The sequence below is a fragment of the Oncorhynchus clarkii genome, chromosome 22 (genome assembly GCF_045791955.1).
Source record: "Oncorhynchus clarkii lewisi isolate Uvic-CL-2024 chromosome 22, UVic_Ocla_1.0, whole genome shotgun sequence".
NCBI classification, from domain to species: Eukaryota; Metazoa; Chordata; class Actinopteri; order Salmoniformes; family Salmonidae; genus Oncorhynchus; species Oncorhynchus clarkii.
The window spans coordinates 41,861,065-42,005,243 of NC_092168.1; the positions used below are offsets into that span (position 1 = coordinate 41,861,065).

General features: G+C 41.9%; 3 protein-coding genes across 4 annotated transcripts in view; all 3 read right to left on the reverse strand.

The window, feature by feature from the left end:
- Window positions 1-1,280, reverse strand: part of LOC139380923 (ADP-ribosylation factor-like protein 4C) — a 1,930-nt gene extending 650 nt beyond the window's left edge. The window contains exon 1 of the mRNA XM_071124090.1: window positions 1-1,280. This exon is cut by the window's left edge and continues 650 nt beyond it. Coding sequence (XP_070980191.1) covers window positions 93-671 — 579 coding nt within the window. The 5' untranslated portion in view covers window positions 672-1,280 and the 3' untranslated portion in view covers window positions 1-92.
- A 38,381-nt stretch (window positions 1,281-39,661) lies between these two features.
- On the reverse strand, window positions 39,662-117,911 carry LOC139380924 (SH3 domain-binding protein 4). 2 transcript variants are annotated; one of them, XM_071124091.1, is made up of 5 exons: window positions 117,814-117,911; window positions 78,362-78,588; window positions 75,797-78,186; window positions 42,192-42,380; window positions 39,662-41,513 (listed from the first exon to the last, which is right to left on the reverse strand). In XM_071124091.1, the coding sequence occupies exons 2-5, from the start codon at window positions 78,483-78,485 to the stop codon at window positions 41,289-41,291; spliced, it is 2,928 nt and encodes a 975-aa protein (XP_070980192.1). In that variant the 5' UTR covers window positions 78,486-78,588; window positions 117,814-117,911; the 3' UTR covers window positions 39,662-41,288. The 2 variants fall into 2 exon arrangements, with proteins under 2 accessions (XP_070980192.1, XP_070980193.1); XM_071124092.1 differs by lacking the exon at window positions 117,814-117,911 and adding an exon at window positions 88,780-88,901.
- A 22,213-nt stretch (window positions 117,912-140,124) lies between these two features.
- Window positions 140,125-142,112, reverse strand: LOC139380740 (reticulon-4 receptor-like 2). The gene is made up of 2 exons (XM_071123721.1): window positions 142,045-142,112; window positions 140,125-141,736 (listed from the first exon to the last, which is right to left on the reverse strand). The coding sequence occupies exon 2, from the start codon at window positions 141,727-141,729 to the stop codon at window positions 140,656-140,658; it is 1,074 nt and encodes a 357-aa protein (XP_070979822.1). The 5' UTR covers window positions 141,730-141,736; window positions 142,045-142,112; the 3' UTR covers window positions 140,125-140,655.
- Between the last annotated feature and the right edge of the window lie 2,067 nt (window positions 142,113-144,179).

The following is a 144,179-nucleotide window of genomic DNA, read 5'->3' on the forward strand; positions in this document are numbered from 1 at the left end:
TTAGGGCAACATCGGCATACCCGAAAAGCATTTAGATACAGTAATTTTGCGTATAAAAATGGTCCATATAGGTTACGACACATGGGCGGTCGTTATCGTTTCTTCTTTTGCTTTAAAGATTTTCTCCGCTTTACTATCATCTCATATAGTTTGTCCATACCCTCGTGAAGTCCCTCGCCAATTATGGCGCAGCAAGGTTGGACGTGGTATGCGGTGGATGGAGTGAGCTCGTGGAGAGCCAGCTGTTTTTCAATGTCTGCGACTGGAAGAGATTTGGGCAGGTCCTGCTTGTTGGCTATCACCAGAAGAGGTGTCCCCTGGTTCTCTGCGAATTTTGTGACTTTATGCAGTTCTGTTTTAGCCTCCTCCAACCGGTCAACGTCCACTGAGTCCACCACATAAATGATGCCGTCCGTGCACCGACTGTAGGATTTCCACAGGGGCCGCAGCTTCTCCTGACCTCCGACGTCCCAGAAGTGACAACTGATCCCCTTCGCGGTACCATTACTCAGTTTGATTTTCTCAGTGTTGAATCCAATTGTTGGCACAGTGTTTACGAATTCGTTGAATTTCAGACGATAGAGAACAGTCGTTTTGCCAGCGGAATCCAAACCCAGCATCACAATGTGTAGTGATTGGAAAGCAGATATGTTGGAGAAACTGTTGCCCATTCTCGAAACAGTTGAGGGGAACGCCTGGCTCCTTTATGTAGGACCTATCTGATGGCCTAATAGGCTATAGCGTTTTAATATTCAATAGGCTCTTCGATGAATCCACACAAATAATATCAACAAACGTAATGTCAAGGTGTTTACAGGCCGTGCGCTCTGGCTGGTTGATCCTTGTTTTGCCCTCAGCAGCATTGGTGGACAGTGTCCGCGTCTGGAGGACGCAACGCGGTGGTCATTACAATTCTCCTCACACACTCCAGTTAAGATTCCATGTTGTGACAGTCAAATTCCTCGCACTCACCGAACAGCTTAAGGACGAAAACACCCTCCTTGCGGTCTCTCTGCTGTTTTTCCCGTGAACACTGCGCACTTGTGTCACCCGCGTCTCCTCTGGCACATTGGCTGTCAAAAAAAACTAGCCTCCGGTCCGGGAACGAAAGACATAAATAAATTCACTCCAGAGGTTGTCGATGAGTTCTGGTAATCCTGAGATATGCCTACACTGCGTCCATAAACGACTTTAAAGTTATCGAAGCTATATTTGGGTTGATGTTATGATCTCTATGGTGCGTCACGGCATAAACGGTCCTACCCCTGCGGTCGCTGCAAACACACTGCTGAGAGGATGAGGAAGCAGACTGCTAAACAGCGTAGTAGCCTGCCTCCCTCTCATACCATACCATACGCTCCACCTATTCGAGCCATGCCAAACAAAATACACATGTATTATTATGGTGTCCACATGCACGTCACATGCATATCGAAATATATGTCTAGACATCTAATAACCTTTGCTTAATTCTGATTTGATTCTATTCCCCAATAGGCCTGTGGATTATTACCGGTGTGAGAATATTCCTGACCGGATGATGATAACGAAAATGAATAGAGATTATAGCATAGGTTTAGAACACGGGTTCAAAGCACAGGTTTAGAACACAGGTTTAGAACACAGGTTTAGAACACAGGTTTAAAGCACAGGTTTAGAACACAGGTTTGGAACACAGGTTTAGAACACAGGTTTAAAGCATAGGTTTAGAACACAGGTTGAGAACACAGGTTTAGAACACAGGTTTAGAACACAGGTTTAAAGCACAGGTTTAAAGCACAGGTTTAGAACACAGGTTTAAAGCACAGGTTTAGAACACAGGTTTAAAACACAGGTTTAAAGCACAGGTTTAGAACACAGGTTTAGAACACAGGTTTAAAGCACAGGTTTAGAACACAGGTTTAGAACACAGGTTTAGAACACAGGTTTAGAACACAGGTTTAAAGCACAGGTTTAGAACACAGGTTTAAAGCACAGGTTTAGAACACAGGTTTAAAGCACAGGTTTAGAACACAGGTTTAGAACACAGGTTTAGAACACAGGTTTAGAACACAGGTTTAGAACACAGGTTTAAAGCACAGGTTTAGAACACAGGTTTAGAACACAGGTTTAGAACACAGGTTTAGAACACAGGTGTAGAACACAGGTTTAAAGCACAGGTTTAGAACACAGGTTTAGAACACAGGTTTAAAGCACAGGTTTAGAACACAGGTTTAGAACACAGGTTTAGAACACAGGTTTAAAGCACAGGTTTAACACATAAGCCCGTATATAAGGCTGTGTAAGATATTGATCAATTAAAATGGGGTAGCCTAGTAATATTGAGAATGAGCGTTTTATTGAATAGGCTGCGAATTACTATTTCAATGTTTAAAACTAAGTGAACTGGAGCTAGTAACTATTTACAGTAGGTTAATAAATAAATGCACAAACGAATAACTGCAATTGACATGCTATGTTCAGTGGAGAGTTAGTAGGCCTATAGGTTTAACATTGTCAGATTTCTCCTCCTGAGATTACAATGCAATATTTTCATAAAGGTAGAGGTTTTTTGAAAGAAGGCTACAAATACATGGAGGACGGTGCCACCTTGTGTCGAGGCCCAGCAATAACAGCCTGTAGGCAAAATAAATAGAATCATGCCTAGTCACGCATGCGCATGTTGCTTTCTGGGGAATGGGAACGGGACATTTTAATGATGACACGTTTAGCATGTATTATTTTAGTAGGTTCATACAAAAATCCCACCGATATGTGATAGGCCTCCCCTAGGGTAGGTTTATGGTCAGTGGCTGGGGTATATTATTTGCCTTTGTGCTATAGGCTACTATTCCAAGATACCCGAGCATCAGGTAACCATGATGTAAAAAGGATTTTTGAGGTAGGTCGGGAATGCATGTCATGTGAAAGGCATCCCCGTGTCAGCAACACCCCAAACATTCCGTTCTCCTTGCGTAGTTCTCAATTCATCCGATGCCCCGAAATAACACACCGATTGAGATGAATGGGCCTGCGTTCAAGACAACTCGGAACCGCCGAGGGAAAATGTGGGTAGTTTTTTGTTGTTGTTGCGTAGCGCTTCACTATTGGTTTACTTGGATACTTTCCAAGTGGTAAACCCTGACTTTATCTTTCTACAACTGGTTTCCAAGTCGCACATTTCCAACAAATAAAACTTGAAACCCTTGAATGTGGCATTATTTCAAACCATAGAAAGTGAGGTGTCCAAGCGGTGATTTAGAACGAGTAACTGAGAAAACTGCATATGTTGTGGAGGTAGAGCATATATTATATAATAGGTGAAGGGATACATAAGGAGCTTTTGGCCTGATTTTAGACAATAACCCACCCACACACTTATATAAATGTAGAATTGATAGGATTTACATTAAACTGTGAAAATCAGTAATATGTGCCATTCAACCTGACCCTAAAAAGCCCCAGAACACCAACTGTAATCTTGTTGTATTCTATTATCATTCAATCCACAAATACACAGAGATAAACCTCTTACATAACAGAACACATGCACATGTCTGGTAGCAGTGCTGTTCCATGTGTTCCTGGATGGTCTGACATTTTGAAAATAATTGGAGGGAATGAAAAGGCATAGGCTATTCAGAGGCACCACTTGACCCTAATGAAATCCTAAAATAGTCTAAATTTAGCACATATTAATCTCAGCATGTTCTATATTAAAATCCTTCCAGCCCTTTCCATGCCATGTTTCCTCTAAAAATGATCAGACAAATCTTTACAGTATTTCATTGTGTTGAATATTACAATATTTATTTAATTTGGAAGACATGGGAATATGGAAGTGATTGTTAATTGCCATTAGCGGAGTTGCTATGAACCCAGATGTATAATAATGTAAAAGGGATCCTTGCTAGCCACTTTATCATTTCTTATATATGGCTGTCCTCCACAGGCCATATATAATCTAATGCAGTAGAGGGAGAGAACAGAGAGCTCTGAGACTGATGACTGGAGGAGGCCTCTCTCTCCCTTCCTTTCCCTTCTCAGGCCTCACCATCCATTTTCCTTCCTCCCTATACACACACACACACACACACACACACACGCCTCCCCCCTGCTGACCCTGCCAAATGGAATGGTTCTCTGAGCGACCAGCCTGCCCACCTGGCATGATGCACCAAGCCTGCTAATGGACTCACAATCACACACAGAGAGACATGGGGAGTGCCGGGTTACCTAGAAAATGGCTCATAATCGTGGGAGTATATTAGAATATGTTTCTCTACGTTTCATCCTAATATATAACGGCTTCGGTGAGGAACTGAAGATGACTTAGTTCATATAACTCGGAATCATTGCCTCAGAAATTGTAAGGTTTCAGTACATTGTGCTTCAGATTTTCAGTACATCGTGCTACAGGTTTATGGTGGAGATCAACAATGTGACATTAAAAGGCTGGTAATAACTTCATACATTTATGATGACAATAACCTTTTGTTATTTCCTCCCTTGACTGAAACTCTCAGAACGCTCAGAACTTTAATACGTTTAAAGAGTGTTTATTTGTCCACTAGATGGCAGTCCGACACAAAACATCTGCATCGAGGTTCTATCTTCTTCAGAAGTTATTACAGTAAGCTAAAATAGTACTATTTACACTAACCAGGATTAGAGACAAGGGTCAGGTCTAGTTCATAACTGAAGTAGAGTTCACCTCGTCGATGGTTTAATACCATCTGTATTTTGTGTTTTCAGAGCCGCAGCAAAACACACTTGTGTCCCCAACATCAACCATGTACCATATAACACCAGTCAACACTGATGTTATTGCATGGAGCCATTATTGCATGGAACTCCCTTCTATCTCATATTGCTCAAATGAACAGCAAACCTGGTTTAAAACAAACAAACCAAACCAAACAAACCAATAAAGCAACACCTCACGGCACAACGCCTCTCCCCTCTTTGACCTTGATAGTTTGTGTGTATGTATTGATATGTAGGCTACGAGTGCAATTAAAAAAAAAATGGATGTAGTTCTGTCCTTGAGTTGTTCTTGTCTATTAATGTTCTGTATTATGTCTTGTTTAATGTTCTGTGTGGACCCCAGGAGGAGTAGCTGCTGCTTTCACAACAGCTAATGGGGATCCTATTAAAATACCAAAATGGCAGCAAAAACACACTCACATATTAACACTCACACTGTTCATCGCTCTTCCTACGTGTACTAGTCACTGCAGAAACACTTGTACCCCCCCCCCCCCCCCACACACACACACACACACACACAAACACACTGCCAGGTGTGTCATTTTGCAGAAGGAGTAAGAGGGAATGAGGAGGAGTGTTTTTCAACCTGGAGTCTGTGCTGGCAGTACTGATCATCTTCTTCAGTTACCTCCACTCTTCCTCATTTTGATAAGACCTCTAGTTTATCCATCATTACAGTTGAATTTAAAGATTCAGAAATCATTGATCGCTTTCAGAGTAAATCCTTACTTTTCCCATGAGAGTAATACAAACTAATATTTTGTTACGTGATTTATTCGTTTCACCAACTATTTTGTTGTGAAGACTTGTCTTCGTGTGAGAAGCCTATTTGGACTGTGTCCAGACATGTTTTTCGTAAGTGTCAGTCTGTGGTGGGTAAGTTTCAGTCCCAGTCTGTGGTGGGTACCCCAGTCTGTGGTGGGTAAGTTTCAGCCCCAGTCTGTGGTGGGTAAGCCCCAGTCTGTGGTGGGTAAGTTTCAGCCCCAGTCTGTAGTGGGTAAGTGTCAGCCCCAGTCTGTGGTGCGTAAGTGTCAGCCCCAGCCTGTGGTGGGTAAGCCCCAGTCTGTGGTGGGTAAGTTTCAGCCCCAGTCTGTGGTGAGTAAATGTCAGCCCCAATCTGTGGTGCGTAAGTGTCAGCCCCAGCCTGTGGTGGGTAAATATCAGCCCCGGTCTGTGGTGGGTAAATGTCAGCCCCAGTCTGTGGTGGGTAAATGTCAGCCCCAGTCTGTGGTGGGTAAATGTCAGCCCCAGTCTGTGGTGGGTAAGTTTCAGCCCCAGTCTGTGGTGGGTAAATATCAGCCCCAGTCTGTGGTGGGTAAATGTCAGCCCCAGTCTGTGGTGGGTAAATGTCAACCCCAGTCTGTTGTGGGTAAATGTCAGCCCCAGTCTGTGGTGGGTAAATGTCAGCCCCAGTCTGTGGTGGGTAAATGTCAGCCCCAGTCTGTGGTGGGTAAATGTCAGCCCCAGTCTGTGGTGGGTATATGTCAGCCCCAGTCTGTGGTGGGTAAATGTCAGCCCCAGTCTGTGGTGGGTAAATGTCAGCCCCAGTCTGTGGTGGGTAAATGTCAACCCCAGTCTGTTGTGGGTAAATGTCAGCCCCAGTCTGTGGTGGGTAAATGTCAGCCCCAGTCTGTGGTGGGTAAATGTCAGCCCCAGTCTGTGGTGGGTAAATGTCAGCCCCAGTCTGTGGTGGGTATATGTCAGCCCCAGTCTGTGGTGGGTAAATGTCAGCCCCAGTCTGTGGTGAGTAAATGTCAGCCCCAGTCTGTGGTGGGTAAGTGTCAGCCCCAGTCTGTGGTGGGTATATATCAGCCCCAGTCTGTGGTGGGTATATGTCAGCCCCAGTCTCACAGTACATCACAGGTTGTGGTAAATCCTTTTAGTCTTCCCTCCAGCGACCACATTGACTTCTGCACATTTGATGCCATGTTCCATCTTGTCATGTTTCGTCATTGTATCGTTGTGATACAGAGTGAATGCATTAAACATTCAGGAATTACACTAATAGAACTAGGTCATATCAAACTGTGCCATGGTAAAAACCAACACTCCGTCTTTAGATATCTCTGGTAAATGCTTCTTCCACAACCCATACCAACACAACAGATTTTGCACCATCTACAACCAGTACCAGTACCAGTACACCAGGTTTCCCACAAGCAATAACACATCCGACTTTGGCTTTTGTTTCACTCTGCAATATTTTTCAACTCTGCATGGTCTTGAGATTGTACTGGACCATATACATTAACTGACAAATGTTAAATCAAAGCAGTGTTTCCCAAGCTCAGTCCTCTGGAACCCAAGGGGTGCACGTTGTGTTTTTTGCCCTAACACTACACAGCTGATTCAAATGATCGTAGCTTGATAATTAGTTGATTATTTGAATCAGCTGTGTAGTGCTATGGCAAAACCAAAACATGATCAGTCTATAATTTTAATGGTAGGTTAATTTGAACAGTGAGAGACAGAATAACAACAAAAAATACAGAAAAACGCATTTCAAAAATGTTATAAATTGATTTGCATTTTAATGAGGGAAATAAGTATTTGACCCCTCTGCTTGGCGATGGTCTTGTATCCCATTCCAGCCTTGTGTAGGTCTACAATCTTGTCCCTGACATCCTTGGAGAGCTCTTTGGTCTTGGCCATGGTGGAGAGTTTGGAATCTGATTGATTGATTGCTTCTGTGGACAGGTGTCTTTTATACAGGTAACAAACTGAGATTAGGAGCACTCCCTTTAAGAGTTTGCTCCTAATCTCAGCTCGTTACCTGTATAAAAGACACCTGGGAGCCAGAAATCTTTCCGATTGAGAGGTGGTCAAATACTTATTTCTCTCATTAAAATGCAAATTAAAATGCAAATCAATTCATAACATTTTTGACATGAGTTTTTCTGGATTTTTGTCGTTGTTATTCTGTCTCTCACTGTTCAAATAAACCTACCATTAAAATTATAGACGGATCATTTCTTTGTCAGTGGGCAAACGTACAAAATTTTGTTTTAGATTCCGTCTCTCACAGTTGAAGTGTACAGTATACAGACCTCTACATGCTTTGTAAGTGGGAAAACCTGCAACATTGGCAGTGTATGAAATACTTGTTCTCCCCACTGTACATGTAACATGGAACATGTATTGGATAGAGGAGTAGGATCCCATTGCTACTTGCGGCCCTTCTCTTAATAACTTCAAGCTGAGTAATAGAGATATGAAATTCAAGATTCCTCAAATGACTAGTATTCGAACCCAGCAGCCTTCCCAAATGTAACCCTAGCCAAATCAACTTAGCCGTCACTCAAACTGGGGACATGCTGATAGCCTCGGCCTTAGGATGCGAGATGCGATCCATCACACGAGCGGAAATGAAAACAAATTCGCCCACTGATTATACCCTTCCACACAGCTGTCTGCAGAGATGGCAATCTAATAGGTGGACATTAGCCCTTTATTAATGTGAATATACCAAGCCATCTCGCAGCTACAGTTTGATCTAATTTACATACCATGTTGCGTATAAATAAATGAGGAGGCAAAACATGTTGGATGTAGAATTAATAGCATGAGATAATGGTGTCTGCAATGCCAACTAATAATGAACATTCATGCTCCAACAAACCCCATCACTCAAAGTTTGGATATTCTGATTACTGGTATATGGTTGTTGTTCATTAAAGCCATTTGTGCACTTTGTATTGATCATTGAATATATCACTTGCTTGTAGTTTAGTACACAGTAATAAATCCTTGTGTCCCCATTTTCCTCTAGGAACAGCGTATAGCACAGTGTACCCATATCCCCACATGTAGTATTTATCTCTATCCTACTAGTAGTATTGCTCTCTTCCCTCTATCTTTCTCTCTATCCAGCTCTCTCAACCCCCTGTTCTCTCTCTCTCTCTCTCTCTCTCTCTCTCTCTCTCTCTCTCTCTCTCTCTCTCTCTCTCTCTCTCTCTCTCTCTCTCTCTCTCTCTCTCTCTCTCTCTCTCTCTCTCTCTCTCTCTCTCTCTCTCTCTCTCGCTCTCTCTCGCTCTCTCTCTCTCGCTCTCTCTCTCTCTCTCTCTCTCTCTCTCTCTCTCACACAGACACACACACTCTTCAACACAAAGGCTATGGCGATTTGCCAGGGTGCACTCTGGGGGTTGCCATGGCATCAGGGTTTACTAGGAGCACAGCAACTGCAATGTTTCTTTCAATAGGTGGTCCCTCTAGTCTCTTTGCCTCTAGTAGCAGGGGAGAGAAGAAATATTTGATTTCATGTCCTTTGATTGCCTCTCCATTTACAGGAACAAAATGATGGATAACGTAAATAACTAAATAAATAGGAACGAGATTATAATGACAGAGAGATGCTATCTTCAATTAGTTTTATCACTTCATTTCTCCTTCTCACCTACATTCCTCTCGGTTTCATCTCTGTGTATCCCTTCATCCCACTGTTTGTCCTTCCACTCAATACCCAGCCACCTCCACAACATATAGATGGCACACCACCTAGTAGAGAGGGAGCGAAAGAAAGACGATAAAGAGAGAGTTTCAGAGAGCCAGGGAGTAGCAATGTCCATGCCCCGCCCACCTGAGGATCCATCTTCTTCAGCCATCTATTTCCTGTGTTTGAGGGACGCAAAATTCCACTTGTCACTTAAATCTCTCTTGATTGATTGCTTTTATTTTACTCCTGCGACTCTTCATACTCTTGCTTGTGCCTGTTGATTTTCCCCCATGCACATTATGACCGCGGAAATGTTTTGCAATGACCTGTCAAACACATGGTGTAGATGCGCTCAATGGATTGCTGTACATTGTCTTTCCGTTGTGTTTATGAGGGATTGAATGTTATTCATAATAAGGGTTACATGGAGAAAATTGTACCTCTCTGAAATGAAAATGGATGGCCCTCCTTTCAGCAAAATATATTATATCTAAACCCTCCCTGAACGTTATTTAAAAAAATGTAATTAAATGACGCTCCCCTATAATTACAACATAAAGTGGATAGCAGACAACATGTCAAGTTTAGCCTCATTTATTGGAGACCAGAGCCTTAGATATGCAGTTATAGAAACTGTTCTTCATCCTGTTAGCATTAGATGGCAACGTGGGAATGTTGATAGCGCACAGGGCTGCGGGCCAGAAGGTTGTGGGTTCTCAGATCCCGTGGAGAAGAGTAGGGGTGGAAAGAGCTCTATCATCATATTGCATGAATCTTGCAGGTACGAAAAAAAATGAACATTTCATGCAATTCTACATATTAGCACAATCTATTTTTAATACCACACAAATGACCAAAATAGATAGGCCTATTGGTTCATCTTACATTTCTCCAATGCCAAATCAGTGTCTTGTTTACAACAAAACTGTCCTTGTTTGCAAATAATTACATTTGAGACTAAATTAGGAATCTGAGCATGAAACTTTCAAAAGTAAGGTCTACCTTTCCACCCCAGACAAAGTAGGTCTACCTTTCCACCCCAGACAAAGTAGGTCTACCTTTCCACCCCAGACAAAGTAGGTCTACCTTTCCACCCCAGACAAAGCACTTTTATAGATCACTTTATATAATCAGACCCAACAATGGGTAGGCCTGGTCTTTTTGCCATTTTTTTTAAATAAAAAAAGTTGGCCTATGAAATATCCTCTCACACCCCCTCAATTCATGTCCTGGTTTTAACTTGACAACCTTTCACTGACATGGAGGTAGGCTATTTAAAGAGTGCATGGAGGAATTGGCCGACCTGAGGGTGTTACGCAGAGCGTGGTAGCAGGACTGACGAGACATGGGACTGGAGACAGGGACCAGAATTAGAGCGGACAGAACTGTAGCGAGAGGAAAACAGCTTCAGGCAAGGGAAACCAGGCACAACACGAAACCATGATCTCTGCCGGAACAAACAGATAAAAACGCAGACTGACTGAGCAGAGGTTACGATCTGGCAGCATGGAATTGGCAGGGCTGATTATTTGTAGAGGTCTTGATTATGGTACAGGTTGCAACTGGTGGGGATCTGCTCTGCCTCCAGCACACGTCTCCGCCCACACAATCACACACACACACACAGAGAGAAAGAAGGAGTGAGCACTGGGGGAGTGGCAGCAGGTTAGCGGGAGTGTCAGCAGTAGAGGGTGTGGCAGGTGCAGATGTAACAGAGGATAGGAGAGCAATAGCGGAAGCAGAAACACTGCTGGAATCTGTTGGCGCGAGTGAAGATAGAGGAAATTAGTGGAATACTGTAACATCTAAGAAGGGAGCTAAAATGGCTGAGGTTGTAAATCAAGATAAGCCTCATTTTGATAACACCTCATTCCTTGTTGGAGTGCGATTCATGAGCAATGATGTTTTTTTAGGAGAAACCTGTTTGCAGTCACAAAGATGGTGCAGGATGCATTGGAACAAGTGGAATCAGAGTGACCAGAATCACATGTTGATTTCACGTGTGTCAAAAGAAGGAGAAGGAGATGTATACATTATTAACGCATGAAGTGGAATGTCATGATTATCAGATTAGGGCACCGATAAATGGTGTCATATCTGGCGTCGCGATGGGTATTGAGGCTTCCTGGTTTAAGATGAACAGGAATAGTTGATTCACGTAACATAACCCACACTGTGAATGGAAAGGAGAAAAGCCTTTCTGTATTATCGATGTTTGATTAAGAATTTCTCCGACCCATGTAAAGCTGGGTTATATGAGATATACGGTGCGAGCTTATGTACAAAAGCCACTTCAATGTCATAAATGTTAAAAGTTTTGCCATGTGCAAACGGAATATCATTGTTGAAGAGTCTTGAGGAAGCAAGGTGTTGCTATTGTGATGGGAATCACATTCCAGAGTTCCCAGAGTGCCCTGTTAGGGTGAAGGAGGTCAAAGTAGGAAGGCTCAGGGCTGTGGAGAAGGTGTCTTATGTGGAGGCAGTGAAAATATTATAGTATTTATACAGATGAAATAGTATATAGACATGTGTGTGCCTTTCCAAATCATGTCCAATCAATTGAATTTACCACAGGTGGACTCCAATTAAGTTGTAGAAACATCTCAAGGATCATCAATGGAAACAAGATGCACCTGAGCTCAATTTCGAATCTCATAGCAAAGGGTCTGAATACTTATGTAAATGAGGTATCTGTTTTTTTGTTTTTTAAATACATTTCAAAAAACCTGTTTTCGCTTTGTGATTATGGGGTATTGTGTTAAGATTGATGAGGGACAAAAAATATTTACTCCATTTTAGAATAAGGCTGTAACAAAATGTGAACAAAATGTGGACCAAGTGAAGGGTCTAATTACTTTCCGAATGTCCTGTATTTATACAAATTAGGCACATATTTTTTATTATTTTAACATAATATATAAAACAATAGTAGATGTGCTTACCAAGAAAAACGTCCAAAATGACTAATTCGAGGTAGAAAGGGATTGGAGCACTCAACAAAAAAATCAGAGATTGGTGAAAATGAGCTAAAATAAATCAATTGTACTGGATGCAAACAGGTGATTGATGTTTCAATGTCAGCTTGAGGTCAAAATGTCAGTCACCTGTTCACATCCTGTACAATGGATTAAAGTGAGCTAAAAGAAATCAATCTCTGCTTTTTTGTTGTTGTTGAGTGCTCCAACTCCTCTCTACCTCGAATCAGTCCTTTTGGAAGTTTTTCTTGGTAAGCCCTTCTCATGACTTTTGTCCTTTTTGTTGAGCACCCCTCCTTTCCTTTGTTAGCCGAAGCCCATCTGAATTAATTTTAAAAAATGATACAATAAAAACGTACACAGTACCAGTCAAAAGTTTGGACACACCTATTCATTCAAGGGTTTTTCTTTATTTTACTATTTTCTACATTGTAGAATAATAGTGAAGACATCAACACTATAAAATAACACATATGGAGTAATGTTGTAACCCCAAAAAGTGTTAAAAAAATCAAAGTGCTGTCGCAAAAACTTTCAAGCACAATGATGAAACTGGCTCTCACGAGGACCGCCACAGGAAAGGAAGACCCAGAGTTACCTCTGCTGCAGAGGATAAGTTCATTAGAGTTACCGCCTCAGATTGCACCCAAATAATAAATGCTTCACAGAGTTCAAGTAACAAGACACATCTCAACATCAACTGTTCAGAGGAGACTGCAGGAATCAGGCCTTCATGGTCGATTTGCTTCAAAGAAACCACTACTAAAGGACACCAATAATAAGAAGAGACTTGCTTGGGCCAATGAACACGAGCAATGGACATTAGACCGGTGGAAATCTGTCCTTTGGTCTGATGAGTCCAAATTTGAAATGTTTGGTTCCATGTTTGGAAGATGCAGAGTAGGTGAACGGATGATCTACGCATGTGTGGTTCCCACCGTGAAGCATGGCTGAGGAGGTGTAATCGTGTGAGGGTGCTTTGCTTGTGACACTGTCTGTGATTTATTTAGAATTCAAGGCACACTTAACCAACATGGCTACCACAGAATTCTGCAGCAATAGCATCCCGCCTGGGATACCCTTAGTGGGACTATCATTTGTTTTTCTACAGGATAATGACCCAACACGCCTCCAGGCTTCGTAAGTGCTATTTGACCAAGAATGAGTGTGATGGAGTGCTGCATCAGATGACATGGCCTCCACAATCACCCGACCTCATCCCAATTGAGATGGTTTGGGATGAGTTGGACTGCATAGTGAATTAAAAGCAGCCAACAAGTGCTCAGCATATGTGGGAACTCATTCAATACAGTTGGAAAAGTATTCCTCATGAAGCTAGTTGAGAGAATGCCAAGAATGTGCAAAGTCATCAAGGCACAGGGTGGCTACTTTGAAGATTCTCAAATATAACATTTGAAGAAGAGGAAGAGGAAAGCCGTTGCAGTTATATTACAACCTGTAATTTAAATTGATATTTATTTGGATTTCATCTAATGGATATACACAAAATAGTCCAAATTAGTAAAGTGAAATTTAAAAAATAACTTGTTTCAAAAAATTAAAATAAAAAAATGGAAAAGTGGTGCATGCATATGTATTCAGCCCCTAAATAAGATCTGGTGCAACTAATTACCTTAAGAAGTCACATAATTACATAAATAAAGTATACCTGTGTGCAATTTAAGTGTCACATGATCTGTCACATGGTCTTAGTATATATACACCTCTTCTGAAAAGCCCCAGTCTGCAAAACCACTAAGCAAGGGGCACGACCAAGCAAGCGGCACCATGAAGACCAAGGAGCTCTCCAAACAGGTCAGGGACAAAGTTGTGGAGAAGTACAGATCAGGATTGGGTTATAAAAAAATATCTGAAACTTTGAACATCCCACTGAGCACCATTAAATCCATTATTAAAAAATGGAAATAATATGGCACCACAACAAACCTGCCAAGAGAGGCCACCCACCAAAACTCACGGACCATGCAAGGAGGCCATTAAACAGAGAGGCAACAAAGAGACCAAAGATAACCCTGAAGGAGCTGCAAAGCTCCACAGCGGAAATTGGAGTATCTGTCCATAGGACCATTTTAAGCCGCACACTCCACAGAGCTGGGCTTTTATGGAATAGTGGTCAGTAGAAGCCATTGCTTAAAGAAAAAAATTAACAAACATGTTTGGTGTTCACCAAAAGGCATTTGGAAGACTCCCCAAACATATGGAAGAATGTACTCTGGTCAGATGAGACTAAAATTTAGCTTCAAGTCATCAAGGAAATTGTTTTGTCTGATGCAAACTCAACACCTCTCATCACTCCTAGAACACCATCCCCATGTGCCAAGCTTATAGAGACGGACCCCAAGAGACTTGCAGCTGTAATTGCTGCAAGAGGTGTCTCTCTCTCTCTCTCAAGAGGGGGGGAGGGGGGGGTAAATAATTATGCACGCTCAAGTTTAATTATTGTTTGTTTCACAATATTGAATATTTTGCATCTTCAAAGTGGTAGGCATGTTGTGTAAATCAAATGATACAACCCCCCCAAAATATATTTTAATTCCAGGTTGAAAGGCAACAAAATAGGACAAATGTGAAGGGGGTGAATACTTTATGAGAGTAGATTCTCAGCACTAACATGAAAACTAAATACAGGCAGAGACTGTGTTTGGAAAATGATTTAAGACTGGTAGTCTCTCCAAGACAACCCAACATTGCAGTTATGTGCATCCTTTCAAGCACACCCTTCTCATTAGCCGGTGGTGAGTTATTCACCATTTTCGATGAACAAATAAGGTTTTGTATGTAAGATGGTTCAATAAAGAGAAAAAGTATTTATTATTATCATATTATTATTTGTGCCCTGGTCCTATAAAAGTTATTTGTCACTTCCCAGGAGCTGGGTTGTGACAAAAACTCACAAGCTCATATTATTAAACATATTAAAAATGTTTAATAAATGTATGGTATAGTGTTTGTGTGGCAGGCTTACAATGATGACAAAAAACAACATTTGAGAGTGCGCTGACACTGGTGCTAGAGGGGGTACGCAGCTGGAGGTTGAATGTTTGAAGGGGTACGGGACTATAAAATGTTTGGGAACCACTGCTTCACAGGATCGTGTGTCCCCCACCCCCACCACCGACGCTAATGGAGTCGGTGCAGCCAGCTGGTTTCTTCACGCATCGCGCCAACAGAAACAACCATCTTTCTGGTAAGAAGAGGGGCGGGGGCGTATGCCTTATGATTAACAAGACGTGGTGTGATCATAACAGCATACATGAACTCAAGTCCTTCTGTTCACCTGACTTAGAATTCCTCGCAACCAAATGTCGACCGCATTATCTACCAAGGGAATTCTCTTCAATTATAATCACAGCCGTATATATTCCCCCCCAAGCAGACACATCGATGGCCCTGAATGAACTTTATTTGACTCTATGCAAACTGGAAACCACATATCCTGAGGCTGCATTCATTGTAGCTAGGGATTTTAACAAGGCTAACCTGAAAACAAGACTCCCTAAATTGTATCAGCATATCGATTGCGCAACCAGGGCTGCTAAAACCCTAGATCAGTGGTTCTTAACCTTGTTGGAGGTACTGAACCCCACCAGTTTCATATGCGCATTCACCGAAACCTTCTTAAATTGGAAAAATAAAATATGATTTTTTCTAATTCAAAACATAGGTATATATTTTACTGGTGCACAAAATTAACACATAATAATGAATATTTACTGCAAATCAGTGTGACTTCTGCTGTTGCCTTTCAGAGACCAGTTCAGAAATGCGCGGCTTCACCTTGGCAAGTGCCTCTCTCATGTCATTTTCGCAACAAAGTCTGTTCCTTTTCTTCGTTTTTATGTCCAGCATCCTCGAAAAGGATTGCTCGCAAAGATATGTTGTAACAAACGGTATGAAAATCTCCAGAGCTTTCTTAGCAATAACAGGGTACGTTACCATTTGTTGACACCAAAACGTTGAAAGCGTTGTTGTTCTGAAGAGTTGCTGTTGAACCTGGCTCTGCTGAATTTCAATGATTTTATCGAGGTATTCATCATTGACATCTGTTGTCTCAACACTAAACGTGAACGGCTGTCTCACCCATGCTGGATATGACTCTCGTAGGGAAGTATCAGTCGAGTGCGTGGCAATTGCTTGCTTCAGTTCCGCGGGTACAGAAATGTCTCCGATTCCAGATACATCTTCGATCTTACTTACAGTCGTCCAGCAGGGGAAAGTTTGCGAAGTTATCGTTCTCTGTTCGTCGTTTCCATAACGGTAGCTTTTTTTAAAAAAGCCTTCAGCTTTTCCTCCGCTTCGATGATGTTGACTCCATCGCCATCTTTTGATTGAGAGCTGCGAAGATATCAGCCATGTACGCTAAAATGAGAATGACCTCAGAATCTTTGAAGCAATATGCATGACAATGTTGGTGCTCTTGCAAAAACAGGGCTAATTCCACACGCACGGCAAAAACACGATTCAGCACCTGTCCCCGGGATAACCACCGAATGTTAGAATGGTACAGAAGTACCTCGAATTCAGAGCCCATTTCTTTACACAGCTCACTGAAGATGCGGTGCCTCAGAGCACTAGTTGGCACATAGTTCACGCATTCCACTACAATTTGTAATAATTCTACCAGTTTTGGAGGCAAGGTTTTTGTTGCCAACGCATGCCTGTGCAGAATACAATGCGTAACAATGATGTATGGTGCATCGGCTTTCACTAGCGCACCAAAACCAGACTTTATTCCCAGCATGACTGTAGCTCCGTCCGAACAAACTGCAGAAACCATATCCCACGAAAGATTGTTGTCTTTGAAGAAGTCATCCACAAGTTTCTTCACATCGGCTGCCTTAGTTGTTGTTGTAAGAGGCTTACAAAATAAAAAAAATATTCCTTTATCACGTCGTCTTTCACATAGCGCACGAATACAGCAAGCTGGATTAGATTGGAAACGTCTGTGGTCTCGTCGAGTTGAAGGCTGAATTTTGCCGGGCTTGAAATCAGATCTGCAACTACTTGAGCCAAGATGTCTTTGCTAATGTCCTCTATTCTGTCGCTGATTGTGTCATTTGATAGAGGAATTTGGGATAACTTAAGTTCAGCCTCTTTTCCCAGCATGATATTCGCCATCTTCAACACAGCTGGTTTTATGAGTGTTTCACCAATGATGTGTTGTTTGCCCTGCTTTGCGATCAGGTAAGCAACTTCGTACGATGCTGTGAGGATCGGTTTGTTGATGGCTACAAAGCCGAGAACAGACAGAGTAGCCTTTTCATCGAATTCAGCGAGCGTTGTGTTCTTGTATTTTCCATCTCCATGCAGCTTAAGGAAGTGTTCTCTTAGTTTTGCCGGTGCTAGACTAGAATTGCTCAACTTGGCATTGCAAATCATGCAGTTAGGACGCTGACTCCCATCACGTTCCGTTATACATGTGAATCCATATTGTACATATTCGTCCAACCACTTTCTTTAAATATGAAGGGATTAAAATGAAGAAAGAAATCACAAGACGTACCATCACGACAGTCACAAGTTGACTACTGAGCGCACCAAATTCCCTGCAGCACAGAGAGGCCAAGCGATGTAGCGTGATCACCTGCAGCCATTGATGGCCAAGAGGGGCGTGTCATCACGAATCATATGAGTCGGATGTGTGTCTTGACCTCCGCCGAACCCCTGAGACTGACTCACTGAACCCCTGGGGTTCGATCGAACCCAGGTTAAGAACCACTGCCCTAGATCATTGTTATTCTAACTTCCGTGACGCATATAAGGCCCTCCCCCGCCCTCCTTTCGGAAAAGCTGACCACGACTCCATTTTGTTGCTCCCAGCCTACAGACAGAAACTAAAACAAGAAGCTCACTCGCTCAGGTCTGTTCAACGCGAGTTCGACCAATCTGATTCCACGCTTCAAGACTGCTTCGATCTTGTGGATTGGGATTTGTTCCGCATTGCATCCAGCAACAACATTGACGAATACGCTGATTCGGTGAGCGAGTTCATTAGAAAGTGTATTGATGATGTCGTACCCATAGCAATGATTAAAGCATTCCCAAACCAGAAACCATGGAGTGATGGCAGCATTCGCGTGAAACTGAAAGCGCGAGCCACTGCTTTTAACCAGGTCAAGGTGACCGGAAACATGACCGAATACAAACAGTGTAGCTATTCCCTCCGTAAGGCAATCAAACAAGCCAAGTGTCAGTATAGAGACAAAGTAGAGTCGCAATTCAACGGCTCAGACACAAGAGGTATGTGGCAGGGTCTACAGTCAATCACGGATTACAAAAAGAAAACCAGCCCCGTCGCGGACCAGGATGTCTTGCTCCCAGACAGACTAAATAACTATTTTGCCCGCTTTGAGGACAATACAGTGCCACTGACACGACCCACTACCAAAACCTGCGGACTCTCTTTCACTGCAGCCTGCGTGATTAAAACATTTAAACGTGTTAACCCTCGCACGGCTGCAGGCCCAGATGGCATCCCCAACCGCGTCCTCAGAGCATGCACAGACCAGCTGTCTGGTGTGTTTACGGACATATTCAATCAATCCTTATCCCAGTCTGCTGTTCCCATATGCTTCAAGGGGGCCACCATTGTCCCTGTTCCCAAGAAAGCTAACTGAGCTAAACGACTACTGCTCCGTAGCACTCACTTCCGTCATCATGAAGTGCTTTGAGAGACTAGTCACTGACCATATCACCTCAACCCAACCTGACACCCTAGACCCACTCCAATTTGCTTACCCCCCAAATAGGCCCACAGACGACGCAATCGCAACCACACTACACACTGCCCTAAACCATCTGGAAAAAAGGAATACCTATGTGAGAATGCTGTTCATCGACTACAGCTCAGCATTTAACACCATAGTACCCTCCAAACCAAGCTCGAGACCCTGGGTCTCGACCCCGCCCTGTGCAACTGGGTACTGGACTTCCTGATGGGCCGCCCCAAGGTGGTGAGGGTAGGTAACAACATCTCCACCCCGCTGATCCTCAACACTGGGGCCCCACAAGGTTGTGTTCTGAGCCCTCTCCTGTACTCCCTGTTCACCCATGACATCGTGGCCATGCACGCTTCCAACTCAATCATCAAGTTTGCGGACGACACTACAGTGGTAGGCTTGATTACCAACAACGACGAGACGGCCTACAGGGAGGAGGTAAGGGCCCTCGGAGTGTGGTGTCAGGAAAATAACCTCACACTCAACATCAACAAAACAAAGGAGATGATTGTGGACTTCAGGAAACAGCAGAGGGAGCACCCCCCTATCCACATTGGGACAGTAGTGGAGAGGGTAGTAAGTTTTAAGTTCCTCGGCGTACACATCACGGACAAACTGAATTGGTCCACCCACACAGACAGCGTCGTGAAGAGGGCGCAGCAGCGCTTCTTCAACCTCAGGAGGCTGAAGAAATTCGGCTTGTCACCAAAAGCACTCACAAACTTCTACAGATGCACAATCGAGAGCATCCTGTCAGGCTGTATCACCGCCTGGTACGGCAACTGCTCCGCCCACAACCGTAAAGCTCTCCAGAGGCTAGTGAGGTCTGCACAATGCATCACCGGGGGTAAACTACCTGCCCTCCAGGACACCTACACCACCCGATGTCACAGGAAGGCCATAAAGATCATCAAGGACAACAACTACCCGAACCACTGCCTGTTCACCCCGCTATCATCAAGAAGGCGAAGTCAGTACAGGTGCATCAAAGCAGGGACCGAGAGACTGAAAAACAGCTTCTATCTCAAGGCCATCAGACTGTTAAACAGCCACCACTAACATTGAGTGGCTGCTGCCAACACACTGACTCAACTCCAGCCACTTTATTGATGGAAAAATATATCACTAGACACTTTAAACAATGCTACTTAATATAATGTTTACATACCCTACATTACTCATCTCATATGTATATGTATATACTGTACTCTATATATACTGCCTGTTCACCCCGCTATCATCCAGAAGGCGAAGTCAGTACAGGTGCATCAAAGCTTTTGGTGACAAGCCGAATTTCTTCAGCCTCTACTGCATCTTTATGTAATACATGTATCACTAGCTACTTTAAACTATGCCACTTTGTTTACACACCCTACATTACTCATCTCATATGTATACACTATACTCTATACCATCTACTCCATCTTGCCTATGCCGTTCTGTACCATCACTCATTCATATATCTTTATGTGCATATTCTTCATCCCTTTACACTTGTGTGTATTAAGGTAGTAGTTTTTGGAATTGTTAGGTTAGATTACTCATTGGTTATTACTGCATTGTCGGAACTAGAAGCACAAGCATTTCGCTACACTCGCATTAACATCTGCTAAACATGTGTATGTGATAAATACATTTGATTTGATTTGATTTTTAGTCTCCTCAACTTGTTCAACCGCAACACCATACATTACCAGATTCATCTGAGGTCTAGAACTTATGGAATGATTTGTACCAAATACAAGGCTCTTAGTTTTAGAGATGTTCAGGACCAGTTTATGACTGGCCACCCATTCCAAAACAGACTGTAACTCTTTGTTAAGGGTTTCAGTGACTTCATTAGCTGTGGTTGCTGCTGCGTATATGGTTGAATCATCAGCATACATGGACACTTATGCTGTGTTTAATGCTAGTGGCAGGTCATTGGTAAAAATAGAAAAGAGTAGAGGGCCTAGAGAGCTGCCCGGCGGTACACCACACTTTACATGTTTGACATTGGAGAAGCTTCCATTAAAGAAAAGCCTTTGAGTTATATTAGATAGATAGCACTGAAATGTAACAGTACAGCTCCCACAATCTTCTTATCAATTTCTTTCAATCAATCATCAGTCATGTGTGTCAGTGCAGTACATGTTGAGTGCCCTTCTCTACAAGGATGCTGACAGTTTGTTGTCAATTTGTTCACAGAGAAATAGCATTGTATTTGGTCAAACAACAGTTGCTAAGAGCTGGCTGCCAGCTTATAGGTCTGCTGTTAGAAGCAGTAAAGGCTGATTTACTGCACTTGGGTAGCGGAATTACTTTGGATTCCCTCCAGACCTGAGGACGAAGGCTTTCCTCTAGGCTCAGATAAAAAAAATATGACAGATTGGAGTGGCTATAGAGTCAGCTGCCATCCTCAGTAGCTTCCAATCTAAGTTGTCAATGCCAGGAGATTTGTCATTATTGATCGATAACAATAATATTTCCACCTCCCTGCATTATCTTTACAAAATTTAAACTTGCAATGCTTTTCTTTCATTATTAGTTTATTTTATGCATAAATACAATTTCTCATTGTTTGTTGTTGGCATTTCCTGCCTAAGTTTGCTCACTTTGCCAATGAAATAATCATGAAAATAATTGGCAAAATCAAATGGTTTTGTGATTTGTCTTTCTGACCATAATTTCATTTAAAGTCCTCCAACGTATAGCTAACGTATATCATTGATCTTGGCATCATAATACAGTTTATTCTTCTTTTTGTTGAATTTAGTCACATCATTTCTCAATTTACAGTAAGTAAGCCAGTCAGATGTGCAGCCAGACATATTAGCCACTCCTTTTGCCCCATCTCTTTCAACCGTACAGTTTTCCAATTCCTCATCAATCCATGGAGCCTTAACAGTTCTAAAAGTCAGATTCTTAACAGGTGCATGTTTATCAATAACAGGAAGAAGCAATTTCATAAATTCATCAAGTGCAGTGTCTGGAAGCTTCTCATCAATCACATCGGACCAACAAATATGTTTTACCTCATCCACATAAGAGTCACAGCAAAATATTTTGTATGATCTCTTATACACTATTTTAGGCTTAGCTGTTGGAACTTTGGCTCTCCTGGATATAGCCACTATATTGTGATCACTGATTCCAATTGGTAAGGATACAGCTTTAGAAAAAAGTTATACAATATTAGTAAAAATGTGATCAATACATGTGGATGAACTTGTTCCTGTAGTGTTTCTGAACACCCTGGTAGGTTGATTAATAACCTGAACCAGATTACAGGCACTGGTTACAGTAAGAAGCTTCCTCTTGAGCAGACAGATTGATGAAAACCAGTCAAAATTCAGGTCCCCAAGAAAGTAGGCATCTCTGTTCACATCACATACAGTATCAAGCATTTCCATTTCACACATATTATTTAGATACTGACTGTTAGCACTTGGTGGCCTATAGCAACACCCCAACAGAAAAGGCTTTAGATGCAACCACACTTCAATAAGACTTGACATAAGATCTTCTCTAAATATGACATGGAATTGGCTCTGAATATATACAGCAACACTTGGTTCGCGGACCATAGGTTGAAAACTACTTGGTGTGGACAGTACGGCTAACAGCCCTAAGAATGTTTCTACAGCCCAGGAGAAGGCAGAGAGAGTGCGAGAGAGGGAGCAGCACTAACGAGAGCCTAATCTTCTGAATCCTGTCAAATCCAGCCTCTCAGACCATTACCCCATATTCACAGATAATGATAGTGAGAAAAACCTCCCTCCCCTCTCTGCTCTGCCTAATCATCAGATGTTTTTTCCATTGTTACTTCATTCTTTCCTATGCCCCTTATATCCCTTTTATAATCCGTCTTTAATGAAACATAAATGCTTAAGAGTTTGACTTGAAACGGATTGAGGTAAAGGGTGTTGGAATTGAAAGTATCAAATGGGCATTGATTCAAACATTGAGGACGCGATAATGAGGATCCTAGACATTTAAGAAGCATTCCTATTCGGCCATTGCACTTCAACCAACATGTGGCAGCTTATCTGACCACTGTGGATAGGGTAGAGTAGGTTCAGGAGCATGTCTCACATGCTCTACCTGCTCTTTCTCCCTGTAGCAAATTACATTGGAGCGGTTTCCTTGGAGACAAACAGTTCAACCCTGCATCCTAATATGCCATTGATGTCCTCTGCAGGAGGTCTGAAAAATGGGCAAAAATGGGCATCTCCCCTTCGGGGAGAGAGGAGTCTGACAGTGACACACGTTGCCGCAATAGTATTTGAAGGAATACAAAGTCTTTTAGCATGTCTATCATGTCTATCTATCATGTCTATCTAAATCACCTCTAAATCACCTCTAAACCTAAATCTCTTTTAAAGTGGGAAACACAAACCCTGTTCACTGTTACCTGTTGCACATTCTAAGGTTAGATGTCCTTTCCATTAGAAGTATTGTTCATGGTCCCCCCCTATCTCTCCCCCTCTCTTTCTCTCTCGCTCTCTCTTTCCCTCTCTCTGATAGACCATAGAAAGGGTTAAGCGGGTCCATTGCCATCACACCAGAGGAGGCTGCTGAGGGAAGGACGGCTCATAATAATGGCTGTAACGGCGCTAATGGAATTGCATCAAACACATGTCAGCTGACATCATATACATTCTTCAGGTGAAACCTGTCTGTGAAAATGTCTGTAAAATGTCCTCAACTGACCCGCAGTGAGTCTATATTGCTCTGTCTCATTCAACAGCCACCTTAATTAAACATCTGTGAGAAAGAGAAAATATCCTCACACTCACCGCAGACAAGTTCTACTTGATATCACTGGCTCAAATCCAGCCAGGCATACCCACCTAGACACATTAGAAGAACAGGTGTTATTACAATGAGCTATGCTAGCTGACAGTAGGTGTGATTGCAATGCCTAAGTAGATGTGTGCCATTATAGATCAGTGACAGGGTGTTGGTCACACTGTGAAACTAAGAACAAGCTGCTTCTCATTAGTCTGATTGAGTGAATGATGACCAGGATTGATTGATGGTTCATTATGTAACAGGTGGGTCCAATCATGAATGTTGATTGGTTAAAACTGCATTCCAGTTGGTGTCTATTCAACAAGTTACCACTGGCTAAATCTATGTTGATAAAATGCCTATTTACTCTGTTCCCTCTGACTGCGAAATCCACTGTCAGCCCAGCCAGGCAATTTATTAACTTGATCTCCACTATAGAGGGCTTGCAGCTGGTGGCCATGTTGGAAGAGTGCCACATGAATTATTCTGACAACAACAGCCGAGTGGCTACCCCAAACTGCATGATAACAGTGCCTAAAACTATTTGATTCATCACCTCAGTAATTTTCTGTCGAGTATTTGGCTGCTCTAACAAGACAGGAAAGGCAACGTGGGAAAAATATGTTTACAGATTCCCTGCAGTCATGAAACAACATCGGTGACACCAAGATAAGACTCAAGAACATTCAGAAAAGCAAAGAAAGTTTTTTGCCCGTCAAGACCTGATCCCAGACAGTAACGGGTCTGCTACGATCATTTCATCACTTGTAAGTCAAGTCTGATTGATCTCGAGCTTAGTTTAGCGGTTATGCTATCCAGGTGTTAAAAACAACACTAAGTTAGCCAAAACTAGCTAGCTAGATAGCTTGTAGTCTAGCAATTAGCATGTGTCGCATGAGTTTTGGTATTTGGCATTTTATTAGGATCCCCGTTAGTTGTTACAAAAGCAGCAGCTACTCTTCCTGGGGTCCACACAAAACATTAAACATAATACAGAATTACATAATACAGAACATCATTAGACAAGAACAGCTCAAGGACAGAACTAGATACTTTTTTTTTAAAGGTGCATGTAGCCTACATATCAATGAGTTAAAAGTTTTGGGAATGCTATTTTTCAGCATAAAAATATACCTTTATAACAAAGGATTGCACGCCTCTATCATCACATTTGCAAACTAACTTAAACCTACTATTCCTAATGTGATGAGTAGATTAGATGGTGATAATTTAGGCTTTTAATAAGCACGTAGTGGCATAGGTTTATAGTCTATATCAGAGACATTTGCTTTGCATGGGAAAAATTTGGCCTCTGATAAACATTTCATGCAATTGTACTACACTTTATATGACTGGGGAAATTAGCAAAATCTTTTTTAATACGATGGTAGCGTAGGCCTTCTCTACTGACACTGACAACAGATCAATAAAAATAACCTTGTCTTGAATGCAACCATGTAATCTAGGCCTATGAAAAAAGGGTCCTGGCTAAAAGGGATCCAGCTATTGTCCAAAGTAATTTTTCTGCATTGTTTGTCTGGGGCTACTACAAAAGTGTGCTGTTGGGGGAACTCAGGGACGGGATTTGGGAACCACTGCTTTAGGCCTATGGCTGCATTGGTGTTGCATGCCACTATCAGCTGCAAAATGGGTTCATGGCTGATAATCTGGAAAAAAAATAGTGACAATCAAATAAAACTAATCGGAGCGCTTATGACTAAACAATTTGGTCATTTTCATTTGAGAATAGAACACAGAAACAGACAAATTAGAGACAGATTCCCCTCTTTATTGCAGGATCGTGAGCTGTGATTAATCAACATCAACACTAGTTAATCTTGAATAATAGTTAAGGTAACAATTATTTTATGATCGTTGGAATCATACTCAGACCAACATGCAGCGTGATCTGGGTTCCACATCTTTTTATTTAACCCACTGTTCCTAGGCCGTCATTGAAAATAAGACTTTGTTCTTAACTGACTTGCCTAGTTAAATAAAGGTAAAATAAAATTTGAAAAAATATGTAAAGTTTAGACATTCTAGTAACAAGTAGGCTATTATTACATAAACATCATTTTAGGTGAATAAATAAAAAAGTCAAAACAGGAAGTGTCCAACCTCACTCCACTGTTCCCTGATCTACTGTTTTAGCAGACTTATGTTTCAGCCCAGCAATAGCTTACTTTATTAACTAATTAGGTTTGATACATTGAATCAGGTGAGTTAGTATTGGGCTGGAACAGAAGCCTGCACACCCAGAGTGGTTGGTCTGCTCCAGTAGTAATACGTTTATACATTGTGTGACTTTTAAACTGTATTTTTTGTTGACAAAATGTGCCAACATCCATCGTATACAAGGAGGTATGTACCCTTATTCTCTTGGGACCTCTTCATCTGCAGACAGGGTTTGACAGCTCTCAGTATCTGAGGACAGAAAACATCACTTAGAAACAGGCTGCATTATCCTCAAGTTAGACAGCCCTGAATATTATGTTGCTATATCTCTCTGTACACAGTTTTTCTCACTAGGGACTAGTTTCATAAGAGAATAGTTTCATAATGTCCTCCCACAAAGTTACCTGCCCTACCCAGAGTAGCCTACTCTCGCTTCTCTGACAGCTGGAACTGCTAGCTTATTCTTTCACCCTCTTCCATGGCTGTTTGCTAGCTACCTATCAACCTAGCTAGCTAGTTACAAATGCATTTGGAGCTACTACGATAAATTCATCAACATAGTTAATAACTAGTTAATTGGAAATTAGCATGCTGGTGATATTAAATTATTGTAGCTAGCTAGCTACACAGTCCAGCGGGACACCTGTCAACAACTTCCGGTGAAATTGGAGTGTGTGCAATTCAAATAAATGATCATAAACATTATGGATATTAAACATCTAGGGACATACAAGTGTCTTATATCACTTAAAAGCTTAAATTCTTGTAAATCCAACTGCAATGTCCGATTCACAATAGGCTTTACAGCAAAAGCATGCCATGCGATTGTTTGAGGACGGTGCCCCACATCAAAATATTTTTCAACCAGCACAGGTTTCATAAATTCACAAATAGCGACTAAATATTTGCTAACTTTTTGAAAATCTTCCTCTGATTTGCAATCCAAAGGGTCCCAGCTACAACATGCAGTGTCGTTTGGTTAGATAAAATCCTTCTTTATATCCCAAAAAGTCCATTTAGTTGGAACCATCGATTTGAGTAATCCACTCTTTCAACATGCAGAGAAAGGAATCCAAAAAACTACACCTAAACTTTGTTTCAACAAGTCAAAATACATTTCTATATATTCCTCAGGTACCCTAAAATGTAATTAAACTATAATATTTCATACGGAAAGAAGAATGTTCAATAGGAAAGCAAAATTAGCAGATGCGCGTCCTCTTGAAACCTTGAACAAAGACTGTTGACATCTAGTGGAAGCCCCTATGGAAGCCATAGCTTTCCATTGTAAGAGCATGGGCTCTCAAACAAAATAATTCTGGTTGGTTTTTCTTTGTATTGTCTCCTACCATATCAATTGTGTTATAGTCCCATACATTACTTTAACATTTCTACAAACTTCAAAGTGTTTTCTATCCAATGGTACCAATTATATGCATATCATGGCTTCTGGGCCTGAGTAACAGGCAGTCTACTTTGGGCATGTCAAGCAGTAGGAAATTGAGAAAAAAGGACCCTAGCCTGCAGAAGTTCTAACTAGCGAACATTACGTTAGCAGCTCATTTGAGTTAGCCTGCACACTAAGTTTCTTTAGCAAGCTAGCTAATAATACATAATTTTTGATCACTTTCATCATACACAGTACCAGTCAAAAGTTTGAACATTCCTACTCACTCAAGCTCTTTTCTTTATTTTTACTATTTTCTACATTGTAGAATAATAATGAAGACATCAAAACAATGAAATAACACATTTGGAATGATGTAGTATCCAAAAAAGTGTTAAACAAATCAAAATATATTTTGTATTTGAGATTCTTCAAAGTAGCCACCCTTTGCCTTGATGACAGCTTTGCACACTCTTGGCATTCTCTCAACCAACTTCACCTGGAATACTTTATCAACAGTCTTCAAGAACTTCCCACATATGCTGAGTACTTGTTAGCTGCTTTTCCTTGACTCTGTGGTCTAACTCATCCCAAATCATCTCAATTGGGTTGAGGTCGGGTGATTGTGGAGGCCAGGTCATCTGATGCAGCACTCCATCACTCTCCTTCTTGGTCAAATAGCCCTTACACAGCCTAGAGGTGTGTTGGGTCATTGTCCTGTAGGAAAACAAATGATAGTCCCAATAAGCGCAAATCACGGTGGGAACCACACATGCAGAGATCATCCCTTCTCAAATTTGGACTCATCAGACCAAAGGACAGATTTCCACCGGTCTAATGTCCATTGCTCGTGTTTCTTGGCCCAAGCAAGTGTCTTCCTCTTATTGGTGTTCTTTAGTAGTGGTTTCTTTGCAGGATTTCGACCATGAAGGCCTGATTCACACAGTCTCCTCTGAACAGTTGATGTTGTGATGTGTCTGTTACTTGAACTCTGTGAAGCATTTATTTGGGATGCAATATCTGAGGCTGGTAACTCTAATGAATTTATCCTCTGCAGCAGAGGTAACTGGGTCTTTCTTTCCTGTGGCGGAGAGAAACCTCCTGTGGCGGTCCTCATGAGAGCCAGTTTCATCATAGTGCTTGATGGTTTTTGCGACTGCACTTGAAGAAACTGACACCTTCATGTCTTAAAGTAATGATGGATTGTAATTTGTCTTTGCTAATTTGAGCTGTTCTTGCCATAATATGTACTTGGTCTTTTATCAAATAGGGCTATCTTCTGTATACCACCCCTACAACACAACTGATTGGCTCAAACGCATTAAGAAGGAAATACATTGCACAAATGAACTTTTAACAAGGAACACCTGTCAATTGAAATGCATTCCAGGTGATTACCTCATGAAGATGGTTGAGAGAATGCCAAGAATGTGCAAAGCTTTGTTTAAGCCAAAGCGTGGCTACTTTGAAGATGTCAAATATAAAATATATTTTGATTTAAAACTTTTTTGGATACTACATCATTCCAAATGTGTTATTTCATTGTAAGTAACCAACACTTTTTTGGTTACTACATGATTTCATATGTGTTATTTTATAGTTGTGATGTGTTCACTTTTATTTTACCATTTAAAACAATAGTAAAAAAATAAAGAAAAACCCTTGAATTAGTAGGTGTGTCCAAACTTTTGACCGGTACTGTATTCACTTACTTGAATAGGTTCTCCCACTGCCTCTGTTTTCTGGGTCCTTAGAAAAACTAAATCATTGGAAATCTTCCTGAAATTTCAGGTGGTAGCAAAACGCAGCCAGCCAATCTGGAAGATTGGAGGACTTTCAACAGACTGAGTTTGGTTTTCCAACATGGAGCTTGGTGCAGCTGCTAGGGGATTTGTGATGCAACTTCAAGCCCTCTATAAAATCATCTAGATGTTATATCCCATTTATTTTAGACTAGCATTGTTTTTCAACAGCAGAGATTTGTATAAACCTTGCTGTCTGTCTCGCCAACATCTGCAACATTTGTTTCAATATTGATACTCAGCTGTGCCATAGTAATGAACTTGTCAGGAATTATTTAGAATAAACGACTGGGTCATGTCCACAGATACAGAACAAAAATACTTAACTACTGGCAAATGAACCACCAGTAACAAGTGAGTGTCCACTGGGCACTGGTTGAGTCAGCGTTGTTTCCACGTCATTTCAATGAGATTACGTTGTACCTATGTGGAATAGACGTTGAATTGACATCTGTGTGTGTGGCTAGTTTGGCCTGCGCCAGTCTAAACTTTAATCTGTCATTTCTCTGCAAAGACGACGGAAAGGATAAGGTGGACAAATAATGATTTGAGGGGATGTGATAACCTTTTCCTGTCCAATTTTGAAAGCGTAAGAGGAAACGGGCCCATTACCTGTCTGAGATGCCCAGAGTGTGTTTAGTTTGAGAGGATCATCCAGAGGCTGACCTTTATTTGGCTCTCCTGATAGCTACTAAAATAGAAAGACAGAATAAAACATTTTCAAAACTCTCATTCAAACTCTCTCAAAACTCTCAAACTTTTCATTTTATGAAGTAGACCAGTTTACAGATGAGACAAATGCGTTTGCTGTCAATGGCAGCTGCCTGTTCCTGCTCGTTTTCAAATCATTCATGACTGAGTTAAAAGATAAACAACTTTAGTAAACATTTTATACTTTCTTTTTCTCTCCTGATAGCTACTAAAATAGAAAGACAGAATAAAACATTTTCAAAACTCTGAAAAATCATACTGAACTTTTCATTTTATGAAGTAGACCAGTTTACAGATGAGACAAATGCGTTTGCTGTCAATGGCAGCTGCCTGTTCCTGCTCGTTTTCAAATCATTCATGACTGAGTTAAAAGATAAACAACTTTAGTAAAAATGTTATACTTTTTCATCTATGCTATTATTCTGTGTGCAGATAGAGCCATTAGTTTCTGTGGAACATTGGAAGCTTTTGAACACAGTGTGAGTAAGGAATAGCGATGGAGAGTGAAAATGTCACTAGCAGTCTAGACTGTTTGTCAGAGAGAACCGGCTACACTTTGTGTTGTCAAAGGTGGATCTTTCTAAGCTTTATTTCTGTAAACCAACTATTTTCTCTCAGTTTTTTCCTCTCATAAAATGTGCAAAAAATGTGAAAAACAACTCACTGAAGCTGTGTTAAGATTAAAATCGTCTATAGAGATCAGATGTATTTCTCTGTTTCTGTTTAAAATCTGCACTTTGATTTGATGTGTTTTCTGTCTGGTCACCACAAAGGGCCAAATGCTATGGAAATAATCTTCATTCATCCTCTCAGAGAAAGTGAGTGTGTGTGTGTGTGTGTGTGTGTGTGTGTGTGTGTGTGTGTGTGTGTGTGTGTGTGTGTGTGTGTGTGTGTGTGTGTGAGAGTGAGAGAGACAGGAGCAAAGATCGCATTAATGAGAGCTCCTTTATAAAGAAAGATTACAGTTTTGAAACTGCAGTAAAAGTGCTGTAACTGCAGTAAAAGTGCTGTAACTGCAGTAAAAGTGCTGTAACTGCAGTAAAAGTGTTGTAACTACAGTAAACGTGCTGTAACTGCAGTAAAAGTGCTGTAACTACAGTAAAAGTGCTGTAACTGCAGTAAAAGTGCTGTAACTGCAGTAAAAGTGCTGTAACTACAGTAAAAGTGCTGTAACTGCAGTAAAAGTGCTGTAACTGCAGTCGACTGTGGTATTTTGGGCGCAGTAATTGCAGATTAACTGTAGTTATACTGCACTCTGTCTGCAATCTTTTTTAGTAAGGGATCACAGATGTCCCTCCTCTCAAACGAGAAGACAGTGTCTGGAGATGTGTAGAAGACAGTGTAGAAGACAGTGTATGGAGATGTGTAGAAGACAGTGTAGAAGACAGTGTATGGAGATGTGTAGAAGACAGTGTAGAAGACAGTATATGGAGATGTGTAGAAGACAGTGTAGAAGACAGTGTATGGAGATGTGTAGAAGACAGTGTAGAAGACAGTGTATGGAGATGTGTAGAAGACAGTGTAGAAGACAGTGTATGGAGATGTGTAGAAGACAGTGTAGAAGACAGTGTATGGCGATGTGTAGAAGACAGTGTAGAAGACAGTGTATGGCAGTGGAGTCTCCTCAGAGGAGGAAGGGGAGGACCATCCTCCTCAGTGAATTTCATAAAAATAAATATAATTAGACATTTAAAAAGTAGATCAAACTTTTACTAAATATATTCACATCACCGAATAAATGAATAAAACACACTGCTTTGCAATGAAGGTATATTGTAGCCTCAATAGCACTCTGTAGGGTAGCACCATGGTGTAGCCAGAGGATAGCTAGTTTCTGTCCTGCTGTGGGTACATTGACGTCAATACAAAACCTAGGAGGCTCACAGTTCTCACCTCCTTCCATAAACTTACAAAGTAATTATGACAACTTCTGGAGGACAAGAGAGGGAAGCAATGTTAGTTAGCTGGCTATGGCTAACCAACACTGGAACTACTGTACTGTAGCAGGTTTACTATTGTGTTAGTTCTAGTAGGTATGTTGACTATGACATTTGCTAATATGGTGACAACGATGTAGACTTTGTGCAGAGGTTAGCGGTTATGATGTGAAGGTTTGGCTTGGAAAGGTTTTTTTCACCTGGTCACAGACAGCTGATGTGTTGTGCAATGAAGTCCACAAGTGAAGGGAAAGGGTGAGAGGAAGAGTGTGTAGATGCCAGAAGGAGTTATACAACGGGGTGTATTCATTCCGCTGCTTCTGTTGAAAAACCTTTCTTAAACGGAAGCAAACCGAACAAAACGGGGATAAACATACCTGAATTTGTCCAATTAGAAACACTTGTTTGCAACTTTTGGACTAATGATTAGCTAGATGCAGGCAAGAGTGTGCAAGAAGGTATTGAATGTGTCAATGTCTGTCACCTTGATTACACACATTTCTTTTGACCTGTGCACCTGCGTTGTAAACTTTCATTCATAGGCTAGGTTGTCGCGACCTCCTGATGGGTATAGGAAAAAGTTGAGCATCGTGTAGTAGCCTAAACCTATCGATGCTGCATTGAGCTGGGTGAATGAAATATTAATGACAGTCATCCAATATGCTGTAACAGAAATAAGGCCATGCTCATAAAAAAAAAATTGGCCTCCCTCATCTTAAACGGTGTATGGTGGTATATAAGAAGTAAGGAATTGTGTTTTGCTCCCTCAGATCTTCAGCTCCCAAGACAGTAATGATCTATGCATGTCCATTACCGCATCAGCTCAGACTAAAAGCTCAACATCTCTGTCCAGAGTCACTGGTTAGAAACAAGAGAACTCTGAAGCTGATCTCCCTACTAAACAGAGAAATGCTATGCTAATCACAATAACAAGTTGGACAAGTGTAATTTCAAAACACCAACAAAACTTGACCCCCAGTGACACACCATGGATGGATTATGCAAAATTGAATACATATTTTAAAGGTGTATACAGACATTTCCTGTGCAGTGTGTAATGTGCCAAGCTGTTTTCCCTGCAGTTGCCCTGGGGGATCTCATAACCCACACTAAGCAGGGTTGTGATGCATGTCTGCCCATACTCTGTTGTAATTAATTCCAGTCCTTTTGGCTTTCTTTCTCCTCCATTAATCTGCAAATTTAATTAAGGCCCCACTTGCTTTTGTGGTGCAGGGAGAGCGACAACTACAGTATGGTGCAGGGAGAGAGACACCTACAGAATGGTGCAGGGAGAGAAATACCTACAGTATGGTACAGGGATAGAGAGAGACCTACAGTATGGTGCAGGGAGAGAGAGACACCTACAGTATGGTGTAGGGAGAGAGAGACCTACAGTATGGTGCAGGGAGAGAGAGACACCTACAGTACGGTACAGGGAGAGAGAGAGAGACATCTACAGTATGGTGCAGGGAGAGAGAGACACCTACAGTATGGTTCAGGGAGAAAGAGAGAGAGACACCTACAGTATGGTGCAAGGGGAGAGAGACCTACAGTATGGTGCAGGGAGAAAGAGACACCTACAGTATGGTGCAGGGAGAAAGAGACACCTACAGTATGGTGTAGGGAGAAAGAGACCTACAGTATGGTGCAGGAAAAAGAGACCTACAGTATGGTGCAGGAAGAAAGAGACACCTACAGCATGGAGCAGGGAGAAAGAGACACCTACAGTATGGCGCAGGGAGAAAGAGAGCGAAAGACCAACACAATGGTGTAGGGAGAGAGAGACACCTACAGTATGGTGCAGGGAGAGAGAGACACCTACAGTATGGTGTAGGAAGAGAGAGAGAGACCTACAGTATGGTGCAAGTAGAGAGAGACATACAGTATGGCGCAGGGAGAGAGACGCCTACAGTATGGTGCAGAGGGAAATAGATCGAAAGACCTACAGTATGGTGCAGGGAGAGAGACACACCTACAGTATCGTGCAGGGAGAGAGAGACACCTACAGTATGGTGTAGGGAGAGAGATAGACCTACAGTATGGTGCAGGGAGAGAGAGACACCTACAGTATGGTGCAAGGAGAGAGAGACATACAGTATGGTGCAGGGAGAAAGAGACACCTACAGTATGGGGCAGGGAGAGAGAGCAAAAGACCTACAGCATGGTGCTAGGGAGAAATAGACACCTACAGTATTTTGCAGGGAGAGAGACACCTACAGTATGGTGCAGGGAGAGAGATACATACATTATGGTGCAGGGAGAGAGAGACATACAGTATGGTGCAAAGAGAGAGACACCTACAGTATGGCGTAGGGAGAGAGAGACCTACAGTATGGTGCAGGGAGAGAGAGACATACAGTATGGTGCAAGGAGAGAGACACATACAGTATGGTGCAGGGAGAGAGAGAGATACCTACAGTATGGTGCAGGGAGAGAGAGCAAGAGACCTACATTATGGTGCAGGGAGAGAGAGACCTACAGTCTGGTGCAGGGAGAGAGAGACCTACAGTATGGTGCAGAGAGAGACATACAGTATGGTGCAAGGAGAGAGAGAGCAGGGAGAGAGAGACCTACAGTATGGTGCAGCGAGAGAGAAACCTACAGTATGGTGCATAGAGAAACATACAGTATGGTGCAGGGAGAGAGACACCTACAGTATGGTGCAGGGAGAGAGAGACACCTACAGTATGGTGCAGGGAGATGGAGCGAAAGACCTACAGTATGGTGTAGGGAGAGAGAGACACCTACAGTATGGTGCAGGGAGAGAGAGACACCTACAGTATGGTGCAGGGAGAAAGAGACACCTACAGTATGGTGCAGGGAGAGAGAGACACCTACAGTATGGTGTAGGGAGAGAGAGAGACACCTACAGTATGGTGCAAGGAGAGAGAGACATACAGTATGGTGCAGGGAGAGAGAGACCTACAGTATGGTGCAAGGAGAGAGAGACCTACAGTATGGTGCAGGGAGAGAGAGACCTACAGTACGGTGCAGGGAGAGAGAGTGAAAGACCTACAGTATGGTGCAGGGAGAGAGAGACCTACACTATGGTGCAGGGAGAGAGAGACCTACAGTATGGTGCAGGGAGAGAGAGACCTACTGTATGGTGCAGGAAGAGAGAGACATACAGTATGGTGCAGTGAGAGAGAGCAAAATACCTACAGTATGGTGCAAGGAAAGAGAGACCTACAGTATGGTGCAGGGAGAGAGAGACATACAGTATGGTGCAGGGAGAGAGAGACCTACAGTATGGTGCAGGGAGAGAGAGCAAAATACCTACAGTATGGTGCAAGGAAAGAGAGACCTACAGTATGATGCAGGGAGAGAGAGACATACAGTATGGTGCAGGGAGAGAGAGACATACAGTATGGTGCAGGGAGAGAAATACCTACAGTATGGTGCAGGGAGAGAGAGACATTCAGTATGGTGCAGGGAGAGAGAGCAAGAGACATACAGTATGGTGCAAGGAGAGAGAGCAAGAGACCTACAGTATTGTGCAAGGAAAGAGAGACCTACAGTATGGTGCAGGGAGAGAGAGACCTACAGTATGGTCCAGGGAGAGAGAGACATACAGTATGGTGCAGGAAGAGAGAGCAAGAGACCTACAGTATGGTGCAGGGAGAGAGAGAGATACCTACAGTATGGTGCAAGGAGAGAGAGCAAGAGACATACAGTATGGTGCAGGGAGAGAGAGACATACAGTATGGTGCAGGGAGAGAGAGACATACAGTATGGTGCAGGGAGAGAGAGACATACAGTAATGTGCAGGGGGAGAGAGACACCTACAGTATGGTGCAGGGAGAGAAAGACAGCTACTGTATGGTGCAGGGAGAGAGAGACACCTACAGTATGGTGCAGGGAGATGGAGCGAAAGACCTACAGTATGGTGTAGGGAGAGAGAGACACCTACAGTATGGTGCAGGGAGAGAGAGACACCTACAGTATGGTGCAGGGAGAAAGAGACACCTACAGTATGGTGCAGGGAGAGAGAGACACCTACAGTATGGTGTAGGGAGAGAGAGAGACACCTACAGTATGGTGCAAGGAGAGAGAGACATACAGTATGGTGCAGGGAGAGAGAGACCTACAGTATGGTGCAAGGAGAGAGAGACCTACAGTATGGTGCAGGGAGAGAGAGCGAAAGACCTACAGTATTGTGCAGGGAGAAAGAGACACCTACAGTAATGTGGAGGGAGAGAGAGACAACTACAGTATGGTGCAGGGAGAGAGAGACCTACAGTATGGTGCAGGGAGAGAGTCAGCTACAGTATGGTGCAGGGAGAGAGAGACCTACAGTATGTTGCAGGGAGAGAGAGACCTACAGTATGCTGCAGGGAGAGAGACATACAGTATGGTGCAGGGAGAGAGAGACCTACAGTACGGTGCAGGGAGAGAGAGTGAAAGACCTACAGTATGGTGCAGGGAGAGAGAGACCTACACTATGGTGCAGGGAGAGAGAGACCTACAGTATGGTGCAGGGAGAGAGAGACCTACTGTATGGTGCAGGAAGAGAGAGACATACAGTATGGTGCAGTGAGAGAGAGCAAAATACCTACAGTATGGTGCAAGGAAAGAGAGACCTACAGTATGGTGCAGGGAGAGAGAGACATACAGTATGGTGCAGGGAGAGAGAGACCTACAGTATGGTGCAGGGAGAAAGAGACACCTACAGTAATGTGGAGGGAGAGAGAGACAACTACAGTATGGTGCAGGGAGAGAGAGACCTACAGTATGGTGCAGGGAGAGAGTCAGCTACAGTATGGTGCAGGGAGAGAGAGACCTACAGTATGTTGCAGGGAGAGAGAGACCTACAGTATGCTGCAGGGAGAGAGACATACAGTATGGTGCAGGGAGAGAGAGACCTACAGTACAGTGCAGGGAGAGAGAGTGAAAGACCTACAGTATGGTGCAGGGAGAGAGAGACCTACACTATGGTGCAGGGAGAGAGAGACCTACAGTATGGTGCAGGGAGAGAGAGACCTACTGTATGGTGCAGGAAGAGAGAGACATACAGTATGGTGCAGTGAGAGAGAGCAAAATACCTACAGTATGGTGCAAGGAAAGAGAGACCTACAGTATGGTGCAGGGAGAGAGAGACCTACAGTATGGTGCAGGGAGAGAGAGCAAAATACCTACAGTATGGTGCAAGGAAAGAGAGACCTACAGTATGATGCAGGGAGAGAGAGACATACAGTATGGTGCAGGGAGAGATAGACATACAGTATGGTGCAGGGAGAGAAATACCTACAGTATGGTGCAGGGAGAGAGAGACATTCAGTATGGTGCAGGGAGAGAGAGCAAGAAACATACAGTATGGTGCAAGGAGAGAGAGCAAGAGACCTACAGTATTGTGCAAGGAAAGAGAGACCTACAGTATGGTGCAGGGAGAGAGAGACCTACAGTATGGTCCAGGGAGAGAGAGACATACAGTATGGTGCAGGAAGAGAGAGCAAGAGACCTACAGTATGGTGCAGGGAGAGAGAGAGATACCTACAGTATGGTGCAAGGAGAGAGAGCAAGAGACATACAGTATGGTGCAGGGAGAGAGAGACATACAGTATGGTGCAGGGAGAGAGAGACATACAGTATGGTGCAGGGAGAGAGAGACATACAGTAATGTGCAGGGGGAGAGAGACACCTACAGTATGGTGCAGGGAGAGAAAGACAGCTACTGTATGGTGCAGGGAGAGAGAGACACCTACAGTATGGTCCAGGGAGAGAGAGACATACAGTATGGTGCAGGGAGAGAGAGACATACAGTATGGTGCAGGGAGAGAGAGACCTACAGTATGGTGCAGGGAGAGAGAGACCTACAGCATGGTGCAGGGAGAGAGAGACATACAGTATGGTGCAGGGAGAGAGAGCGAAAGACCTGCAGTATGGTGCAGGGAGAGAGAGAGATACCTACAGTATGGTGCAGGGAGAGAGAGCAAGAGACCTACAGTATGGTGCAGGGAGAGAGAGAGATACCTACAGTATGGTGCAAGGAGAGAGAGAGATACCTACAGTATGGTGCAGGGAGAGACAGCAAGAGACCTACAGTATGGTGCAGGGAGAGAGAGAGACCTACAGTATGGTGCAGGGAGAGAGAGCAAGAGACCTACAGTATGGTGCAGGGAGAGAGAGACCTACAGTCTGGTGCAGAGAGAGACATACAGTATGGTGCAGGGAGAGACAGACATTATGGTGCATAGAGAAACATCAACAGTATGGTGCAGGGAGAGACACACCTCCAGTCTGGCGCAGAGAGACATACAGTATGGTGCAGGGAGAGACACCTCCAGTCTGGCGCAGAGAGAGACACACAGTATGGTTCAGGGAGAGACACACCTACAGTCTGGTGCAGAGAGAGACATACAGTATGGTGCAGGGAGAGACAGACAGTGTGGTCAAGGGAGAGACATACAGTATGGTGCAGGGAGAGAGAGATCTAGAGACCTACAGTATTGTGCAGAGCGAGAGAGACATACAGTATGGTGCAGGGGAGAGAGTGAGAGACCTATATTATGGTGTAGGGAGAGACCTACAGTATGGTGCTGGGAGAGAGAGAGACATACAGTATGGTGCAGGGAGAGTGAGAGACCTACAGTATGGTGCAGAGAGAGAGAGAGAGAGAGATACCTACAGTAAGGTGCAGGGAGGGAGAGACCTACAGTATGGTGCAAGGAGAGAGAGACATAGAGTATGGTGCAGGGAGAGAGAGACCTACAGTATGGTGCAGGGAGAGAGAGCGAAAGACCTACAGTATGGTGCAGGGAGAGAGAGAGATACCTACAGTATGGTGCAAGGAGAGAGATACCTACAGTATGGTGCAGGGAAAGAGAGCAAGAGACCTACAGTATGGTGCAGGGAGAGAGAGCAAAATACCTACAGTATGGTGCAAGGAGAGAGATACCTACAGTATGGTGCAAGGAGAGAGATACCTACAGTATGGTGTAGGGAGAGAGAGACCTACAGTATGGTGCAGGGAGAGAGAGACCTACAGTATGGTGCAGAGAGAGAGAGACCTACAGCATGGTTCAGGCAGAGACACACCTACAGTCTGGTGCAGAGAGAGACATACAGTATGGTGCAGGGAGAGACAGACAATATGGTACAGGGAGAGAGAGATCTAGAGACCTACAGTATTGTGCAGAGAGAGACCTATAGTATTGTGCAGGGAGAGTGAGAGACCTACAGTATGGTGCAGGGAGAGTGAGAGACCTGCAGTATGGTGCAGGGAGAGTGAGAGACCTACAGTATGGTGCAGGGAGAGAGACATATTGTGCAGTGAGAGAGACCTACTGTATGGTGCAGAGAGAGAGACATACAGTATGGTGCAGGGAGAGGGAGATACCTACTGTATGGTGCAGAGAGAGACATACAGTATGGTGCAGGGAGAGACCTACAGTATGGTGCAGAGAGAGAGACATACAGTATGGTGCAGGGAGAGTGAGAGACCTACAGTATGGTGCAGGGAGAGAGACCTTTGGAACCGTTTTGCTGGAGCTGTAAACGGTTTGATGCTTGCTTTCAACATCAGACTTTTGGAGTGATGGGAATGCTTGGCAAAGCAGAAAGTTGGACAAACAAACAGGCTGCTGGAGGTCATCCAAAAATTAAACTCCTCCTCCATTCCATCCATCTCCATCTATTCCTCCTCCTCTCTTTCATGGGTGTCTATCTTTCGCTGGTGTATTTCAACCTCTCTTTCACTTCATCTGTATCAGCCAATTAATTGTTAGTGTCTCACCCTCATCTTACCTTTTTCTCTCCTCTCAACAGAACATGCTGTATTCTCTGGGATGTCGTTGGGTGGTCAGCACAAACATAATGCTGATTAGAAAACCAAACATAACCTGTTGCATCACTAATATTATTTCCACACTTGTAAGGGAAAATGTAATTCAAGAACACAAACAAATCTAACATGAATATAAATTATTGCTACTGCGGTAAAGAAATCCGATCGTTCAGCAATCAGCATAATGAATTGCATAAAAAATATTCACATTTTTATTTATATTCTCCACAAAAGTATGCAGTCACAAAACAGATGTGAAATGTGTATTAACAACGCAAACAGGGGAGAAAACATACCCAGAATCTTTAACAGAGTTTTAGCATTGTAACAGTGGTTGGATATTGAATGAGGCATATATGTAGTTATATGTAGAGTCATATTAACTGGTGACCAGCTTCAGTACAACATATTCACTAAGTCTAGTATATAAATAACTGCAGGCCATATGGTTTCATTTTAAAAGATAGTTAAGAGAGGTGAAAAAGCGGTGAGAGATGAATTTATTTGAAATGAAAGAACAAAGTTAATCTGTGAGTTATGCACAGTTATTAACTCGGTCCTTAGAAATATGTTCACTAACAAAGTAGTTGAATTAAAATGGACCACAGTAAGAGGAAACAATAAGAGAGCGCTTTCTTCTGAACAACTCCGACGCTTTATAAATAAACACATTATATTTAGCTCGTTTGACACACGTGACAAGGCTAGAGAACAGGGATACCATTTAGAAACGTTGTCTTTGCACTGGATCGAGTCCACAGTTATGAACGAAAGGTGTCAAAGTGTCTTTAAAAAAATGCTGTGCCATATTTAGAGTAAAAAAAATACATACTATGCCAGACAATGAAGATTAAAATAGTCTTTGTGAATACTGAGACTGTAGCATTGTGTAGTTTGGCTGGTGGCTATACAAAGATGGGTGGTTGAGGACTAGCAGTCTAGTCCTCCTGGAGGTGAGGGGGAGTCTAGTCCTCCTGGGGGTGGGGGGGGGAGTCTAGTCCTCCTGGGGGTGAGGGGGAGTCTAGTCCTCCTGGGGGTGAGGGGGAGTCTAGTCCTCCTGGGGGTGAGGGGGAGTCTAGTCATCCTGGGGGTGAGGGGGAGTCTAGTCCTCCTGGGGGTGAGGGGGAGTCTAGTCCTCCTGGGGGTGAGGGGGAGTCTAGTCCTCCTAGGGGTGAGGGGGAGTCTAGTCCTCCTAGGGGTGAGGGGGAGTCTAGTCCTCCTAGGGGTGAAGTCCTCCTAGGGGTGAGGGGGAGTCTAGTCCTCCTAGGGGTGAGGGGGAGTCTAGTCCTCCTAGGGGTGAGGGGGAGTCTAGTTCTCCTAGGGGTGAGGGGGGGACAGTCTAGCAGTCTAGTCCTCCTAGGGGTGAGGGGGAGTCTAGTCCTTCTAGGGGTGAGGGGGGACAGTCTAGCAGTCTAATCCTCCTGGGAGTAGTCTAGCAGTCCACCCCTCACCCCCATGAGGACTAAAGGCAGATTCAGAGGAAGAAAGACTCAGAGGGACCAGAAAGACAGCTGTTGTTCAGAATCTTCAATACAAACAGGGAATAAGGTTGTGGAGCATAGGAAGATATGCAAAAATGATCCACAAGGGTAGGGTCAGGGGTGGAGTTAGGGGTCGGGTCAAGGGTGGGGATTGGATGGTGATGAACATAAGAAGGACAGCAGGAGGTGGAGTCTATATCAACAGTCCAAAGGTTCATCCTCTTCTATCTTTCATCTATACGGGTGGGAAATAAATTGCTTTCCAATTAGCGGAGATATAAGGGAAGGAGACAAGCTGCACCCTATGAGTGATGATGACAATGATTATGGTCAGTTTGGTCTATATGGCACAGTCGTCCTGAGAGGCGGGGCTGAAGGCTGAGCTCCGGAGCGTATCCAGGCAGTTGACGAGGATGAGCGTTCCCGTCAGGTGTTTCCAATGCTTGGTGATGGGGCTCTTCATCTTGTCCAGGCCCATGTGGAGCTCCTGGATCACGTCCCGGTAGCTGTCCCCAATCTGGGCAGCCCACGTCAGTAGGAAGTCATAGGCTGGCTTCCACATGGCCTACACAGGGAGAAAGAGAGAGGTGGCGATTGAAGGGAGCATATTGGACTGACAATAGATCACATGGGAATTGCATGCTGTTTTCTGATGTTTCTATGGTAATAATGAAATAAACTCAGTGACCCTGTGATTACATTGCCCGCCCTGAGGTTGGAAGTTCGATTCCCCGGCCGGGACTCAACGCGTCTCTGCTTCGCACTCAGCATTGAGGATATAGATTGTAAGGCCCTGTGGTAGACTAGCGTCCTATCTGTCCAGGGGGTGTACTTGTACATCAAGCTGCCTCATGCTACAGAAACAGGAGATAGGCTCCTGCTCCTATGAGCTGTTCTAGCTCGCACAAGCAAACGCTCGTGCAAGGTTATTTACTTACTGTGGTCATAATGATGTTGTTGGCTTACCCACAGTGCAGCACAGGGAGAGATAAGGACATAGGACGATGTGGGGTGGTAATTGAAGGGAACATATTGAAGTGAGGGTGACAATAAAATGACATGGAACTGGCATGTTATGCTCCACCAGTTTAACAATGGTTATTGTTTTCTGACATTCATAGTATATCAATCCAAAAGTATGTAAAGCACAAAAAGTATTTAACTATTTACAGTTCACAGGTCATGTAATTTCCAAAAGCTGTGTGTAGTATTTCAATAATGCCAGATCAGAACCTAGCCTAACCTCGTTGTCCACCACTCCGTTCTTGTCTCTGTGTGGTCCCTCGTATGCATCCAGCTGCAGACGGGACACTTTGGATAGCCTTTCAGCCAGTTCCCGCCACCGCCCAGCCACCTCCACCGCTGTGGTCAGCAGGACAAAGTCCATCACCAGCCTGGCCACCAGGCCCTGGCAGTCCATCTTCAGCAACGCCTGAGGGGGGGAAGACAGAGAATGGTTAAAAAAATAAAAAATAAAAACTGTACATTCTTGCCAGTACAATTCCACGAGAGAGCTGGTCAGGACAGGATGACATACAAAACCCACAGGAACAAACACACACAAGAACACAAGATTAAGAGTTTTGTTTCTTGGCTATGCTTCCCATTGTTCCTAAATATCCTCTTTCCCATAATCTCAAATCTGTGTAATTTTCCATAATCTCAAATCTGTGTAATTTTCCATAATCTCAAATCTGTGTAATTTTCCATAATCTCAGGTCTGGTCTGTTATTTTTCAGATGTATTCCGGAGGGCCTGACGGGAACAGAGCCTCTACAGCGCTAAGCACCACCTCACCAGGAGGGCCTGACAGGAACAGAGCCGCTAAGCACCACCTCACCAGGAGGGCCTGACGGGAACAGAGCCGCTAAGCACCACCTCACCAGGAGGGCCTGACGGGAACAGAGCCTCTACAGCGCTAAGCACCACCTCACCAGGAGGGCCTGACAGGAACAGAGCCTCTACAGCGCTAAGCACCACCTCACCAGGAGGGCCTGACAGGAACAGAGCCTCAACAGCGCTAAGCACCACCTCACCAGGAGGGCCTGACAGGAACAGAGCCTCTACAGCGCTAAGCATTCCAGAGCCATGCAGGCTCCAACTCTCTGGCTCTCTAGGCACCACCTCACCAGGAGGGCTACAGCATTCCAGAGCCATGCAGGCTCCAACTCTTTGGCTCTCTAGGCACCACCTCACCAGGAGGGCTACAGCATTCCAGAGCCATGCAGGCTCCAACTCTCTGGCTCTCTAGGCACCACCTCACCAGGAGGGCTACAGCATTCCAGAGCCATGCAGGCTCCAACTCTCTGGCTCTCTAGGCACCACCTCACCAGGAGGGCTACAGCATTCCAGAGCCATGCAGGCTCCAACTCTCTGGCTCTCTAGGCACCACCTCACCAGGAGGGCTACAGCATTCCAGAGCCATGCAGGCTCCAACTCTCTGGCTCCAGCTAGGTACAGTAGCTGTCTATGCTGCTGGGCTGAGAGGAGGAGAGCGATTCTTGTTTGATTAACTCAGCTATAGGCAGGAGAGCAGACCAGGGGACAATGTGCCAGTATGGAGCACAGCAAACAGCAGGAAACCCATGCTTTTTTTTTTTTACACTACTTCAAATGGAGAAAGAGACTTTTGACTGGCTAGCACTGTGTAAAATGGCCTGTTTCCAAGTGTGTACATGTAAATCAGAGAATATCTTTAATGATAAGAAGTAGAAAAGAAGTATTGAGAAGTCAGAACAAAAACAGTCTTACCAGTCGGCTCTGGAAGGTCATGGATATTTACACATGCTAATAGCCTCTAACAGCTTGTCTATTGTCCTCATATCACGGCCCAGTTCAGCTCAGCAGGCAAACTACTCCAAACATGTATTTAGTAGGTTTATAACCTAGTACATATATATATATATTTTTTTCATGTCTTAATAAGAAGTATAGACTATAAAGTTAATGGTTTCTATATTCATACAATCATCAATAAAGGTATAATATCAAATCAAACTTCAATTAAAACTATTTGAATTACATTTAAAATAGTAACACACTTAAAACAATAACATGAACATGTGAACATTCATGTGCCTTAATAACAAACTTGTATTCAATCTGCAAATACGAATAAAATTGTTCAAATTGCGAGTCCAGTTGGTTTAGCCACAGAAAACGAAAGCAACCTTCCCGCTAGCCATGATTGGCTGAGATAATGAGTGGGCTGGACATGCTGAGAGATGAGTTTGGCCATATAGCACGCTTCTGCCTATTTGAGCTGGTCAGTATGTATTGGTAATCCTGTCTAACGCTTTTAAATGTTTTTTTATCGGGTAGTAAAACTGCATACGTGTTGCTTTCCACTTTCTGGAGGACTGAGTTCAGTGGAATTCAAGTATGATAGCTGAGGAGATGGAGAAAACACCTGTCTCCGGATTACATCTTCAAACTATGGGCAACCATGGCATCTGTAACTGGAGACGCATCCATAAAAAGGGGTTTCATTTCAAGTTAAAGTGTACTGTTAGCCAACTAATGTCAGCTGGCTGGCTCGCTAGCTAACATTACGTGTATGATCTTATTATACGTATCTCTGAGCCATTTTTTGGGCTAGCTAACATTGAACCTGGTTGGTTAACTACCTGCAGATTCATGCAGGGTAGTAACTTCATGAGTTGGGATTATGGTTCATTGTTTAGCTAGCTAGATATCTTAACAAAATAACCCACTATGCAAGTAACCAATTCGGGTGCATTCGTAAATTCAGTCTGGCCAACTACTTCAATTTAAGAGCACTCTCGTCTGAGTGTGGCAGAGTGCAGAATAACTGAAGAATTTACGAACGCTCAACACCCGTTGAATATGGCCGGTGTCAGTAAACGTTGGCCAAAAAAGCAGAATTAAATTATTTCCAGCAGCACAGTTACAGTCACCAATGCTCTGGATAACATAAAACAGCCATCTCTGCTAGGACAAGTAAAATGGTCAGAGTTGGGTGTTCTCTCATTTGTGTCTGGAAGTAGCTAGTCAATGTTAGCCAGTTAGCTTGGGTGCTTGACTTCCGTTATGAAGTCATAACGTTTGGATCAACCCTACTCATCGGCCAGAGCGTCCAGCGTGCTCTCTGAACGGTTCTGAGAACGAAACGCTCTGAATTTACGAACTGACAATCTGACAGCACAGCTGCAGTCACCAATGCTCTGGAAAACATAACAGCCTAACCAGCTCTGCTAGGGAGAGTAATGTTCAATGAGATGTTCTGTCTGGAAGTAGCTAGCAAGTTAGCTTGGGTGCTTGACTGCTATTTAAAAAAAAATATTATTATGAACAAAACAAATACAAGAGTACATAAACCTAACAAACCCAACCTCAGTATTTCATATCGAGATACATTTTCAATTTGTCAATAAGTTTTATGGTACATATTGCTTTTTTTGATTTTACACTTACTGATCATTTCAAAAATAATATTTCAATTCTATGTGAAGAGGGTTTGTCCTCCACCCACTTCATTTTATGGATAAAGAATCTGCCATGAAAATAAACAAATTAACAATGAAAGTTAAATCAGGGTCCATATAATTTTGATCAAAATAAAACATAATATCAGTCTTTCAAACGAACTATTAATGTTAGTTTGAAAGACTGATATTATGTTTTATTTTGATCAAAATTTATTTGAAAATAAAATATTCTAACTCACGCCAAAATCTTCTGACATAAGAACAGTCCAAAAATAAAAAGGTTGAGAGTCCCGAGTCACAAGCACAAAATACACATTTGATATCAATAGCTATTTTGAATCTGTTTATAACAAAGGTCTTTACAGGGGTGCTTGACTGCGGTTGTTAGGACAGAACACTCGGATCAACCCTTAAAGAGATGGGTGGGGCTAAAGCTTAAGAGGATGTGAATGATGCTGAATGGGTGTAGACAAAGAAGGGCTCTCCAGTAATAATACCAAAACATTCAAAGGCCGTTTTATCAAAAAGGAAGTTTACAAGTTTAATCAACTTTCAAAGCAAAATGACTTTTCCATTGTTCCTCAAATGCAGTGTATGATATACCATTTTGTAGCTCTCTGAGGCTACATTAGACCGACTTGAGCCGGTTGGTCACACATTGTACTATAGTCCAAAAAGCATTTCTTCAAGTGGCTACGGCGATGTGCAATACTGTTTTCCATACAACCTTGCAAAGTTCTCACATAACTGTTGCAAGTGGAAATAAGCCAACTCGCTCCACTGTGATACATTTTGTACATCAGACGGTACAGGCGTTGACAAAATAGGTCCAGCAATCATAACAGAGCGAATAAGGAGTAAACGCATGTCACATTTTTACATTCCTGTGCATTGAAATGAGAAAACCCTGATGAGATTTTAGCGAGCAGGTGGCCAACTTAAACTGAATATTTCTTATCATTCCATCATCCAGCACACCAATATTCTTCCAGACGGTAAAAATGTATTTTAATGCCCAGAGTCCACTACAGCCATGTCCATGGGCATGAAATATGTAAATAGCTCTGAGAATCTCAGTTTGTCTCTATTGTTTTCCTGTGTGCCGTGGTCTTTGCCTGTGTCCACATACTCTGTTGCATTTTGTGAACTTCATTCTGATGTTGTAGTACATAGTTGTCTGTCCAGTGCATGATGGAGTAATCTGCTTTTTTTTTTACCCAAGTTCCATGGAAAAGTCTGTAAGCATTTGTTGCAACCTGTGTGAGCTTGACATGGATCTGTGTTGTTGAGCAGATACAAACATGGTGGTGAAATCTCAAGTAGACTACATGGAAGTTAAAAACATAACACTAAGAGAAAAAAAAAGTTTCTAATGAAATGACATTGAAAATAAACAGGGGCCTGAAAGGCTTAGCAATAAAGTAGCCAACTGTATAAACTGTTATGAAATGTCACCGGTGTACACTAGTTGTTAGTTGAAGAATAGGAGACAAGATTATTAATGCTTTTACAGAGACGCAAACAACTGTAATAATAAACACACACAAAACATGTTCATCCTGCCAAAATGACTCCTGGGTCTGTTCTGGCTGCAATGGCAAATCATCTGGAAAGGTGGCTGTCTTGCCTCTGGAAAGGTGGCTGTATCTTGCTGTTCAACTGTCCATTGAGTGAATTTATCATAGAACTTAGTTTTATAAAATTATGTTCAGCATCGTGTGCGGTCTTTCTCAAAAGTTTGCGGCAGTGATCTAGGTTTGAGATCTGCTTTGAGCTTTTACATGATTGCGACACAATCTATTTTTACAGTCAATAAATAATATGTGAGGCAGAGATACTTTATGTAGAATTACCGACACAGCCTTTGAGCTAAGTCTTGTGGATCTGTGCACCTAGAGCCAAAGATGGTGGATAAATGAAGATGTCTTACTCAGATCTTTTACCATTGACAAAATGGTCACAGTTCCTGTCTACTTAAGGGGTGGCTCTCCCATAGACACCAATGTGATAGCAGCTGGGTCTGGTCTACTAGTATATGAACTAGAAAACAAACTAGCAACCATATACAGTCACTGGGAGCGATGCACTTGAATCCCGAGTGGCGCAGCGGTCTAAGGCAAGGCATCTCAGTGCAAGAGGCGTCACTACAGTCCCTGGTTTGAATCCAGGCTGTATAACATCCAGCCGTGATTTGGAGTCCCATATGGCTGTGCACAATTGGCCCAGTTTCGTCCAGGTTTGGCCGGGGTAGGCCGTCATTGTAAATAAGAATTTGCTCTTAAAGGACTTAACTGCCTAGTTAAATAAAAAAACACTTGTATCACAGTTTCCACTAGATGTCAAAATCGTAAAAATTAATGAAAACAAACATTTTCTCTTTGGTCTCAATTGAAGGTTAGGCATAAGGTTAGTGTTGTGGTTAAGGTTTAAAATCAAATTTTAAGAAGATAAATTGTAGAAATAGGTGGGGTTTATAGCTTTGTGACTGTGGTAACTAGCGACGCCCAGAGTTTCTGTGCTTGTTTGAGTGGTAAAGGCTGAAGCAATCTACAGCAGGCGAAAGTCGAGAAGTGAAGTCGGGGGAACTGCATCTGCTACAGCTGAAAGTCAGCCACTGATGTGGTTTTCCAACAGAAAGGTTTTCCAACAAAAATTATTTTCTCTGTCACACACTCAGTCAGAACACACGTGCCTGGCTGCAAAAGTGCATTGTGCGTGACGTCAGCAGCAGGCGTTCAGCTCGTACACAGGCAGCAGCAGGCGCTCAGCTCGTACACAGGCAGCAGCAGGCGCTCAGCTCGTACACAGGCAGCAGCAGGCGCTCAGCTCGTACACAGGCAGCAGCAGGCGCTCAGCTCGTACACAGGCAGCAGCAGGCGCTCAGCTCGTACACAGGCAGCAGCAGGCCAGCAGCGATTTCAGTAAATTGCAAATCATTGTTGGCTGACTGCAGCAGCAGTAGTGCGGGTTCGACGAGCCAAACCCAATGAATATTGTTGGTCACGAATGTTTGATCTTGAACAGAACTTACAACATCAATCAACGTGTCTCAATCAAAATTGTACAGCCAGAAGTACAGAAGTACAGAGTCTGTAGCTGAACAAATGTCAAATCATATTTTTTGCCGAGATGGCCAGTCAATTTGAGTAACGTTATTGTGTATTCTACGTAATGATGCAGTTTTACCTTATCACGCAATGACATCACAACGTCATTTAGCAACTTTTAGCAACAAATCAACCTGCCTCTAGGAACTTACCCTGAAAATTAGTTGGCAACACCTGTCGGGGGATGTACATATGCACCGTCAGGAAGTCGGATAACTTCTGATGTTTCTAGGAAACTGCTAATGGCAGACATGGAATTCGCCTTCAATATTGCCGATTAAGTGAATGATATAAAAAAAATCCACTTTTTTATATCATTCACATGATCAACATGTCCCAAGGAATGAATATCCTGATAAAGAAATATTAGATACAAGCCCAAGCTCTTCCTAACACTCACAAGACTTATTTTATATTTTTGTGAGGTTCTCAAAATACAACCAGGTACAGTAGTGAATGCATAGGCTACGACAATGAGAAGGTGTTTTTGCAGCATATGGGATATCCTTGGTTGTTTGCCATTACTTCATGCCCTTGTACCTGTACCTTGTATTATTTGTGATTGTGCAACATGGAATTGTAACAGGTGTGATTAAATGGTCCACAAAGATTCTTACTGAATGCAAATTGATTGCATATCAGCGTCGCTACAGCCTGCAGTGTATATTTCTTTAAATCACAACCCTTATATTGCTTGTCAGTAAGCATGTAAAGAACAGAATTTGATTCAATTACATGAAGTACACAACACTCACCGTACAGAACAGTATTAGACTATACAGCGGAGAAAATTGAGATTTTGGGCCACTGATCTACACGCAATACCCCACAATGTCAGTGGAATTTTGTTTAGAGAATTTTTTACTAATTAATAAAATTGTCTCGAGTCAATAAGTATTCAACGCCTTTGTTATGACAAGCCTTAAAACGTCCAGGAATAAAAATTAGCTTAACAAGTCACATAATAAGTTGCATGGACTCACTGTTTGCAATAATGTTAAAGTAATTTTTGAATGATTACCATCTCTATACCCCACACATATAGATAATTATTGTAAGGTCCCTCAGTCGAGCAGTGAATTTCAAGCACAGATTCAACCACAAAGACCAGGATGGTTTTCTAATGCCTTGGAAAGAAGGGCACCTATTGGCAGATGGGTAAAAAAATAAATAAAAAGCAGACACTGAATTTCCCTTTGAGCATGATGAAGTTATTAATTACGATTTGGATGGTGCATCAATACACCCAGTAACTACAAAGATACAGGCGTCCTTCCTAACTCAGTGGAAAGAAAAATAAAGAAATCGCTCAAGGATATCACCATGAGGCCAATAGTGATTTTAAAACAAAGTTTAATAGCTGTGATAGGAGAAAACTGAGGACGGATCAACAACATTGTAGTTACTCCAGAATTCTAACCTAAATGACAGAGTGAAAAGAAAGAAGTCTGTACAAAATAATATTCCTAAACATGCATCCTGTTTGCAATAAGGCACTAAAGAAATACTGAAAAAAAAAAAAGTGTGGCAAAGATATTCACTTTTTGTACTCAAAACAAAGCGTTATGTTTGGGACAAATCCAACACGTCACTGAGTACACATTTTCAAGCATGGTGGTGGTTGCATCAAGTTATGGATATGCTCGTCATCGGCCAGGGCTTTGGAGTTTTTATTTTATTTTTTAAAACCCAGAATACAGCTAAGCACAGGCAAAATCCTAGAGGAAAATCTGGTTCAGTCTGCTTCCCAACAGACACTGGGCGACAAACTAACTTTTCAGCAGGACAATAACCTAAAACCTAAGGCCAAATATACACTGGAATTGCTTACCAAGACAACATTGAACGTTCCTGAGTGGCCTAGTTACAGTGTTGACTTAAAATCGTCTTGAAAATCTATGGCAAGACTTGAAAATGGTCGTCTAGCAATGATCAACATCCAACTCGACTGAGCTTGAAGAGTTGGGCAAATATTGCCCAAAAGAATGGGCAAATATTGTACAATCCAGATGTGCAACGCTCTTAGAGACTTACCCAGAAAGACTCAAAGCTGTAATTGCTACCAAAGGTGATTCTAACATGTATTGACTCAGGGGGTTGAATATTAATCTCAGTAAATGTTAGAAAAAAAATAATTTTCTTCCACTTTGATATTATAGTATTTTGTAGTTAACATGATAATGTTACATGGATTTATGTTACATGGATTCATGTGGCTGTTTTGACTAAAACAAGCTAATGTTAGCTGGCAAGCAAAGTTAGCCAACTATCCTTTGGTAGCTAGCTAGCTAACGTTAGCTATCCAATGTTGGTGGGAGAACAGATTGCTTGGTAGCTAGCTCGCTAACCAAGTCTAGTAAAATACAGCAAAAGAAAAGCGGCTATTGACATTTTATTTGTATTGTTTTGATACAATTAGTAAGTGGGAACGATGCATCAAAAAACAAGGTGATGGATTTTCAATAACTCATGGCCATGCGGAATCAGATGCCAGACTACAACACGGTGGCTGATATGAACGAAAGGCCGACAAGTAACTCAACTATTCCAACAACAGAAGCAGAAGCTATAGCAAAGCACTCCTCCAGCGACTGCAACGGAACAGGAGTTTGTCGAGCAAGACGTAATGAGCTATCCACAAGTTCAATGTTTACCTTCATAACTTGCACTTTGATGGTAGCTAATGTTGAATATTTTAATCCTGTTAATTTGCTAATGATGTTATTTTCTGTTTTAATAGCAGGCAGCAAGGGATCTACACATGAATGCTGACATGGAGATATATAAGCCACAAGAAAAGTGACTACAAATGTGTATTTGTTTGACTTTGACAAAATATATACAGTACCAGTCAAAAGTTTGTACACACCTACTCATTCATGGGTGTTTCTTTGTTTTTACTATTTTTTACATTGTAGAATACTAGTGAAGACATGAACTAGGAAATAATACAAAGAGAATCATGCACTACCAAAAGAAGTGTTAAACAAATATATTTTATATTTGAGATTCTTCAAAGTAGCCACCCTTCGCTTTGATAGCAGCTTTGCACACTCTTGGCATTCTCTCAACAAGCTTCACCTGGAATGCTTTTCCAACAGTCTTGAAGGACTTCCCACATATGCTGAGCACTTGTTGGCTGCTTTTCCATGACTCTGCGGTCCAACTCATCATAAACCATCGGGTGATTGTGGAGGCCAGGTCATCTGATGCAGCGCTCCATCACTCTCCTTCTTGGTCAAATAGCCCTTACACAGCCTGGAAGTGTGTTGGGTCATTGTCCTGTTGAAAAACAAATGATTGTCCCACTAAGCGCAAACCAGATGGGATGGCGTATCACTGCAGAATGCTGTGGTAGCCTTGCTGGTTAAGTGTTCCTTAAATTCTAAATAAATCACAGACAGTGTTACCAGCAAAGCACCGCACACCATCACACCACCTCCGCCTTGATTCACGGTGGGAACCACACATGCAGAGATCAATCATCTGTTCACCTACTCTGCGTCTCACAAAGACACAGCAGTTGGGACCAAAAATCTCAAAATTAGGACTCCGGTCTAATCTATTTCCACTGGTCTAATGTCCATTGCTCGTGTTTCTTGGCCCAAGCAAGTCTCTTCTTCTTATTGGTCCTTTAGTAGTGGTTTCTTGGCCCAAGTAGTGGCAATTCGACCATGAAGGCCTGATTCACATCTCCTCTGAACAGTTGATGTTGAGATGTGTCTGTTACTTGAACTCTGTGAAGCATTAATTTGGGCTGCAATTTCTGAGGCTGGTAACTCTAATGAACTTATTCTCTGCAGCAGAGGTAACTCTGGGTCTTCCTTTCTTGTGGCGGTCGTCATGAGAGCCAGGTAAGTCTGGGTCTTCCTTTCTTGTGGCGGTCGTCATGAGAGCCAGGCAACTCTGGGTCTTCCTTTCTTGTGGCGGTCGTCATGAGAGCCAGGCAACTCTGGGTCTTCCTTTCTTGTGGCGGTCGTCATGAGAGCCAGGTAACTCTGGGTCTTCCTTTCTTGTGGCGGTCGTCATGAGAGCCAGGCAACTCTGGGTCTTCCTTTCTTGTGGCGGTCGTCATGAGAGCCAGGCAACTCTGGGTCTTCCTTTCTTGTGGCGGTCGTCATGAGAGCCAGGCAACTCTGGGTCTTCCTTTCTTGTGGCGGTCGTCATGAGAGCCAGGCAACTCTGGGTCTTCCTTTCTTGTGGCGGTCGTCATGAGAGCCAGGTAACTCTGGGTCTTCCTTTCTTGTGGCGGTCGTCAGTAGAGCCAGGCAACTCTGGGTCTTCCTTTCTTGTGGCGGTCGTCATGAGAGCCAGGCAACTCTGGGTCTTCCTTTCTTGTGGCGGTCGTCATGAGAGCCAGTTTCATGTATACCCCCCACCTTGTCACAACACAACTGATTGGCTCAAACGCATTAAGGAAAGAAATTGCACAAATTAACAAGGCACACCATAATTGAAATGCATTCCAGGTGACTACCTCATGAAGCTGGTTGAGAGACTGCCAAGAGTGTGCAAAGCTGTCATCAGGGCAAAGGGTGGCTACTTAGAAGAATCTCATATATAAAAAATATTTTTTGATTTGTTTAACACTTTTTTGGTTACTACATAATTCCATGTGTGTTGTTTCATAGTTTTGATGTCTTCACTATTATTATACAATGTATAAAATAGTCAAAATAAAGAAAAACTCTGGAATGAGTGGGTGTGTCCAAACGTTTGACTGGTCCTGTATAAATATATAATAAAAAAATGACATCCAACCAAGCAATCTGGTTGTTGTAGGATAGTTATCTTAGCATTGTCAAATATGTTACATGAAATAGTTGTGTGAATATCATGCTTTTTCTTTGTCACGTCTCAGGAAGAACACTCTGCACAACACCCATGTACCGTCTGCTGTTCAGTCAGCTGAGGTTAAGGTACACAGATGGAAAGTGAAGCATGGCAGAGTTTAAGTTGAAGGTGAGTAAAAGCATGGACTGACTAACATAGTTCTACATCTTACAACTTTCTCAATGATTTTGATGCATATAGCCATTGATAATACACCACACTGACTCCTCAGGATGATTTTTGATGCATATAACCATTGATAATAGACCACACCGACTCCTCAGATGTAACATCGGTATTGGACTGAAAGAGGGGCATAAGTCGTCGGACACCCCAGACAGAGCAAAGGAACGGGACATACAAAAGGTGGCGTCGCCAGAGACAGGTTTAATTAGAAATGTGAACCAATCCATACATTTTCAATACAGTACTGAGTTTTGAAAAGTCCAGACTTGTTCCACAGATTTTAATGTGTGCTTTTTTTTGTTGTTGTTGCACAATAACTTATTGTCTCCTGTAATGTCACAGACTCTCAGACGCTCTGCTGAAGAGAAGAGTATCCGGATGCGTTTTTAATAACCTCCCACCCTGGCACTCCCCAGAGTTTTAGGACCTGATTGCGTCAGCAGAACAGAAAAGGGCCAAGCAAGCTTATGGGGAGAAAAAGCGCAGTCAGAATGAAAACCGGAGCAACCGTCCACGTCACAAACAACTGAATGTGCAATAAACCACAGACTATTTTCACTGACTCTTCACACTTGCTCCTCAAGAGACTTATTGCACCGACTCCCACTCATTCACACAGCCTTACATATACACAGAACATCCTCTTCTTTAGTACTTGTATTTTTTTTAAATAAATTGTCTTGATATTACGTTTTTATTTTTTAGAAACGTTTATTGCACCGCTGAGAGCTTGTCATTTTTTTGTTATTTCATTACTTATTTTTTGGAAGGGGTTTGGGAATATATCATTTTTTTGTTATTTCATTACTTATTTTTTGGAAGGGGTTTGGGAATATAGAATTGTTTTGTTATTTCATTACTTATTTTTTGGAAGGGGTTTGGGAATATATCATTTTTTTACGTATATGTTTTATGTTATAAATGTTTTATATATTTTTTTATTAGAAATGTAGTGTATATTATGACACCTACAAAAGACTGTTAAAACCCACATTTATTCAAATATGTTTTTCCCTGCCAAGAACATTCCTTTCGTTTGAAAGTTTTTGAAATTTAAAACAAAAATCCATTGTTGTTTTAATGATTTCTTTACAGTCAAGTTTTTTTCATCGTATTTTAAAGAACTTGTAGAAAATATTGAATCATTTGTTTGGAGCAATAACATGCAAAACATGACTGGCATGGGAGTGGCTAGTCTTCAGAGCTGTAAGGATAATTAGGAGTCTGAAACTATTTTGTGGCAGTGTAGTCAATGGCTTGTTTCTGTACATCTAATCTGTTTGGAATCTCGTCCAGACCAACCACTCGCCCTTTAAAACCCTCAGTCTTGTCAAGTTGAGGTGAAAGCAAATTATGCCTGTGCTCATGGAATCTGAATATGTTTTCATGTAGCACAGCCTGAGGCAGAGAGAATCATAGGGCATGACTGAAGCGCAGCATGCAAAGTCATTCACCCAAACACATATATGAACACACAACAAACCCATATACACGCCAAAGACTCATCCTTTACTGATACTGAGCAATCACAGCACACATGGTTAAGCTCAGTGACTCGTGATTGATCCGTTCTCTGACTAGCAGACTCAGAGCTCCGCCAACTTAAGCTCTTATTTGTTCCACGGGCAGGAATACATGGAATGACAGGAAACGGGCAGGGTGGGGGGGGGGGATGTGGTTGGTGGAGATGCTCTCTCTCTCTGTGTGTACAGAGACATAGACAGGTTACAGACAAGAGCATAAGATAGCGGGATGGATGCCTGGAGTTCCCGCTAACGGCTACCCAGGAATGCACAGTTTCAGCCCAGATCAGAGTTCAATAGCAGAGGGAATTTCCACTTCAGCCCAGTCTACATTATATATACCCTTCTCCAGTGAGAATAACAAGGACATTCTGTTCCCATCTGTTCCCATCTGTGTGCATTTGTACAGGATAAGTAAGACCTGAGACAAGCACCTGCTTCCTCTCTGGATAACAGCAACAGGAAATTCCCTGCAGGAATCAAGGAGATTGCTTCCCAAGTCACCTTCAGCTAGGTCCTGACCCGGCCAGGAGTCCTGGTGCTCTGCTCACACCTGACCCAGCCAGGAGTCCTGGTGCTCTGCTCACACCTGACCCAGACAGGAGTCCTGGTGCTCTGCTCACACCTGACCCAGCCAGGAGTCCTGGTGCTCTGCTCCCACCTGACCCAGCCAGGAGTCCTGGTGCTAAAATACATACAATAATACTGCACATATAGAGCCAGTAAAGTTGACTTTGCACACAACACAAACAGTTTCAGTGTTGACCTACACTGAGTGCACAAAGCATTAAGAACACCTTATCTTTCCATTACAGACTGACCTGGTGAATCCAGGTGAAAGCTATGATTCTTTATTGATGTCACCTGTTAAATCCACTTCAAATTCAGTATAGATGAAGGGGAGGAGACAGGTTAAATAAGGATGTTAAAGCCTTGAGACAATTGAGACATGGATTGGTGTATGTGTGCCATGCAGTGTGAATGGGCAAGACAACATGTTTAAGTGCCTTTGAACAGGGTCATGAACAGGGTAATGTGGTAGGTGCCAGGCGCACCGGTTTGAGTGTATCAAGAACTGAAACACTGCTGGGTTTTTCACGCTCAACAGTTTCCCGTGCATCAACAAAGGTCCACCACCCAAAGGACATCCAGCCAAAGGACATCCAGCCAAAGGACATCCAGCCAACTTGACACAACCGTGGGAAGCATTGGAGTCAGAAAAGAAGAACTGAGCACACTGCTGCTCATGCTCCCAGGTGATATTTATTTACAACATTTTGACCCTTAGGTCTTCATCAGGCATCCATATCCCAGGTGAGGGTGGAAGGTAAGAAATGACAATTATCGACTAAGGGTTGGACATAGTCGTCAATATATCCACTGTTGAGGAGTGGATGTGGGGTGAAAGTTTATGAGCACAGAGCATAATGAATATAGCTACATACTCAAAAGACAATATGTGACCGACCGGTTTGATTTGGTCTTATGTAGCAAAATTTGAAAGTGTTTTTTTATATTGGATAAAAGTAGAGGCTAGATGGTATATCATTCACTACAGTTGGGAACAATGGGAACAATGGGAAAGTAATTCTATTTTGAAAGCTGATAAACCTATAAACTCACTTTTGAGAAAAGGGTCCTTGAATATTTGGTACCTACTGGAGAGCTCTTCTTTGTCTACAACCATTCATTTAAAAACATTTTTTAAACCTTTATTTAACTAGGCAAGTCAGTTAAGAACAAATTCTTATTACAATGACGGCCTACAACTGCCTTGTTCATGGGCAGAATGACAGATTTTTACCTTGTCAGCTGGGGAATTCGATCCAGGAACTCAATGCTCTAACCACTAGGCTATTTGCCGCATTGTTCACACCCTCTTAAGCCTTAGCCCCACCCATCTTTTTAAGCCTTAGCCCCACCCATCTTTTTAAGCCTTAGCCCCACCCGTCTTTTTAAGCCTTAGCCCCACCCATCTTTTTAAGCCTTAGCCCCACCCATATTTTTAAGGATTCACATGTGAGGCCATGTGCTAAACAACCAAAGATTTCAAGACTAAAGGCTGGTTTATACTATGGGTGTGTTTGGAAATTTAAATCCGGAGTGCCAGTGTGATCATAGTGCGCTCTCTGGGCATTTGTAAACTCAAGAGTGTTGTCAGAATGTCAGTTCATAAATTCAGAGTGTTTCGCTCTCGAAGCGTTCAGAGCGCACACTGGACGCTCTGGCCGAGGTGTAGGGTTGATCCGAGTGTTCTGACCAAAACAGCAGCAGCTAACATTGGCTAGCTTGCTAGCTACTTCCAGACACAAATGAGAGAACAGCTCACTGACCATTTTACTCACCCTAGCAAAGCTGGTTAGGCTGTTTATGTTATCCAGAGCGTTGGTGACTGAACTGTGCAGCTGGCAACAATTTAATTACTATTTTATGCCAACGTTTACTGACACCGGCCATATTCAACGGGTGTTAAGTGTTTGTAAATTTGTCAGTTATTCTGCACTCTGGCACTGTCAGACGAGCAAGAGTTCTCTGAAATTGGAGTAGATAGACGTAGCTGGTAAATTCGCTCAGACTATCGACAGTTGTCACAATGACATCATGAATATTCTATTGAAATGGTTAGTTGTATAGTGGAGTCTTTGGTTTATACATGTAGCTAGCTAGCTAAACAATGAACCATAATCCCAAGTCATAACATCACTACCCTGCATGAATCTGCAGGTAGATAACCAACCAGGTTCAACGTTAGCTAGCTAACAGGCTATAACTAGCGATGCAAATGGCTCTGAGATAAGAATAATATTACTACACAGATCATGCACTTAACATTAGCTAGCTAGCTAACAGTACACTAACTTGAAATGAAAACAACTGACAAAATTAGAAACATGTAATATCTGAAAATGTTGCTAGCTAGACTATCTTACCCGTATATATGGATGGACGCTTCTCCCTCTCTGTCACGGATGCCATATTCGCAAACAACCAGAATAATTTTCTACATCTCCTTAGCTATTATACTCGACTCCACTGGTTTCAAAACTCGGCCCTCCAGAAAGTGGAGAGCAATGCTTTTGCAGTTCTATGTGATATTTTTCAAAAAAGCCACGGGAAGATTGCTGTCTTTTTTTGTGGCTAAACCAACTAGGCTCATAATTTTACAAATGTATTCGTATTTTCAGATGGCATACATGTTTGTTATTAAGGGACATGAAAGTTCCAGAAGGCAAAAAAAAAAAAAAAACATTTCAAATGGCCCTCCTGTGAAGTAGTGACACATGAAAATTAAGTGTTAATACTGTTATGATGCGTGACACGAATCATGTATTTACATTGTCAAGAGTCGTATGATAACATCTCAGCACTGGGACAGGATTCAAGGAAGTTTGAGCAAACATATTTTAATTTTTTTTATGGTATTTGAAGTCAATTTCTACTTAATAATTGTCCACTAATAGACAATGGGTTAAATCCACGCAGGGCAAAATTGCCATCACAGATAGCTGAATAGGAATTATACGCGGTGTTGTTCTCCTCAAATGTCACTGAGGAATAAAGGATTGGTGTTTTGTGTGTGATGCGTTTGTGGCTGTGTGTCTGTGTGTGTGTCAGTGTGTGTGTTTCTGAATGTGTGTGTTTGTGAGTGGTTTAGCTAAATATCACAACAATTGTTTACACCAGCACAGCAGTCAGTACGCAAACTCTGCACTGCATAAATCATCTCAATGAACGCAACTCCGGCAAGCATATTTCTGAGAGGGGCAGGCGGGGCTTTACACAGCGTGAATCAGTCTTAGCTCGATCGTTTACTACTTGTAAACAAAGTGTATGAAAGCAAGATCTAAGGATAGCTCCGAGTGATCAATGGCAGGTTGAGAACTGAGGGAGTTCATTTGAGGAATGTGATGCTTCTTGAAGAATAGCGATATCTCTCGTCTCCCTAGACTCCTTATTCTCTAATCATCCCGAGGGCTCCCGAGTGGCGCAGCATTCTAAGGCACTGCATCTTAGTGCTAGAGGCTTCACTATAAACACTGGTTCGATCCTGGGCTGTATCACAACTGGCTGTGATTGGGAGTCCCATAGGGAGGCGCACAATTGGCCTAGCGTTGTCCGTGTTTGGGGAGGATTTGACCGGGGTAGGCCATCATTGTAAATAAGAATTTGTTCTTAACTAAAAATATTTAAAAAAATTTATATAATCTCCCATTACTCATGTACTGTGTATATCGGCTTTGTCAGTCTCTCTACTTCCATCTTATCCACCTCTCTTCTATTTCGCTCTCCATTTCTGCTCCCTCGTTCCATCTCAGCCACTCACTCATTTTAGTCACGCTCTCGTTCTCTTAGTTCTACTTTTCCCTTTCAACCTGTAGGCTCTCTTCATGTTTTCCTTTTTGAATACACATATCCAACTGAACGCCTCCATACCCTCAACCAAAACAAGTGTCTGCTTAGCTGCGATTAGAGAATTCTGGGTTCTGATTGTGTCACTCCACCCCTCTGCATGAACCCCCTCCATTCTACCCAGACTGGCAGAAGAGTGAAAACAAACAAATGTCTCAAATCTCCGGAGGGAAACAGATATGGAGAGCTGTCAACTGCACCATCACAGTAGTTGGCCACACCTTACTGCTGAAGGAGGGAAGGAAGGAAGGGTGGGAGGGAGGGAGAACAGAAGAGCGTTGATCAGAAAGTGAAGAACAGAAGATGGAGTCTAGGGATGCTGGGAAAAAAGGGGGAGCTGTGTACAAAAATGGCAAAGCACAGAGCTAACCGCACATAATCATCTCGATGGCCGCTTCCAACTTTAAAAGTAGTCTTCCAGAAACAGATTGTTATTATTACTCCTGAGTACTACCAACTGCATGGGATCTCCCTCTCTGCAAATAATTCAAAGAGTAGAGTTGGGGTCTGCTACAGAGTTGGGAACGAAATCCCCCTCAGCGCAGGACACATTGGGGTGCCCACCTACGCGGTTTAGAACCTCACCAGATTTTCCTTTTTTTCCCAAATCCTATTTGCAGAATGGAACGGGTGCAAAGGTGGCTCGGTCAGAGCCCATCTGAAAACTGAAGTCAGTATACACATGCACACTCTGGCCTCCAATTCACGACCCAACAGCACTGGACAGCACATGGAGCATTTCTGCATAATTGTCTGGTCCTAGCTGGGCTGAGGTAGGTTGTCTGGTAATAGCTGGGCTGAGGTAGAGGGGCTATCCAAGGGGGTAAAGGGGAGGTCAAGTGGACAGCAGGCGCCTCTTGGTCCATAACTGGCGCTTCTGTTTAGCCTGTTAACAATGAGACAGGAAACATCTGTGTGGCTGTGATCCTCCACAGAGACATAACCTGGCCCACGTCCATCATACACCAAACTCCATGGTCATTACACACCCCATCAGAATGGGGTTGATACAAGCCCACATTATTGTTATGTGCAGATGTAGGATCATCATGTGAGCCAGTTTGCTACAGCAGGAAAATGATCCTGCAGCAACAGGATTCTGTGAAATTAATCAAATTAAATGGACCTTTTTGTAGAGGTTGATATTTTTCGTAAGAAAAAATCAAGTCAAATTTTAAAGTGGAAATTAAATCATTTTTAAAACACCAATATACTACAAGTTTTAAGTTTCTCTCAGTGATCAAATTAAGATCCTACATTTGTGAGAGTCTAGAAGACGCAATACACATAAAACACAAAATAGTGTGATTATTTTTGTCTCTCAGTCAGTGACCTGGCTGGCTGTTTGATGTTGCAGTGCAGAGCTCAGACATCACAGCTGAGGCTTGATTTCATACACAAAGAGTGAGTGAGAACATCCATACATCTTACATAGAATTGGGTTCTTTCTACATTGAACAAAAATGTGAATGCAACCTGTAATGTTTTGGTCCCATGTTTCTCGAGCTGAAATAAAAGATCCCAGAAATGTTCCATACGCACTAAAAATATATTTATCCGAAAATGTAGGCATAAATTTGTTAACATGCCTTTTAGTAAGCATTCCTCTTTCGCCAAGATAATCCATCCACATGACAGGTGTGGTATATCAAGAAACGGCTCAATCATTACACAGGTGCACCCTGTGCTGGGGACAGTAAATGGCCACTCTAAGGGCCCTCACCTCCTCCCTGTAGGCCGTCTCGTCATTGTTGGTAATCAGGCCTACCACTGTAGTGTCGTCGGCCACGCAGTCATGGGTGAACAGGGAGTACAGGAGAGGGCTGAGAAATCACCCTTGTGGGGCCCCAGTGTTGAGGATCAGAGGTGTGGAGATGTTCTCTACCCTCACCATCTGAGAAGGAGAGCCCAGAGGCTTTGGTAGCGGGCCGTGTCAGTGGTATTGTATTATCCTCAAAGCGAGCACATTCATGCTGAAACATGAATGTGATGGCGGTGGATGAATGGCACAACAATGGGCCTTAGGATCTCTCAACGGAATCTCTGTGCATTAAAATTGCCATAGATTAAAATGCAATTGTGTTCGTTGTCCGAAACTAGAAACACAAGCATTTCGCTACACTCGCATTAACATCTGCTAACCATGTGTATGTGACCAATAAAATGTGATTTGATTTTGATTTGAAGTGGTCATGTTGTACACCCAGGATGCATGTGAAGTTTAAACTCTTCCATAATGTTAGAATTTACAGGGGGATTTAATCTTACAACTTTGGGGGGGGGGGGTTAATAAACTGATTTAGAAGCTTTGTCATTTCCTTCCTAAGTGGGAGTCTGTGATATAACAAATGCCATGGAGAAAGTAACACAAAACATTGTTAAAAAGCAGGGCACAAACAAGAAACCCATACAGGGTTACAACACACACACTATATGTAGTGATCACACACACACAGGACGTAGTGATTAAAATAAAGTAGCCATATCTTGGACGTAATAATATATTGTATAAGAGGTCATATCAGAAGTTCTGTAGTGATTCTTAAGTTGATGATGTAAAGAATATTCGCCAGTCTGTAGTGTGTAAGCAACCAGACACTAGACTTTAAATATTTATTAAATTGCTTACTCCAGTTACTAATAAGTTTCCAACCATTAAGAAAATGACTGTAAAAACTTAAATCCCCTTGGATTGATGAGGAATTGTATGGTGTAGAGCACATATGTCAGAGTCAAGGCCCGCGGGCCACATCCGGCCCGCAAGAAGGTTTTTTACGGCCCCTGGGATGATCTTGATTTATTATTAGAACCGGCCCGCAGCAAGCCGGCAGCCCGCAGATCTTTTACACGCACCAATACTACATTTCCCACAATGCAAAGGTGACGCACCGAGCAGTAGGCTGCTTCATTTCAATATTTATTGGCACAGCAGTCGTCAGCATCACAGTAAAATTAACTTTCAGATACCCATCAAAAATGGCAAAACGGAAGGTGGATACTGAGAACCGGGGGTTTCAAACAAGGTGGGAGTCGGAGTATATGTTCACGAAGGTAGCTGGAAAACCTGTGTGTCTTCTGTGTGGAGAAAGTGTGGCGGTACTGAAAGAGTATAATCTGAGACGACATTATGAAACGAAACACGCGGACAAAAACAAGAATATGGACATGGAACAAAGGCTACAAAAGGCAGAGGAATTAAAACGAGGCCTCAAATCTCGACAGGCTCTGTTCAAAAAAGCCAAATCACAAGGCCAGGCTGCTGTCAAGGCCAGTTTTATTTTGGCAGAAGAGATCGCTAAATCAGCCCGGCCATTTACGGAGGGGGATTTCATCAAAAACTGCATGATTAAAGTTTGTGACGAAGTTTGCCCAGAAAAAAGGCAACTCTTTTTAAATGTGAGTCTGAGCAGAAACACCATTGCCGAGAGAGTAGACCAGTTGTCCATCAATCTAAAAGAGCAGCTTGTGAAAAAGGGAAAAGATTTTATTGCATATTCCTTGGCTGTGGATGAGAGCACCGACATTTCTGACATTGCCCAGTTGTCAATTTTCATCCGCGGAGTGGACTCCAACCTAAGCGTGACAGAGGAGTTTTTGGCTTTACGTCCTATGCATGGCACAACTACGGGGCATGATTTGTATGAAGAGGTGTCAAGATGTGTAAATGAGATGGAGCTGCCTTGGGAAAAACTCGTGGGTTTGACAACCGACGGAGCACCTGCGATGTGTGGACACAGGAGCGGACTGGTGGCGAAGATACGGGAAAAGATGCAAGAGGAAAACGCGACAGGTGAGCTGACAGCTTATCATTGTATCATACACCAGGAAGCGTTGTGCGGTAAAGCCTTGAAAATGGAGCATGTAATGAGCATCATCACGCGCACAGTTAACTTTATCAGAGCCAAAGGTTTGAATCACCGCCAGTTCAAGGCATTTCTGACGGAGTTAGAAACGGAGCATGGTGATTTGCCTTATCACACAGAGGTGCGATGGCTAAGCCAGGGAAAGGTGCTTCAAAGATGTTTCGAGCTTCGTGAGGAGATTTGTCTGTTCTTGGACAGCAAAGGGAAAGACACAACACAACTCCGAGACGAAATGTTTCTGTGTGAAATGGCTTTTCTGTGTGACATTACGAGTCATCTGAATGCAATAAACTTGCAGCTGCAGGGTCGGGATCGTGTCATCTCTGATATGTACAGTACAGTGAAGGCATTTAAAACCAAACTGACTCTGTGGGAGACGCAGATGCGGAAAGAAAATTTGAGCCACTTTCCCAGCTGCCAGACCATGAAAGAGAAGCTCTCTACCAGTGCGTTCCCGAGCACACAGTTGGCTGATAAAATAGGTATGCTTGCCGCTGACTTTCGACGCCGATTTGCTGACTTTGAAGCACAAAAAAGCAGGTTGGAACTGCTCGGTAACCCATTTGCTGTTGACGTGGAAAGCTCACCACCAAACCTCCAAATGGAGTTGATTGACCTCCAATGCAATGATGCACTGAGGGCAAAATATGCGGCAGTGGGTGCTGCGGAGTTCGCCCGTTTCCTCCCCGGCACAATGCCCCAGCTGCGCATCCAGGCTGCTCAAACGTTGTCTATGTTTGGCAGCACATACCTGTGTGAACAACTGTTTTCTTTGATGAACCTGAACAAAACATCACACAGAAGTCGACTTACTGCTGAACACCTCCACTCAATTCTGAGGATTTCTTCAGCTCAGAGCCTTACCCCGAACATTGATGAACTTGTGGAAAAGATGGGACACCACCAAGTATCACCCTCAACCTCAAACAAGTGAACATTACTGTGCAATCACATATTTAGAGTTTTTACTCAGTTCAAGTTTAAAAGTTAAAATTTAATATTTGTTTTCACTGCATGTTACTTCTCCTTAAACAAAGTGTTGTTTTTGATTAATAGATTTTTGCACTTTATTTTTTTGTATTTCAATCCAATTATATTTTAAAAATATTTCAGTTGAGTGGATGATAGAAAATTGCTATTATTGTTTTTTCTTTGAAGTAAATTTAGCCCACTTTTGCTAAAATAGAAAATATAGTCTACTGATGGTGCCTTGAATACCGGTTTCTTTCATTTAATGTTCATGTTATGGGGATATTTATATAAAGGAAATTTGTCTTTTGTGTCTGTTGAAAATTAAAGATTACTGACAGAGCCATAAGAAAATATTGCTTTATTTATCTGATCATATTGTAATATATTTGTTAGGTTTTCAGTAGGTTCAATTAGGTTCACTAGACTATATGCGTCATTTAAAAATTTTTCAATGAACATTCGAACAGTCCGGCCCTCGTCTTGTAGCTGATTTTTTTATTTGGCCCTCCGTCCATTTGACTTTGACACCCCTGGTGTAGAGGGATGAGGCAAAAGGCTTGGCAAATAAGTCTGGCACAACCGATTGGCAAACGTGCTGCAAATTGAGAAATCATGTGACTAAACTCAATAAAAATAATAAATTATACTATGAAACAAAAATAAATGATATAAAAGTTTGATAGTAAAAAGCACCTTTATTAAATTAAATTTAGGGAAAAAAAGCTAACTTGGTATTCATTGAATCAAATGGCTCATTCATCACAAAACCCACTGATATTGCAAACTACTTTATTATTTTTTTCATTGGCAAGATTAGCAAACTTAGGCATGACATGCCAGCAACAAACGCTGACACTACACATCAAGTATATATGACCGAATTATGAAAGACAAGCATTGTATTTTTGAATTCTGTAAAGTGAATGCGGAAGAGGTGAAAAAAATGGTTGACTATCAACTTGACAAGCCACTGGGGATGGAAAATTACTGGGGAAAATAGCAGATGATATTACCACTCCTATTTGCCATATCTTCAATTTAAGCCTACTAGAAAGTGTGTGCCCGCAGGTCTGGAGGGACGCAAAAGTCAATCCGCTACCGGAGAATAGTTATGAACCCTTTACTGGATCAAAAATCCGACCAGTCAGCCTGTTAGCAAACTTTAGTAAACTTTTGGAAAAAATGGCGTTTGACCAGATACAATGCTATTTACAGTAAAAAAAAATTGATAACCGACTTTCAGCACACTTATAGGGAAGGACATTCAACAAGCACAACACTTACACAAATGACTGATGATTGTATCATCAATTTCTCTCAGCTAAAGATTGTGGGGGTGTTTTTGTTAGACTTCAGTACAGCTTTTGACATTATTGATCATAGTCTGCTGCTGGAAAAACGTGTTATGGCTTTACACTCCCTGCTTTATTGTGGATAATGACTTAAATGTCTAACAGAACACAGAGGGGTGTTCTTTAATGGAAGCCTCTCCAACATAATCCAGGTAGAATTAGGAATTCCCCAGGGCAGCTGTCTAGGCCCCTTACTTTTTTTCAATCTTTACTTTGCGTGTCTGTGTTTGCGGATGACTCAACACTATACACGCCAGCTACTACAGCAACTGAAATGACTGCAACACTTAATAACCTTTTAAGGATAGGGTGCAGCACTTCAACTTTTGGATAAATAGCTTGCACAATTTCAACTTCCTGCTACTCATGCCAGGAATATATTATATGCATATGATTAGTAGTTGTGGATAGAAAACACTCTGAAGTTTCTAAAACTGGTTCAATCATGTCTGTGACTTTAACAGAACTTTTGTAGCAGGCAAAACCATGCTTTCGCCGAAAAGCATTTTTAAAATATGACATGTTGGCTGGATTCACAACGTGTGTAGCTTTAATTGAGTTCCCTGCATGTGTGATTTTAATGAAAGTTTGAGTTTTATCGCGTTTTATTTGAATTTGGCGCTATGCATTTCCCGAGGCTATTGGCCACTTCAGACGCTAGCGTCTCACTATCCCCAAGAGGCACTTATATTACATATAAAACAAAAGATAAAACAGTACATCATAACATTATTACACCACTACATATCTACAATAGAAATGTATAATACCACCATACAATAATATTACAATGTACATGTGTGTGTAGATGCGTGTGGTAGCACTTGTATACGTGTGTCTGTACCTTTTTGTGTGTGTGTGTGTGTGTGTGTGTGTCTCTTCACAGTCCCCGTTGTTCCGTAAGCTATGTTTTTACCTGTTTTAAAAATAAATATAATTGTATCTAATTCTACTGTTTGAATCAGTTACCTAATGTGGAATAGAGTTCCATGTAGCCATGCTCTGTGTAGAACTGTGTGCCTCTAGTAGTTTAAACTGACAGCTTGGTACATTTAGCTTCTCAGCACTTCTTATAAAAACAAGTAGTGATGAAGTCAATCTCTCCTCCACTTTGAGCCATGAAAGATGCATATCATTAATGTTAACTCCCCATGTACTTTTAAGGGCCAGCCATGCTGCCCTGTTCTGAGCCAAATATAATTTTCCTACATCCCTTTTTGTGGCACGTGACCGACCGCACGACTGAACAGTATTCATCCAGGTGCGACAAAACTAGGACCTGCCTTGTTGATAGTGTTGTTAAGAAGGCAGAGTAGTGCTTTAATATGGACAGACAACTTGCTCATTTCCACATTATTTATTACAAGATTTAGTTGTGGTTTAGGGTTTAGTGAATGATTTGTTCCAAATACAATGATTTTATATTTTCTAATATTTAGGACTAACTTATTCCTTGCCACCCATTCTGAAAATAACTGCAGCTCTTTAACGTGTTTGGACCCCAGGAAGAGTAGCTGCTGCCTTGGCAACAGCAAATGGGGATCCCTAATAAATACAAATACACGCACGCACATCAAAAGCAGTGGCCGATTACACTTTTCTTGAGAAACATCCTGTTCAATACCTATTAGGCTTGGGCAGTATCCAAATTTTCATACCATTCCTCTGCCATCCTGGGATTTATAGTATTACCGGCATAGCACACAAGGAGGCGCTATTACCAAAATGCTAACAAGATTAGCACAAGTAATAGCAAAATCACACAGATGCTGTTAGTTTATATGTTAATTTTCTCGTTAGCATTTAGCTATTTGCAAAGACAGGCAAATCCAGCTCATAAATTTATACAAGCATAGCTAGTAGCTACCGAATATAATTTTCAGTGTGTGGAAAAAAATTCAGGCGTAAGTGAATGAGAGTAATTGTGCAAATAAACCAAGTTGTGATGCATACTTTTCAAAAGGAAAAAAAACACTAGTAGGAAGCACAGAGAAAAATGGCACCTGTACAGTTAACTCAGATAACAGAGCTGATTTCCAAAACAAGGCAGAAAGCTGTTAAGATATCCGATGGCAAACATTTAGTAGTGAACGGCGTACAAGTGTAACATCACCTTGTGTGAATCGCACAAGAGACACGTCGATAGAATGCTATGGACACACCAGCAGAGACTCGCCGATAGAACGCTACGGACTCACCAGCAGAGACTCGCCGATAGAACGCTACGAACTCACCAGCAGAGACTCGCCCATAGAACGCTACGGACTCACCAGCAGAGACTCGCCCATAGAACGCTACGGACTCACCAGCAGAGACTCGCCCATAGAACACTACGGACTCACCAGCAGAGACTCACCGATAGAACACTACGGACTCACCAGCAGAGACTCACCGATAGAACACTACGGACTAACCAGCAGAGACTCGCCCATAGAACACTACGGACTCACCAGCAGAGACTCGCCCATAGAACACTACGGACTCACCAGCAGAGACTCGCCAATAGAAAGCTATGGACTCACCAGCAGAGACTCGCCCATAGAACGCTATGGACTCACCAGCAGAGACTCGCCGATAGAACAGTATGGACTCACCAGCTCCCACTTTCTCTTGTTGTGCTCTTTACAACAAACATGTGAATGGTTCAACTGTTCTGGGGAACTATGGTAAACTTCATAATGTAAAATAATGTGACCTGTGAAATGAAGATCGCAATATGCTTTATCGCCTAACTTATTGTGCAATTTGTCTGCAGGCATTAACTTAAAGTAGCTACTAATATTCAAATTTATTGAAACACTTCAAATAAATAGTTCTGACGAAATTGACAGTATTGAAAAACCATTCCGTGGCTTTTTCCAAATACTCCAATATACGGTATATAAGCTATACCGCCAAGCCTAATACCTATGTTGACCCAGACTGCTGAGCTTTGTTGACTCATGGATATTGGAGAAAAATTACTGAGTGCAGGTTAAGCTGGGGTAGGTGTAACTCTGCCCAGTGCAGGGATCATATTGGATCAAGTACTTTTGTGTTGTATTACCCCTTTTGGCTAGCTACGAGAGAACAGCATGACTGACAGATGAGGGCCAAGCTCTGGGTAAAAGGAACTTATCTCCAAAAGCCCTGCTTCCAAAGAGCTTTACTCTTCCTGATGAAAGAGAAGTAATGTGACATTCTTCTCAGTGGGTTGAATGAGAAAAAAAAGCTGGCACTGGATTCATTCGGAGAACAATGATTTGCAAACAAACAAAATCAGTTTCAATATTTTCACCACTATGAGGGTCATGACTAGTTTCTGTCATACGTTCTGTGCCAGAATATATATGTGTTTTTGCTGAGGTGTACAGTAGTCCACCACAGTTTCATCTGTTCGGGCAAGAATGTACATGATAAAAATATGCAATAAATATACACTGCTCAAAAAAATAAAGGGAACACTAAAATAACACATCCTAGATATGAATGAATGAAATATTCTTATTAAATACTTTTTTCTTTACATAGTTGAATGTGCTGACAACAAAATCACACAAAAATTATCAATGGAAATTAAATGTATCAACCCATGGAGGTCTGGATTTGGAGTCACACTCAAAATTGAAGTGGAAAACCACACTACAGGCTGATCCAACTTTGATGTAATGACCTTAAAACAAGTCAAAATGAGGCTCAGTAGTGTGTGTGGCCTCCACGTGCCTGTATGACCTCCCTACAACGCCTGGGCATGCTGCTGATGAGGTGGCGGATGGTCTCCTGAGGGATCTCCTGCCAGACCTGGACTAAAGCATCCGCCAACTCCTGGACAATCTGTGTGCAACGTGGCGTTGGTGGATGGAGCGAGACATGATGTCCCAGATGTGCTCAATTGGATTCAGGTCTGGGGAACGGGCGGGCCAGTCCATAGCATCAATGCCTTCCTCTTGCAGGAACTTCTGACACACTCCAGCCACATGAGGTCTAGCATTGTCTTGCATTAGGAGGAACCCAGGGCCAACCACACCAGCATATGGTCTCACAAGGGGTCTGAGGATCTCATCTCGGTACCTAATGGCAGTCAGGCTACCTCTGGCGAGCACATGGAGGAAAGAAATGCCACCCCACACCAATGACTGACCCACCGCCAAACCGGTCATGCTGGAGGATGTTGCAGGCAGCAGAACGTTCTCCACGGCGTCTCCAGACTGTCTCATGTGCTCAGTGTGAACCTGCTTTCATCTGTGAAGAGCGCACGGCGCCAGTGGCGAATTTGCCAATCTTGGTGTTCTCTGGCAAATGCCAAACGTCCTGCACGGTGTTGGGCTGTAAGCACAACCCCCCCCCTGTGGACGTCGGGCCCTCATACCACCCTCATCGAGTCCGTTTCTGACCGTTTGAGCAGACACATGCACATTTGTGGCCTGCTGGAGGTAATTTTGCAGGCCTCTGGCAGTGCTCCTCCTTGCACAAAGGCGGAGGTAGCGGTCCTGCTGCTGGGTTGTTGCCCTCCTACGGCCTCCTCCACGTCTCTTGATGTACTGGCCTGTCTCCTGGTAGCGCCTCCATGCTCTGGACAGACACAGCAAACCTTCTTGCCACAGCTCGCATTGATGTGCCATCCTGGGTGAGCTGCACTACCTGAGCAACTTGTGTGGGTTGTAGACTCCGTCACATGCTACCACTAGAGTGAAAGCACCGCCAGCATTCAAAAGTGACCAAAACATCAGCCAGGAAGCATAGGAACTGAGAAGTGGTCTGTGGTCGCCACCTGCACAACCACTCCTTTATTGGGGGTGTCTTGCTAATTGCCTATAATTTCCACCTGCTGTCTATTCCATTTGCACAACAGCATGTGAAATGTATTGTCAATCAGTGTTGTTTCCTAAGTGGACAGTTTGATTTGACAGAAGTGTGATTGACTTGGAGTTACATTGTGTTGTTTAAGTGTTCCCTTTATTTTTTGGAGCAGTGTATATTTTTGAGTTCTATCAATGATGCAATGTATTGTTGCTGAAAAGATATCTGATGTGACAGAGTGGGGCATTCCAATCTTTATGCTTAGCTTGCTTCAGGCTTTGTGTTTGTAATAAATAGCCCATCGTACCATCAACACGTTGGGCTTTTGACAAGGCCCTTGAGGAGCTCTGAATTTCATTGCTAAAGTCTACACTGAATCTGGGGGCTTATTCAGAAAAACCTGGAGGATTGTAGCCTACGTACCAGAAAAATAATGGTCTGCTCAGCTCAATTATCAGGATAAACATCAGGGTGTTTTGGTTCAAATGTAGGTTAGACAAGACTCAAATAGAATATAATTTGTACTTTACTACCCTAGCTCTGAAATATACATCCACAGCAAAACTCCTACAAAATCAGTCAAATTAGCTACATCACAAAAGCATTTCATAGCTGGAGCCTTGCATGAAATAAACATGCAAAATTAACAGAATGCACTAAACATTTTCTCATACATGGTATTAAGGTAACCCCATAGGCATCACAGATTTCATTAAAACAAAGTTAAGTTCACTGGCCTGTTGCTAGATATAGATTTAGCATGTGTACTGCAGTTTTGTGCTTTAGCAGTGATGTTCAATTGGTGGTTGCTATTATCATATGCAGACTCATTATCCATCTTTTTTTTTTAGATAGAAAGTGTTTCTAATTAATTGCATTATGCTTCAACAGGCAATTACTACAGGCAATGCAGTTCCACTAACTCAGAGAAGGTAAAATGGGGGAGGCAGAGGGAGAAAATTTGAGGAATCTCTCTCTCTATTTGGGAGGAGTGGGTATAGTCCCATGTCTAACACAGAGGAATCTCTCTCTCTATTTGGGAGGAGTGGGTATAGTCCCATGTCTAACACAGAGGAATCTCTCTCTCTATTTGGCAGGGGTGGGTATAGTCCCATGTCTAACACAGAGGAATCTCTCTCTCTATTTGGCAGGGGTGGGTATAGTCCCATGTCTAACACATGGCTGATTATTCCTTTCTTCCAGAACAATGAGAGAAACTCTGCCTGCATTCAGATGCTTGAGCACGAAGGCTGTCATCTCCCTTTCAGAGGTGCACACAATCACTTTTGAATTCCTTTGCTTTGTATCTAAAAATACACTCTCAGCTCTCCGTCATATGACATGCAAATAAGTCAGGAAGAATTGTTTTCAGTGTCAGTGAAAACACTTAATTGGCGAGAGACATAGGAGATGGTAATTCAATTCACAGCCACATACTAAGCTTCAGAAGACCACAACGGAGGCCCACCACGATGTATGAAATGTAATATCTTGGAGGATACACACACAAGATGCTTCTCTTAAAATGGCTGATCGTCTATGCATTTAAAAAGCTCTTGAAATACAACGGTGAAAAAAACACAAGAAAAGTGATTACCTACATTGGATTAGCCTTAAGGTATTAATCCTAACGAGTAAAGATGCATGTACATTGATGGGTCCTGTGTGGCTCAGTTGGTAGAGCATGGCATTTGCCAAGCCATGGTTGTGTGTTCAATTCCCACGTGGGACCAGTTTAAAAAAATGTATGAACTCTACTGTATGTCGCTGTGGATAAGAGTGTCTGCTAAATGACTGACATGTAGATCACAACACAATTGCTAACAAATATCCATCCTGCAAGTTTCAGCTCCCTTGTACCTTGGGCTAACTCAGTGGAGCCTCATAAAACTAACATCCTCAGTGGAAGGAAGTGGATTAACTTTTTCCTTTTCCACTCTGCATAAGCACCAAATAACATTGTGTGAAGTTGTTTACGCTGCGATATTTGCCATAAATAAACTATAAGAGTGAATGTTAAGGTCTTTGGGAGTCATCCATCAGGAATTGTACATTCTATGAATGCAAGGCTGGAGGAGTTTGGTATAAGCATGCCACTTGTTTTGTGTATACTTTGGAATTCTGTAATAACATCAGTATTATTGGTTGCTGCAGCATCGCTTCCAAAGATCCACCCAATGAGGTACATCCTATTTGCCAAGATGTTCTATGTACACATGAAAAGGGAAAACGCTTAATGCTGATTGTATCACATAATTAAAACGTGTACACCAAACAACTGAATTAAACAGGGCCCTGAGAAATTGGGCCTTTTATTCACCACCATGTACACATCTTTACATTAAGTTCTTCTTCTCCACACTGAAGCTCCCCCCATGTCTATAAATGGTTGTAACTGGTGTTTACAACCCAACTTAAATTATAGCTTATGTTCCATCATACCTCTTTAAGTCCATGACTTCAATGTTATTGAAAAATGGATTATGAGGTACAGAGGGAGTGAGGGAGGCTGAAGTTTTCTTGCACTTTAAGTATGTCAGAATTTAAATAGCACAATGAAATTGACACGCAGATGACAACATTGATGATTATCAAATCAATATCACATCTCTTAGATGTTGTCAACACTTTGAAACATAATGAGGGAAGGAAAGACTTCATATAGAATTTATTTTCAATATTGGTTTGTGTAGAAACTTACTGCGGGACCTGTTGTCAATTTTGCCAACGGCAATCCTGGGCAATACTGAACAAAACTATTTCAAGACCAACATCTTTCCACACAATAGTGTGAGAAAGGGAAACAGACAAAGGGTTGGGTTTGCGGGAAAGTTTTGAAGTCAGGCCCAAACTAGCTGGTTTCTGGTCTAGTGGGGTGAAGCCACAGTGTTAAGATTGATTGTTTTTTATAAGATACGTTTAATGCTAGCTAGCAGCTTACCTTGGCTCCTTGCTGCACTCGCATAACATGTAGTCAGCCTGCCACGCAGTCTCCTCATGGAGTGCAACGTAATCGGCCATGATCAGTGTCCAAAAATGCAGATTACCAATTGTTATGAAAACTTGAAATCGGACCTAATTAATCGGCCATTCCGATGAATTGGTCAACCTCTAGTCTCTACTGCCCCTTTCAGAAAGTATCACTATGCTCCCTGTTCTCTTTGATAGCTGAGATTTATGTCATGCTGTAACAGTGACATCGATATTATTGACTGTTTCCCCTCAGATGTGTTTGAGATGGGAGGCCACACACAAGACATAACTATTGGTGTCATTACTTTTGCCATTTTAGTCATTTAGCAGACACTCTAATCCAGAGCGACGACCAGGAACAATCAGGGTTAAGCATTTTAAACATCTGCATTATTCAATCATCACTGTCCCTGTTGGTAACCCTGTCAAAACTCTTAAAATCAATACACAATTATATATTTTTTTACCTGCATATTTAGTTAATATTGCCTACTAACATTCATTTATTTTAACTAATGAAATTGTGTCACTTCTCTTGTGTTCTGTGCAATAGAGTTAGGGTATATGCAGCAGATTGGGCCGCCTGGCTCGTTACGAACTGTGTGAAGACCATTTCTTCAAAACAAAGACAGCCAACTTCGCCAAACGGGGGATGATTTAACAAAAGCACATTTGCGAAAAAAGCACAATCGTTGCACGACTGTACCTAACCATAAACACCAATGCCTTTCTTAAAATCAATACACAGAAGTATATTTTTTTTAAACCTGTATATTTAGTTTTAATAAATTTGTTAGCAGGCAATGTTAAACTAGGGAAATTGTGTCACTTCTCTTGCGTTCATTGCATGCAGTCAGGGTATATGCAACAGTTTGGGCCGGCTGGCTCGATGCAAACTAATTTGCCAGACTTTTACGTAATTATGACATAACATTGAAGGTTGTACAATGTAACAGCAATATTTAGACTTATGGATGCCACCCATTAGATAAAATACGGAACGGTTCCGTATTTCACTGAAAGAATAAACGTATTGTTTTCGAAATGATAGTTTCCGGATTTGACCATATTAATTAACCAAGGCTCCTATTTCTATTTGTTATTATATTATAATTAAGTCTGTGATTTGATAGAGCAGTCTGACTGAGCGGTGGTAGACAGCAGCAGGTTCGTAGGCATTCATTCAAACAGCACTTTACTGCGTATGCCAGCAGCTCTTCACAATGCTTCAAGCATTGCGCCGTTTATGACTTCAAGCCTATCAACTCCCGGGATTAGGCTGGCAATACTAAATTACCTATTAGAACATCCAATAGTCAAAGGTTTAAGAAATAGAAATGTTATAGAGAGAAATAGTCCTATAATAACTACATCCTAAAACTTCTTACCTGGGAATATTGAAGACTCATGTTAAAAGGAACCACCAGCTTTCATATGTTCTTATGTTCTGAGCAAGGAACTTAAACTTAGTTTTTCTACATGGCACATATTGCACTTCTACTTTCTTCTCCAACACTTTGTTTTAGCATTATTTAAACCAATTTGAACATGTTTCATTATTTATTTGAGACTAAATTTAATGTATTAATGTATTATATTAAGTTAAAATAAAAGTGTTAATTGTTCATTCAGTATTGTTGTAATTGTTATTATTACAAATATATATTTATTTGTAATAATGACAATATATATATATATATATATATATATATATATATATATATATATATATATATATATGTAAAAATGTCAGATTAATCGGTATCGGCTTGTTTTGGTCCTCCAATAATTGATATTGGCGTTGAAAAATCATAATCGGTCGACCTCTAGTAAAGACGATTCTATGGATCTCTTCTTCAGTGTGTTTGAGTTTATCATGTTAAGTCACATAATAGTATTCACCACACCCCCTATAATGGTCAGAACACTGAGTATGACTTCCAAAATCAACCAATGACAAAAGTCAGGCACTTTTTCAGAAACATAGTTTGACAGTACTGTTGTTTTCTGGTAGGTTTTGATTTACACAATAAATGAAGACAGAGCATTATCTAGGCAGGCTCAGCCCTCAGCACATCTCTAACTCAATGTGATTTACAAGAAAGAGACGGTGGGGGTTGGACTACGCCAAAATATTCTGCTGCTCTCCACAACTCCTTAGATGTCGATGCCCACACAGCACTTATTGACTGCACTCTCAACAGGATTAGCCCACTGGACCATAGCCTCAAGCAGCTGGAAGTAGATAAGGGGCTGAAGCATACACACTAGATGAAACAGACAAACAAAAAAGTTGCACACTAGACGAAACACACAAACAAAAAAGTTAATCACACATCAAAAAGACAGACAAAAGCACCCATTTCCGACTGAATAATAGTTGAAAGGAAATGCTAACTTACTGTCATGAGTTCCTTCTGGAAGGATTTTCTCTCCTTGCCCTCTGTATTATTGCAGTCCTCTTTCAGCTTCTCCAGAACAGACGCCACCCTCTCAGGCTCGCTGTCCAGCTCTGCACGGCAGAAGTGTGAGAGCGGTAGGTTAACGTAACCCAGGGCATCGGCAAACGCCCTCCAGCTTCCTACGTTCTCCATCAGTATAGTCCTCACAGAGGCATAGATGTACGTCAGGAACTTGCAGGGCTTCAGGATCTGATCCAGTAAGAGTGTAGTGGTTAGTTCAGCACCGCTGAAGTAAATGGGTTTTACTTTGCCCACCAACAGAACATTTTTTGCATGTACAAGCCCTGTTCTACCCTGATAGTAACAGATGTACCATTCCTTAGTCCACAACTGTCCCTTCAATTTGATTTTCTCTTCGCTCAGAAGGGCAAAGTAATCCCCCTTTTTGTACTCCAGTAAGTATTGGTTCTTGGTCTGACGGATGACTGTTTTGATCAACTTGCCAAACTTCAGGTTGCGGATTCGTCGGTCATGGAACACAGGGTATTTGGTAGTGATGGCCAGAGGGGACAAGACAATTTTCCCTAGTTCCTTCTTCTTCAGGAAGCGCCTCTGCACAGATGTTTGTGGACCGGTCTTGGGTGGAGGTGTTGGAGTTTGAACACAAAACTGGGCGAGAATACAGTCTTGGTCATCCTTGACCTGGACACGTAATGTGAAATCTGAGACATCATCAGCAGTGCGTGAGGCGATCACATAGACTATCCGGCTAACCTTTCCCAGTTTGACCTGAAAACCCCTAACCACCCTGGCCTGCTCACTGGCCTTTACCTCATAGTTGGCCATGTTGGAGTAAACACCAACCCGAAGGTCCTGGGGCCTTGCCAGGACAAACTGGTGCTTCCCCCAGAGCTGAAGAGCCACTGGAGGGGTGGCATGGGCCTGCTTCCCTACTTCACTCACCAGTAATGTTTTTGGGGCACAGTCATGGCCAAAGATGGCCACCACAGCCTTAAAGGATGGGTGAATGTGCTTGGGACCATAGACACCGAGGGTGACCTTCTTCACCAAGTTGTCCCAAACAGTGGTTTCTGGAGCAACTGACTGGGCCTGGGCCACAACAGACACATACATGCACGGCTCAAGGTTATCCAGACAGACCTGGATGGTGTCCCCATACATATAGGCTTGGGGGATTGGTGTGTAGGGCCCCTCCTTGCAGTCACTCCTCACACATATGACCTTTGTCGTCTGCCTGCTCTCCTTCTTCACCACAACGGACACCGTCATCTCAAGGGTGACTGTGGTTTTGGTCTCCATGTTACCGAGCTTGATCTCCACCACAGGGCTTACGGTCGTTGTTCGGTCATTGTTGAGCTCCAGCGGTGGGTCCAGCAGGGCCTTCATGGAGATCTGCTGGGAGTCTCCAGGGGCCACGTGGCCCTCCGGGATGTGGATGCTGATGCTGGTGTCTGGAAGCTGGACGGCTCCTCCAGAACTGTCTAAACGGCACACAATGTTGGTCTCCACTGGCTGTGTTTGTCCCCAGCCTGGGTTCTGACCCAAGGAGTCCAGGTCATGGCAGGACCTGGCTAGCTTGCGGTGATTGAGCCACGCCGCCCGGAAGTCCTCTCTGCTCTGGAACTGTTCAGGTGCAGGGGCTTTCAGGCCTCCAAAAAAACCTGAGGATGCCTGAGGGGCGTCATTTTGAGCTTGCAGGATTGAAAGTTCTGAGAGACTGTAGGATCGCTTGCTCCTGAAGAATGGGTTGTCCCTGCGTAACATCTGGCCCACTCCCAAACTGGGGCTGATGGGTTTCAGATCGAAAATGCCACTGCCAAAGCCGTTGATGTTGATGCTACTGCTGGTAGAGTTTGGTGGGACAGAGGAGGCTAGGTTGTCAAAAAGAAGAAGGTCCACTGACTTACTGTTCTCATTACTGTTCTGATCCAAAGAACCTTGAAGGGCCCCGTTGAGGAAAGGGTTAGTGGAGCTACGGCTAAGGTGCTGGTGATGGGGGGCAAAGGGGTTCCCGTTTTGGGGGGCAGTAGGTTTCAGCATCATCCCGGTCCAATCTCCAAGGAGGTCCAGCTCCTTGGCTCCCTCCTCAACAGAGCAGTCTCCTAGGCTGTCGATCATACCGCTGTCACTGAAGGAGGAGTCCCGGTAGTTGATGGGCTGGACGTATGTCGCAGGGATGTAACCCATCTCAGTGCTGTTGTGGGCGTACCACCACTCTCCACCCGATGTGTCCAGCACAAAGAGATGTTCTCCCTTGGAGAACCTGAGGGTGGTGAAGCTGGAGGGACAGTAATCCTTAATAGCAACGACTTCCCTGGCAGTGCCGAATGAGGCAGTGGCGTCCAGTCTTAAGGCACTGGGAGAAGGCACTGGAAAAACAGAACATTAAAAAAATAGGTAAATCAGAGAACCAATATTACGACAAATATCTCAATATAAAGGTTTACCGTAGTCATGTGATGACAGTACATTTACACAAGCAAAACATATATTTTTTTTTTTTACGCAGTTAATTAACACGTAATAATCAACCTCCTAGCGTACCTTTGACATCTGTGAGACAGTTGGATTCAGACACTCCATCACTGAGGTCAATGAGTGTCCCCTCTGACTTGCAGCGCGGCAGTGCGATGTTGTTGTTTGTCGCTCTGATTCGATGGGCGGCCATTGTTGGTTATTTCCCTGCACACCCAACCTACGTGTTCATGCTGCTCTCCTGAGTTACGTTTTTGCCAAAGGCAGAGTTAGCCATCAACAGCCTTCCATGGTGTCTGGAGGAGAGAGAGAAAAAAACTGGATTTAATTAGCTTTTAGCTACACTTGACAATCTCATTAAAATGGGGCAGATGCATTCTGATTAGAAAAATAAATCAGAATTGCAACCTGCTCACTAATATAATCAAGAGGAACAAATAATGGATTACCAAATGCTGACAGGATGTAAATATCCCCCAGATATTTGCAAGTTTCACGTGGCAGGAATTTGAATGTGGCAAGTGAAAGAAAAACACCCCTAGTCCTAGTGTGTGTGTGTGTGTGTGTGTGTGTGTGTGTGTGTATGTATGTATGTATGTATGTGTGTGTGTGTGTGTGTGTGTGTGTGCGTGTGTGTGTGTGTGTGTGTGTGTGAGAGTTGTGTCTAACCACGTAATTCCTGCACACACAAAGTTCTCTTCCTCGAGGTGGGTGGAGAGGACATTCAATGTGAGACTCCAAAGAGTGCATGATCATTTCCAATAGAATGACAAAGAATATTATTGGACATTCATGTGAAACTCTATAGACACTGAATTGTCTTAATCTCATCTCTCCTTGGTCTACAATCTTGAAATTCTACATTCTGTTAAACTATACCAACAGACAGGTCGTCCTGAGAGTAGTGGCATGGTATACCAAAACGTATGTACGTGTTTACAATAATAGAACATGAACAACGTTTAGGTGCTAGAATTTGTTACTTTCGGCACTTCTGTAAAATGAGTCTCACGTCATCTACTGATTGAGAGAGGAGGAAGTCTGTCTATCAGCACAACTCATGTCCCTTTATAGTGCTAGAGCACCATGACTGATCCACTTACTCATTGCTAGCTCTACCCTGTCCTGAGGAACCACTGAACTCACTGGGAGTCTGGGCTGCATCATGTTAGATCAACCTCTCATACTGTCCTGAGGAACCACTAAACTCACTGGGAGTCTGGGCTGCATCATGTTAGATCAACCTCTCATACTGTCCTGAGGAACCACTGAACTCACTGGGAGTCTGGGCTGCATCATGTTAGATCAACCTCTCATACTGTCCTGAGGAACCACTGAACTCACTGGGAGTCTGGGCTGCATCATGTTAGATCAACTTATCATACTGTCCTGAGGAACCACTGACCTCACTGGGAGTCTGGGCTGCATCGCCTCTTATTCTACACAGAACACAACTGAATAATGCAACAAGGCATATAGAAATGTTGAAACTTCATTACAAAACAAGCTATTTGATATGGAATTTTAGGACCCGTTTAGGAATCTTAAAAAAAAATAATAATCATTTGGGCTTTACTACTATAGCCCAGAGAAACGCATTGAATAACACATTCATGAATGCCGAAAAATGTATCATAAGAAACAAGGTTTTGAAGTGATTTGTCCCTATATTTAGGAGATATAAGAAGGTTCAGGAAATATTATATAGATGTTTATTATACAATCAAAAGTATGTGAACACACTTAAAATTAATGGATTTGGCTATTTCAGCCTCACCCCTTGCTGACAGGTGTATAAAATCGAGCACACAGCCATGCAATCTCCATAGAGAAACATTGGCAGTAGAATGGCCTTACTGAAGAGCTCAGTGACTTTCAATGTAGCACCGTCATAGAATGCCACCTTTCCAACAAGTCAGTTTGTCAAATTTCTGCCCTGCTAGAGCTGCCCCGGTCAACTGTAAGTGATGTTATTGTGAAGTGGAAACGTCTAGGAGCAACAACGGCGCAGCTGCGAAGTAGTAGGCCACACAAGCTCACTGAAAGGGACTGCCGAGTGCTGAAGCGCGTAAAAATGATCTGTCCTTGGTTGCAACACTAACAACCGAGGTCCAAACTGCCCCTGGAAGCAAAGTCAGCACAATAACTGTTTGTCGGTAGCTTCATGGGTATTCATGGCCGAGCAGCCATACACAAGCCTAAGATCACCATGCGCAATGCCAAACGTCAGCTGGAGTGGTGTAACGCTTGCTGCCATTGGACTCTGGAGGAGTGGAAACACATCCTGTGGAGAGATTAATGGTTTTTCATGGTTCGAGCTAGGCCCCTTAGTTCCAGTGAAGGAAAATCTTGACGCGACAGCATACAATGGCATTCTAGACAATTCTGTGCTTCCAACTTTGTGGCAACAGTTTGGGGAAGGCCCTTTCCTGTTTCAGCTTGACAATGCCCCCATGCACAAAGCGAAGAAAAAGCTTGGAAGAACTTGACTGGCCCGCAGCAATGTTCCAACATCTATTGGAAAGCCTTCCCAGAAGAGCAGAGGCTGTTATAACAGCAAAGGGGGGACCAATTCCATACTAATGCTCATGATTTTGGAATGAGATGTGTATACAGTGGGGAGAACAAGCATTTGATACACTGCCGATTTTGCAGGTTTTCCTACTTACAAAGCATGTAGAGGTCTGTAATTTCAGAAAATCCAGAAAATCACATTGTATGATTTTTAAGTAATTAATACGCATTTTATTGCATGACATAAGTATTTGATCACCTACCAACCAGTAAGAATTCCATCTCTCACAGACCTGTTTTTCTTTAAGAAGCCCTCCTGTTCTCCACTCGTTACCTGTATAAAGACACCTGTCCACACACTCAATCAAACAGACTCCAACCTCTCCACAATGGCCAAGACCAGAGGGCTGTGCAAGGACATCAGGGATAAAATTGTAGACCTGCACCAGGCTGGGATGGGCTACAGGACAATAGGCAAGCAGCTTGGTGAGAAGGCAACAACTGTTGGCTCAATTATTAGAAAATGGAAGAAGTTCAAGATGACGGTCAATCACCCTCGGTCTGGGGCTCCATGCAATATCTCACCTCATGGGGCATCAATGATCATGAGGAAGGTGAGGGATCAGCCCAGAACTACACGGCAGGACCTGGTCAATGGCCTGAAGAGAGCTGGGACCACAGTCTCAAAGAAAACCATTAGTAGCACACTACGCCGTCATGGATTAAAATCCTGCAGCGCACGCAAGGTCCCCCTGCTCAAGCCAGCGCATGTCCAGGCCCGTCTGAAGTTTTCCAATGACCATCTGGATGATCCAGAGGAGGAATGGAAGAAGGTCATGTGGTCTGATGTGACAAAAATAGAGCTTTTTGGTCTAAACTCAACTCGCCGTGTTTGGAGGAAGAAGAAGGATGAGTACAACCCCAAGAACACCATCCCAACCGTGATGCTCCAAACCCACCAGCAGAATAAACTATGACTGCACATGGGGACGGAGATCGTACTTTTTGGCCATAATGACCATCGTTATGTTTAGAGGAAAGATGGGGAGGCTTGCAAGCCGAAGAACACGATCCGAAACCGTGAAGCACAGGGGTGGCAGCATCATGTTGTGGGGGTGCGTTGCTGCAGGAAGGACTGGTGTACTTCACAAAATAGATGGCATCATGAGGGAGGACAATTATGCGGATATATTGAAGCAACATCTCAAGACATCAGATGCTCACCAAGTTAAAGCAAATGGGTCTTCCAAATGGACAATGACCCCAAGCATACTTCCAAAGTTGTGGCAAAATGGCTTTAAGGACAACAAAGTCAAGGTATTGGAGTGGACATCACAAAGCTCTGACCTCAATCCCATAGAAGATTTATGGGCAGAACTGAAAAAGTGTGTGAGAGCAAGGAAGCCTACAAACCTGAATCAGTTACACCAGCTCTGTCAGGAGGAATGGGCCAAAATTCACCCAACTTATTGAGGGAAGCTTGTGGAAGGCTACCTGAAACGTTTGACCCAAGTTAAACAATTGAAAGGCAATGCTACCAAATACGAATTGAGTGTATGTAAACTTTTGACCCACTGGGAATGTGATGAAAGAAATAAAAGCTGAAGTAAATCCTTCTCTCTACTATTATTATTTCACATTCTTAAAACAAAGTAGGTATCCTAACTGATACAGGGAATTTTTACTGGGATTAAACATCAGGAATTGTGAAAAACTGATGTATTTGGCTAAGGTGTATGTAAACTTTCGACTTCAACTGTATTTAACCCTTTTTAGGGGTTGGCACAAAACTACCTTTATACGAGTCCCAAGACGCCTGTAGGGGTCGTAGAGCAAAACTGCGAACACCACCATGTCCGTGACAGTCATACTAGTTACTAGGTTAAACTGTTCGGACGCTAAAGACATTTTTGTGAGATGCAGAAGTGCGAAATTGACAGATTTTGATGGGGATTTAAAAAAAAATATATGTTACTTAGATAGGGCGTCAGGGCCACACTCCACTTAAACATAATTTACAACCAAATTTGTGTTCAGCGAGTCCACCAGATCAGCGGAGGTAGGGATGACAAGGGATGTTCTCTAGACAAGTGCGTGCATTGGAGCATTTTCTGACCTGCTAAGCATAGTGCCTTTGTGTGTCAGGGAAAATGTATGGAGTAAAAAGTACATTATTTTCTTAAGGAATGTAGTGAAGTAAAAGTTGTGAAAAATATAAATAGAATATACATTTTTAAAAACTACTTCACACCACTGCCGAGTACCGTAACCATAATGAAAAATATTTCAGATTTCAAATGCTCACCAAAAACATTCTTTAACTTTGTCTCCCCTGCCTCACGTCTCTCCCAGTCAAGATCATCTTTACTCAAGCCTGTGTATGTGAATGAGGTCATGGGTCTTAAAGAGACAATGCAAAAGATACAGAGCACACTATTGTAAGTGCAAATGTTGTTGATCAGGGCCCAGTTTCCCAAAATCATCTTAAGGATAAATTCATCGTTAGAACCTTCGTACCAGCATTGTTAAATCTCCAAGTTTTTTTCCAAAAACCATCCTTATTAGCATTGCACATTAAAACACTCAATCGAACGCCTGCCTCAGACCACTCGTAGATCAGTTAAGTGCCATCGGTAGATGCTTTTTTGCCCTCCTGTCACTTTATACACCAAAAAATCGTATCCGCATCTTTGTGACAGCCGACAACTTCAGACCAAAGTTGACTAAAAATACAAAGTTGCCGATGTCGTTGCAATTGATACAAACAAGCGACGTATAAAAGGTGCTTCAAATGAAAACCGAGATGATTTAATGCATTAAAACAAACAGGCTATAGGCCTACTTCAATCATATTGAAATACATTTCATGATCAATCAACTGAGTCCTATTTTGCTACTTTTTTATTTATTTCACCTTTATTTAACCAGGTAGGCCAGTTGTTTCTATATATTTCATGATATGAATTCTAACATGCGAGGGAGCTGATCCGTCAAACCTCTTCAGTCTACCCCCTCCTTTTTCGAACATTCTGTTAAAAATCGCGCAACATTTCAGCATCCTGCTACTCATGCCAGGAATATAGTATATGCATATGATTAGTATGTGTGGATAGAAAACACTCTGAAGTTTCTAAAACTGGTTAAATCACGGCTGTGACTATAACAGAGAGTGTGTTTCATCGAAAAGCGCAAGAAAAACTGGTCACTGAAAACTGAAAAAAATATCCATGCGCCACTTGCATGTATTGTTTAAGGGACACCAAATTAAATAGGGCCGAGATTGCAATTCCTACAGATTCCACACGATGTAGCCAAAAACGTCATTTTCATTGACAAAAATCCTTTGTGTAATGACAAATAGATCCTTCATTCCGTCCAGCATACAGCAATCGATTTTGGAAGAGAGAAAAAGGGACATTGTTTTCTTGAGTAGCTGCTATTGAATACAGATCGCCCAGTGATCAATTTGATCGCTTATTAACGTTTACAAATACCTAAAGTTGGGTTACAAAAGTAGGTTGAAGTGTTTTGTCAAAGAATATAGGCAACTTATATAATTTTTAAAAATGACGTTGCGTGTTGGAAGAGAGCTTTTTTCCTGACAGACAGGCTATACAAATGGATATTTTGGGCATACATGGACGGATTTAAATCGGGAAAAAGACCCAATTGTGATGTTTATGGAACATATAGGAGTGCCAACAAAGAATATCATCAAGGGTAATAAATGTTTTATATTTTATTTCTGCGTTTTGTGTAGCGCCGGCTACGCTAATTCTTTTGTTTACGTCCCCTTCAGGTATATTGGGGTGTTGCATGCTATCAGATAATAGCTTCTCATGCTTTCGCCGAAAAGCATTTTAAAAATCTGACTTGTTGGCTAGATTCACAACGAGTGTAGCTTTAATTCAATGCATGTGTGTTTTAATGAACGTTTGAGTTTTAACGAGTACATTTAGCATTTAGCGTAGCGCATTTGCATTTCCAGGTGTCTAGATGAGACGTCTGCGTCTCAAGTAGGATCAAGAGGTTAACTTGTTGTTACTCCCATCCCGTGAACGGGATCATTGTCATCATCTGACACTAATTAGCATAACGTAACGGACATAAATATTACTAGAAAATATTCCTATTCATGAAAATCACAAGTAAAATATATTAAAAACACAGCTTAGCCTTTTGTTAATCACCCTGTCATTTTCTAAATATGCTTTACAGCCAAAGCAAGACAAGTATTTGTGTAAGTTTATCGATAGCCTAGCATAGCATTATGTCCAGCTAGCAGCAGGTAACTTGGTCACGAAAATCAGAAAAGCAATCAAATTAAATAGTTTACCTTTGATGAGCTTCGGATGTTTTCACTCACGAGACTCCCAGTTAGATAGCAAATGTTCCTTTTTCCCAAAATATTATTTTTGTAGGCGAAATACCTCCGTTTGTTCTTCACGTTTGGTTGAGAAATCGACCGGAAATTGCGGTCACGACAACACCGAAACATATTCCAAATTAGCTCCATAATATTGACAGAAACATGGCAAACGTTGTTTATAATCAATCCTCAAGGTGTTTTTCAAATATCTATTCGATAATATATCCACCGGGACAATTGGTTTTTCAGTAGGAGTGAGAGGAGAAATGGCTACCTCTGTATTTTACGCAAGAATCACTCAGAGCCATCAGGTGACCACTTGCGCAATGTAGCCGCTTACGGGTATTTTTCAACATAAAGGCGTGAAACTACGTCACAATGCTGTGGACACCTTGGGGAATACGTAGGAAAAGGAATCTGGTTGATAGCCCATTCACTGCTCAATAGGGACGCATCGGAACGCAGAGCATTCAAAACATGAGTCACTTCTGGATTGTATTTGTCTCAGGCTTTCGCCTGCAATATCAGTTCTGTTATACTCAGACAATATTTTTACAGTTTTGGAAACTTTAGAGTGTTCTCTATCCTAAGTTGTCAATTATATGCATATTCTAGCATCTTGTCCTGACAAAATATCCCGTTTACTTTGGGAACGTTATTTTTCCAAAAATGAAAATACTGCCCCCTAGTCACAACAGGTTTTAAGGAAAGATTTGAATGGAGAAATGTGATTCGAAACCAGCGCTCCCTTTCTTTCGATCCCATCAGTAATTGACATGCTCGAATGAAGCACTTAGCGACCGCTCTGTCTGCATGGTGTTGTAGGAATGATGCATCGTTAAAACACTCGTAAGCCTTCATTCCATTGCTAATTGGAAACCAGGCCTAGTACAAGAAAATAAATAATCCCAAATGGAAGGGGAAAAGATTGTTTGTCATCTGTAGCCCCATGAAATTAGCCAAAACAAGTTCAATAACTCAAAGCATGCACACACTCCTATGAAATATGCATTCACCTGTATTGTGAATTGGCGCAGGCTGCATCTTGATTTACACTTTATCAATATAGATTTACCATCACAATAAATGACAACCAATATGTTATGCAGTTAGAATGGTAAGTCAAAACTAAGTCAACTTGATTCTATGATTGCATAATTGATTCATTAATGCATACATTTCTCCCCCATTTTTTTGTACTCTAAAGATCTGTCAGGATTAAATGCCACTGTGACCTGCTAATATGCCTTCTTTTGATGATGTGAAATCGTTTTGGTATTGAGTATTGTGATAGTATTGAGAATCGTGTTAGTATTGAGTATTGAGATACTGAACCTGGTAGCAAAGTCAAAAGTCTGATATTGTGAGAATACAGAGAATGCAACCTGCTGTTTTCAACTCTCTAGAGACAGCAGGAGCGGTAGAGATACTCTGAATGATCGGCTATGAAAAGCCAACTGACATTTACTCCTGAGGTGCTGACCTGTTGAACCCTCGACAACCACTGTGTTTATTATTATTTGACCCTGCTGGTCACCCGGCACAGCCAGAAGAGGACTGGCCACCCCTCATAGGCTGGTTCCTCTCTAGGTTTCTTCCCTAAGTTCTGGACTTTCTATGGAGTTTTCCTAGCCATCGTGCTTCTACACCTGCATTGCTTGCTGTTTGGGGTTTTAGGCTGGGTTTCTGTACAGCACTTTGAGATATCAGCTGATGTAAGAAGGGCTTTATAAATACATTTGATTGATTTGATTGAACCAACAGCTTTCTTTCTTTTTTGCAATTAAGTCATGTGACTTACAGTTAGTGGCCCAGTGTCGTCCGGGTATGGCCGGGGTAGGCCGTCATTGTAAATAATACATTTGTTCTTAACTGACTTGCCTAGTTAAATAAAGATTAAATACAAAATAAAATAGTGCATTCATCTTAACTCTGGGATAGGGTCTAGTTTCCTGAATTTCCGCCTGACTGACATGCCCAAAGTAAACTCAGGCCCAGAAGCCAGGATATGCATGTAATTGGTAGCATTGGATAGAAAACATTTAAGTTTCTCAAACTGTTAAAATAATGTCTGAGACTATAACAGAATTGATATGGCAGGCAAAAATCTGAAGAAAAACCAACCAGAATAGGTTAAAAAAATAATATAATAGAATGTTATTGTTCCTATGTAATTCTGTCTCCAGATTGCAATAACTATGGTTTCCACTAGATATCAACAGTCTTTATTCAAGGTATCAGGTTTGTTTATTGCAAAACATGCAAGAATTGAGTTTTGGTGAGAAGAGCACCAGAACAATATCAGTCTTTCGGCGTGCAAGGGAGAGGGCGCCCACTTACTAATGTTGCTTTCCTATTGAACATACTACTTTCTGTATGAAATATTATAGTTTATTAAAACATTTTAGAGTACCTGAGGACTAAACAGAAACGTCGTTTGACTTGTTTGGACAAAGTTGAGTGGTAGCTTTTTGGACTCCTTTGTCTGCACGTTGAATGAGTGGATTACTGAAATCGATGGTGCCAACTTAACAGACTTTTTGGGATATTAAGAAGGATTTTATCTAACAAAACAACCATTCATGTTGTAGCTGGGACCCTTTGGATTGCAAACAGAGGAAGATCTTCAAAAGTTAGTGATTTATTTAAATTGCTATTTGTGATTTTATGAACCCTGTGCTGGTTGACAAATATGTTTACCTGGGGCGCCGTCCTCATACAATCACATGGTACGCTTTTTCCGTAAAGACTATTGTAAATCGGGCAACGCAGTTAGATTAACAAAAATATACATTTTTAAATTATATAAGATACTTGTATGTTCATGGATGTTTAATATTACGATTATTTATTTGAATTGCGCGCCCTCCAATTTCAGCGTATTTTGTCGAGATACCTGGGTGGGATAACCACATGTCATAGTAAGTACACATTTTTCTCAAAGTAGCTTGGCAAAGTCAGAGCTAGTAGGAAAAAGTAAAGTGAGAGTGGTTTACCTCTTGTCTTGGAAATATATCCTGTTGATCTTAGTAGGGCCCTTTCGTTGCACAATCTTTGAAATAGTAAACCCTGGAGTCTGAACAGTTTTCATGAGATTTTGCTTCACTCAGTTTCTCTGTACTTTGAAATAAATCTAACCATCAAGGATATCTCAGTGAAAGGGATTTCTAGAATATGTATATTAGTTAAAAATAGCATGTCAAGCTAATTTCCATATCCATTCCCTCTGAAACATTTGATCGTTGATCATCCTTTGGAGAGGATGGTTCTGTACTTAGAGAGATGTGAAAAAAGACCTGGAAGAAGATATATTGGAGAGGAAATGGGATAGCTAAAGAGCCATACTGAAACAGAATGATAAATGAAGTGCATATCCAACAAGCTCAAGTTGATTTCAAGTAAACATTTTGTCTGACAGACCTGGATCCTTCAGGAGGGGGAGTAGACAGCACTTTGAGCTGAAGCTCGCTCAATGTTCAAAATATTTATTCTAGTCTACTTTTTAGAACATGACTTTCCGGTCAAGACAACCTAAGCAAAAAAAAAAAGCATTTTTATAATTATTGTTGCTTGTAACAAAAACAGACCAGGTGTTGCTACTCACTGAAAAGCCAGACCTCATCTCAGCTAGTCTCCGTTTTCTTTATGCATATTTTGTGGATGACCCAAACGGCAAAACAGCAAAACATCAAATCAACAGTCACATCTGCTGCCTCTCCCCCACTCAAGGAGAGGTGGTTTGTGTAAGGTGCCAAAACTCCCATCTGCCTGCTCCCCTGTGCAGTCAGGAAAACAACACACAGTGGGTGTGGCATGTGACAAAATAAACCATTTGAACTGTAATACGGCTTCGGGGCATTGAGGACAGGGGTCTCAGATTTTTTTAAGAAATTAGCTACAGACGGCTATATCAGTCCGCAAATACAAGACTTGTTAAAGGCCCAGTGAACTATTTTAGAGAATTTATTTTTGTTTACATTTTTTATAATTCTTTTGTTTTATAATATTTTTATTTTGCAGGGGGTGCTGTAAGTTTGTCATGGAAAAAGCAGGTGTTCACAATGTTTTGTACACAGTGTACTTTGTATTACTGATGCACCGATATTACATTTTTAGTTGATATCGATATCCATTTTTTCCTTGCCCCCCAAAAAAACAATATCAATAACCGATATTTACATTTTGAGCAGCCTTTCAAAGCATTCTATTACAGTTAAACAGTTAACACACATACATGGACGCAGCGGTCTAAGGCACTGCATCTCAGTGCAAGAGGCGTCACTACAGTCCCTGGTTCGAATCCAGGCTGTATCACATTCGGTCGTGACTGGGAGTCCCACAGGGCGGCGCACAATCGGCCCAGCGTCGTCAGGGTTTGGATGGGGTAGACCGTCATTGTAAATAAGAATTTGTTCTTAACTGACTTGCCTAGTTAAATAAAGGTCACTCACACACACACTAAAAAGTTATTTTGTTGGCATTTACGTATGTCCCCATTACCAGAAAAACATAATCAAAACCTATTTATTTCACTTACTTGTTGTGCTGTTTCATTGTTCATTTATTCAGACGTTTCATTCCCAACCAGGATTTCTATGGAACGCCGTTTGGGTCTTTGCATGTGAAAAAAGAGGGACGTCAAATAAGCTTGTTGACTAATTAGGACCTGAATATGACTGCATGTCACACAATAATTTAACGCGTTCATAATTTTACGTAGTTATTACACATTGATTACACTATCACTCGTATTTCATGTCTCAACGATTCATCGCATGCTATGATGCTGGTAAAATTGTCATAAAAAAGCTAGTTCGCTCATGGACGCAAACAATGTTCTTCCCCAAAAACATAGCAAAAAGATAATGTTATAGTAGCTATAGTTAGCTAGCTAACTATATAGCTAGGTGTCATCATCTAAAATAACCTTCGAAATTAACACAGTTCTTATTTGATTAATGGTGGTCTGACCCATCTATGTGAAGCTAGCCACAATAGTGGACTTTGCGGTTAGCCTTCAAAATAAAATTGTCATTGACAGTAATGCAAATGAATACAAATAGTATAATTATGCCATAATTGAATAGATCATGCTAAACGAGGTTGGAATGTTATATAAAATCAACAAAAAGACAATCATTTGTTAATTTGACAAAAATGAATGTGAATCGAGCCACATTTATTGTCAACCTATGTGAATTGAACACTATTCCAGAGGAAAAACAATACTGCGTGGATGGTTTGCAGTCTGATAACTCTTTTGAGGACGTTGTGAATCTCTTGAGGACGTTGTGAAAAAATATTGGAATATATATATACCCCATTTCATTGATCCCCAATCTTTGGGTGAAGCGGTACAGTGCAATATTAATGTCAACACACACAATAGGCTGACAGGGGAGGTGATTTCACACAGTCACAGTACCGCGATAAGAGCTCCAACGCTAATAACTCTTCACAGTTGTGTTCTATGGGTGACACTGAGTAGACTCATACCCCATTTCATTGCTTCACATTCCAACCTTGTTTAACATTATCCAGCCTAAATATGGCACGATTCCACCAATTGTAACATTCTGCATCACTTTCAAAGATGTACTTTTATTTGAAAGGTAAACCGCAAATTCCACGATTGTGCCTAATACTTTTTGTGGCTAGCTTCACAACACATAACCCGGTCAGGTCGAGCCTCACTAGCCAGATGAAGATAGCTGGCTGCTTAAAACGTTAGCTTTGGGCAACAGGGGTAAGTAGCTGGCTAGCTATTTATTTTCATGAACTGCAGTTCAAATTCAATAGGCGAACAACAAAGGGATACCTAGATAATACTTACTCACAAGGATTTCTAAATCTTTTCTAAGAATAGTGAAAATGTCTGCAGTTTCTACTGGTCATTGTTTTCAGGCTGGTTGTATTGGTGCTAGCTAGGTACTAAGCTAAAGCTAGCTACCCCAGAAGTTGCGGTCGAACAAATAATGCTTTATTACCAACGCGGTATTGTAAACACATCGTTCGTGGATGGTGCTTAATTGTTTGCAGACTTTTTTGAACAGCTTTGACAGCGCTACTGTTGGTAGGGTGGCGCTTAGCTTGCACGTGCAAATTCAGAACACACAATATTATATAATAGAACAGTGTTATTTGACATGTCAAATTAAAAGCTTATTTCAAATGAAATCACATTTTAATAGTCACATGTGCCGAATACAACAGGTGTAGTAGACCTTAGAGTGAAATGCTTACTTACGAGCCACTAACCAACAATGTATTTTTTTTTAAAATGGATTAGAATAAGAAATAAAAGTAACAAGTCATTAAAGAGCATCAGTAAAATAACAATAGTGAGACTATATACCTGACTAAATACAGGGGGGTAGCGGTACAGAGTCAATGTGCAGGGAGACACCGGTTAGTTGAGGAAATCAAATCAAAGCTTATTTGTCACCTGCGCCCAATACAAAATGTTTACTTACAGGCCCTAACCAACAGTGCTATTTTTAAGTAAAAAATAGGTATTATGTGAACAATAGATAAGGAAATAAAAAACAACAGTAAAAAGACAGTGAATAACAACAGTAGCAAGGCTATATACAGTAGTGAGGAAATATACAGGCAGCGAGCGGTTAGTCGGGCTAATTGAGGTAGTATGTACATGTAGGTATGGTTAAAGTGACAATGCATATATGATAAACAGAGTAGCAGTAGTAGCCAATGGGCAGAGGCACAAGTTAGTTGGGCTAATTGAGGTAGTATGTACATTAATGTATAGTTAAAGTGACTATGCATATATAATAAACAGAGTAGCAGCAGTGTAAAAGAGGGGTTGGGGGGGACGAAGGTTCTACAGCTGCAACATCGAGAGCATCCTGGTTGCTCGGCCTCCAACCGCATACGGCCCAGTACATCACTGGGGCTAAGCTGCCTGCCATCCAGGACCTCTACACCAGCCGGTGTCATAGGAATGCCCTAAAAATTGTCAAAGAACCCACCCACCCCAGTCATAGACTGTTCTTTCTACAACCGCATAGCAAGCGGTACCGGAGTGCTCAGTCTAGGACCAAAAGGCTTCTTAACAGCTTTTACCTCCAAGGCACAAGATTCCTGAACAACTAATCAAATGGCTACCAGGACTATTTGCGTTGTGCGTAGCCATTTGATTAGTTTGATCCTTATGAGGCACCCCGCTCTGTGGCCTCTTGTAACTTTGTCTCTTTCTCTTGCCAATAACGGGGATGCCGACCTTGTTGCGTGTTCGCAGTATATACTGTGCTTCCTGCTTGTTGAAGAAAACATCTTACTCTAATCTGAGGGGAGTGATCGCTGTCCTGATATCCAGAAGCTCTTTTTTGCCGTAAGCACATAAGGGCACAATTGGTTAGGCACCGGTAAAACTGCTGCCATTTCTTCCGGCACCATTTTGAACCAATATGTACATGAAGGTAGAGTTATTAAATTGACTATGCATAGATGATAACATGAGAGTAGCAGCGGTGTAAAAGAGGGGGGGGGGGGGGGGAAATACACATACTCTGGGTAGCCATTTGATTAGGTGTTAAGGAGTCTTGGACCTAAACTTGGCCCTCCGGTACCGCATGCTGTGCATTAGCAGAGAGAAAAGTCTATGACTGGGGTGGCTGGAGTCTTTGACAATATTTAGGGCTTTCCTCCGACACCGCCTGGTATAGAGGTCCTGGATGGCAGGAAGCTTGGCCCCAGTGATGTGCTGGGCAGTTCGCCAGTCGCGAAAGTCAACATCACCCACGACAGAGAGCGGTTGATTGTCAAGGGCAATGAATACCATTATCTTGTCGTTAATGGATTTCACCTTTGAGTTGTCTCTCTGAAATGTTCTTACTCTTTCAAATGACTGCTTGACTTGTTGACTGCTCGACTTGTTGACCGCTCAATCCACACAGCAGACATTGTGGGCTAGGTTAGGAATGCTGTGTTGCACGTGTAGCGCAACATTTTATGTGGCGTCATATATCATGTATCTACGTTATATAGGTATGCACGTCAGATTTGACATCGGTTTTTCACATTGGCGTTAAAATAGACAGACATCGGGCCGATACCGATGTTGCCATTTTTCGATAATATCGTCCGATTCCGATATGTTCACTGATATATCGTGCATCCCTACTTTGTATCCCTCATTTAGTCTAGTGTTTTTCCATTATTTTACCTGTATCTCTCAACTCTTGGCCCATCTTTGAAACCAGATGTGGGTCAATGGAACCCAGCTCTGTCTCGACACATACCAACAAACTTCTGAGCTTTTTTACATCCCATCTATAATTCAATAACCTCTTTTTCATGGGAGAAATGACTTATGATACCACTGACATGTTTTTACTAAAGCATGAGTGATTCTACTCCCCCAGGCTGTGAAAGAAGAGCAATGCAGCGTTGCTCCACAAAGTGGTGAAGATGAGCCCATTCTGTCCTACGACTGCCAACATAAGCCTTTGATAAAGAGTTTGGGGGAATTTGATGGTCTGTATCAAATGCATGTGTCCATCTACTTTCACACTACCCCTGGTTGGCCTACAGTGCTTTGCAAAAGTATTCACTCACTTGGCCTTTTTCCTATTTTGTTTCCTTGCAACCTGTTAAATGGATTTTTATTTGGTGAAGTGAAAAATATAAACTTGTTTCACAAAATTGAAAAAAATTAAAAACAGAAAAGTGGTGCGTGCATATGTATTCACCCCCTTTACTATGAAGCCCCTAAATAAGATCTGGTGCAACCAATTACCTTCAGAAGTCACATAATTAGTTAAATAAAGTCCACCTGTGTGTAATCTAAGTGTCACATGATCTCAGTATATATATACCTGTTCTGAAAGGCCCCAGAGTCTGCCACACCACTAAGCAAGGGGCACCACCAAGCAAGTGGCACCATGAAGACCAAGGAGCTCTCCAAAACAGGTCAGGGACAAAGTTGTGGAGAAGTACAGATCAGGGTTGGGTCAAGGCATGTGGGACTCCTCAAACATATGGAATAAGGTACTCTGGTAAGATGAGACTAAAATGTAGTTTTTTGGCCATAAAGGAAAACGCTATGTCTGACACAAACCCAACACCTCTCATCATCCCGAGAACCAGCATCATGCTGTGGGGGTGTTTTTCCATCGGCAGAGACTGGGAAACTGGTCAGAATTGAAGGAATGATGGATGGCACTAAATAGTGGGAAATTCTTGAGCGAAACCTGTTTCAGGCTTCCATAGATTTGAGACTGAGATGGAGGTTCACCTTCCAGCAGGACAATGACCCTAAACATACTGCTAAAGCAACACTCGAGTGAAAGGTGCAAATGGTGGCTCTACAAAGTATTGATTTTCGGCAGGTGAATAGTTATGCACGCTCAAGCTCTGTTTTTTGTCTTATTTCTTGTTTGTTTCACAATAAAATATATTTTTCATCTTCAAAGTGGTAGTTGTGTAATGTTGTGTTGTGTAAATCAAAAGACACAACCCCCCCCCCCCAAAATACATTTTAATTCCAGGTTGTAAGGCAACAAAATAGGACAAATGCCAAGGGGGTGAATACTTTCGCAAGCCAATATACATCTCTAGACCATCCCCTGGCCTTGACCAGTGACCACCATACCATACTCAACCTCGCAGCAGCAGTTCAAGGACAATAGCGGGAAGTGGCGTCTGGAATTCAACAAACAGAAACAACTGGTTACCTGAGACTTAAATCTAAGTAGTTGCAAAAGTAGCACACTCAGTAACAAAGCGTTTGGAGAGAGAGCTAAATGAAGTTCCATTTTTGCTCTGCTTAGCCGCTCTCTCTGCCTCCTTGGTTCACCTAATAGGGAGATAAAGTTAATATGGCTACTTCATACAACTAATCAGGGATTTATCTTGTGACTATTTCATGCTCAAACGCAGGTGCTTTAGCAGGATATTACAGCAACGTAGCACAGGTTGAACTGCTTGTTACATGTTTTCTCTCATGTTTTGCTCTCAAAGCACCAGCATCTATTCTAGCCCAGAACTTCAGAAAAGTGCATATTTATAAAATATGCTTTAAATATGACACGTTGCCAATCAAAATAACTCCCTTAGACAGTGGTAATACTGCCTGGCTACCCAACCACATGGCGCTGGTCAAACGCCACGCCCTCTAACGTTTCTTCTCCACGATGACTTTTGGAATGCCAACACATTCAAACTGATGGATAGAGCAGTGGAATTAAATGCAGGATGAATCGTCAGGCAAGCGGTAGTAGCCAATGTTTACAAAACAAAATGAATTGGACTAATGAATAACAGTGAGGGGGGATGCAGTTTGCATGAGGTTTCTTAATTTGTCTTTTAAAACAAATCAACCTAAAGGTGATTTAATTAAATGATTACTGCAGGCCATCTCCTCATAGTAAACCTGATATATACCATTACTGCAGGCCATCTCCTCATAGTAAACCTGATATCTACCATTACTGCAGGCCATCTCCTCATAGTAAAGCTGATATCTACCATTACTACAGGCCATCATCTCATAGTAAACCTGATATCTACCATTACTACAGGCCATCTCCTCATAGTAAACCTGATATCTACCATTACTACAGGCCATCATCTCATAGTAAACCTGATATCTACCATTACTACAGGCCATCATCTCATAGTAAACCTGATATCTACCATTATTACAGGCCTTCATCTCATAGTAAACCTGATATCTACCATTACTGCAGGCCATCTCCTCATAGTAAACCTGATATCTACCATTACTGCAGGCCATCATCTTTTAGTAAACCTGATATCTACCATTACTACAGGCCATCATCTCATAGTAAACCTGATATCTACCATTACTACAGGCCATCTCATTGTAAACCTTGCTTGCCAAATAAATTACACCATTAAAGTCACGTGAAGAAAATGAAAAACAATTATTTACGGCTGAAATTAAACTGCCCTACTGCTCCTCATACTTTTACTTTACTTTATCAGTACTGCCAGTCAGCATTCTTAACTTCAAATGGCTGCCTTATAACTCTGCCTGTCAAGATCTGTCTACAGCGTGTGTAGCCTGTTGTCTGTGTATGTGTCAGTGAGTTTAAACCTACGTTCAAAGGGAAGAGTGAGTGAGAGAGAAGAGTGGCAGGCTGCTAGATGGAGGCGGGTAACTCAACCGCAGCACCAGGAAGGCAGCGTAAGCAGATTAGCCTATCAAACTCTGATACAGCTCTGAGGTCATGACAGAACAGCCAAAATGCTCTTTCCCTTTTCACTAAAAATCACCACAGAGGAAACGCACTATGAATCTCCTCCACAACCACTCATTTTATCCAGTGATTTGGTTCCTGCTGTGTTCTGGCCCCCAGGGGAGCGCTGGTGCAAATGGGTTTTATTACAAAGGAGCGGATGACGATACTACGCCTGTCTTTTACTTCCAGGTCAGATACAGGTCCTCATATATTCCTCATCTAAGGTGTGACATGAGGAAATATGTAATTAAATAGATCCTGCAAAAAACCCCAAAGTCATCAATATGTCCACTGAAATGTAAATGAAATGGGCCCTGGTGCTGACATTATTCATACTGTATCTATGCTCACAAAAACCATAGGGGCATAAGAAAGTGAAAAGATAATTAAAGAATCCCTGAAACAGTGTTCTTGAATTGGCACCATATCTATCCAGCTCTCCTGCATAGCGAGGTTACTTTCTGTTCTCATACTGAATCTGCTGAATGTGAAAATGGAAAAAAAATAGCAGCCCTACAGTTTATTAGAGGATTAGTGTGAAGAGGTCTTGAGAGGTCCAACTGAAATAGGGAAGAGAAGTGTGACCCTGCGTTCACATTTCAAAGGGATGGTGTGTCCAACGGAAACAAAGTAAAACAATACCTACAAAGGATATTGTGTACTGTGTAATGTTTCCAACAGTCAAAACAACAATGACATCATTTCCAGCCATTTCCACCAAAAACAAGTATGTCTTCAGGTATAAAGCTATTCTCAATTCCCCATCATCCTCCACACAGGATTTGGACTCAGACACCATGGGAGGGGGGGGGGGGGGGGGGTCCTACTAAGCTATATGGAAATGTTTTAAGGTCATACTAGGGATCATTTTGCTGTTTGATTTAAAAATTAAAAGGCCCTTGACATAGTCCAAGGTGATGTGGTTAGCCTTCCATGTAGAGCTATTCTTCTGTTGGAGGGTACATTGTGTTGGCTCATTGTTGGCTCCCTATTGACAGTGGCACTGTGTCCCTGACAGATTGTGCTCCAAAAATGTTTACTGACACCAGATGGACAGAGCGGTAAAGTGATGAGATTTCACTTGTGCGTACCTCATTAGTAATACATACAGTTGAAGTCAGAAGTTTACATAGATCTTAGCCAAATACATTTTAGATCAATTTTTCACCATTCCTGACATATAATTCTAGTAAAAATTCCCTGTCTTAGGTCAGTTAGGATCACCACTTATTTTAAGAATGTGAAATGGCAGAACAGTAGAGAGAATGATTTATTTCAGCATTTATTTCTAAAATCACATTCACAGTGGGTCAGAAGATTACATACACTCAATTAGTATTTGGTAGCATTGTCTTTAAATTGTTTAACTTGGGTCAAACGTTTTGGGTGCCTTACACAATGTTCCCACAATAAGTTGGGTGAATTTTGGCCCATTCCTCCTGACAGAGCTGGTGTAACAGTCAGGTTTGCTGCTGGTGACTCTCTGATCCACCTCTATGCAGACGACACCATTTGGAACACTTCTGGCCCTTCTTTGGACACTGTCTTAACTAACCTTCAGACGAGCTTCAATGCAATTCAACTCTCCTTCCGTGCAAGTAAAACTAAATACATTCTCTTCAACCGATCGCTGCCCACACCGAGCCGGTCACGGGTGTACCTCAGCCACGCTCAAGGTACTAAACGATATCATAACCGCCATTGATAAAAGACAGTACTGTGCAGCCGTCTTCATAGACCTTGCCAAGGCTTTCGACTCTGTCAATCACCGTATTCTTATCGGCAGACTCAGTAGCCTCGGTTTTTCGGATGACTGCCTTGCCAGGTTCACCAATTACTTTGCAGACAGAGTTCAGTGTGTCAAATCGGAGGGCATGCTGTCCGGTCCTCTGGCAGTCTCTATGGGGGTGCCACAGGGTTCAATTCTCGGGCCGACTCTTTTCTCTGTATATATCAATGATGTTTCTCATGCTGCGGGCGATTCCCTGATCCACCTCTACGCAGACGACACCATTCTATATACTTCCGGCCCGTCCTTGGACACTGTGCTATCTAACCTCCAAACGAGCTTCAATGCCATACAGCACTCCTTCCGTGGCCTCCAACTGCTCTTAAACGCTAGTAAAACCAAATGCATGCTTTTCAACCGTTCGCTGCCTGCACCCGCACGCCTGACCAGCATCACCACCCTGGATGGTTCCGACCTTGAATATGTGGACATCTATAAGTACCTAGGTGTCTGGCTAGACTCTAAACTCTCCTTCCAGACCCATATCAAACATCTCCAATCGAAAATCAAATCAAGAGTCGGCTTTCTATTCCGCAACAAAGCCTCCTTCACTCACGCCGCCAAACTTACCCTAGTAAAACTGACTATCCTACCGATCCTCGACTTCGGCGATGTCATCTACAAAATTGCTTCCAACACTCTACTCAGCAAACTGGATGCAGTTTATCACAGTGCCATCCGTTTTGTCACTAAAGCACCTTATACCACCCACCACTGCGACTTGTATGCTCTAGTCGGCTGGCCCTCGCTACATATTCGTCGCCAGACCCACTGGCTCCAGGTCATCTACAAGTCCATGCTAGGTAAAGCTCCGCCTTATCTCAGTTCACTGGTTACGATGGCAACACCCATCCGTAGCACGCGCTCCAGCAGGTGTATCTCACTGATCATCCCTAAAGCCAACACCTCATTTGGCCGCCTTTCGTTCCAGTTCTCTGCTGCCTGTGACTGGAACGAATTGCAAAAATCGCTGAAGTTGGAGACTTTTATCTCCCTCACCAACTTCAAACATCTGCTATCTGAGCAGCTAACCGATCGCTGCAGCTGTACATAGTCTATTGGTAAATAGCCCACCCATTTTCACCTACCTCATCCCCATACTGTTTTTATTTATTTATTTTTCTGCTCTTTTGCACACCAATATCTCTACCTGTACATAACCATCTGATCATTTATCACTCCAGTGTTAATCTGCATAATTGTAATTATTTGCCTACCTTCTCATGCCTTTTGCACACAATGTATATATAGACTCCCCTTTTTTCTACTGTGTTATTGACTTGTTAATTGTTTACTCCATGTGTAACTCTGTGTTGTCTGTTCACACTGCTATGCCTTATCTTGGCCAGGTCGCAGTTGCAAATGAGAACTTGTTCTCAACTAGCCTACCTGGTTAAATAAAGGTGAAATAAAAAAAAATTAAAAAACACCTGCCCGCCCGACTAGCATCACCACTCTGGATGGTTCTGACTTAGAATATGTGGACAAATACCTAGGTGTCTGGTTAGACTGTAAACTCTCCTTGCAGACTCACATTAGGCATCTCCATTCCAAAATTAAATCTAGAATCAGCTTCCTATTTCACAACAAAGCATCCTTCACTCATGCTGCCAAACAGACCCTCGCAAAACTGACTATTCTACCGATCCTTGACTTCGGCAATGTCATTTATAAAACAGCCTCCAACACTCTACTCAGCAAATTGTATGCAGTCTATCGCAGTGCCATCTGTTTTGTCACCAAAGCCCCATATACTACCCACCATTGCAACCTGTATGCTCTCGTTGGCTGGCCCTCGCTTCATATTCAACGCCAAACCCACTGGCTCCAGGTCATCTATAAGTCTTTGCTAGGTAAAGCCCCGCCTTATCTCAGCTCACTGGTCACCATAGCAGCACCCACCCGTAGCACACGCTCCAGGAGGAATATTTCACTGGTCACCCCCAAAGCCAATTCCCCTTCGGCTGCCTTTCCTTCCAGTTCTCTACTGCCAATGACTGGAACAAATTGCAAAAATCACTGAAGCTGGAGACTCATATCTCCCTCACTAGCTTTAAGCACCAGCTGTCAGAGCAGCTCATAGATCACTGCACCTGTACATAGCCCATCTGTACATAGCCCATCCAACTACTTAATTCCCATACTGTTATCTATTTTGCTCCGTTGCACCCCAGTATCTCTACTTGTACACTCATCTTCTGCACATCTACCACACCAGTGTTTAATTGCTATATTGTAATTATTTCACCACTATGGCCTATTTATTGCCTTACCTCCATTATCCTACTTCATTTGCAAACACTGCATATCGACTTTTTCTATTGTAATATTGGCTGTGTTTGTTTATTCCATGTTTAACTCTGTGTTGTTGTTTGTGTTGCACTGCTTTGCTTTATCTTGGCCAGGTCGCAGTTGTAAATGAGAACTTGTCCTCAACCAGCCTACCTGGTTAAATAAAGGTGAAATAAAAATATTTTAAAAAGGTTTTTAGGCATCCTTGCTCACACACGCTTTCTCAGTTCTGCCCACACATTTTCTATATGATTGAGGTCAGGGCTTTGTGATGGCCACTCCAATACCTTAACTTTGTTGTCCTTAAGCCATTTGGCCACAACTTTGGAAGTATGCTTGGGGTCATTGGGAAGACCCATTTGCGGCCAAGCTTTAACTTCCTGACCGATGTCTTGAGATGTTGCTTCAATATTCCCACATTTTCCCACCTCATGATGCCATCTATTTCGTGAAGTGCACCAGTCCCTCCTGCAGCAACGCACCTCCACAACATGATGCTGCCACCCCTGTGCTTCACGGTTGGGATGGAATTCCTCGGCTTGCAAGCCTTCCCGTTTTTCCTCCAAGCATAATGATGGTCATTATGGCCAAACAGTTCTATTTTTTTTCCATCAGACAGGAGGACATTTCTCCAAAAAGTACGATCTTTTTCACCATGTGCAGTTGCAAAACGTAGTCTGGCTTTTTTAATGGCAGTTTTGGAGCAGTGGCTTCTTCCTTGCTGAGCGGCTTTTCACGTTATGTAGATACAGGACTCGTTTTACTGTGGATATAGATACTTCTGTACCCGTTTCCTCCAGCATCTTCACAAGGTCCTTTGCTGTTGTTCTGGGATTGATTTGCACTTTTCGCACCAAAGTTCGTTCATCTCTAGGAGACAGAATGCGTCTCCTTTCTGAGCGGTATGACGGCTGCGTGGTCCCATGGTGTATATACTTGCGTATTATTGTTTGTACAGATGAACGTGGTACCTTCAGGCATTTGGAAATTGCTCCCAAGGATGAATCAGACTTGTGGAGGTCTACAATTTCTTTTCTGAGGTCTTGGCTGTTTTCTTTTGATTTTTCCATAATGTCAAGCAAAGAGGCACTGAGTTTGAAGGTAGTCCTTGAAATACAGTAAATGTCCTAACCGACTTGCCAAAACTATAGTCTGTTAACAAGAAATGTGTGGACTGGTTGAAAAACAAGTTTAATGACTCCAACCTAAGTGTATGTAAACTTCCGAATTCAACTGTATGTCATACAGTATATTTTTATGTAAAGTACTACAGTCTTTGTGGTGTTATTAATTCAACCTAAGGCTTGAGCTGCTGCCGTCCTGTTTTGGGAATGACCGTGCACAGTGCTAGCTGGCCGAGGAGGTTACCAGACATCACTGGTCATCACAGCTGTAAAAGTGAGTGAGCGTGAGTAACAACTTTCAAACGCTAGTTTGAATATCATGAAAATGGACTGCCACTTTCCTGCTGTTGTACTGCAGATCACTGTGTAATGTAAAGTGTTCCACTCAAGAGGAAGGCAAACTGTCTCTAGGTAGAGGAGTGGGGAACATTCTCAGAACATTATGGGGGAGTGTGTGCATGTACAGTAAGAGACGAACGCTGAAAATTGTCATTACAATTGTCGTAAATGTGTGTTCAAGGCCAAAGACACAGGACAAGCTTGCACCCTGTGGTAAGAAGAAGGATATTGATATCTTAAGAGATTTGGGTTCATATTCTCTTTGGCATACAGTCCAGAGTAGGGATCGGCACAGTTATTCCAATATCTGAACAGACGTAAGTATTTGATTACTTGCGAGAGTATTCATTTAAAAAAAATGGAGGCCTATTTCATTGAAAATGCTTCGCTTAAAATGTAATTATCTGTGTGACATACAAGGATAGACCATGATATTATACATTTTAATAAAACAACAGTTATGAGTGAGCCAGTGGTTGAAAAAGTACCCAACTGTCATACTTGAGTAAAAGTAGAGATACCTTAATAGAAAGTTACTCAAGTAAAAGTGAAAGTCAGCCAGTAAAATACTACTTGAGTAAAAGTCAAAGTATTTGGTTTTAAATATACTTAAGTATCAAAAGTAAATGTAATTGCTAAAATCTACTTAAGTATTAAAAAATACAAGTAAAAGTATAAATCATTTAAAATTTCCTATATTAAGCAAAGCAGACTACCATTTTCTTGTTTTGTAAAATGTACGGATAGCCCTGGGCACACTCCAACACTCAGACATTATTTACAAAAGATGCAATTGTGTTTAGTGAGTCCGCCAGGCCAGAGGCAGTAGGAATGACCACGTGTTCTCTTGATAAGTGCTTGAATTTGTCCATTTTCCTGTCCTGCTAAGCATTCCAACTGTAAAGAGTACTTTTTGTTGCCAGGGAAAATGTATGGAGCAAAAAGTACAATATTTTCAGGAATGTAGTGAAGTAAAAGGTACCCCGAAAACCTACTTAAGTAGTACTTTAAAGTATTTATACTTAAGTACTTTACACCATTGCCGGTAGCCTAAACACTATTCACACCTATCTTGTTATTGTTGAAGCTTGTTTACATTGATTTGATGCAGTCAAGACAGACCCTACCAGATGAGATGATAGATAACCTATAGACAACCTATTGATAACCTATTTCAGTGACATGTTAGTCTAACTCGCGCGAGTCTAACAACACGCTGAGTGCATCGCCTCTACATAGTCGCTCAAACAAGTTGAAGTAAAAAAAATACAAATAAACGTGTCTTTAAAACATGCATTTCAACTATCCGGATATCCGAAAAAAATACTATGATATTGTTTGAATAGTGAAATAATTTCAAATGTCCATCCTAGAACATAGGAACAGAGGAGGTTCTTGCCTCTATGTCTAAGGAGGGCTGTTCATGTTCATGCCCGAGGAGCAGCAACAAGAAGGAAATGCCTTTGTGATGAGGGGAAGCCAGATCCCCCATGCGCCTCACTGTCTCCTCCCCAACATCCCCTGACTTCAACTGTGACTCAGCTTGACTGTGCATTGTTCTCAGCTCTGCAAGTCAATATTGAGAAGTTTTTTTAAAATCTATGGAATAAGGCAATAAAGTTGCTAATAATAATAAACCATTGTAACCAGTCTTCCTGAAACTTGATTATCTTTGGCTACCACAAATCTACTGAAAGCGTACAGTAAAGCAGGGAAAGTCCCCCAACTGGTGGCCTGTGGGCCGAATTTGGCTTGCGCATGGTTTTATTTGGCCCCCCAAGTACTCTGAGCAGAAAAAAAAAGGAAAAAAAAGGGTTGAATTTTCATAGTTGGACATAAGAGTGTAAGACACCAGGAAATCACATCCAATGGATTTAATTTAGGAAATCTGTTCCCAAGTATTCCCACACATAATAGAGAGAGATATGTGATTGTAAACAAATAATAATAATATGAATACAGTGGCTTGCGAAAGTATTCACCCCCCTTGGCATTTTTCCTATTTTGTTGCCTTACAACCTGGAATGATCTTGGGGGGGGGGGGGGGGTTGTATCACATGATTTACACAACATGCCTACTACTTTGAAGATACAAAATATATTTTGTGAAACATAACAAATAAGACACACAAAAAAAACTTTAGCATGCATAACTATTCACCCACCCAAAGTTAATACAGAGGCACCTTATGCAGCAATTACAGCTGCAAGTCTCTTGGGGAATGTCTCTATAAGCTTGGCACATATAGCCACTGGGATTTTTGCCCATTCTTCAAGGCAAAACTGCTCAAGCTCCTTCAAGTTGGATGGGTTCCGCTGGTGTACAGCAATCTTTGTCATACCACAGATTCTCAATTGGATTGAGGTCTGGGCTTTGACTAGGCCATTCCAAGACATTTAAAATGTTTCACCTTAAACCACTCAAGTGTTGTTGTAGCAGTATGTTTAGGGTCATTGTCCTGCTGGAAGGTGAACCTCCGTCCCAGGTTAAATCTCTGGAAGACAAACAGGTTTCCCTCAAAAATGTCTCTGTATTTGGCGCCATCCATCATGCCTTCAATTCTGACCAGTTTCCCGGTCCCTGCCGATGGGGTTCTCAGGGTGATGAGAGGTGTTGGGTTTGTTCCAGACATAGTGTTTTCCTTGATTCATCAATTTTATTCTCATCTGACCAGAGTACATTTTTGCTACTCTTCCGTAAAGCCCAGCTCTGTGGAGTGAACAACTTAAAATGGTCCAATGGACAGATACTCCAATCTCCGCTGTGGAGCTTTGCAGCTCCTTAAGGGTTATCTTGGTCTCTTTGTTGCCTTTCTGATCAATGCCCTCTTTGCCTGGTCCATGAGCTTTGGTGGGCGGCCCCCTCTTTGCAAGTTTGTTGTGGTGCCATATTCTTTCAATTTTTTAATGTGGGATGTTCAAAGTTTCTGATATTTTTTTTACAACCCAACCTTGATCTGTACTTCTCCACAACTTTGTCCCTGACCTGTTTGGAGAGCTCCTTGGTCTTCATAGTGCCGCTTGCTTGGTGGTGCCCCTTGCTTTGTGGTGTTGCAGACTCTGGGGCCTTTCAGAACAGGTGTATATATACTGAGATCGTGTGACAGATTGCACACAGGTGGACTTCATTTAACTAATTACCTGACTTCTGGAGGTAATTGGTTGCACCAAATCTTATTTAGGGGCTTCATAGCAAAGGGGGTGAAAACATATGCATGCACCACTTTTCCATTTTTAATCATTTTTTTAAACAAGTAATTGTTTTCATTTCACTTCACCAATTTGGACTATTTTGTGCATATCCATTACATGAAATGAAATTAAAAATCTATTTAAATTACAGGTTGTAATACAACAAAATAGGAAAAAGGCCAAGAGGGGGTGAATAGTTTTGCAAGGCACAGTAATTGATTGGATTTATATAGCACTTTTCTACCAACTGAGGTACTTAAATCACTTTATATTGTAGGGGGAAACTCACCTCATCCACCATCAATGTGTAGCACACACCTGGGTGATTCACAGCGACCATTTTTGTGACATAACTTTCACCACACATCAGCTATCAGGTGGAGAGGTAAGGAGTGATACAGTATATGCCAATTAGGAACGAGGGGGAAGATTAGGTGGCCATGATGGAATATGCAAGGTTGTGAATATAGCCATGACACAGGGTGATCACCCCTACTCTTACAATTAGCACCATGGGATTTTGAATAACCACGGAGTCAGGACACCCGTTTTAACGTCCCATCCGAAAGACGCCACCTTACGCAGAACAATGTTCCCAAATATAATCAAAATTGGTTTGAAAGTATTGTGTTTTACTCAAATATTACATCGGTTTATGCTTCTTGTGGTCCATTTGCAGTGTAAAAATATATTATGGTCCGGTACCCCGACCACCCACTCAAGAAAAATATGATGATGGAAAAAAAGACGCTGGAGGAGATGGCTGCCGTTTTTTGTGCACTTAACCAATTGTGCTACTGTGTGTATTTTTTCACGTTTTTGTAACTTATTTTTTACACAATGTTTCTGCCACCATCTCATGACTAAAAAGACCTTCTGGGTATTAGGACAGCGATTACTCAACTCGTACTGGACAAAGATTTTTTCTTTAACAAGTCAGATGAGAAGGATCTACTTCAGACACCAGACAAGGCCAAAATTCCCCGTATTTCGCATGAGAAAGACACAGAGATATCAGGAGGACGAGCACACCCCATTCTCATCGACAGATCTGTAGGGGAGAAGGTTAAGAGCTTCAAGTTCCTTGGTGTCCACATCACAAACAAATTATCATGGTCCAAACACACCAAGTTGGTCGTGAAGAGAGCATGACAAAGCCTATTCCTCAGGAGACTGGAAAGATTTGGCATGGGTCCTCAGATCCTCAAAAGGTTCTACAGCTGCACCATGGAGAGCATCCTGACTGGTTGCATCACTGCCTGGTATGGAAACTGCTCGGCCGCCGAGGGTAGTGTGTATGGAGGGTAGTGTGTATGGAGGGTAGTGCGTATGGAGGGTAGTGCGTATGGATCAGTACATTACTGGGGCCAAGCTTCCTGTCATCCAGGACCCCTACACCAAGTGGTGTCAGAGAAAGGCCCTAAAATTTGTCAAAGACTCCAGACACCCTAGTCATAGACTGTTTTCTCTGCTACCACACAGCAAGCAGTACCGGATCGCCAAGTCTAGGTCCAAAAGGCTTCTTAACAGCTTCTACCCCCATGCCAGAAGACTCCTGAACAGGTAATCAAATGGCTACCCAGACAATTTGTATTGTGTGCCCACCCTCCGCACATTTACGCTGCTGCTACTCTCTGGTTATCTATGAATAGTCACTTTCTCTACCTACATGTACATATTACCTTGACTAACTGGTGCCCCCACACATTACCTCTGTACCGGTACCCCCTGTATATAGCCTCCACATTGACTCTGTACCGGTACCCCCTGTATATAGCCTCCACATTGACTCTGTACCGGTACCCCCTGTATATAGCCTCCACATTGACTCTGTACCAGTACCCCCTGTATATAGCCTCCACATTGACTCTGTACCGGTACCCCCTGTATATAGTCTCCACATTGACTCTGTACCGGTACCCCCTGTATATAGCCTCCACATTGACTCTGTACCGTAACACCCTGTATATAGCCTCCACATTGACTCTGTACCAGTACCCCCTGTATATAGCCTCCACATTGACTCTGTACCGGTACCCCATGTATATAGTCTCCACATTGACTCTGTACCGGTACCCCCTGTATATAGCCTCCACATTGACTCTGTACCGTAACACCCTGTATATAGCCTCCACATTGACTCTGTACCGGTACCCCCTGTATATAGCCTCCACATTGACTCTGTACCGGTACCCCCTGTATATTGACTCTGTACCAGTACCCCCTGTATATAGCCTCCACATTGACTCTGTACCGGTACCCCATGTATATAGTCTCCACATTGACTCTGTACCGGTACCCCCTGTATATAGCCTCCACATTGACTCTGTACCGTAACACCCTGTATATAGCCTCCACATTGACTCTGTACCAGTACCCCCTGTATATAGCCTCCACATTGACTCTGTACCGGTACCCCATGTATATAGTCTCCACATTGACTCTGTACCGGTACCCCCTGTATATAGCCTCCACATTGACTCTGTACCGGTACCCCCTGTATATAGCCTCCACATTGACTCTGTACCAGTACCCCCTGTATATAGCCTCCACATTGACTCTGTACCGGTACCCCATGTATATAGTCTCCACATTGACTCTGTACCGGTACCCCCTGTATATAGCCTCCACATTGACTCTGTACCGTAACCCCCTGTATATAGCCTCCACATTGACTCTGTACCAGTACCCCCTGTATATAGCCTCCACATTGACTCTGTACCGGTACCCCATGTATATAGTCTCCACATTGACTCTGTACCGGTACCCCCTGTATATAGCCTCCACATTGACTCTGTACCGTAACACCCTGTATATAGCCTCCACATTGACTCTGTACCAGTACCCCCTGTATATAGCCTCCACATTGACTCTGTACCGGTACCCCATGTATATAGTCTCCACATTGACTCTGTACCGGTACCCCCTGTATATAGCCTCCACATTGACTCTGTACCGGTACCCCCTGTATATAGCCTCCACATTGACTCTGTACCAGTACCCCCTGTATATAGCCTCCACATTGACTCTGTACCGGTACCCCATGTATATAGTCTCCACATTGACTCTGTACCGGTACCCCCTGTATATAGCCTCCACATTGACTCTGTACCGTAACACCCTGTATATAGCCTCCACATTGACTCTGTACCAGTACCCCCTGTATATAGCCTCCACATTGACTCTGTACCGTAACACCCTGTATATAGCCTCCACATAGACTCTGTACCGTAACACCCTGTATATAGCCTCACTTGACTCTGTACCGTAACACCCTGTATATAGCCTCCACATTGACTCTGTACCGTAGCACCCTGTATATTGACTCTTTACCGTAACACTCTGTATATAGCCTCCACATTGACTCTGTACCGTAACACCCTGTATTTAGCCTCCACATTGCCTCTGTACCGGTACCCCCTGTATATAGCCTCCACATTGCCTCTGTACCGGTACCCCTTGTATATAGCCTCCACATTGACTCTGTACCGTAACACCCTGTATATAGCCTCCACATTGACTCTGTACCGGTACCCCCTGTATATAGCCTCCACATTGACTCTGTACCGGTACCCCCTGTATATAGCCTCCACATTGACTCTGTACCGGTACCCCCTGTATATAGCCTCCACATTGACTCTGTACCGGTACCCCCTGTATATAGCCTCCACATTGACTCTGTACCGTAATACCCTGTATATAGTCTCCACATTGACTCTGTACCGTAATACCCTGTATATAGTCTCCACATTGACCCTGTATATAGCCTCGCTACTGTTATCTTACTGCTGCTTTTTAACCATTTGTTATTTTTTTACTTAACACTTACTTTTCTTAAAACTGCATTGTTGGTTCAGGGCTTGTAAGTAAGCATTTCACTGTAAGGTCACACCTGTTGTATTTGACGCATGTGACAAATTTGATTTGATCCCTGCACTAAAGAATAGGTGTTATCCCAGAGGTGAATGTTTCAGCAGCGGTCTAGAGGCCTCGGTGACGTGAGTTTTATAACCACCCTGTGGTCCTTATAGCCTGCAGATAAACGGTGGTCTAGGAGACCATAAAACTTTCTACAAATTTAGCTCCAACATAATACAGAGACACTCTTCATGACACTATGTGTGGCTCTATTGACTATTGGCCTGTCAAAGATAATGTAATCAAAGACCAATGTTGACGGAGAACCATAACAGAAGCCTCACTGTGTACATTGACTGATTCTGATGACAGCATCAGATTCTAGATTCTTCAGTGACATCATCTGTCTCACATGGTATTACGATTGGTTTACAGCCAGTGAGGAGATTTGAATGGGTTGGTAAACATTTGTCTAATAGCCCGACATTTCTATACATGCAAACTTCTGTCTTGCAAATCATACATGGTAATACAATTTCCTTTCAACACTTTAACTGAAAATGCATTAAAACTATGTTGTGGTTGTGTATCACATTGCAAAGAGTCTAAAACTGGCATTATGCTTTATTAAATGACTGTGGAAAACCCATTTTTGCTAAAAAGAGGGGAAAATGGCTACTAGCTTTGGCTATCCCTCTCCACTTCATTCACTTGAAAGATTTGAACATAAATATTTCATTGTGAATTGGCACAAGGGATGAAGTGAAAAGGAATCATTATTTCGATTAAAAAAAATAGGGTGTCTTCCAACTGTCAATGCAGGCTTTATAAAATCAGACATTTAAGTAGAATTCTCTTCTCATCACATCGCTAGTCTCACCATGAAGTAGGAGGAATGCTATGGTAACATTGGAATCCAAAAAGGGAAATGTAGCCTCTGGTTTCACTTCCTAAATCTCCCTTTCTAAAAGACACTGCGTGTTCCAGGTTATAAACAACACCGGTTGTACATTCAAGACTCAGAATTGGAACACCCCAAAAGCTGATGGGCTAATGTTACACAAACAAAGCTGAGAGAAGTGTTGCCTGGGTAATCCAGTTAATACATCCCTGTGGAGATGGGCACTAGAAACATGGACACAATCAAACAGAAGCTACTAGAGGGATCGGCCTCCTCCATCTTAAGAAATCACTGTTGATTAAAACTGTTCAACACTTAGAGAACACAATCACTTACAACCCAGGCTGAATGGAACAATACAGAATGACCCAACCAAACCTCTAGTATGAGTGACACCTGGTAATAAGTGACTATTATCCATGAGTCAGACAGGGTGCCCCGGGGCCAACAAAGCTGCCCTGTCTGATTCCAATTGTGCCAGCGTGCCCTCTGTTGTAAAGGACGGTGTAAATAACCAGCTGGACCCAGCACTAATGTCCACAGGGAGAGTGCGGAGAGAGAGAGAGAGTGCGGAGAGGCACGTTCTCACTGTGGGAGCAGCTTATCTAGAATCACATGCACATTCACTCACACAATGAACTCCATTTAAATCATTTGTCACTCAAGAGGGAGCTCTGAAAGACGGAAAAATGAGTTATGCTTTGGCAGAGGCTTCGTATTATACAAGTGACCTGAGAAATAGCAGAAAGTAGGCAGAGACTTTGGTATTATACAAGTGACCATTGGTGCGGGCTGGCTTCCGGGTTAAGAGGACGGGGTTTTAGGAAGCGCAGTGACTCAACGGAAGATGCATGACTCAACCTTCGCCTCCCGCTGAAAAATTGGGGAGAAAAAAAAGGGGGTCAAAAAATGTAAATAAAAAAAGACTGATCTCCATGTCACCCGTTAGTGCACGAAGACGCTCTGCCCCGGCTGACTAAATAAAACATACAAGGACTAACCAAGTCTATGCATTATTCAATGTGAACTTCAGTCCAAGTAAAAGAACAAGACTCTTCTCAGGCCCACAAACTGAAAAACATTTGAATACATTAAAATAGATCCCTGTGTTGTGCAAAAACATGGGTTAATGTTGCTCCAAGATAAGATATTTATTTTATACTGAACAAGAATCTAAATCGCAACAATTTCAATGATTTTACTGAGTTACAGTTCATATGAGGAAATCAGTCATTTGAAATGAATTAGGCCCTAATCTATGGATTTCACATGTGTGGCAATAAAGATATGCATCTTTTGGTCAAAGATACCTTAAATGGGGCCACAGGATCTTGGCACAGTTTTTCTGTGCATTAAAATTGCCATAGATAAAATGCAGTTGTGTTCATTTTCCGTAGCTTATGCCTGCCCATTCCATAACCGCACATGCCAACCATACACGTGGTTTGCGGTTGTGAAGTCGGTTGGAAGTACAGCCAAATTCTCTAAAACGACATTGAAGGCGGCTTATTGTAAAGAAATGATCATTAAATTCTCTGGCAACAACTCTGGTGGACATTCCTGCAGTCAGCATGCCAATTGCACTCTCCCTCAAAACTTGAGACATCTGTGGCGTTGTGTGTTGTGGGAAAAACTGCACATTTTAGAGTGGCCTTTTATTGTCCCCTGCACAAGGTGCACCTGTGTAATAATCATGCTGTACAACCAACTTCTTGATATGTCACGCCGGTCAGGTGGATGTAAACAAAAAACAAGCCAACCACTGTAGTGTCGTCTGCAAACTTGATGATTGAGTTGGAGGCGTGCATGGCCACGACAGTAGTGGAGAGGGTAGTAAGTTTTAAGTTCCCCGGCGTACACATCACGGACAAACTGAATTGGTCCATCCACACAGACAGCGTGGTGAAGAAGGCGCAACAGCGCCTCTTCAACCTCAGGAGGCTGAAGAAATTTGGTTTGTCACCAAAAGCACTCACAAACTTCTACAGATGCACAATCGAGAGCATCTTGTCGGGCTGTATCACAGCCTGGTTCGGCAGCTGCTCCGCCCACAACCGTAAGGCTCTCCAGAGGGTAGTGAGGTCTGCACAACGCATCACCAGGGGCAAACTACCTTCCCTTCCAGGAAACCTACACCACCCGAGCCACTGCCTGTTCACCCAGAAGGCGAGGTCAGTACAGTTGCATCAAAGCAGGGACCGAGAGACTGAAAAACAGCATCTCAAGGCCATCAGAATGTTAAACAGCCACCACTAACATTGAGTGGCTGCTGCCAACATACTGACTCAACTCCAGCCACTTTAATATTGGAAAAATGTATGTAAAAAATGTATCACTAGCCACTTTAAACAATGCCACTTCATATAATGTTTACATACCCTACATTACTCATCTCATATGTATATACTGTACTCGATACCATCTACTGCATCTTGCCTATGCCGTTCTGTACCATCACTCATTCATATATCTTTATGTACATATTCTTCATCCCTTTACACTTGTGTGTATAAGGTAGTTGTTGTGAAATTGTTAGGTTAGATTACTCATTGGTTATTACTGCATTGTCGGAACTAGAAGCACAAGCATTTCGCTACACTCGCATTAACATCTGCTAACCATGTGTATGTGACAAATAAAATTTGATTTGATGTGTGCACAAAATGAGAGAAATAAGCTTTTTGTGCATATGGAACATGTCTGGGATCTTACATTTCAGCTCATGAAACATGGGAACAACACTTTACATTCTGCGTCTATATTTTTGTTCACTGTATAAAGATGAATGAACAGCTGTGCAAAATACATTTGTAGAGATTTTGTACTAATTATAAAGCTTGAAGGTGACTAACCATATGATGGGAAAAGACAAGCATTTGAGATGATTCACCGTTCCACAGGCAGATTTTAAGTACGCACTTTAGAGGCTAATTATTATTCTCCCAGGTGTCTGAATAATTACGTAAATAAGGAATCTGTTTTTTTAAGTTAGAATAAATTCGCAAAATTTAAAGAAAAAATGTTTTTGCTTTGTCATTGTGTGTACATTGATGTTGTTTTTTTTTACTTTTACTTAATCATTTTTTGGAAAAGGCTGTAACGTAACAAAACGTGGAAAAAGGTCTGAATGCAATGTAAATGCTGCTGCTACTAAGATTTTAATTATCCACACTTTAAAGGCTGATCATTGTTATTATTCTCCCAAGAGTCCCTCTAATGCAGATCGGATAAAGGAAAGAGAACAGAATGAGTGAATCAGACTCATCTGAGAGGGCATATTTTTTCACCGGGTGAAAGTTGACTGAATTGATTCTGGGACTAGGGTGCCATTAAAATAACATGAAATTGATTAGAAATACATCGTTAATGATGTAAATGACTACTGTAGCTGGAAACGGCTGATTTTGTATGGAGTTCCTCTGTCCAGTGTCTGTGTTCTTTTGCCCATCTTAATCTTTAATTGGCCAGTCTGAGATATGGCTTTTTCTTCGCAACACTGCCTAGAAGGCCAGCATCCCGGAGTCGCCTCTTCATTGTTGACGTTGAGACTAGAGGTCGACCGATTAATCGGAACGACCGATTAATTAGGGACGATTTCAAGTTTTCATAACAATCGGAAATCGGGATTTTTGGGCGCCGATTTGCCGATTTAAAAAAAAAAAAATTATTACACATTTATTTAATCTTTATTTAACTAGGCAAGTCAGTTAAGAACACATTCTTATTTTCAGAATGACAGATTTTCACCTTGTCAGCTCGGGGGACCCAATCTAGCAACCTTACAGTTAACGCTTTAACCACCTGCCTCTCATTGCACTCCACAAGGAGCCTGCCTGTTACGCAAATGCAGTAGAAGCCAAGGTAAGTTGCTAGCTAGCATTAAACTTATCTTATAAAAAACAATCAATCATAATCACTAGTTATATGGGGCGGCAGGTTAGCCTAGTGGTTCGAGCGTTGGACTAGTAACCGGAAGGTTGCAAGTTCAAACCCCCGAGCGTTGCATATAATCTGACTGAGCATACAAGTATCTGACTGAGCGGTGGTAGGCAGAAGCAGGCGAATAAACATTCATTCAAACAGCACTTTCGTGCGTTTTGCCAGCAGCTCTTTGTTGTGCGTCAAGCATTGCGCTGTTTATGACTTCAATCCTATCAACTCCCGAGATGAGGCTGGTGTAACCGAAGTGAAATGGCTAGCTAGTTAGCGCGCGCTATTAGCGTTTCAAACATCACTCACTCTGAGCCTTCTAGTAGTTGTTCACCTTGCTCTGTTGTCGTTGTGTTGCTGGTTCGAGCTCAGGGAGGAGCGAGGAGAGGGACAGAAGCTATACTATTTACACTGGCAATACTAAAGTGCCTATAAGAACATCCAATAGTAAAGGTTAATGAAATACAAATGGTAGAGAGGGAAATAGTCCTATAATTCCTATAATAACTACAACCTAAAACTTCTTACCTGTGAATATTGAAGACTCATGTTAAAAGGAACCACCAGCTTTCATATATTCTCATGTTCTGAGCAAGGAACTGAAACGTTAGCTTTCTTACATTGCACATATTGCACTTTTACTTTCTTCTTCAACACTTTGTTTTTGCATTATTAAAACCAAATTGAACATGTTTCATTATTTATTTGATGCTAGATGGATTTTTATTGAGGTATTATATTAAGTTAAAATAAGTGTTCATTCAGTATTGTTGTAATTGTCATTATTAGAAATAAATTACAAAAAAATAATAATATGTAAATAGGCCGATTAATCGTTATCATAGTCGGTCGACCTCTAATCACTACTTGACATACAACTGAGTTGTTTCAAATTTCATTCTGGCAGCTGAGTTGTATAGGAATGTGTCCTGACAGCTGAAAAAAAAACATTCCCGATCACAGAAAATTACTAAAATACAAATTCTTAAGCATCCGGGATCACAAATCATGACGTGAAGTTGGACCCATTTGCATTGAAAATATGTTCTTTTATATTCCCGAGCTAACAGCAGTGCCTGTATGACGTCCTTCTCCTAGAGATGAACGTACTTTGGTGTGAAATATGCAAATCAATCCCAGAACAACAACAAAGGACCTTGTGAAGATGCTGGAGGAAACAGGTACAAAAGTATCTATATCCACAGTAAAATAAGTCCTATATTGACATAACCTGAAAGACCGCTCAGCAAGGAAGAAGCATCCTCCTCAGTGAATTTTATGAAAATAAAAATAGTGAAACATTTTAAAAAGTAATCCTTTCTGGATAAAACTATCCTAAAAATATTCACCAAATAACTGATTAAAATATTTTCTTGCAATGAAGTTCTACAGTAGCCTCAACAGCACCCTCTGACATGATGTCCATCTAATCAAAGGACCAGAGAAGGAACCTAGAACTGAACAAATAAAACTACAGGAACCTAGAACTGAAAAAATAAACTACAGGAAGCTAGCACTGCAGTGCATAAAGTGTGGTGAGTAGTTGACTCAGAGAGAAAGACAATAGTTGAACGGATTTGAACAAATTAATTTCTTAAATTAAGGAGGAGCAGCAGAGAGAAAGAGAGCTATATTGTGTGGTATTTTCTATTCTTCTTAGTTTACCTTCCCTTAGGCAATGCAGCTACTCTAGTCTACTCAACATCCCTACTCTAACATAGAGGAATGCTATTGGATCGTGGGTTTACTAACGCATTAGTTCTAGTTTGTTGACTATAACATTAATATGTTTACAACTTGATACCAAAAGATCCCAGTATTGCAATATTTGTTCCATGGCAAAAAGTCAACATGAAGCAGACCAAACTCTATGGTCCAGCAAAAAAACCTGCAGTATGTAAAGTACTGTGTTCTATAGCTTGGGAAATAAATGTGACTCTGGATGACAATTTAATTATGTTTGTTGTTTCTTTTTTTCTCATCAGGGCTATTTTCCTAAAAAAGTCAAATTCGCTTTGTATTTTGTTTCCTTGCCACGATACTGATAAGTATAGTGATACTGGTATGGTCCAGGACCTAGTGGCAATGATGTAGGCTGTGTAGTGGTTAGCGGTTAAGGTATGAAGGTTTGGCTTGAAGAGGTTTTTGCACCTGGTCAAAGACAGCTGTTGTGTTGTGCACTGAAGTCCACAAGCGAAAGGAAAATGTGAGAGGAGGAGAGTAGATGCAAGAAGGAATTATAAACTGGTTGGTTCGAGCCCTGAATGGTAATTGGATGACAGCTGTGGTAGATCAGACTGTATACCATGATTATGAGGTCTGTACTCTGGAGTGGGATCGTTTTGAAGGTGGAGGGTCCATCATGGTCTGGGGCGGTGTGTCACAGCATCATCGGACTGAGCTTGTTGTCATTGCAGGCAATCTCAACGCTGTGCGTTACAGGGAAGACATCCTCCTCCCTCATGTGGTACCCTTCCTGTAGGCTCATCCTGACATGACCCTCCAGCATGACAAAGCCATCAGCCATACTGCTCTTTCTGTACATGATTTCCTGCAAGACAGGAACGTCAGTGTTCTGCCATGGCCAGCGAAGAGCCCGGATCTCAATCCCATTGAGCACGTCTGGGACCTGTTGGTATCGGAGGGTGAGGGCTAGGGCCATTCCCCCCAGAAATGTCAGGGAACTTGCAGGTGGCTTGGTGGAAGAGTGGGGTAACATCTCACAGCAAGAACTGGCAAATCTGGTGCAGTCCATGTGGAGGAGATGCACTGCAGTATTTAATGCAGCTGGTGGCCACACCAGATACTGACTGTTACTTTTGATTTTGACCCCCCTTTGTTCAGGGACACATTATTCAATTTCCGTTAGTCACATGTCTGTGGAACTTGTTCAGTTTATGTCTCATTTGTTGAATCTTGCTATGCTCATACAAATATGTACACATGTTAAGTTTGCTGAAAATAAACACAGTGAGAGGATGTACATTTTTTTGCTGAGTTTACATTGAGCAAAGTGATAATGCTGAATGTGGCTGCTACGAAAGAACTGTGTGCGCATGCAGGTGATTAGGGGTGTATTCATTCCTGCCGAAAATGTTTCTTAAACGGAAGCAAACGGAATGAAACGTTAATTTGTCCAATAGAAACTCTAATTTTAACTGTTTGGACTAATGTTTACAGACAAGATCAGCTCGATACAGGCAAGAGTATACAAGGCATTATGGAATGTGTCACCTTGATTACTCCCAATTTATCTATAGACATGTTCACCTAAATTATAAACTTTCAGTTGTAGGCTAGGTTGTAGTAAGCTCATGATGGGTATATAGCATATTCGAGTAGCCTTGAGCTGGGTGAATGGAATATGAATCAGTCATCCAATATATTGTGATAGAAATAATGATAATTAAAAAAATCGTCCTACCTAATCTTTATCGGCACCGACTGTCACTGCATTACATCAATGTTGCTAATGCACCACTCTTAAAACGTTTTAAATTGTTGTGTTCATTAGGTGATGGAGAGTGGAGACAATTTCGACAATTTATGACTGCTATTACTCAAGGCAAAACTGTTTTTATAATTGGCAGCAAAACTTGTGTGGAGGCAGAGAGATATAGTGATTTATAGGGTGCATGACGTGGTAAGAAGAAACAATGTAGGTAAGAACTACAAATTAGCACCGCAAAGACAGAAAAAAACCACCCACCTTTGGTCAGCTAAGTGGCTGCACTGCCCCTTCGGCTCGTAAAAATATCCAACTATTAAAATTACAATAGTTTCCATTAAAATAACATCACAACTACGGTCTCCATTCTGATTTTTTTTTTTTAAGTTATTCATAAATGAGCTAATGAGGTTCCTAAACTATGAGAACGCAACTACATCATGCAAACTGTTTTTGTCGACGCGAGCACTTCTGTTTGGATGAGAGCATAAGTTTAACATTTGAAAACGTGGGAATAAGAACTTTAAAATCTTAGCTCACCTAGTAAAAGTCCCTTAAATAAATCCTTTGGAATAAATGCATCAAACGGGCGTAGTTTTGCGAGTTCCCGACTATCCAGTTGTAGTCCTTTGTGAGTCTTTGGCGATGGGAAGAGAGAGCAGGACCCTGCTGATGTCACCGCGAGGGAGGGGCATGGAGTACTTTCATATGGATATGATGTCAGTTTAGAGGAGTTTCAGATTACTTTTCACTGTACTACTGTAATGTCATAAAAAATATATAATATACTGGCCTACTACTCTCATTCTCATCATACCTCACTGTTTGAAAATACCACGTAAGAGATTTGTAAGATCAATAGGCATATAGTTCTCATAAACAGACCCATTGGATTTCAAAATCAGATGTACGAAGTACAGAATTACTTTATCAGGAGCTAGAGCCTATATATCTACCTATCTTGGTAATGGCTGGTTGCATTTTATTCTCAGTGAATCACACCATCCAACCATCTTCCTGTATTTTATGCAAGAGAGAAGAAGAAACAGGTTCTTGGAAGTTTCAAGTAATTCCATTAAATAACATACTTGATTTTTTTGACTTGATTTGTTTGCAGAGTAGGCTAGGATATTGTTTATTGCTAACCATTAGTAGCCCATTCTGTGTTTATGGGAAGGTGTGAGTGAGGATAGTAGGAAGGAAGGATAGCCTACACATGGCCGGATTATCGATCAGGCATTTATTTATATATTTTAATTTCACCTTTATTTAACGAGGTAGGCTAATTGAGAACAAGTTCTCATTTACAATTGCGACCTGGCCAAGATAAAGCAAAGCAGTTCGACACATACAACAACACAGAGTTACACATGGAATAAACAAACATACAGTCAATAATATAGTAGAAAAAGTCTATATACAGTGTGTGCAAATGAGGTGAGATAAAGGCATGCAGGGCCAAACCTGTGTCTGACAGACAAGGGAGGTTATAAAGCCTGTGGCTTCCCAATCGAAATAGTTTGTGCATATGCAGTATTATGACCACATTTTGTGACTTGTTTGTTAGTTTATGTGTTCGGCAGGGTTTTTTTCAGCTGTTTGCGCACACCACATGTTTTTCTTAAGGCAAGTCGAAGTTCAATGACCGAAGTCTACTCACCTTCATCTGTGATTGGTCAACAGTACTACTCCCAGTAACGGCGGGAACTATGGACAGGATTCTTCAATTAAGTGTTTGTTTGTCATTCAACGAGAGACGACCAGTTTTCATGCAGCTTTTTTCACTTGAGAAATACTGCAACAAACATCTTAGCTGGATGTAAAATTTTGCGACTAAGACCTCCTTGGCAAAAACGCCAAAATTAATTGCAGATTTCTTGATATCTCTTAGAGAGGAAGTGTACTGGCTGTGTTGTTGCTATGGTGTCTCAAGAGGGACAAACAACAGCAATACTACCTTTGTTTTCTTGTTTTGCAAGCGAAGGCCTTTTTGGGAGTGTGCAAGCACAGACATTCGCTTATGCCTAGGAGCAAACAGAACCTATTTGCAGACGCCTCTGGCTGCGATTTGGCAAAATAGGCTTATCTGACCATATGCAAATGGTGTTTGCAAAACCAATGTGACATGTAGGTTAATCAACTAGACATTAGCAGCATATAATAACATATAATAAGAATTGCTAAAAATTGCAGGACATAACATATCATACAAAATGGACGACGTAGTACACAATTGGATGACACACGGTAGGTAAATGGATGACACGTGTTACACATTTGGATGACGTAGTACACAAACAAAATGTTTTTGGCTCATGAGCACCACTTTCAAAACTACTGGCTGAAATTATACAAACGTTTTAAATCAGCTGGGTCGACTGATATATGACGAGTTAGGGATGTGTTGAGTAATTGGCTGGGATCCAGTGTCTAATCAACCAGAGAGTGGGACCTGGCTGCTTGTCTGACTCCACATCCTGAGTGACAGAACTGTTAGTTAAACATACAACAGCAGCAGGCATGTGCCAGCAATGGAACTGAGCTCACAGAACAAAGACAGGAAGACAGACACCTGATGCAGCCTGTGTAAAGTCTGAGGCATAGATATATACTTATTCTATTTCTACGGACTGAAAGCCCAATTCAATCTAAATTCAATTCAATGGAAGCGTGGGACAACTGGGTGGGACAACTGTCTTCCTTGGCAGAGAGAGTGTGGTATTTAAGTTGATATACAGTTGATCTTAGTTTTGTTTCACATAGTAATTGTTGCATTTCAGATTCAAATATTGTCAGTTGTGTGATTGATCTAATAGAAGTTGTGTGATTGATCTAATAGAAGTTGTGTGATTGATCTAATAGAAGTTGTGTGATTGATTAGCTAATGAATCCGTTATACAGATACAACTGACACTATTATGGGCATTTCACTGTACTTGTGGATGTGACATTAAAACTTGCAAACATCACATGCCTCAGACCATAAGCAACTGGAATAAAGGCCTCATGACTAGTAAAGACGTAAGCAATGCCTATTTAAACAATAAGGCCTGAGGAGGTGTGTTATGTGGCCAATATACCACGGCTAAGTGCCTGGACACAGCCCTTAGCCGTGGTATATTGGTCATATACACCGTACCACAAACCCCCGAGGTGCCTTATTGCTATTATAAACTGGTTACCAATATAATTAGAGCAGTAAAAATACATGTTTTGTCATTCCAGTGGGTTTACGGTCTGATATACCACGACTGTCAGCCAATCAGTATTCATAGCTCGAACCATCCAGTTTATATTTATAAATACAATACAAATCTACTTCTGTCTTGTGACCCTTGCAAGGAGGAGGAGCTGCTCAGGTGCAATATGTGCATGGGCAGAATTACACAACGCAGTGGGGAGCACGTGTTCTGTCATGTCCTCAAAACTGGTTTGTGGTTTTGCTTCTGTTGGAGCATAAACTGTGAGTGTCATCACTCATGTCTAAGTGTTTGACTCAGTTTTCGGTATCGGTTCTTGTTCCTGCGAGTAAACGACTACAGCTTAAAGGATTGTTTGTGTGAAATTGGTAAATTGTCGAATGACAGTCCAGCCATACTGTAGTATATTCAATAGCACATTTCATAGCTGAATTTGAGAATATATAACAACAACAAAAAGACAAAGTGGTGAATGGTAACTATCAAAACAACCGTAAACATGGCCATTTTTTAAAAACTCATTACATCTGGCATAACCTAAGAGAGGGAAACTACTGTACCATGTCTGGATGAAAAGGTGGAAGCAGTCACACAAAGAACAGGAACACCAACCCCTCCACAGCCATTGATAAGCAACACACATTGTGCTTTTCTCCACTTCCTGCTGTACTCTAATTGAATTAGGTCATTAACACGGTACGGTAGAATAAAATATAGCCCCCCCCCCACACACACACACACACACACACACACACACACACACACACACACACACACACACACGCACACACACGCACACACATACACACAATACCTACCTTTAGAACTGAGTGCTGCAGTGTAAATAATTCTACAACCTCCAAAAGTTTCTGTATGGCTGAGTTTAGACAGGCAGCCCAAATCTGATATTTTTTTTTCATGATAAATGGTCTTTTGACTAATCAGATAAGCGCTGAAAAAGAGCTGATGTGAAAAGATCTGATGTGATTGGTCATAGACCAATTAGTGGAAAAATGATCAAGAATCGGGATGCCTTTTTAAACACAGCCTTAGTCTCCTCTCGCCTAAGTAGTCTGCGAGACAGCGGACATGCTTTAACGCAGATAATATTGGAACACTTTTCAAAATGGTAATAAAAGCAGTTATCGCTTCGCAATAAAGAAAAAGGCCTGCCTTGAGTGAAATGCTGAAAAACAACATTAAATATTGATTGAGGAATCCCCAAGGCCTTGCTTGCCCCCCTATGAGGAGAGAGTCCCGATCATTCACTTCACCTCACACAGTATGGAGTTGTAGATGTGCTCTGGAGTTGTAAGGGTGCTCTGGAGTTGTAGATGTGCTCTGGAGTTGTAGATGTGCTTTGGAGTTGTAGAGGTGCTCTGGAGTTGTAGAGGTGCTCTGGAGTTGTAGGGGTGCTCTGGAGTTGTAGAGGTGCTCTGGAGTTGTAGGGGTGCTCTGGAGTTGTAGATGTGCTCTGGAGTTGTAGATGTGCTCTGGAGTTGTAGGGGTGCTCGGGAGTTGTAGGGGTGTTCTGGAGTTGTAGGGGTGCTCTGGAGTTGTAGATGTGCTCTGGAGTTGTAGGGGTGCTCTGGAGTTGTAGGGGTGCTCTGGAGTTGTAGATGTGCTCTGGAGTTGTAGGGGTGCTCTGGAGTTGTAGATGTGCTCTGGAGTTGTAGGGGTGCTCTGGAGTTGTAGGGGTGCTCTGGAGTTGTAGGGGTGCTCTGGAGTTGTAGGGGTGCTCTGGAGTTGTAGGGGTGCTCTGGAGTTGTAGGGGTGCTCTGGAGTTGTAGAGGTGCTCTAGAGTTGTAGGGGTGCTCTGGAGTTGTAGGGGTGCTCTGGAGTTGTAGAGGTGCTTTGGAGTTTATTGCCCAATGGCTGAATATCATCTCCAAATTAATGTATCACATACCTAAAGCTCCCCCCTCTCTATCATTCTCTCTCTCCCCCACCCCCTCTCTCTCTCTCTCTCTCTCTCTCTCCCGCTTTCTCTCTCTCTCTCTCTCTCTCTCTCTCTCTCTCTCTCTCTATATATATATATATATATATATATATATATATACACATAGATACAGTGCCTTCGGAAAGTATTCAGAACCCTTGACTCTTTCCACATTTTGTTACGTTACAGCCTTATTCTAAAATTGATTACATAGTTTTTTCCCCCTCGTCAATCTGAACACCCATAATGACAAAGCAAAAACATTTGAGAATTTATACAAAAATAAATAATAATAATATACATTTACAGAAGTATTCAGACCCTTTACTCAGTACCCTGTTGAAGCACCATTGGCAGCAATTATAGCATCGATTCTTCTTGGGATTGACACAACAAGCTTGGAACACCTGTATTTTGGGAGTTTCTCCCATTCTTCACTGCATATCCTTTTAATCTCTGTCAGGTTGGATGGAGAGAGTCGCTGCACAGCTATTTTCAAGTGTCTCCAGAGATGTTTGATCGATCGGGTTCAAGTCCGGGCTCTGGCAGGGCCACTCGAGGACATTCAGAGACTTGTCCCGAAGCCACTCCTGGGTAGTCTTGGCTGTGTGCTTAGGGTCATTTTCCGGTTGGAAGTTGAGCCTTAACCCCAGTCTGAAGACCTGAGCGCTCTGGAGCAAGTTTTCATCAAGGATCTTCCTGTACTTTGCACCATTATGCTTTGCCTCGATCCTTTCTAGTCTCCAAGCCCCTGCTGCTGAATAACATCCCCACAGCATGATACTGTCACCACCATGCTTCACCATAGGGATGGTGCCAGGTTTCCTCCAGACGTGACGCTTGGCATTCAGACCAAAGAGTTAAATCTTGGTTTCATCAGACCAGACAATCTTGTTTCTCATGGTCTGAGCGTCTTTAGGTTCCTTTTTGGCAAACTCCCAATTGGTGTAGTGCTGCAGAGATGGTTGTACTTCTGGAAGGTTCTCCCATCTCCAAAGATGAACTCTAGAGCTCTGTCAGAGTGACCATCGGGTTCTTGGTCACTTCCCTGACCAAAGCCCTTCTCCCCTGACTGCTCATTTTGGCTGGGCGGCCAGCTCTAGGAAGAGTCTTGGTAGTTCCACATTTCTTCCATTTAGGAATGATGGGGGCCACTGTGTTATTGGGTACCTTCAATGCTGCAGAAATGTTTTGGTATCCTTCCTTAGATCTGTGCCTCGACCAAATGCTGTCTTGAAGCTATACGGACAACTCCTTCAACTCATTGCTTGGTTTTTGCTCCGACATGCATTGCCAACTGTGGGAACTTATATAGACAGGTGTGTGCCTTTACAAATCATGTCCAATCAAGTTGTAGAAACCTCTCAAGGATGATCAATGGAAACAGGATGCACCTGAGCTCAATTTCTAATCTCATAGTAAAGGGTCTGAAAACGTATGTAAATAAGGTATTTCTGTCTCTATTTTTACAAGTCTGGTTCATCCTTGGGAGCAATTTCCAAACGCCTGAAGGTACCACGTTCATCTGTACAAACAATAGCACGCAAACATAAAAACCATGGGACCACGCAGCCGTCATACAGCTCAGGAAGGAGACACGTTCTGTCTGATAGAGATGAACATACTTTGGTGCGAAAAGTGCAAATCAATCCCAGAACAACAGCAAAGGACTTCGTGAAGATGCTGGAGGAAACGGGTATTAAAGTATCTGTATCCACAGTAAAACAAGTCCTATATTGACATAACCTGAAAGGCTGTTCAGCATTGAAGAAGCCACTGCACATGGGGACAAATATCGTCCTTTTTGGAGAAATGTCCTCTGGTCTGATGAAACAAAAATTGAACTGTTTGGCCATAATGACCATCATTATGTTTGGAGGAAAAAGGGGGATACTTGCAAGCCGAAGAACACCATCCCAACCGTGAAGCATTTGGGTTGTGGCATCATGTTGTGGGGGTGCTTTGCTGCAGGAGGGACTGGTGCACTTCACGAAATAGATGGCTTCACGAGGCAGGAAAATTATGTGGGAATATTGAAGCAACAAGACAGTCTCAATCAGGAAGTTAAAGCTTGGCCTCAAATGCGTCTTCCAAATGGACAATGACCTCAAGCATACTTCCAAAGTTGTGGCAAAATGGCTTAAGGACAACAAAGTCAAGGTATTGGAGTGGCCATCACAAAGCCCTGACCTCAGTCCCATAGAAAATGTGTGGGCAGAACTGAAAAAGCAAAGCTCTGTCAGGAGGAATGGGCCAAAATTCACCCACCTTATTTTAGGAAGCTTGTGGAAGGCTACCCAAAACATTTGACGCAAGTTAAACAATTTAAAGGCAACGCTACCAATTACTAATTGAGTCTATGTAAACTTCTGATCCACTGGGAATGTGATGAAAGAAATAAAAGCTGAAATAAATCATTCTCTCTACTATTATTCTGATATTTCACATTCTTAAAATAAAGTGGTGATCTTAAATGACCTAAAACAGGGAATTTTTACTAGGATTGAATGTCAGGGATTGTGAAAAACTGAGTTTAGATGTATTTGGCTGAGGTGTATGTAAACTTCCGACTTCTGTAAAAACTGTATTTTTACGTATATATCAATCTCTCAACTTCAAATCCCTCAAATTTGCTGTGTTTTCATGAGGAGGTGTGTGCAGGAGGAGGACAGGGGGAGCAAGTTCCTGACTTGTGGTGGCTATTCAGCAACCTGGGGGTAGAAGCTATTGGCCAGTCTGTTAGTTTTAGCCATTATGCTCCAGTACTGTTTGCGTCTGAGTGATGGATGTGGGGAGAAGAGGCTGAGATGCAGCCCGACAGTATGCTCTCGATGGTGCTCGAATGGAACACTAAGGGCCCTCGGGGACAGGCTGAATTTCTTCTGCCTTCTGATGTTAAAGAGTTGCTGTCGTGCCTTCTTCACCACGGTGTCCATGTAGTTTGACCATTTCAGCTCCTCTGAGATGTGTATGCCAAAGAACTTGATGTTTTTGACTGTCTCCACGGCGGCCCAGTTGATGAGGATGGGGGCATGCCCTGCCTGGTTCCTCCTGAAGACCACAATCAGCTCCATTATCTTGCTGACATTGAGGGAGAGGTTGTTACACTGTCAGAAGTGCCTACCTCCTCCTTGTTGGCCGTCTCGTCATTTTTAGTGATCAGGGTACTACTGTCATGTTGTCAGTGAATTTGATAATGGAGTTCGAGGTTGGAGCCTCAAATCGTTGAGCAGCTGCTCTTGTGATCATTGTCACAAAGTCGCATCCGCCCCACTCGCTTAGAAGTTCAAAATGAGAAAGTGTAGGCTATATAGAAATGTTTACACTCAAACTGAAAATCACTAAACAAAATAATGAGGATATATTATATCCTAATGGAGGTGTAGATTACATCTCACATTCCATTGTTCGGACTTGTAAACAAGGCTTCATGGGATTTATCTTTATGCAACAATGGCAATGCCCGCTTTAAGTTGAATGCCAGGAGACACTTGTGGATTTGACAGCTCAAACAAAGTTCAAACTCTGACACTACGAAAACAATCGCTATGCAGATGTTGGCTAAAGCGGACCTGATTCAATCGAGCCCTTTGTCTCAGCATGACTACAAAAAAATCTATTCAAAAAGTTGAGGAGGTCCTCAGCAACATGATCCAAACATCCACAGACCAGCAGCAGCGCAGGCTGGTGGGAGGAGCTATAGGATGATGGGCTAGTTGTAATGGCTGGAGTGGAATTCTTCACCTGTGGGATCATCTGAGACCAGCCACCCGGACAGCTGATGAAACTGAGGAGTATTTCTGTCTGTAATAAATCTGTTTTTGTGTCGAAAAACTTATTCTGATTGGTTGGCCCTGGCTCCCCAGTGGGTGATCCTATGCCCCCCCAGGCCCACCCATGCCTGCGCCTCTGGCCAGTCATTTGAAATCCATAGATTAGGACCTAATTTATCTATTTCAAATGACTGATTTCCTTATCTGAACTGTAACTCAGTAAAATCTTAGAAATTGTTGCATGGTACGTTTATATTTGTGTTCAGTATGTGAAGTCAGACTTTTCTTTTTTTCTACTAAATATCCACACACTTTGCTCCATTGCAATTTCAATGAAATTGGTCGAAGAGTATAAAATGGGATATCATGAATATAGAAAGGCAAAAACACATTTAGATGACATTGAGTGTTGGACACGTGGGAATAAAAAGGATGGAGAGACATCAAACCTCACCTTGGGGAGTTAGAGAAAAATAATGGTCCAATTCTATAAACAGCTCATATGCCAGATAGATGAAAAATAGTAAACAAAAACAAAAAACTAACGTAACGCCAGCAAAAAAAACACAGAGGGTAAAATTCATTTGTTTTCCTATTACATTTGGAAAATGAAAAGATAATGGCCTTTTTAATTGACTTTTTAAGTAACTGGAAAATAGAGGAAGTGTAATAAGAATTTCAGTCAGCTGCTTATGCATTTACCTTAACCCTCTTCTGTCAATCCTCTGGGATCTATGCTCTGTACTTCAATGACTAATGTGGAAGTGCCACAGATACAGAATGTAATGGAGGTATTACTGCCAAATACCACAGAGGACAGTGAGGACTAAAGTGTGTAACCACATTTTTTATATTACAGATTAACTACACTTTCACATGCTAATGGTATTCAATGCGTTCTGAAAGTATTCAGACCCCTTGACTTTTTTCACATGTTGTTACGTTACAGCCTTCTTCTAAAATGGATGAACTGTTGTTGTTTTTCTCATCAATCTACACACAATACCCCATAATGACACAGCAAAACTGTTTTTTTTAGAAATGTTTCCTGTCTTGGATCTCTATGGACAATTCCTTCGACCTCATGGCTTGGTTTTTTTCTCTGACATGCACTGTCAACTGTGGGACCTTATATAGACAGGTGTGTGCCTTTCCAAATCATGTCCAATCAATTGGATTTAACACAGGTGGACTCCAATCAAGTTGTAGAAACATCTCAAGAGTGATCAATGGAAACAGGATGCACCTGAGCTCAATTTCAAGTCTCATCGCAAAGGGTCTGAATACTTATGTATTAAATACTGAATAAATACTGAATACTTACTTATTAAATATATAAAAACCTGTTTTTGCTTTGTCATTATGGGGTATTTTGTTTAGATTGATGAGAAAAAATAATATTGTATACATTTTAGAATAAGGCTGTAACGTAACAAAATGAGGAAAAATTCAAGAGGTCTGAATACTTTGCAAATGCACTGTACTTGATCACACTATATTACAAAAAGCATCACAATACATTACATAATATATCACAATACATTACATAGTACATCACAATACATTATATAATGCATCACAATACATTACATAATGCATCACAATACATTACATAATACATCACAATACATTACATAATACATCACAATACATTTAAGGAAATACTGACAGCTGGATGTTAACTCTGCAAGGGGAATAATCATCATATCAGTGTTTGCCCATGATAGTTCAATCTCATCCTGCTGTAAAAGCAAACATATAAACTTGCCCTCCTCTTTATCCATCACTGTCCCTTACTCGACATCAGTCCCATAGCAGTCTGTTCATGTAGTGGATATAGCCTAAGACACTCACTGAGTGGTGATATGAGAAATCTCCGCACTCGCAGCAAGGCCAAAATCATTGAAATTCCGATCACAGTACTAGCAGAAGTACAGCATGTCTCTCAGGAAATTGGAGTTCAAGCGCTCTCACAGGAGATGGGAAGAGCTCAAACTTCTCACGTCACCAGGAGCCTCGTAGGCTGGGGTTCTGGTCAGGGACCTCTTCGACAAGGAGACACCCGTCAACACACACACACACACACACACAGACACACACACACACAAATGCAGTACTCCTTGTAGAAGAAAACATATTGATGTGTTAGTACATTAAAACGAACAGTCATGTATTATTTTTTCTGTCCTACATTCACTAAAAACACTTAGTTTACCCTGTAGACTTTTACACTGTTTGTTAATTAAAAACGGAAGAACTAATGGTATTCACAATCATCTGCAAACAAGTGAGTGGCATTAGGACTATTTGCTGAACGCTTTTGAAAGAAAAGGTTAGAGATGTGTGGGAAGGCCAAAGAGGTATTTTTTTTGTTCATCCTCCTGATAGATTGTGATAATAGATAATGCGTGCTTCTTTAAGGTTCCTGTTGCTAAATGGGTTCACTTCCTGAATACCAAATCAATGCACTATTGAATAAAAGTAGTCCTGAAAAATAGGAAAGGCGTAACAAGGGCAACAATCTGGATAAGTTACCTATTCCCAGAGCTCGTCTTCAAGGTCATTAATAACAGTACATCAAACAAACATCCATACATACTGTGGCTCATGTCTGTTCATGTAAAATAACACACAAACTATTACAATAACAAAACAAGAATGGAATCTCAGCCCTTGGACACAAGGGCATTCCAACTTAACTCCACTCCTCGGTGCTCTCTCTGACCCGATTTGGAAACAAGGGTCTTTTTAGAGGAAACATGCTAGCCCACTGAGGCCAAACAAGCTGTGACAACTACCTCCTCAGCTGTTGCTATGGACACGGGAGCCAAGGGGCTAACTGAGTCAATATTCAGCCTATGGCTTGATGTCGGTTACACTCAGGCTGGAAGTGACTTCGGCGATGTGACATTTCCTTTTGACAGTTTTTGACAATAGAAGTTCCCAGGCCCAGGCCAGACCCCACCTTGGTGAGAAGTCAAATCATTTGAATGCTTTGAACTGCTTGTTTTCATCCTCCCTTTTCTTCTGTTTGCCTGACAAGTTCAGAAGGAATAGATCACAGAGTATAAGTCAACAGCATGAGTAAAGGTTACAGTCCTTAACGCACCTCTAGACATTTAGGGAAGATTCAGAACAAGAAAATAGAATGGTAGTTGTAACACTGAAGCCTCTGATTCAAGTTTTTGAGCATTTGAACCTTCTGGATCTGGGCTCTAAAAATAATTTTTAAGTAGTGTCTTCCAACAACATGTCATACTGAATCGTAGCTTTCCCAGCCAGACAGAGCACAGCAGGCCAATATGCTCCCAGCCAGGCAAAGAAACAGCCCGAACAAAACAATAACAACAACAGAGCTATCCCACCGTGCATGGTGACAGTGACAGCTTAGTGTAACTGGAGAGTCAGATTGGTGGCCAGGATAGAGGATTATGAAAGGTGGATGCCACGACCAGACACAGACCACGAGGAATAGACAGTGATAGAGTAGAACTGGGATGATAAACCGAGCACTTATCGTGGACAGTTTGCTGATATCGTTCATTACCATAAACAATCTATAGGGCCATATGAAATAAATGAAATGAGTTTGCTATGGTTAATTGTTAATGTGACAATTGATAGCTACAACATTCAAAGTAGTAGTAGTTGTTTTAAGGGTATTATACAAAAAAAATGTTATAAACGTATCATTCAGTTTATTGTTATCGTGAAAATTCAGTCAATTTATTGTTATGTAAATGTTTGGCTATATCGCCCGGCTTGATGATAGAGTGACATATTGCTGGCTCAGGAGTGGAAAAGGCAGGAAGTCAACTATATTATATCATACTTCACAGCCTAAGAATGTCATGGAATGTTGTTCATATCAATGTAAACAATAGGCTGTACAGGATGAAGTACCAGAACACAGGACAATTCAACATACACTTTTTTTCTTCAAGTGTCCTTACAATCTAAGGATTGTTTGTAACCATCTTTCAGTCTGGTCAAGTGCAGCAGAGAAGATGCTTGTGGTACTCTTCAGGTTCATCAATACTTATTAAAGGCCATGCCACTACTTTCTGTTGGGTTGGCATTGTCCTACTCGTATCCATCCTTTGAGTTAGTGGCATGTTTGCTGGCTAGGGTTGAGTTAAATGCCCTGAGAGAATTATAGGTCCTAATTGTAAGGAGCTTGACCAGGCTGCAGAGGGTGTTTCTCCCCACTGTTTCATTCTGACCACTGGGACCCAGAAAGGGAGAGACTAAATTATTCCCTTAGACTTGTTGCGGTGGATTCTGCTGAGTGGTCGTTCGTCCATTAAACTAACACAAGAGTGAAGGGCCTCTTATAGCCAGATAAATAACACGGAATGGCCTAAGTGAGCTTATTGTAGACTAGCGTAAAACCAAGGCAAAAATCAACAGGCTCATTAGTCTGCTCTTGTGATTGTCTGTGTAGACATTTCTCCATCATTCCTTCAGCCCGACTTCTCTCTGTGATCTGAGTAATACTAATTGTGATTGTCTGTGTAGACATTTCTCCATCATTCTTTCAGCCCGACTTCTCTCTGTGATCTGAGTAATACTGTTGTTCCTCATAAGTAAGAAGATATACCAAGTTACTTTATTTTATTACAATTGTTTTTCAGGGGGTAGATCAGCTTTAATATTGCAGATAGATTGTGGCTTCCATCAATGTAATTGTCTGCATAATTTGCTATCCCCCATATATTGTTTTGTAAATGTATATATAAATATGTATATACTGTATATATTAATATATATATATTTTCCTTTATTATTTTCCCCTAACCCTACCATCCCTCCCCTTATTGGAGTAAACTAATGGACAACAACTCTTAGGCTTCTACTTCCAGCCTATACTGTTCATACTATATATTTTACAGACAAAGTATATTTTACAATAGTTATCTTTTGTTTGTTTTAAGTCCCATCCTTCAGCTCCACTTAACCCCTCCTATCTATCTCTGAAGACCATCAAGTTTTTTAAAACTGTGCTGTAATGTTACACAAAAGTTCTGAACCTTTCTATTCTCATAGACTCTACTGTGCCTTGCAAAAGTATTCAACCCCCTTGGCGTTTTTCTTATTTTGTTGCATTACAACCTATCATTTAAATGGATTTTTATTTGGATTTCTTGTAATGAACATACACAAAATAGTACAAATTGGTTAAGTGAAATGAAAAAAATTACAAAATTCTAAAAAATAAAAAACTGAAAAATAAAAAACCATGAAGCTCCTAAATAAGATCTGGTGCAACCAATTACCTTCAGAAGTCACATAATTAGTTAAATAAAGTCCACCTGTGTGCAATCTAAGTGTCACATGATCTGTCACATGATCTCAGTATATATACGCCTATTCTGAAAGGCCCCAGAGTCTGCAACGCCACTAAGCAAGGGGCACTACCAAGCAAGGGGCACTATGAAGACCAAGGAGCTCTCCAAATAGGTCAGGGACACATTTTTGGAGAAGTACAGATCAGGGTTGGGTTATAAAAAAATATCATAATATTTGAACATCCCACTGAGAACCATTACATCTATTATTAAAGAATGGAAAGAATATGGCACCACAACAAACCTGTCAAGAGAGGGCCGCCCACCAAAACCCATGGACCAGGCAAGGAGGGAATTCATCAGAGAGGCAACAAAGAGACCAAAGATAACCCTGAAGGAGCTGCAAAGCTCCACAGCGGAGATTGGAGTATCTGTCCATAGGACCACTTTAAGCCGTACATTCCACAGAGCTGGGCTTTACGGAAGAGTGGCCAGAAAATAGCCATTGTTTAAAGATTTTTTTTTTTACATATGGAAGAAGGCACTCTGGTCAGATGAGACTAAAATTGAGCTTTTTGGCAATCAAGGAAAACACTATGTCTGGGGCAAACCCAACACCTCTCATCACCCCGGAACACCATCCCCACAGTGAAACATGGTAGTGGCAGGTAGTGCTGTGGGGGTGTTTTTCATCAGCAGGGACTGGGAAACTGGTCAGAATTGAAGGAATGGTGGATGGCGCTAAATACAGGGAAATTCTTGAGGGAAACCTGCTTCAGTCTTCCAGAGATTTGAGACTGAGATGGAGGTTCACCTTCCAGCAGAACAATGACCAGAAGCATACTGCTAAAGAAACACTCGAGTGGTTTAAAGGAAAACATTTAAAGGTATTGGAAGGCCTAGTCAAAACATAGACCACAATCCAATTGAGAATCTGTGGTATGAATTAAAGATTAATGTACACCAGCGGAACCCATCCATCTTGAAGGAGCTGGAGCAGGGTTGCTTTGAAGAATGGGCAAAATCCCAGTGGCTAGATGTGCCAAGCTTATAGAGACATACCCCAAAAGGTACCTCCACAAAGTATTGACTTTTTTTGGGGGGGGGTTGAATAGTTATGCACACAACTTTTCTTTTTTTTTGGTCTTATTTCTTGTCTATGAAAAATATTTTGCGTCTTCAAAGTGGTAGGCATGTTTGTGTAAATCGAATGATACAAACAAAATAGGAAAAATGGCAAGGAGGTGAAAACTTTTTTGCTAAGAGTATTATTATAATATTTATTGATTGACTATGACTTTTTAAATCACCCAGGAGTGCTATTTGCAGAGGTAAATTTTGCAATTCTTCAGCCATTCCTCTGTGACAAAAAACAAGCTACACATGGACAGTCCCAAAACAAATGATCTAATGATTCTATCTCTTCACAGCTAAATCTGCAGAGCTGGGATGGTTGTATCCCACATATACAGTGCCTTGCGAAAGTATTCGGCCCCCTTGAACTTTGCGACCTTTTGCCACATTTCAGGCTTCAAACATAAAGATATAAAACTGTATTTTTTTGTGAAGAATCAACAACAAGTGGGACACAATCATGAAGTGGAACAACATTTATTGGATATTTCAAACTTTTTTAACAAATCAAAAACTGAAAAATTGGGCGTGCAAAATTATTCAGCCCCCTTAAGTTAATACTTTGTAGCGCCACCTTTTGCTGCGATTACAGCTGTAAGTCGCTTGGGGTATGTCTCTATCAGTTTTGCACATCGAGAGACTGACATTTCCCATTCCTCCTTGCAAAACAGCTCGAGCTCAGTGAGGTTGGATGGAGAGCATTTGTGAACAGCAGTTTTCAGTTCTTTCCACAGATTCTCGATTGGATTCAGGTCTGGACTTTGACTTGGCCATTCTAACACCTGGATAGGTTTATTTTTGAACCATTCCATTGTAGATTTTGCTTTATGTTTTGGATCATTGTCTTGTTGGAAGACAAATCTCCGTCCCAGTCTCAGGTCTTTTGCAGACTCCATCAGGTTTTCTTCCAGAATGGTCCTGTATTTGGCTCCATCCATCTTCCCATCAATTTTAACCATCTTCCCTATCCCTGCTGAAGAAAAGCAGGCCCAAACCATGATGCTGCCACCACCATGTTTGACAGTGGGGATGGTGTGTTCAGCTGTGTTGCTTTTACGCCAAACATAACGTTTTGCATTGTTGCCAAAAAGTTCAATTTTGGTTTCATCTGACCAGAGCACCTTCTTCCACATGTTTGGTGTGTCTCCCGGGTGGCTTGTGGCAAACTTTAAACAACACTTTTTATGGATATCTTTAAGAAATGGCTTTCTTCTTGCCACTCTTCCATAAAGGCCAGATTTGTGCAATATATATGACTGATTGTTGTCCTATGGACAGAGTCTCCCACCTCAGCTGTAGATCTCTGCAGTTCATCCAGAGTGATCATGGGCCTCTTGGCTGCATCTCTGATCAGTCTTCTCCTTGTATGAGCTGAAAGTTTAGAGGGACGGCCAGGTCTTGGTAGATTTGCAATGGTCTGATACTCCTTCCATTTCAATATTATCGCTTGCACAGTACTCCTTGGGATGTTTAAAGCTTGGGAAATCTTTTTGTATCCAAATCCGGCTTTAAACTTCTTCACAACAGTATCTCGGACCTGCCTGGTGTGTTCCTTGTTCTTCATGATGCTCTCTGCGCTTTTAACGGACCTCTGAGACTATCACAGTGCAGATGCATTTATACGGAGACTTGATTACACACAGGTGGATTGTATTTATCATCATTAGTCATTTAGGTCAACATTGGATCATTCAGAGATCCTCACTGAACTTCTGGAGAGAGTTTGCTGCACTGAAAGTAAAGGGGCTGAATAATTTTGCACGCCCAATTTTTCAGTTTTTGATTTGTTAAAAAAGTTTGAAATATCCAATAAATGTCGTTCCACTTCATGATTGTGTCCCACTTGTTGTTGATTCTTCACAAAAAAATACAGTTTTATATCTTTATGTTTGAAGCCTGAAATGTGGCAAAAGGTCGCAAAGTTCAAGGGGGCCGAATACTTTCGCAAGGCACTGTATATATATATATATAACATTCTATTGTTTGCAAGAATGTTTATCATCATTTCAATAGAAAAACTCTATGTTTTGAATCCAGCGTTGTTTTCTGTATCAGTTCATAAACCATGTACCAAAGGAATTGGTACATGGAAACTCTCTTCCCAACTATTTTGAGATCTATATGGCACAGCTGTCAATGTTTTGGTCCTTAAATTAAACTGGTATACTTTTTTTATTTATCACAATTTTTTTTAGCACATTTAGGTCTTTAATGCAGTGCGGATAGAAAAGTTCCATGTGACTTTATTACATTTAAGTGGATTTTCTCATCCTGTCTACAGCTGGTGTCACCGTATATTGCTGTATTCTCTCTCAATATCTCAGACAGAAAATTGCATTTTGCAATATAAAATGGAAAGCAATAACCATTTGTTATTTCACATCCATGCACAATCACAAAATATTTAATCTCTGTTTACCTGAGTAATCTCAAATATCAAACAGTCTCACAAGTATATATTCTTTGGATAAATTGTCTTCATTTGAAATAACAACCCATGAACAGATTTGAGTTACTTTGCATGATTGGCAATAATTTAGCAGCTGAATGGATTGCAACACAAAGAAAGCCTTCAGTGATGGATGTTGAGATATTATGCACAAGTCATTTGTCTCACAAAATTCAGATACATTGAATGGGTTTCTCAGTGATTTCCCCTGTTTGCTTCAATCTTAATCTTAGAGACAACATTCACTACCCTGTCTGTCTGCCAGAGTGTTGTGAGGATTCCAGTCATTCCATTTAACATCCCTCATCAGACAACACCATACTTACCTGATCAGTTATCTTCTCTCCTGTCAGCTGGGAGACAAGGACACAGGCTACGCTGAATGTCTTGGCGTCTAATCTGAGTGTTTCTGTTGTTGTTGTTGTTGGCATTTCTAGAGTGTGAATCCAAATAGTATGGTGGCCAATAAAAGGTTTAAATGATCATGATGCAAAAATCTGTGGCCTGCCCCCACATCGGATGTTGTTGTTATGAAAGGATATCCTGTTCGTATTGTGCCCTCTGAAGTGGATTAACCGCTGATTGTGTTTTACAGATGGTCGTGCCGAGTTGTATCCGTGTCAAACTCTCCTTAAAGTCACTCGATTTGGATCATCCTGTAATTCAAAGGCAGCAAGCAGCAATAGAATCAAGGAAGTGAAGGACCACCAGCTCCTGGAATACAGGTAGGATTTATATGCCTTTCACACTTTAAGATCTACTACCCTCTAGTGGTAATCTTGGATGGTACACTATTTAGTCAAAGAAGTCCTTGAATAAAAATCTATGGTATGACCATCTTTAGTGACCTCTGCTGTTGAGAAACGATATTACACCAACCTCTGCGAAAAGTTAGTTCATCTGTTAACCAAAAGGTTAAGACTACTTATATAAAACCTATATACATTCGAATTTGATTGTATTGGTTTTGGTTGGACATACAAATCTATGAAAAACGTATATAAAACTTCTATACATTTGCATTTGGTTAGATTGGATTTGGTTGGACATACAAATCTATGAAAAACGTTCCTAGATAAGTCAGGGTGCTTTCTTCAATTGTTCAGTTATTGACATTTTTAAGATTTCATGCAGGCCTAGTTCAAATGCAAATTGTATAAATACCCCCATATTTAATTATATATCTGACTTGAAACAAGCAGAGTTAATTCTGTAATGTTGTGCGAATGATTGGAAACACCTTGACCACTCTCTGAGATGCAAAGTAGAGCTGTGAAACATGCTGGATGCGAGCCAACCAGGATGCGGTAACAGCGATATGGGGCATGATGATAAAACATGCAGACTGAAGTAGAGTAAGATCAATAATTCAGATACAAGTACCAGACTAACACAATTCTAATCAGGATGCCATTAAAATAACTGCTAAGGTGAGGGGGAAAAAAAGGTAATTTGATATCTTAAAAGCCTTGATTACCAATTCAATGAATTTTGTCTGTGTGTAATGCATGTTTAGCCTATATGAACCAGTAAATGAACCAGATGTCAGGTAATGAATGGTTATAGCATTATGTGTGATATTAAGCAATTAGACTCGAGGGGGTGTGGTATATGGCCAATATACTACAGCTAAGGGCTGTTCTTATGACGCAACACGGTGTGCCAGGATACAGCCCTTAGCCGTGGTATATTGACCATAGACAACAAACCCTAGGAACCTTATTGCTATTATAAACTGGTTACCAATGTAATTAGAACAGTAAACAAGTAGTTTTGCGTCATACACGTTGTATACACTCTGATATACCACGTCTTTCATCCAATCAGCATCCAGGGCTCGATTGACCCGGTTATAAAAAAATAAAATAATCATTTTACATTTATTAATAATACATTATACGGTAATGCATGGTTGGGTCATAGAAAGGATTCCAAAGACTATTTTTTCCCATGCATCTCATTCTTCCTCTTTTTAATTATAATGGAGTTTACTGCCAAAGCAACTGTGAAGCCAGATGGACAACTAAAGCACCTACTTTGTCTTCAGAAAGTATTCACACCCCTTGACTTTTTCCACATTTTGTTGTGTTACAGGCTGAATTTAAAATGGATTAAACTTTTTTTTAAATTCACTGTCCTACACACAATACCCTATAATGTCAAAGTGAATTAAACATTTTTTTTTTCTTCAATTGATCAATTAATTAAAAATTAAAATTTGACATGTCTTGAGTCGATAAGTATTCAACTCCTTTGTTATGGCAGGCCTGAATAAGTTTCAGAGTTAAAATGTGTTTAACAAGTCACATAATAAGTTGCATGAACTCACTCTTTGTGCAATAATTGTGTTTAACATGATGGGTAAAATGAATAGAGGCAAACATTGAATATCCCTTTGAGCATTGTGAAGTTCTTAGTTACTGTACATTTAGGATGGTGTATCAATACACCCAGTCACTACAAAGATACAGGTGTTCTTCCTAACTCAGTGGCTGGAGAGGAAGGAAACCGGTCAAGGATTTCACCATGAGGCCAATGGTTACAAAGTTAAGGGCTGTGATAGGAGAAAACTGAGAATGGATCAACAACATTGTAGTTACTCCACAATACAAACCTAAATGACAGAGAAAAGAAGGAACCCTGTACAGAATAAAACATATTCCTAAACATCCATCCTGTTTGCAACAAGGTTTTAAAGTAAAATTGCTAAAAATGTGGCAAAGCATTTCACTTTTTGTCCTCAATAAAAAGTGTTACAGTTGAAGTCGGAAGTTTACATACACCTTACATTTAAATTCAGTTTTTCACAATTCCTGACATATAATAATAGGAAATATTCCCTGTCTTAGGTCAGTTAGGATCATCACTTTATTTTAAGAATGTGAAATGTCATAGTAGAGAGAATTATTATTATTATTTTTTTTTTTGACCCCCAGTGGGTCAGAAGTTTACATACACTCAATTAGTATTTAGTAGCATTGTCTTTAAATTGTCTTTAAAGGCACAGTCAACTTAGTGTATGTAAACGTCTGACCCACTGGAATTGTGATACAGTGAATTATAAGTGAAATAATCTGTCTGTAAACAATTGTTGGAAAAATGACTGTGTCATCCACAAAGTAGATGTCCTAACCGACTTGCCAGAACTATAGTTTGTTAACAAGACATTTGTGGAGTGGTTGAAAAATGAGTTTTAATGACTCCAATCTAAGTGTATGTAAACTTCTGATTTCACCTGAATGTTATGGGAAAATCCAACACAGCACATCACTGAGTACCACTCTTCGTATTTTCAAGCATAGTGGTGGCTGCATCATGTTATTTGTATGCTTGCAATCGTTGAGGACTGGGGAGTTTTCAGGATAAAAAAAAAATGGATGGAATGGAGCTAAGCACAGTCTAAATCCTAGAGGAAAACCTGGTTCAGTCTGCTTTCCACCAGACGCTGGGAGATTAATTCACCTTTCAGCAGGTCAATAACATAAAACACAAGTTAAAACCTACACTGGTGTTGCTTACCAAGTTGACAGTGAATGTTCCTGAGTTGCCAAGTTACAGTTTTGACTTAAATCTACTTGAAAATCTATGGCAAGACCTGAAAATAGTTGTTTAGCAATGATCAACAACCAATTTGACAGAGCTTGAATCATTTTATTAACGCCGAAATGGGGCACAATCCAGACTTACCCAGCAAGACTCACAGCTGTAATCATTGTCAAATGTTGATCTAAAAAGTATTGACTCAGGGGTGTGAACTTACACTACCGTTCAAAAGTTTGGAGTCACTTAGAAATGTCCTTGTTTTTGATAGAATCAATAAAAAAATGTCCATTAAAATAACATCAGATTAATCAGAAATACACTGTAGATCAGGGGGTTTGGTCAAGACTTTTACACAGATCAGACACGGACGGAGTAGGATTAGCTCGGTTTCAAGGGTGTTTATTTAAATAATAAATCAAAAGGATAGGTCTCCCACATGAGACCCTCTCCGGGATACCGTCTTCTGGGCTCCGAGTCTTGCTGTATCCTGTCGGGCACAAAAACTGAACTCCCTCCTTTTAGCTCAGGCACTGTCTCCAACTATACAGAAGTCACCTTTCTTCCCCCAATCCCTCTCCTTGTGGGCTGCCCTTCTGGCAGCTTTATGGGACTCATACAGCTGGTGAGCAATCAGCCCTTGATTACCCACCAACCACAATCAGCCCCAATTAGTCCTGGCTGGAGAGCCCGTCGAGACCTGGCACGTCCAGCAGAGGGAGCCATTGCCTCGTGATGTAGACTCCGTCTGCCACCATGGCCTCGACGAGTCTCCCCCTGGTGGCTGACCTGCTGTACGCCACAAGACATTGTTAATGTTTTAAACTGAGCAAGAGGACAAGTACAGTTGAGGACTTATGAGGCATCTGTTTCTCAAATTAGACACTCTAATGTACTCTTTCTCAGTTGTGCACCGGGGCCTCCCACTCCTTTTACTGTTCTGGTTAAAGCCAGTTTGCGCTGTTCTGTGAAGGGAGTAGTACACAGTGTTGTACCAGATCTTCAGTTTCTTGGCAATTTCTCGCATGGAATAGCCTTCATTTCAAAGAACAAGAATAGACTGACGAGTTTCAGAAGAAAGTTCTTTGTTTCTGACCATTTTGAGCCTGAAATCAAACCCACAAATGCTGATGCTCCAGATACTCAACTAGACTGAAGACAGACAGTTTTATTGTTTCTTTAATCAGAACAACAGTACTCAGCTGTGCTAACATAATTGCAAAAGGGTTTTCTAATGATCAATTAGCCTTTTAAAATTATTAACTTGGATTAGCTAACACAACGTGCCATTGGAACACAGGAGTGATGGTTGCTGATAATCGGCCTCTGTACGCCAATGTAGATATTCCATTAAAAAACAGCCGTTTCCAGCTACAACAGTAGTTATTTACATCATTAACAATGTCTACACTGTATTTCTGATCAATTTGATGTTATTTTAATGGACAATTTGATATTTATATTTTTCATTTTCAATACATTTGCAAACACTTCTAAAAACATGTTTTCACTTTGTCATTATGGGGTATTGTTTGGAGATGGGGGAGAGAAAAACTGTATTTAAACCATTTTGTAGTCAGGCTGCAACACAACAAAATGTGGAACCAGTCTATGGGTATTAATAGTTTTTGAAGGCACTGTAAAGGATACCTGTATCAACATTGTCATTTTGAGGTGTAGGAAATGATTACAAAACATATGCATGATTGGAATTTGTCAATAACTTTTAAACTCTCATCTTCCCTTATTGTACTGTAATGATTGCATTACTAAAGAACAGTCTTATGGCATTTGGTGGGTTAGTTATCCTGCCCCTAACGGTGGCCATGTCAACTGTCACAGCGAAATAGTAACTTGTCAAGCAAGTCTTTCACTGCCTTATATAGGGAATCAATACGAGATTTCCTATTCTACAAGCTAAGAGGGTGAATCTCTTTGAGACTAGTTATAGTTATCTAAAGAAAATCTGCTTGCATTCAGTTAATCAGATCAGATCTAACCACATTGGGAACTGAGGCACAGTGAGTTTTCATTATTGTAACATGAGCAGGTGACAGCCTTAATTGTAATTGTCACAGTAGGTGTCCAGCCCCACGCTCTCCTCCCAGTTCTTAGCCACGCTATTCTTCTTGTTCTTCTCCGCCATGATAATGGCAGCTACCACGGTGATCACCACGGTGACCGTCAGAATGAGCACTGTCACAGTCTCTCCGACACACAGCTCATCATCCACTTCTCCCATGGACCTGCCCTGTAGCTCGGTGGGCTGGCTGCACCTCAGCTCCTGGTAGTCATCCAGGAAGACCCTGTGGATGCTGGACAACTTCCTGAACACCCTCTGCAGGTCGCAATCACAGTGCCAGGGGTTGCCCTCCAACAGGACATGGAGGCTGGGGGTGTGGATGCTCAACAGGGTCCTGTAGCCCAGGGTGCTTAGGCGGTTGAGGGCCAGGTCCAACAGAGTTAGGGAAGACATAGGGGCGAAGACTCCTGGCTCAGTGGAGCTGATCAAGTTCCCCCGAAGGCCCAGCACCTCCAGGGAGCGCAGCGTGGAGAAGAGGCCTGAACCCAGGGAGGTTAGATGGTTCCCCTCCAGGTGGAGCTGGCGCAGGCCAGTCAGGTAACCCAGGGCTCTGGGCTTTACTGTGGAGATTAGGTTGCTGCTCAGGTCCAGCTTCTGGAGGCTATCCAGGCTGTGGAAGGTCCCACTCTCCATGACGGTGAGATGGTTGTGATCCAGCAGGAGCTCGGTTAGGGATTCAAGGCCCAGGGAGAAGCCAGGCCCCAGGGCAGAAAGGTGGTTATGGCTCAGGTCCAGCCTCCTCAACCCCCGGAGGGAGGAGAAAGCTCCGTCATCTACATGGCTGAGGTTGTTCTCTTTTAAAAGGAGCACCCTCAGGCTCCACAGGGTCCCAAATGAACCTGCTTGGAGCACTGTCAACAGGTTTCTGGACAGGTCCAAGTACTCTGTGTTGTGGGGGACATTCCTAAGAGGAGTGGTAAGATTCCCACCCGAACAGTTGATATATTTTATATCTGTGAGGCAGCTGCACCCGTCATAGCAAGCAGTAATTTTCTTGAATGTAAAAGGGATAACATACATGATGAATATGAACCAATGGGATGGATCCATCCTGTTCCTGAAATAAATAAAAGAACAAAGGCTTATGCATTTCACAACATATCCTGAAAAATGATATGACGATGAATTATTTGTTAGTGTTTGTGTGAACACTACTCCCACAAGCTTGAGAAAAGCATCAGATGCTTTACCCTGTCTAAAAACAACAACTGTTCAAACACTGTATGCTGAATGTACCTTGAGGTGGTTTAGAGTGTTAGCCTGTAATTAACAACAGTTATTTCAAACAGACAAAGCGACAGGAACAGCAACTTATTTTAGCACACTATTAAGCAAAAAAAACAAGACGAAGAACCCACGCCTTACCCGTTGTCTGTGGTAGCTTAATTGTAAAAGTCAGCACACCATGTAGCATATGTCTGCGTCTATCCCCGGACTGCCAGCAGATGAACCACACGGAGCAGACAGACCAGACAGCTGACCTGATCCATCTGTCAACCTCTGAAAAGAAGGGGTGGTCTGCTCACAGCCCCCCTCCCCCTCCACCCTTCAACCCTTCCACTCCTCTCTAGTGCACCTGTTGACAGGTGAGGGCCGCTCTGACAATGGCAGTGTGAATAATTCACACAGTGGCAGGAAGAGAGTCGACTTCCCACCCTGCCTGGTCTAAGTCACATACTGTACCAATGGAGATGGAAGTGATGGCGGTGGAGTGGTTCTTTATTGCATTGTTAGGAGCTAGTAACTCATGCATTTTACTGCACCCGCTAGAACATCTGCTAAACTGTGTATGCGACCAATAAACTTTTGATTTGATTTGAAAGAGGAGGAAGACATGGCACCGCATCAATAAACAACACTTTCGATAGTAGGGTCTACGTAGACTAGCCAATGACAGACACAGCAGGTGTCTACAGTAGACTAGCCAATGACAGACACAGCAGCTGTCTGTTATCTTTACCGTAACCAGCATCATTAAGTGTTGCACACGTGGTTACTCCAGCTACATTGTTATTCCACTCCTTGTAGACTAGACCTCATTTCACTCCGTGTCATTTTGAAGTCACATGCTTACTCTGTAAACCCAGCAGAGAGCAGGAGTATGCTGCTAGCTGCCTGGATCCTGGAGTCGGCAGCTCCTCTGCTCCAAAAAGATGTGCTGTGCTGGATCCCCACAGCTAAACCCAGCCCAGCTATCAAGTGGAGGAAACATGATTGGAAAAGAGGTTCATTACTCAACCACTGTGAGCTGGGGCAAAACACCATGGGAGCAGATGAGTGCTGAATATCAAACCAGACTCTATCAGGGAAAACATGCAGACCACCCAGGAAATTCCTACCAGCGTGATCAGCAAGGATATTGTGTAATTGCAATTCATTTCACCATGACATTTAACCCATCTATTTTTGTATTTAGACTGAAGGCTGTTGTGCGGGCTTCCTGAGTGGGTTTCAATAAGAGACAAACACAGCAGATGGCAGCATTGCCACGTGGTAGCACTTGACTTGCAAAAAGAGGAAGACAAAGCTACTATAAATAAGCAATTGAAGACATTATTATGGCAATTCATAGATCTATGCAAATAGCACTTCTGAGTAGAACTAGTATGATACAAAGCACTGCCCCAAAATGATTTGTTTTGAGAAAGAGAAGAAATGTTTGGTTCAGAACAACCTTTTCTCCATGTACAGCAGTAGCTAAAGGAAACCAGTGAGTGCAGAAACAATAGTTACTCCTATACAATGTAAAGCGCTTCTATACCTAAATGCGATAAAAAAAAGCTATTAATTATTAATTCTCCATTATCATTATAAAACAATTACTATTGCAATGGTTGCATCTTCTGTTATGCGAACAAATACAAAGATGTTTTAATTTAAAGTAACTCAATGTATTACCACTCTCAAGGTTCCCACTGGGCACAGACGTCAATTCAACGTCACTTCCAAGTTGGTTTAATGTCATTTCATTGAAATGACGTGGAAACAACGTTGATTCAACCAGTGTGTGCCCAGTGTGTTGATACTGAAAATAAAAAACACAAGACTGAAATCAACAACCTGTGTTTTCCAGTTCTTGTGTTTTCCAATTCTTGTGTTTTCCAGCTCTCTTGTTTTAAATTTGTAGTGTTTTCCAGTTGTGTTTTTTTCCCCAGTTGTTGTTTTCAAGTTGTTGTTTGTTCTAATTGTTGTGTTTTTCAGTTGTTGTTTAATCTAGTTGTTGTTTTCCAGTTGTTGTGTTTTCCAGTTGTTGTTTGTTCCAGTTGTTGTTTGTTCCAGTTGTTGTTTGTTTTAATTGTTATGTTTTCCAGTTGTTGTTTTCCAGTTGTTGTTTAATCTATTTGTTGTTTTCCAGTTGTTGTTTTCCAGTTGTGTTTTCCAGTTGTTGTGTTTTCAAGTTGTTGTTGTTTTCCAGTTGTTGTTGTTTTCTAGTTGTTGATTTCCAGTTGTTGTTGTTTTCCAGTAGTTGTTGTTTTCCAGTTGTTGTTGTTTTCTAGTTG

Coding starts and splice junctions, on each gene's coding strand:
- LOC139380924 (XM_071124091.1), bottom strand. CDS start 78,485: ATGGCCGCCCATCGAATCAGAGCGACAAACAACAACATCGCACTGCCG. Junction 78,187..78,361: donor CTGTCTCACAGATGTCAAAG/GTACGCTAGGAG, acceptor CTGTTTTTCCAG/TGCCTTCTCCCAGTGCCTTA. Junction 42,381..75,796: donor TCCAGAAGGAACTCATGACA/GTAAGTTAGCAT, acceptor TCCCCCCCTCAG/GCGTTGCTGAAGATGGACTG.
- LOC139380740 (XM_071123721.1), bottom strand. CDS start 141,729: ATGGATCCATCCCATTGGTTCATATTCATCATGTATGTTATCCCTTTT.